Raw genomic sequence first — 144,179 nt, 5'->3', positions numbered from 1 at the left:
TTTCATTAAAAATTTCAAACCTTTTAATCCTATTTTTGAAAAAAAACAAGCACTTGGGTAGTTTTGTAGCTTCGTAAATTCTATATAAAATAGTGCAAGTTTTAAGGAATTATCCTTGGGTTTTGATAATTTTTTTTCCTTCAGGTGTTGCGGGTTTTCTTCCACATAAAGTTGTATAAAAAATATGAAAAATCAACGAGCGTTTGAGCCACTTCAAATTTGCACTTACTAAAATTAAATACGACATAAAACTTCATACGTATAAATGCTTAAAAATTTCGAACAAAGTTTGTTGCTTGGATTTTTGTGGCTTTTATTTTATAAAAAAATTAATTAAAATTCATTTCCAATAGAGTTCTGATTTTTTCATTTCTTTGGCCAGAATATTCTGCCTATGTTTTTGAGGCATTTGTTGGTGAATACTTGCACTGCCACACATTAAGATTGATTTGACACATGCTTCGATCACGTACAGATTAGTTTTTCTGCTCTGGCCTTACTCAACTTATTTTGCGTCCTCCTCGCCTCGGCCATCTTTTGTTATTGTGCATTCGAGTTAGTAGAAACTATCATTCTCATAGCCTTAGCATTTGCTATGCTGACCTCTAATCAGACTTCGTGTGCTAGCGTACAGGTAGATTCGCCTTAGCCGTATGTTTGTGAATTTATGGGAGAGTAAGCATATGGCAAAGGTCAAGTCTTCAAGCTTCCATTTGCAGCATTGAAGCAAGCTTCAGAACATGCATCATTGAAAGTTGTTTATGCCAAACTTCTTCCCTTTTTGTGCATATCTTGACAATGTTTCGCAATTGAACGCCTCTACAATTGGTTGGTCATTCCGAGCAACAGATGATTGTTATGAGTACCATTTTCATAGCAGAAATGTGCTTGTAGGTTATCCTAAAATTGCCAAGGAACGACAGCTGTTAGACAAATAGTCATCCGCTTTTTAAATGAATAACCGACCTAATGGCCGCAGTGGTGATCGAGCTTCTGGACCTATTTCCGGCAGGTTATACAAATCACACTCACTCGCGGTAATTGCCATTTTCGGCTTTCCCAAGATTCGGTTTCCTTAGCAAAATCCAAGTACTTCAGAAGGTGCCAGAAGAGCTCGCCATTTCACAGGCATCTCTATTTGGCATTTTCTATATTATAGCAAAGTTCCTTTAAGGTTATATTTTTCGGATTGTTGTGAATATAAATCTCGACCTCAAACCGAACTTGGTGTATTTCCTGTATTTATTTTGTACTCTCACACCTTCTTCCTCACTTATTTAGTGAAATTGAAGATTAAATTAAATTCGCTTATGCATAGCCTCATCCTATTTGATACGAAAGCTAGTCAAAATGGACTTTAATTGAATTTCGGTTGCTATTAAATGTATTCTAAAATGAAAATCGGGTATTCGCCACCACAAAAACAACAACAAACAAACATAATTTAATATGCATATGTACATATACTCGTATATTTGTACTTATACATACATACATAAATAAATAAACGCACTCGAACTAACTAACTATTTTGAATGCTGTGTTGTGATGAATTACTTAGAATGCTTTGGACATTTCATCACATCGAAATTGCAAACTACCACACTAATATGCGCTGCAACACATACACACTCATGAGAGTCGTGTCATACATTTGGTTACGAAGAGGGCCACATTGGACGCATGAAATCTTAATTTATTCCATTTTAAACGGCAACCTCTTCCCTTCCACTACGCCATCGCCACAGCACTAACGAAAGTTTTCAACTCTTACAAACTATATTCAATAATATGCAAGAACAATAAGCATAGCAACAGCAACAACAATAATAAGCACGTGTGCACGGCAAAGGAAGGAGGAGGAGTTGTGGGTTTAATAAAATTTGAAGCGCGACCATAAGGATAATTAGAAAGCGTTCAGCAGCGGCAATAAACTCACATATATATATACACTTACACATACATACACACAGTGTTGCATTAGCAGCAATTTTCTTGGAAGCAGCGAAATTGCGTTGGCCATCCGTCGTGGTCGTTTCTAATTTCCATACCAAAATGTGAGTGACAGCATTTGCGAGTTGAAGTAAGAGTAGCTTTAGTTTGTACATACACGCAAGCACACAAACATACGCTAGCACTCACACTTGTTTGGGAATTTAGAATATGAGAAGATGGTTAACCGTGAGTGGGAGTGTGAAAGAGAAGTGGTAAGTCTGGTGTGGCGTGAGCCGATACTATTGCGACAAGCAAAAGACGCTGATGCTGCTGCTGCTGCTGCAAGATGAGAAAGATTTCAAAGCAGCTTCTCACTTATAAGAAATGGTGATGGTGTGGCTGCTGCATTACAACATGAACATGGACACGAGGACCAAATAATCTTGAACATTTAATTAGTGTTTCAATACACGCAAAGGCGTACGAAGCGCACATACTAGCGCAGTCGTGCACGCAAAGTATGAGTTTATACATTGAAAACCGCTAACATACAGGGTTATAATCATACACATGTATGCACGAGACATTTGCATACATGTACGTATGAGCACATGTATGTATGTATGCATAGCTGATTGTATTTGAAGAAAATTGCGGCTACTACAAGGATATGGCGTATAGCAACAGACACAAGTGAATAAATTTACATGCACAAAGCATGTGCAGGTGACAGGGAGGGGGAGAGGGAGGAATAAGTGAAACTCACGAATGGAGGCAATGACTGGCTGGCTCAGAAACGTGGACGGCAGAGAAGTAGCAACTAACAACGAGCGTGCAGAGACGCAGCAGACAGGCGGCTACATTGAATGGCGATAGTTATGCAGATTCCATGCCAACACCTTTCACCAACACACACATGCTTATTTTGGGCAGTGGCATGTTTAGCACATGCAGGCACACGCTCACACATATATGGAGGAGGGATATACTTACACAATTGCCTTTTATAATTAATTTTGCAGTTAAGTTTATTTCAAGAAAGTTTAAATTCTCCAACCTCCCCGCTGGCCTGTTCGCTTCACTGACCTCTGCATAGTAACAACAGCAATGACTACATTTGGGGGCATGAATATATAGGTATGTACGTATGCACATACGATTGTTGCCTTGCGAAGAGTTTCGAAATTTGAATTCGACCAAAATCTTGTTCACATTTCACAAAATTATTTGGCGAACATTAATGTATATGTGTGTGTGTGTCTGGAAAGCGGAGAAGGTGGAACAAAGCCAGGAGCAGGAACAGGAGCCGGCAAATCGAGCACTCGCAAGTAGCTTCAAACTATAAGGCAAATTTATTACGATGCCTTTTCAATAAGTAGCTGCGGTAACTTAATACCAAGCAATGGCAAGTGATAGTAAGGGAGGAGGACTAAGTAGTTGAAGTTCATGTAACTAAAGCAAATGACATGGAAGGGTTAGCCGCAACTGTAGGTAGCATAATGGGGGGAGAGGAGAGTTAATACTCGGATTTTGAGGCAGAATTTTGTTAAATATACTTGAAGTGAATCGAATAAAATACGCAGAGTTCACTTACTCCGCTGGCTAATTTATAGTTGCAAATAGGGTTGTAGTATTGAATTAAAGTTTCCAATACATGGTAGTTGCGTAAATTTATGAGAAGTGGAAACTATAGCAAAGCTTTAATTGAATATAAATTCTGTGCTTAGCGGAAAGTACTTATTTCAGCAGCCAGCAGATCTTTTGTATCTCAGACGTGGTCGGATTAAGTCCAATGGAGGAAGTCTCTCTAAAGAAGGCCTTTGAATATTTTATAAACTGTCCGATTCATCGTAGTTTAGATTGAACGATTCAGTGAGCTTCTCGATTTTTCAATTGACATTTGTTAAGATTGTGAAAATAAGTTGGCCGTTGCAGGAAGAGCTCAAAGCCATGCTAAAAAGTACATGTCGGAGAATTGAAAACGCGCTGGTGTGTTACATCTGAGCAAGGTTCCTTTAACGAGGTCTGAGAGATTATCCCTTTATTTTTGAATTTGATAAACGGCAAATGGAAGAAGAGTTGTATGAATATATTTCACTTAATCATTAACTCAACACAAAAGCATCTCCAAGCAAGTGGAAATATAGTTAGGCTTAATGAGAACCCTCCTTTTAATACTCGGGAGAAACAGGCATCTGTGTATATGAATGTGGTAAAAAAAATCGAGAGTGTCCCTTTAACCTCCATATGAAAATATTTCGCAATTTGGAAACTCAAGTCTTAATTTTACAGATAAATATCAGTATATTTTGTTAAAAAAACCTATCGTGAAAAAGTCAATAAAAACACAATTTTTATTATTGGTTTAAATTTTTTGGAACACCTTGAAAGTAGATTTCCGAGATTTTTCAACGAATAGTGGATTTATCGAAATACTTTTCGATCGATTACTCGAGTGAAGTTAATATATACATAAAGATCTCGCCGCGAACTTTTGTTTTTTATTTGTTATCCATTCACTAGAAACTAGTGACCGGTAATTTGAGTTTTGGGAATATTGAAATTTTGTTGTTCAAACATTGCACCTTCGGATTATTATCTGTCCCGATCAATGCAGCCAGCTCTTTTTGGAGAGCGGTTCACTTCTCACGAGAGCAACGCAAACTGGCTCAATGAAAGGATCAAGTCAAAAGAACTCGAGTTTTTCGTCAGAGGAATCCGTAAGCTGCCTGAAAGATGGAGTAAATTTGTAGCTTCCAATGGCACATACTTTACATAATATCAAGTGTTATTTAATATAATTGTTTGAATAAATCCTAACTTTAGCTAAGAAAGGACGGAAACTTATACCCATAATTCCTTCCCTTTCCCATATTTTTTTTTTGGATTTTGGCAAGCTCTTTAAGCGAATTCTTCAAATGGCCAATTCCAGGAATTTTTTTGCCAAAATAAAGGTGGTCATATTTTTGATGAAATCTCAATTAACTTACTTAAATTTTTGCTTAAAAAAATATGTGTCAGAATTTTATCATTTTGTTAAAGTTATGTGAACCTTCATTCGCATTCCTGGCAAAAATATATGCGTGTATGTACGTATAGAAATCCTCACACATTTACGCACAAGTCGCTGCCAGAATCTGACAAATCCTAAGCAAATAACCAATCTAATTATGCTGAATATAGTATTATCGGCAACTGCAGAAGTCGAACGCACAGATGGAATGTGTTGCGATTGCAATCACCTAAGCCACAAATACGCATGAATACATCCTCGTATGGCCATCAGCAAATACAAACTAATGCGCAAAGACTTGAGATAAATGAAATTGTAGACTACTTATTTGCCTGCCAGTTGGGCTGACTACTTACAACTCACACACCCACATATATGCACTCATACAATGCCATATAAGCGGTTGCTGCAACGGAACTGTATGACTATCAGCAACTTGAACATGATCGGTGCCATGTACCGGCTCATATGAGGATTTGCATTGCAAGGACATTCCTAACACACCTACAAATGGACACAAGCACTAGCTTAAGCCGTTTGGAAATATGTTATGTATATGCATGTGTGCGTATTGGCTGCACGTTGGCAAGTAGCATCGCAGTCGCAGTCGCAGTCGCTGCAGACGTCAACAGCGCTCGTACATATGCAACATGCCGCCGCAAACTTGTCCAGAAGCAAGACCACACTTATTACAATAACAATAACAACAAAGCTGAGAATAAGTCGTACAATAACAACAATTGTGCGCATATTAATGCAGCACTACCAAGGCTGTGCCTGTTTGAAGTTAGTTTCCATGCTTGTGTGGGTGTATTTGTGTATGAGTGCCTGCTTGGATGCGGCCAGATTTTAAATATGCGCACAAATACCAACACAGGCAAACAAAAGTGAACTGGCAGGCGAGTTGTAAGTTTGGGACATTAAAATGCCACTCATACGTACACAGGCACACACAAACACATCCACGCAGCCACTCAATAATGCAGCCAGGCAAAATTCTACATTTTCTTCATTAAAATGTTCCCCATTTATCCCAATCAAACGTTTGCCGTACACCTCCTTCGCAGGCTGTAGCAACAATAACAACAACAATGGCGTTTCTCTGCTCTGCTCGGCTGTGCTCGGCTCTGTGCGGCTCTTCATTCCTAATTTAAATGCAAATGAGATTCATTTGAGTATGACGACGACAAGTCGACACAACCGAAAGCAGCAACAATAATAACACGCACAATAACACACTGACAAGGAAAACATGCAGGTTTAAAAACGGCTGTTGCAGAAAGGCTTCGTCGTCGGCAGCAAGAATGACGGACGTCCAGCACTGCATTTCAATCTTTGCAGCTGCTGCTGTCTCTGCCGCTATGCCTGCTGGCAATGACGGCTTAGCGCACCACCTTGTCCGTGTATTGCTAAAATACGCTTTTCTCTGTCCATGTAGCATACAAACAGGAGCACAGAACAAAGCAGACACGGCGGCAGTAACTTAAAATATCTAAAGTGCGCATATCGCACAGTGGATAGCGCTGTTGCAGAGAAAGAGAAAATAGAAGGACTAAGCAATTTTAAGGCAACGATTTTATAAAAGGCAATTAGAGCAATATTTTATAAGATTAGAGAATTATTGAATAAATTGACGGTTTTTTTATTACTTCTGCCAGGCAAGAGTTGATTAAGACTCCCATTTTTCCCAAATACAGAGAGCTCAAGGGAGTGATTTTCTTATAACACAATAGCTGATACTCTACATATTCATTCGCATTTGTGAATTCTTTCAAAATAAATTCCCCTTCGCTGCTCATTATTCCATCGATACGCTGAAATGCCCCACTGTAGTGTATATATGTACCCAGTCTTATATTTATGCAAAATTTACTTAAACCGTACAAAATAGGGCCAGAAATAGCAAAAACAACAACTCCAATGATAGCACAGCAATCAGCTGCAACATCAGAATCAGCCACAACAACCAAAAAGGCAAACAACTACATGCCACAACAACGAACAGCTGACGCTACACACTCAAGTGTCCGCGTGGCCAACAGCAGCAACACGCCTTTCCCAGATTTGCTTGCATTTATTAAAAGTCAACGAAAATATTACCATAGCAGAGAACAGAGAAAGAGAAACGTAAACAGTCGACGAAAGCAGCGTGGCAGCAGAATGCGCCTTCTTCTACCAACCACTACAGTGAGCCACTCCACTAAGTAGCTGCTGCAACTTCTTAGAGTCAATGCTGCCCCACGCAATCCAGTCGTCTTCACGCCACAGCCCCTCGTACCACAAATTTCAGTTGCAGCGACTAAAGAGTGCAGTACTGCAGCACTGCAGCCGCAAAAGTGCCAACATAATGCATGTCCGAGAATGTATTGCCTGCATTTAGGCGTTTGCATTTAATACGTAGCTTTGGCTGAGGCAAACTTTTAGGCACATAACGTCTATTGCTCTGCTTTGCACGAATATATGTGTGCATGTGTTTGTGCAATTATAAAATTTGGGCTTAGCAACTCGAAACTACACAACACGAATAGCTGAGTTGTTGTAGCATTGGTTGTTGCTACGAGCTGCAAGTTGCATGTTGCTCTGCCAACTAATCAGTGTGGCGTTGAGATTTTTGCATACGCAAAATATACATGAAAAGCACAATTGTATTGCCAGGTGAGGGAAGCATATGAGCGTAAAAGAGATGGTGACAAATACAAATATAAATTAGTTTATGCAATTGCATGTATAAGTATGTGCTTGCATGTTTATCTGTGTGTGCCAAAAATTAGCATCGAAATGCCAACGCATTAGACATTTTGCCACCCGAGAAAAGGAGCCAACACAAATGAAGACTGCAAACAATAAAGAGACGAACACACCCCGAGCCAACAGACAGGCAAGCAGGCACGCTAGGAGAGGCAGTGAGTGAAACAGTCTCAAAGTCTCTAGTCGCTGGACTTCATGCAGTTTTGACAAACTGGCTGAAAGCCTAAAGCACTGAGCTGAGCAAGTGAACAAGTGATGGACTTTGAATGTAGCAGGCCTGATAGTGGTATGTATGTTTAACTGATGATTTGCTGCCTTCGGCTACCTCTTATTCCACGCTTCCCCACTTCTACTTCGATGGATTGGATCAAGTGGAAAACTGGTGCAATCCGTAGGTTGAGAGTGTGAAGCTAACTATCGAAAGACGTAAATATGTATGTACGCAGAACAAATATAAATTAGTTTATGCAAGTAAGTAAGTGTTGCAGGAGCCTGAAATTATGAATAAGTGTTGAAGATTCTAGCGAAGCTTTGTCAAATATGTCCGTTAGGTATTACATTGAAAATTACGATTCAGTAGATGATGCCTTAATTAGCCTTAGTTATTTGCAGCAATAATGAAAAAAATAATAATGCTCTCAATATCGGATTCATATGATATGTGAAGGTGTTAGTAGGGTTGAGTGGAGTGGTCTGCAACAACGGCTATATTCCATAACGTTTGCAAGGTGACGGAACTACTTCGCTTCTGATAACAAGGATTCAGTTGACGAAACTATATTATGTCTAATATGTACATATGTCGTCTCTTGTTCGATATACTCATTAATATCATAGGGTGAGCATAAATATTTAAAATATTTGTTTGAAAGTTTAGTCGGGTACATCGAGTAGCATACCAAATTATTATTAAAAAAATATCCAAGAAATTAAGGGCCACGATTATTTTACTTATTAAGTTTAAAATACCATATCAAAATAATCTCACAGCAAGTCTAAGTTCAGATCAACAAATTTTTTAAATCGTATTTGCTTATACTTAGGTTTAGGTGCCTTACTTCTTCTTCTTTTTAATTGGCACGATAACCGCTTACGCGATTTTGGCCGAGTTCAACAAAGAGCGCCAATCGTTTCTGTTTCGTGCTAACTGACGCCAATTGGACGCACCAACTGGAGCCAAGTCCTTCTCCACCTGATCTTTCCAACGCAAGGCAGGCCTTCCTCTTCCTCTGCTACCACCAGCTGGTATCGCATCGAATACTTTCAGAGCCGGAGCGTTTGTATCCATTCGGACGACATGACGCAGCCAGCGTAGCCGCTGGATCTTTATTCGCTACGCTATGTCTATGTCGTCGTAAAGCGCATACAGCTCATCGTTCAATCGCCTGCGATATTCGCCGTTGCCAACGTTCAAAGGTCTAAAAATCTTCCGCAGAATCTTCGGATGTTGTCATCGTCCACGCTTCTGCGCTATACGTTAGGACGGGCATGATGAGAGACTTGTAGAGTGTTAGTTTTGTTCGTCGAGAGAGGACTTTACTGATCAGTTGTCTACTTAGTCCAAAGTAAGACATGTTGGCAAGAGAGATCCTACGTTAGATTTCCAGGCTGACACTGTTATCGGTGTTAATGCTGGTTCTTATACGAATATATACGAAGTCTTTTACAATCTCGAAATTATAACTGTCAACAGTGACGTGGGGGCCGATACGCGAGTGCGCCGACTGTTTGTTTGAAGACAGGAGGTACTTCGTTTTGCCCTCATTCACCACCTGACCCATTCGCTTTGCCTCTTTATCCAGTTTGGAGAAGGCAGAACTAACAGCGCGGTTGTTAAGGTGCCTTACTTAGGTCATGAAAAAGAGTTTTCCTCTTTGCTAAAAACTCCGTTACAACTCTTTTCACGCAGTTTTTCATAGCAGAAATGCACTCGGCGGTTGCCATTATCTGTCAAGTGGCGGCCGTTATCAGAGGATACTTTTTCTATCGTTTGGTGGCACACCTTCGTGGTTACTAAGACGTGGCTCATGTACAACTATCCTAAGCTACTCCAAATATCCGCTCAATTGACTGATCTCAGTATAATCGACCATGCTCGGGATGCATTGTCCAGCAAACTAAAAAATAAATAAATACGTTTTTCAGAGCACAAACAAAATAAGTTTAAAGAAAGCTCTAAAAAATGAGCGGTACGAAACAAATGTAGAAACTTGGCAGAATTTGTGTCAAGATACACTAATACTGGCCAAAGTATTAGTCGCTAAATACTAATCGGGGAGTTAATTTGCAGTTCCGAAAATTTGATTTACATTTGAACGCTGAATATGTGCGATAAAGCGCTCTCCTCCTAAATTTATTTGAATAAAACAAGCCGCTGTAAAAGCTTCATTCGGAGAAAAAGTTGCTTGGTCTCTCAAACTGCCAATGTGTCATACTTGTAATATTTTTTACTCAGGTCAAAAAGTGAAAAATCTATAATTTGGATTAATTGCAATTTTCTTTGAATAAGATTTTATTCCTTAAATTTGTCCTAAAAAAATTAATATAATAGTAATTAAAAAAACTGAACAGTAACTTCAAAAATAATTATGCTAATCGAGATTGTATTTAAAGCTATTTTATTTGAATCAGGCGGAAATATCTCACTTTTGGTGTTTATACTTTACAATAAAAGGGTTCTGATTTTTTACATCAAAATTTAGTTTTCCGTTTCCACTCTTATTAAAATGTATTCCAAAGCAATCAATATAAGTGATCAATAGTTTAAATATTACATTAAGCCCCATAAAAAAATACTCCGTAGGTAGAAAATACTGAGACGGCTTAAATTATTTTCTCGAAACTCAACAGATGTTTATGAACTGATAACTTCAATATCGATTTAATAAATAAAAATTTTCTATTTCAAAATGTGAGATAATCATCACTCAGTCAACCCCCACAAATGCCAACAAAACTTTTCTGAAACCAAACAAATTTCTTCTACATAAGTAAATATGCACACTGGCGAAAATGTTAGGCCACAAAAAAGAACACATATACATTCATCAGGCACATACACACAAGTGAACACATTCGAAAAATGTTTAACTTCATTTGTGTGGCAGAGAAAATAGTTTAAAAAATTTAAGTGTGTCAAGTGTGTTGGGCAGAGTCAAAGTTCTGCAGGTGTGCATTTGCAAATATCTACAATTGAAACACATTTTTGCTTAAATTTCTGCCATGCTTTCGTATTTTCATACACATATCCGTATCTGTATGCCTGCAAGTTGCCTTCGATTTTACACAAATTTATTGTTGATTACACAAATTATTTGTGAGTAACTAAAAGAGAGTAGGCAAAGCAAAATTGGATACGTCGAATTTCCAATGCAATTCTCATGGCATACTATTAGCCAATATTTATATACTTGTTTTAAAAATGCATTTATCGAATCCAAAATGGGGGAAAATTCTTAACTATTTAGTTAAGTTGTCCTTTTCCTGCAGCTGGAATATCATTTGCATTATACAAAAGTTTTTTTTTGCTATTTTATAACATTTTGATTCTTGAGGTGGTTACTAAGTTTTGTGTGTTGTAGTTGTTCTGTGAATCCGTTAACAAAAACATACATTGATACGAGTTCTGTTTATTGCATTTATGTTTGAAAAATGTTGGAAAATTGTTGCCTCTTTTAGGCGTTGAAGTGTGCAAATGGCTTTTGGAAGACTGCTCCACTCACTCAACCCAATTTAAATGAATTTGCTGATTTGTATATATGTAGCAAGTAATGATGTGCACATATTTGCTATTGCATTCATGCATTCACTACTTCTATCTTTTTCTAAATCGTTTATAATATTTAGTGTTTTGTGTGTAGTTGTAGTTGCACGGTATATTTGCATTAATTCATATAATTACTGCAACAATTCTGTCGCCTGGTGAATATTTCAACATTTCTGCTTCACTCTTCGAAAATATAAACTAAATAAAATGTATATTGTGTTCTCACAAATACACTAGCATACATAAATGCTAACACATAAAAAAATTTCATTCCAAGTCGTCTTGTCTACTCTCCTGCATTCCACATTTATTGATGAGCAAATGGTGAAATGTGAGTTGACTGAGAACAAATGAGTGGTTGGTTGTCTCTATTGGAATTGTATTTTCTAAGCTGTGTGTAGTTTTTCTTTCTGTTTGTTTTAGAATAAAGATTCCTGTCGTGGGTAGGCTTAGAAATCGGGTGTCGGTTTAGTGCAATGTAAATTAAACCAATGCTTAGATTTTCATAATACTCTGATATATATACAGGGTTGGCCATATTAAACTGACCCATTGAGTAACCCTATAACTTTTTACTGTAATTTCAGATCAGCTAATGACATACCGCGTTGGAAGCGTCAGTCGAAGGAGATTTATACCATGAAACAGTACACCCCAATAGAACGCGCTGAAATTGTTCAGCTGTACATTCAAAATTCCTTCTCGATTGTAAAAACGCAACGTGCGTGGAGAAAAAAAAATAAAGTGAAAAGTGCGCCGTCAAAGAACGCAATCAAGCAAATGAATGAACTGAAAACCCTCAAATTATTGAAGAGGTACCTCTCCACGACCAAAAAGTTACAGTGTGTTGTGGCATTTGCGCTGATATGGTCATTGGGCCGTTCTTCTTTGAAAATGGTCAACACCAACCATTGACCGTCAATCAAGAGCGTTATCGGGCCATGATAACCGATTTTGTGATGCCGATTGTTCGTGAAAATGGTATGGAGCACTTCTGGTTTCAGCAAGATGGCGCACCACCACTCACAGCACGAGCCACCGTCAACTTATTGAAGACTTTGTTCCCTGGCCGTTTGATATCAAAAAGCGGTGATTTTGACTGGCCGCCACGATCACCGGATTTGACGCCACCGGACTTTTTTCTTTGGGGCTATTTGAAATCTAAGGTTTACGTCAACAAGCCAAAGACACTAGGCGCACTTAAGGCCAATATCCGACGGGAAATAGCCGCCATATCGGCCGAGACGCTGGCCAAAACTATGGAAAACGCCGAAAAACGGGCACATTACGCTATACGAGCTAAGGGCGACCACTTGCGCGATATCATATTCAAAAAGTGATGTAAACGAATCTCCTTGAACTAAATTAAATGTTTTTCACAATGAAACACAAAAAAATGTTTCTTTTTCCATATTTTTTTAATAATCACATGGGTCAGTTTAATATGGCCAACCCTGTATATATATAATTGGCGCGCACACCCTTTTTGGGTGTTTGGCCGAGCACCTCCTCCTATTTGTGGTGTGCGTCTTGATGATGTTGCACAAATGGTGGGACCTACAGTTTCAAGCCGACTCCGTACGGCAAATGGCTTTTAGGTGGAGCTTTTTCATGGCTGAAAACCCCTCGGAGGTTTACCATTGCCTGCCGAGGGGCGACCGCTATTAGAAAAGTGTTTTTCTTAATTTTGGTGTTTCACCGAGATTCGAACATACGATCTCTCTGTGAGCAATCTACCGAAGCTGTTCTACATAACGAAATAGAGGGTGCGAAAAATTGTCAAAAGCCTATGTGATTTTCGAGATAATTCAAATTTGCACTGAAATTTAATGGACCATACAACTGCACGCTCAAAATTTTACTAGAAGTTATGTTTTTTGTTTAACTCCTGTTTTCGATCCTCTTGAGAGCATAGGGCCTCCAAAAGGCATTTCCATCTATTCTGGTTCCCAGCAGTTATTTTTGCAGTGCCCCACGTTACATTGGCTGTCGCAAGCTCGCTTTCATTCGCTCCATCTTTTCCATGTGTTGTTTGGCCAGCGCCTGCTTCGCTGTGGGCTCCCTTCTAACGCCACTCTTGTTATGCTCTCAGGCGGGTTTCTTAATGTGTGGCCTATCCATCTCCGTTTTTTCGCTTGATTTGCGTATTATGGGCTCCTCGCTGTTGGATTTGTTTGAATTTTTCAATGTTTTATACAAAGTTTGAAATTTTAAGTTATTTGGTTTTTGTTGTAGCATAACTAAATAAAAATATTTTTATGCAAAAATAAAACGATTTAAACAAAAAATAAATAAGTGGTCAACATTTTTGAGTATGCCACGCTGCTATTATTGTACCCACACTTGTAAGTCCCAAAACCGTTAGTGAGTTAAAAAGTCATAACAGTTTACTATCTTTTAAGCAGACACCTACGAGAATGAAGAATTTGTCAGCTTATGGTAGTTGTCCGTTGTTCCGCTGGTGTAATTTTATACATTTCTGAGGAGTTGTCTTAAACGCCTAAAACGCCTGAAAAATCATTGATTTGCATTGGTTTTATACAGTGCAGGCATGTGAATTTGCCGATTCCGCTTAAATAAACGCACTTACCATAAATGCATGACAATATTTGTATTCTCAAATTAAAATTCTAAACCGAATTCCATCCCTTGTTCGTATTCCCATTCGGTCTCCTTAACTCTCTGTTCAATCAATCAAACCTTTTTCTATAGTCCCTAGATTTAATACAAAAGTTTACATATTCGTATATAAATGTTTCTCCTTTCCCCCATTGTGCTGCATCGTTGTCTATAGAGCCGCCATAATTTGCTAAGGATAATTAGATTGTCAGGACAATGGCAGCTCGTGCAAGTGCACAATTCACACAACCAGCAAGAAAAATTAAAAGTAGAATAAGGCGAAGCAAAAACAGAGCGGTAGAAGAGGTAATACATGAAAAGGCTCAGTAAGCAGTGGGCGTCAGCTAAGTAGGATTGCCGTCTACAGGCATTGCTGGCACCTCTACCACTACACACACAATTAAGTCTTCATACAGCTATTTGTTTTTTATTTTGTCATTACTGCCTACCTGGTTGTCACTGCTATTGTTGGCTCCAGTTGACGAACTGAGTTGAGTTGAGTCGCCAATTCCGCTATCGAGCATGAATGCATGTGCGCACAGACATACAAACATACACACCTATAACCATAACCTATACTCATACATGCATTCATTAAATGCTATATACTTAGTTGACTGTTGGCTTAATATGTCCTTGTTACCGTTGTTTTTGTTGCAGTTTTCGTTTTTGTCGATAGTTGCGATTGTTTTAGTTGTAGGCTCATAACTTTTTAATGAGGCTAATTGAATGTGTTGCAAGCAAGCAAGCAGTAGTTGGGCGTGGAAAGGTGGTGGAGTGGCATGACTTGTAATGAAGGCGAAAGACGATTGCTAGCTCGGTAATAGCCACAAAGCCAGTCAAAGTCGGGGCTGGTAAAAATTGATGAGATACAGCTGGATGTGCTATACCCAAGCGCACAGTCACACCAATTCACTTGTTCGCTCACACAAATACACACATGCACATTGCGCCAAACGTACTTATTGCGTTTTTTGTTCGGTGTGGAAAAGTAGCATTCATGCAACGAGAATGTCAATTTTGTTCGAAGCTAAGCTAATTGATTAGCTGCTTGTGTGTATGTGTGTGTGTATGTTGGAGTGTACTTTCGTGTGAATAGAGGAAATGGTGACAAGTAGGCGCTGATGAACTGCATTATTTTAAGTTTATTAGCCCATAACAAAAGCAAGTGCGGCACATTAAAGGAAAACAGCACATAATTAAAGGCTGGAATGAATCTATTGCAGTGGTTGACGAAGGCGGTTTATATTTTTAGAAAACAATAAACTCTCATACATACTTGGAGTAGGAACAAATAAAATTTATGGTAGGCTGCAAGTAACCAATATCTTATGGCCTCCGCTAGTTTTTACCTTTGCTGCGATTTCACTATCCCCCTTCACTACTAAGCAAAAACACCAGCCTGGGTATGAGCAGCTCAAGGCTGCATTAATCAATAAAATATTTCCCTTAACTTAATTAAAAATGTCTATATTACTCGCCTCCTGCATACACACATACATACATATGTACATTTCGCACGCTACAACTGCCGCGTTGCATGTGAGCACAAAACTGCTCGTAAAATGGCGAATAAATTTCCAAGTTATCAATTACACTTGCGGCTAATGCAAAATGTCAAGTCAAAGTAGGCTCCTTCAGGCTAAGTGACAGCTGGAAAGACAGACGGCATGAGATAGTGTGGAATTGCTAAGAAGGTGGAAGGCAAACCAACCAAGTCGTGGCAAGTAAGCAGCCGCGCGTGCACTCGTTCGAGTAGCAAGGTAATGAAGGAGCTCAAAAGCAGTTAGCTAATTTCTAATGCAGTTATTGTAAGGGTGTATGCGTGTATATTGCATAAGTCGATTGTGTTTATGTGCATGGCGTCGTGTAATTAAATTCGCTCCTACAATTATTGCTCAGGCTTGTGCGTCTGTTAGCCGCGGCGCGCCACGTCATGCCATGCAAGCATTTCACCACGAGCACAACAACAACAGAAGGCAACAGAAACACATTTAACAAAGTGAATTATTATAAAAGCAGATGGAAATGCAATTTTCTTGCGCCAGCCGCTTACAGCCAACATTTACACCAATACATCTACTACCACATATAACTGTTCTGTTGTTTTACCCGCTCGTTGTTCTTGTTATTTACGCATATATTTTTTCGATATTATTTCCATACCCGCCAACCCTATCTTTGTGGTTGTGCACGCCCCCTTTCTTTTGCTGGGTAATAGCCCTTAATGAGTAATTACCTTCGTAGTAGAAGTTAGTCGAATGCATTATTTTCCATATTCTTGCTGATAAGCTTCTTTCTTGCGGGCGTAATTCAGTTTGCTGTTGAAGTAAGGCTTTGCCTTTGCTGCCAAATGCAGTGGATATAACTATTCATTTCTGTCATTGAAGCTGACAGTAACATTTGGGTGTAGCCATTAGAATCCGCTACTTGGTTTTGCATAACCCGCAAAGATGTCCTTCGGCATAACTAATAATCGCATACAAATCTATTATTAATTATTTTTCTGAATAAATGGACTATTAAGGCTAGCTTTGATGCATTTAATAAAATTTGCATATTACTGGAAATGGTATAAAAATTGGAAATGAAACTACATATGTCTTAGTGATATTAGAGTAAAAGTAAAAAAAAATGTTTAAAAGTAAAATTTATCCTAAAATTAAAAAGAAGTACAAAAAAATTTTAAAAAGAAGCGAAAATATTTCAGCCTAAAAAACTCAGCTTTGAATCAATTTCAACATTATTAAATTTTACATTTTACATGAACCACCTTACAAGAAATCGCCTCAATTATGAAGCCTCGGCAATACACGAGTAATTTTCTTGAGAACTACACTTTGAACAAAACACTCTGAACCCAAATTGAAAGGGGCATATCAACCAGCCTTTAAATATAGCCGCGCTTTAGCTTAGTAAGTGCTTGAGAGATCGATAATCCTTTTGGAATATAAAGTTCGACTTTGGTTGAGAAAACAGTCTTAAAAAAGTAAGTTTAAGGAGTTTGGAAAAGTTATTCAAATATGTGCTTTGGATATTTGACGCAGCATCTTTTCTTATCTTCTACTCAAATATGAACGAGACGGTATCAATAAAACGGTCCGCGAATGACATATGGCAAAAATAAATTTTTTTTTTTGGTAGGACTGTTATAAGCTTACATGGCAAATTTCAGCGTGATATGTCACATAGTTTCTTTTCTGTGCTAATGTAAACAAGTCAAGCTCGAGTGTGTTCTTAAAATCAAATGCATTTTTGGATAGAGAATTTATCACATAATAATTGCTGTGAATAGTTTTTTTTTATTTCGCTTTTCGTTTATGTTATTAACAATTGAATTTTTTTGCATGATATTCTTGTAAAATCAATATCTCAGAAACTACAATTACTAATTTGATGAAACTTATTTCGGTTACCGAAAAATGTTTACTCTATCGATGTAACGTTCATACAATGTGTATTTGTTGAAACAATAGTTTTTAAAAAATAATTTTTTATAAACAATCGCAATTATTTTTGCAATTATTAAGCGCACAATGCTCTCCTTTAATAATCTGTAAAAAAACTTTGTTCACCCAATCCGTTCTGAAGATATCGAATTTTTTGTCAAACTGTGTAAAGTTTTGATGCGCAGTATAGTCTCGTGCAACGCGCCGCGCTTCCCAGTTGGCCTTGCATTGTCCCATGGGATCATACGCTAAAACGTATAGCACTTAGAAAAGACACAAAAAAAGATTAAAGATTCAAAAATGAGGTGTTTCATTAGTAAAATTTTTATTACAATACATACATCCATATCTACATGAAAGCATAAAAAATGTAATTAGTAATAATACTCTCGAACCAAGATGTGCTCTCGGAGAAGATTTTACTTCGAACCTTTTTGTTACTTGCAAGTTCGAAGTGATGAAATTGCCAAATGTAAAATTGAAGGCTGTTCGGAGAGTGAAGCTAATTTTGAAAACCAGGAAATTCAGAATGACCTGAAATTAGAAAAGGTTAACAATATTTTACAGGAACTTGGTAAACCGCGAATAAAAAAACGATGTTTTTCAAAACGAAGTGAAATGAAAGTCAAAGAGATAATAGCAGAAATCATCAACGAAAAAAAAAAGAATATACAGCGAGAGTAAATGTTCAACAAGGAAAACGATTTTGGATTCAGCATTTGTGGAGAGTATAAAATCTGCTTTACATGATTACATAAAGCGTTCTGTGTGCAAAAATTCAACGTCAGTTTGTTATTTTGGGGAATGTAAATTATGTCCTGGAGTGGCCCCGATCATTGATGAACTGCAAAAAATATTGACTGAAAATAACGTTGAAGAAGTCACGATTACTCATTGGATTAACACTGATCGGTAACTAAAAAATTTTAAATGAATTAGCAGTGCAATTTCTTGTACACTTTTTTTGCAGCTGTGATATACAAATGAATGAAATAAGATAGCTGAGTTTTTGATAAAGTTAAGCGAAGATTTAGCATCCGTGTTAAAGCACGACTTTTTATCAAAAGCCCAAGCAACTTACTTCGTTGGAAAAAAAATACTGCAAGTGATGGGGAATTCGTTGTCACGTTAGATTTTGCAGAAAACTACACAATTCAAGTGCAAGATGCGATCCAAGCTCATCACTGGTCAAATACCCAAGTGACCATTCACCCGTATGTAATTTACTATTGTATCGATGGTAAACAGCATCATTTAAGCTTTATTATCATTTCTGAAAAAATAGCCCACGATACAAGTTCGGTTCACTTATTCAACACAAGACTTGTCAAGTATCTAGAAAGCAAATTTGGATTCAGAAATATAAAAAGTTTTCTTATTTTTCTGATGGAGCTGCATCGCAGTACAAGAATAAATCTAACTTTTTGAACCTATATTACCACAAAAAAGATTACGGAATCGAAGCCGAAATGAATTTCTTCGCGACTTCCCATGGCAAGGGAGCGTGCGATGGGGTCGGCGGAGCAGTAAAAGCAAGTATGCAGCGTGTTGCTGGAAATCATATTCGCGATGCTAAAGTTCTTTTCGAGTGGGCGTTTAAATCGATAGATTTTGTGCAAATCAGATGTGCAAAAAGATCATGATGCACAGGAAAAAAAATTCCAAACGCTTCAATGAGGCAATAGCTATCAAAAAAACGCGACAATTTCATCACTTCGAACCTGCAAGTAACAAAAAGGTTCGAAGTAAAATCTTCTCCGAGGGCACATCTTGTTTCGAGAGTATTATTACTAATTACATTTTTTATGCTTTCATGTAGATATGGATGTATGTATTGTAATAAAAAGTTTACTAATGAAACACCTCATTTTTGAATCTTTAATCTTTTTTTGTGTCTTTTCTAAGTGCTATACGTTTTAGCGTATGATCCCATGGGACAATGCAAGGCCAACTGGGAAGCGCGGCGCGTTGCACGAGACTATACTGCGCATCAAAACTTTACACAGTTTGACAAAAAATTCGATATCTTCAGAACGGATTGGGTGAACAAAGTTTTTTTACAGATTATTAAAGGAGAGCATTGTGCGCTTAATAATTGCAAAAATAATTGCGATTGTTTATAAAAAATTATTTTTTAAAAACTATTGTTTCAACAAATACACATTGTATGAACGTTACATCGATAGAGTAAACATTTTTCGGTAACCGAAATAAGTTTCATCAAATTAGTAATTGTAGTTTCTGAGATATTGATTTTACAAGAATATCATGCAAAAAAATTCAATTGTTAATAACATAAACGAAAAGCGAAATAAAAAAAAACTATTCACAGCAATTATTATGTGATAAATTCTCTATCCAAAAATGCATTTGATTTTAAGAACACACTCGAGCTTGACTTGTTTACATTAGCACAGAAAAGAAACTATGTGACATATCACGCTGAAATTTGCCATGTAAGCTTATAACAGTCCTACCAAAAAAAAAAAAATTTATTTTTGCCATATGTCATTCGCGGACCGTTTTATTGATACCGTCTCGTTCATATTTGAGTAGAAGATAAGAAAAGATGCTGCGTCAAATATCCAAAGCACATATTTGAATAACTTTTCCAAACTCCTTAAACTTACTTTTTTAAGACTGTTTTCTCAACCAAAGTCGAACTTTATATTCCAAAAGGATTACCGATCTCTCAAGCACTTACTAAGCTAAAGCGCGGCTATATTTAAAGGCTGGTTGATATGCCCCTTTCAATTTGGGTTCAGAGTGTTTTGTTCAAAGTGTAGTTCTCAAGAAAATTACTCGTGTATTGCCGAGGCTTCATAATTGAGGCGATTTCTTGTAAGGTGGTCCATGTAAAATGTAAAATTTAATAATTTCGAAATTGATTCAAAGCTGAGTTTTTTAGGCTGAAATATTTTCGCTTCTTTTTAAAATTTTTTTGTACTTCTTTTTAATTTTAGGATAAATTTTACTTTTAAACATTTTTTTTTTTACTTTTACTCTAATATCACTAAGACATATGTAGTTTCATTTCCAATTTTTATACCATTTTTGAGCATCAATATAAAGTCAAAATTATGTGGATTCCTGGCCACGTTGATATTAAAGGGAACGAGCTTGCCGACCAAAAAGCTAAGGCTGCAGCAATGGAACCGTTGCACACATTTGACTGTATGCTTAAGAAGGACATCTGCGGACTAATTAATAAATATTTGGAAGCAAAAAGAACTGAGGTATGGAGAACAGTGCAACACCATTATGCTAGCTTAAATACAACTGGCGCTAAACCCAACTATCAAGCCATATGCCGTACCAAGGACATCACTGCATTCATCCGACTCCGTATTGGACACACAATCGGTACACACTCCCACATTTTAATTGGTGAGAGGCCACCTTCCTGCCCCTACTGCACCCTGTCAACATTAACAGTTAAACACCTGTTGGACGACTGCACGCATTTTATGAATCTCAGAAACACAAGTTTCAACAACCATCTTCCATCGGAAATACTAAAGACTCCTTCTCAGGAAAACATTGAGAAAATGACAGATTAATTAATTAGAGCGGATCTGAGAAAATTGATTTAAACCATAAGTCTCTTTACTTAAACATCTATGTAAATATTATTCCGTATATCCTATGAATTTACCTTTCACATAACTTAATTTCTTAATTTAATAGCTTAACTTTTGTAGTAAAAAAATATTCTTATTAGAATAGTGAGCCGTAAGCCCTGGCAGCTAGTGCTCCTTTTTTTATTGTAAAATAATAATTTATTGTTATTTTCCATATATTAAATAAATAAATAAATTTTTTATGCTTTCATGTAGATATGGATGTATGTAATAAAAATTTTACTAATGAAACACCTCATTTTTGAATCTTTAATCTTTTTTTGTGTCTCTTCTAAGTGCTATACGTTTTAGCGTATGATCCCATGGGACAATGCAACCGAAGCATTTTAGCAGAGTTTAGAGAATTTTCGAATCTTGAAGCCAAAACTTATAAGTTCTAATCTTAGGTATTTGTCATGCCTATCAAGAAATCTCTGCTCACTAAAGCCAAATATAAAGTCCCATTCAAAAAGTCCACGGCATGATTCTTGCTGATCGGGGTGTGTCGACCGGAACTGCAATTAATATTTTGCATAATAAGTTGGCGGTGAAAAAATTGTCGGTCCGATTGGTGCCGCGATTGCTCACAAGCAACAACAAGCGGAGGCGGCTGTCAACTTCGAAGCAGTGTTCCGAAGGAATTTTTCCATCGAGCTGTTAGCGTTAACGAAACCTGGATTCATCATTACACACCAGAAACTAAGTAACATTCAAAACTACGGTGAATCTGCTTTTAAGATGGCGAAGACCGTTCCCTCGGCCGGAAAGGTCATGGCGACGATTTTTTGGAATACGAACGGCGTCATCCTCAAGAGTTTTTAGAAAAAGGAAGAACCATCACTGGACAATACTAGAGGAACGAAAAAGAAGGTGCTACTTCACCACGATAACGCACCAACACATTCATCTGGAGCTGTCGCCGCTAAACTACATGAATTGCGTTATGAATTACTGCCGCACCCTCCGTATTCACCCGATCTAGGTCCCTGTGACTTTTTCTTATTCCCTAACATAGAGAAATAGTTGCGAGGTTGTCGAGAAATATCGAAGTTACAATTTATTAGATATCATCTTAGAAAAGGGCAACGAATTTTCGAGACTACAGCTAATAAATTACAATTAATTTTTTCAGCCGAAACTAAATACTTGGTTTTTTGGTCTTACAACTTGTCTGTCCACTTTTCTCATACACTTCACCTTCGCCCTGGAAGAGCAGATTTTGTTGTTGGCTTTTATCACTGTGCATATTGTCAAAAAAGAAAAAGTGGCACTTGCTTCCACAATTCAAAAATAAAAATCTAAAAAATCCAAGTCTCAAAGCAGACGCAATATTTCTGTGGAGGCTTAATAAATATTTAAAAAAATTGTATGCGAAACAGAAAAAATCGAAAAGCACAAAAATGAAACGAACACTTAAGCGGAAGCTCTGCCTTATGCACACACACTCACATATAACGAGAGGCACATTGAAAACAACGGAGCTCCACCAATCAGCAGCCACATTCCCGGGCACAGCCTGCCCAGCCAACTTCACACTGACAAGCGTTGGTCAGAATGGAATTGGAAAATATATTGCAATGGAAACTTCTGGAATGGTTGACTGGCAAAGCCTTTGCCGCGCAAACTTTTTCATTTTCTTAGGCACACACACAACAACACGGGGAACTTGCTCGCCGGCAGGTGGCATGTAGCATGCGCGATATGTCCTTTCACCTCCACATATCTTTACACACGTTTGATGAAAATTAATTGAAAAAATAGAATAAGAAATCAGCGAAAATTTGTACTGCGCCTAAAAAGCAACTACGAAAAGCAAAACAAAACAGACACGAAAGAAAAAAATAAACACGCGCCTATAGAGGGTGCAAGCATGTGTGTGGTAGTAGAGAGGAAAGGAATAAGAATCAAAACAAAAGCAAAAAAAAAACAAAAACAAACATGTATAGTATGCATACACGTTATCAGCAATTGGGTGGCGCTACAAAAGAATAAAAGAAAATTAAAACTTGAACATTGCACACGCACATGCCACTTGCAACATGCCGCATGCCACATATGTAGAGGAGAATGCAATAAGCACAACAAGTAAGTGGTCAATGGCTGCAACTAACGGAGCGGCGCAGAATGGGCGAGATGGGGGCACTTGAAAATACGGCTTAAAAACCGGTGAGTGTGTGAGTGCGTGTGGCACAGCTCTGATCTAAAAAATGAAGAAGACTCTTAGGCATTGCAATTGGATGTTGGATAACGAAAAAGCAAAACAAAATCTGACAAAACAGTTGCATCACAAACACAAATACAAATTCATATAACGGAATGCGAGGGGAAGGTTGAAGTGGCGACGAGCGCTATGCGAAATCGTAATCGCATATGAGTTGTATTTGTTTTGAGTTTGCTTGTTTTAAACACAGGCATTTTAGTTGTGCAAGCGAGGTTTCCCCACTTTTGTTGCCTACTTCAAGGCGCAACGTTAAAATTTGCGCGACCAATTTTTTGTTTCGCCGTAAGTTTTTTGTGCCTGTTTTTTGTTTTGTGTTTTTTGGAAATATTTTTATATTAACGATTACGGTAATTCTTAGCCTTTTTAATGCTTTCTTTTGGCTGCGGCAGCTTGATATGAGCTTTGTTTTATTTTTATTTATAGGGGTCTATTGAATAGATTCCATTTTTTTGTAAAATTTATATGATTTTTTACATGACATAATTCATTCAATTCATTTTAAGCAATAAAAAACAAAAAAAAAACTAGTTTGCTCTGAAAACCCACATTTTGTATGTTTTTAATACATAGAAGAAATAAAGAACGGACTCATAACCGTCGAGCCAATAGGCAATAACCTCCGTCTGCCTATGAATAGTTTATAAAATATTGAGAGATTTTCACTTCTCATTTTCCTTACCTTCAAATCCATTTTCATTCTTATGCGCCACCAACAAATCATTCCACTTGCACACTTCAACCAAATAGATTTACACTCAGCTAGAGCAGTGTCCAGTCGAATTTCGATGGTCATAGAAGCACAGAACCCATCGCAGGCAAATCCGCTGACCACTCGCTGGCACAAAAAAATATGCGCAGCTGCGGTGGGGTGACAATAAATTTCGGTATCAGCGTCAAAGCAGGGTGTACAGTCAGAGGCAGTAAAACACCAACTGCCGAGCGAAATATTTTGATTCGTAAAACAGCGCAGAATAAAGAATATACAAATTAAAAAAGAAAAACAACAAAAATGATAACTCACAACGGAACAAAACCAATGAAGCAAAGTTGCCCAGCAGTAGTGGACGCAGCAACCAACCAAACAAAGGTGCACGGACAAGAAGTCAAACTGCAAAACCTGAAAAATGTCTGTTGAATAGCAGCGGAAGAATGGGAAAGAAGCGAAAGAATGCTGGCCGAATCGGAATTGGAAGCGCAAAAAAAATGCGCGCTCCAAATAGAGAAAAAACTGGGGCGCTTTTACTTTTATTTTCGAAATAAAAAACTCGATGAAACAGCAGCTGAAAAAATGTGCAAACACAATGGGGCGCACCATTGCCATTTCCACAGCCGACAATCATCGAGCGGCCACGGAAAAAAAGCAAAAGTGAAAAGCAAGCTTACCAACAAACACAAGCGAACTCGAGCAAACTGGCGAGCTGACGAACTAAATAAAAGAAAAGAGCGTTAAAAAAATTCAAAAGAAGAGCAGACAAAAAAAATGTATTTGCATTTCAATGACAACAAATTGGGTGGCATGGCGCATATAGCGGAGTAAGGAATGAGCATAGTGACCAACTCCATGCAACCATACCAACAATTTGTAAAAGCACACCCCCACGATGGAGCCTACTGCCTTGAATTTGTGAACGGAGAAACAAAAAATTGCGTCCACGCATTTGCGAGTGACCAGCTACCTACAACCATTCCCTCAACTAGGGTAGACGAAAAATAGAAGTAAGAAAATATAGTCCGATTGCGCGCGACCACCCGTTCGGTGTCATCCACTCAATACTTGACGCGATTCGACTATAGGAATAACCTTTTTGAGTGGCTGTGTCTGGTCGTCCACCTAAGTCAGTGCCCACTTGCATTGCCGCTGGACAAGCACCTCGATTCTCACACTTTAAAACGTCCCACCATCCAGCTGTTATTGTCCAGCCTATCGCAACAAATGTCCAGCTCGGACAGTCGTTCAATGAACGAGAAAGAATAACTGTGGCCGGCCACTGACCAGGCAGTCAGAAAGTTGAAGCTGGCAGCCGTACGCGGAAAAAAGAAAATCCTAGAAAAACGCCAGCAAGCAAGCGCGGCGTGAAAAAAATGCTTGTGAAAATGGGAAAAACTGTCGGGAAAAACGCACAAAAGCAGAGCAAACAAAAAATTTGAAAAAATAAAGTAAAAAGGAAGAAAATTTTTTAAATGCCTTCCCAACCCAGAAGGCAAGAAAATATAAAAAATGAGATGCGTCGTAGACATCGTCATCGGCGGCCGCTTGGCAGTGACCAGCTATGCTGGTAAATGGAAAACTTTTTAAGGGATGAAGCTGAGGTAGAAATGGATGATATTGATGATGATGATGGAAAGTCGTGTCCGCGCGGCGCTTGAGTGGTTAAGTGAGAGTAAGTGGAAGGGGAAGGATGTGACGAGGGGGCATTGCGAAGGAGTGAATGCACGACTAGAGTTTGTAATTCAATCGGCCGGCAAGTGGTATAGACTACTGTGTTTGGCGGGAGGCGGCAGTGGTCAGTTAGTAGCTTGTTTTTTGTAGTCTACAACTGGCGTTTAGCGCTGCCTTACTCTACTCACCAAACCCCATTTGGGTTCACACTTCCACCCTTCTAGCTTCCAATTGCTCATGCCCACAATTCCTCAAGTATGTAGCACCCAGCCAGTTGTGCAAACCAAGCAAACAATCGTTTATTCCCCAGCGATTTGTTGGCTGCGCGTTCGTGCACTTCATCGCGTGGGTGGCTGGCCGACTGGGTGTAGCTACGCTATTGTTTGGCGGCTGCGGCGCGTCGCTTTTCTCCCACCTTACAGTGCCAGCGAGGGACTGAGTTGACATTGCAAGCGCGCGCACTGTCTGCCGCGCTGCCTGCCTGGCCTGTCGCGTCCTTTCTCCAACATTTCGTTTTGCACTCAATTCCAAGTTCTCTTTTTGCTTCTTTTACACTTTTAATCTTTTTTCCTTGTGTTCATTAATGTGCTACCAACCAAACAGCCAGCCAGCCCTCATCATGGCCTTCTTGCAGCATTAACGCGAATCCTCGGGGTGCCGGTTGCTACCAAAGTCTCTCGTCGCGGACATTCGCGGCCGTTCGCTTGTCAATGCTTCCTGTTAATTCATTTTTTTATTACCTACTTTAAAATGCTCGTTTTCGTAGTGGAGTTGTTGCTATAGTTGTTGTATTTTTACGTTTTTATTTTATTCCTTGTATTTGTCGCGTGTTCACATTTCGTGTTTGTTGTGTTTTGTTTTTTCTTTTTGTATTTGCGCTTTTTATCCGTTGCAGTTTTACAACTTTTTATCTTCATTCGCGCGCGTTTCCTTTGCTGCTGCCATGCTTTTATCCATTCAGACTTTTTTCTCATTTAATTTTGTTATATGTTGCATACGTATGTTGTTGTTTATACAAACGATATTTTCTTTTTGTTTTGATTTTATTTTTCGCCTGGACGCCGGTCGCATCGCGTGTTTTAGCCTTCCTTTTTCCGTTCATTTTCCACATAGCCAGTGGCGGAAGTAGAGTAGTGGTGAGGAGTATGTGGCGACTCCACCAAAGCATTTGACACCCAACTTTAGGCTTCAACATGCATACTTACAAATATGATTCTACAATAGAAAATAGAAATAATTCCGATACGAATACTTGGAGTTGTTCGTGTATGTGTGAGTGTGTATGCGTGTGCCCAGCTCACTTAGTGTGGGTGTTAATTGGAAATTTTAGATAAGTGACAATTTTGTAATTTAACTCTAACCAAAAAAAAAAGTATAATCATGACTGCACCAAAGCTTATCGCTCGATATTCGTTGGAGATTTGATAGGTGGCAAAAATGGGTGTAATGACCCGAAATACTCTTAGGCTTGGAAGTTTACCGTGTGTATGAAAATGTTTGGGAAAAAATATTATCAAATGCACTTGCTCAATCAAAAAATTCCAGGCTGCACGGCGAGATAGATGAACATGGGAAAGTTAGTTGCCATACTGCGATTTAATTCTCATACACCTTTGCACACAGATGGATTATGCACGAAACACAGGACGTGAAGTTACTGTATCTGAAGTGGGAATGTGTTTGGGTCGCTAGTAAAATCAAACTAGCAAATCGTTTTGTTTTAAGCTTTATAAAACTATTACTTAAAACTACTTACCTAATAGTTAGAACTAAATATGAAAATGATAAGACAGAAATATAGTTGTAATTACCACCATATCCGGCATATGTCCACCGCTACATGACCCATTCGTTCAATCTAATTTTTAATTACTTTTTCCAATAAATCTGGCAATGCTGCGTCAATGATGGCTTGAATATTGCAATAAATTGATTGCTAAACACGCTTCATGGCAAGTTGCGCCGTTTTTTTTGGAATCAGATGTCAATGTATCGCTGATTAATTTTTGGGAACAAAAATTTATTCAGCACGATTTATTTTATTTTTCAAAGTAAGTTTCCACAATTTGGAAGCGTTGCTCTGACATTAAACGCTTCATGATGGCTGAACAGAACAGAAATGCCAACACAGCTATCAACCCATCATTAGCGATATCAATAGCTCTCATCTAGCTAAAAAAGAAACCCGACTCATTCATCTCTGTAAGTTCAAAACGGTGCCTTAGGGATCTTGAACTAGCAAAACTTTTAGAAAATCAGTTAAAAGTGTATCTAGGCTCTACCGAGTGCACCTATAATGACAAAATATAGCCTCTGACTAGAATTGTATGAAGAGCCCTAAAAGAAATTTTAATTGATTGATTTAATTGATTTTGAATGCATTTAGGTTATTTAGGCTCAATTTTTATTGAAAACTAAATATAAATAAATGTTAAAATTAAAAATATATATTTTAAATGGTGTGCAATGTTATTAGTTTTTTATCCAAAGACTCTTGGACGACAATTGCAAAATGTGTGAAATGTATTATATATATATATAAAAGGCGCGTACACCCTTTTCGGGTGTTTGGCCGAGCTGCTCCTCCTATTTGCGGCGTGCGTGTCTTGATGCAGATGTTTTTAAAAGGAGCTTTTTCATGGCAGAAATACACTCGGACGTTTGACATTGCTTTCCGAGGGGCGACCGCTATTAGAAAAATGTTTTTCTTAATTTTGGTGTTTCACCGATATTCGAACTAACGTTCTCTCTGTGAATTCCGAATAGTAGTCACGCACCAACCCATTCGGATACGGCGGCCTCATGTATTGAGACAGCTAAATATTGTCATTCTTATCTGAGCTAAAAAATACCTTCCCAAACCTTCCATTTATGAATGTCGTAAAAATAAATAAAAATTGTTCACGCAAACCCCCAAATACTTATTATTCTCTTTTGTAGATACTCAGAACATCAATTTGACTTTGACTTATTCTATTTTGCTGATTCGCTTCCTTCCCCAAAACGTTGCATAAACAGCTTCCTCTCTCTTCAACAGGGCGCCTTCGCTTCATTTCTCTATCTCTTTCAATTGAAGTACGATTTTCTTGCTCACGTTTTATCGCAGACCGCTGAAATGATGTGCCACGCCAAATGCTTACCTTCCATATACATACATACATATGTAAATCTCCAAAAAGTATGCAAAGCTAAAAAATGCATTTCATTTTATATTCGCGTACGAAAATCTCTTTTGGGCACAGCGAGTGCTCCATTGCGCTACTTTTTCATATTTTTTTTGGCGCGCGAAAAATCGAGAGAAGCGCAAGGAAAAAGCAAGAAAAATCTGACACAAAACAAAACAAAGAATATACTACATACACACATACATACTCATATATGTTATAGCAGTAAAATGTTCACCAGTCCAGTAGAAAAACGTGCACACTTGCTTTGTTTGTTCTAGAGGGATGGGTGTTGCGCTAAGGGCTGCTGGCAATGGTCAACTCAGTGCGAGCGCCGTGGCCAAGTTGAGAGGTGCGGTGAGTGTATTTAATCGTGCCCAGTGTATTGGCTGGTGTGGGGCGTTGGTCACTAGGCTCTCCATTTGAACAGCAATAATTTTCGTTGTCTACTTTTATTTCATTTTTAGCACAATTTCGTCTCATTTTCTTTTACTATTTAATTGCTTTTATTTTTATTTTACGAATTTTTAATGTTTTGACTACGCTGACTGAAAAGTGGCAAAAACAAAATTGGAGAGAGGCGAAAATGTAAAAACGAAAAATAGAAAATGAATTGAATTATTGCGAAAATCAACAGAGAGCAGGATGCAGCACCCAAAAATGGCATCAACAGCAGCGACTGACGATAAAGCCGCTTTTGAAAGCACAAAGAGGCTGGGCGTGGTACTTAAATGAATGTACTTACGTGCCAGACAGATGCTGAAATACCTAGGCAAGTGGCATGGGGCAAATCCTGTGCTGGCGTCTTTTCAATGTGTCCTTTTTGGCGCGCGCATTACATACTTTTAGGCTGTGCACCGCGAAATTATCATGCAAACAACACATGTGACCAGAGCCCAGCGACAAAACGAACAAATTTAAAACAACAACAACTACACACACCTACATACTACATATTCAGAGATGCATAAAGATGGAATTGCTAATATGAATGGCTGTGTGTGGAGTAGTGGCCACCCCTTCCATCGAAAACGAAGGATATGATCGCCAATGGTGGTCGAAAATAAAGGAATTTTTGGAAAAATTGAACGCGTTACGGTCAAATGCAGTTGGCATACGCAGCACCGAATATTTGGTTTCACAATTCAAGCCCAGCGAATGGCTGCTGAAATAAATGTACGCATCAGTCAGCAAGGGCTGTGAGAAGGGGTTGTGCATAAAATTGCCAAAATAAAAGCAAAAACTTAGATAAATTGCAATTTTGCTTCGCTGATTCATTTTTTAATGAGTTGCTGAGTTTCACAGCACACACCCGCTTGCCACTCCTGCCAGACAGTGCGCCACTTTGGTGGCATTAATTGCAAAAATTTCAGCCTTCATCGCGCCACACTTGGCAGCTGGCCCACAAAACAGGGATGGTTTAACATTGTTGCTTGGTCAGGCGTCGCCTAGCTTTTTTACGATTTTCCTTTAATTTCCTGGTGGACCTTCTTCATATGCTTCGTTTTGGTTTTGAAAAGGCGATTTTTTCTACACTTACGGTCAACTGATGCATTTTGTGTGCATTTTATATGCAACTCGCTGTTGTAGGCAGGCACATTTTGGCTGACAAAGGGCAAGCGCATCGAAATTGCAACGCTACTGGAATTGCCGATAGACTTGTTATTTGTTTTTAGGCTCTTTGGGGCAGCACAAAGCCCACTCCACCCCGATGCTCTGTTTATATTTCAAGATTTTTTGTTTCATCTACACTTTTTTCACTAAACTTCGCGAGCTCTCTTTGCTGTGGCACTGAAGCGTTGGGCAAATATTTTTGCAACCCTCAGTGCGCAGCGTCAATACAGTTTTTATTATCGCCGTTCATTGCACATTTTATGCATATTATACGCTTTGCTTAATGCAAATACACATAATTTCATTAATGCGCACACATGAGTGAGTGTGGTGGTGGCTGGTTAAGTGACTGGCTGTCTGGCGAACACCTATGCAAAAGTGTGTTTGGTATGGCTGATAAGCCTTAGAGAAAGGGTTCCTTTTTAGTGTCCTTTGTCGGTCACGTTTCCTGTAACGAGTATTTGCATATATATTTTCACAACTCGAATTTGAATGAGAGAAATCAATTTCTTTTATTCAAATAATGGACTAATTGTATGTACGTGCCACTATTGATGATAAAATTAAGGCTGAGCCTGTGCAAATTTAAGAATGATGGTGATGATAGCTCTTTCCGATTTTTTGTTTTATTGATTCCATCTTTATCGAAATCACAAATACATGAAAGTACGAGAATTCAGGCATGGGAAAATATAGAAAAGCAATATTAGAATGTCTACATCTGTAATCAAAGATTGCCAGTTCGAAGTAATTTGATTAAAGTTCCGCAATTTGGAGACTTAATAAATAGAAAAATCTAGGATGAGCTTTTTTACTCCTAATACCTGTTAAGTCAAGACTCACCAGTACCCAAAAATATTCAATAACCAGTACCCAAATTGTATTCAATAGACTCAGCGTAATCATTGTTTTAACGCTATGGTGTGTGCGTTATGAATTTTAGCCTTCGTGATCCTTTAATATTTCCAATGTAGTCCCGAAATTTCGCAACTCGTCTCAAAAAAACAATCCTGCATTGAATAAAAATTTAATTCTATTGTCCGCGAAATTTCGGGATCCCGATATCTCGGGACTCATCCCGAAAAAAACTGTATTAAATTTAGTAAAAATGCAATAGCTTTTATTTTTATAAAAAAACAGCGCCAGTTTAACAAACAATTTTGTGTACTAAATAAACTTTTACAAAAATCTTGTAAACTGCCCAGCAGGGGCTGGGAAAAAGCAAAACGTTAAAAAAGTTGGCATTTTTCAAATTACTATAAAAGAGCACAAGGGACATAAGCCGGTTCATATGTACGTGTTGCATGCATCATCAAAATGGCTCGGTCGGTTTTTCTCATATGGTATCGGTTATCCTCGAAGTTGGAAGAACTAGGTTTGTAGAGTATAAAAAATTTACCACTGAAGTCCATTTATTGCTAAAACCATACGAACACTTTTTTAATCAGAACCTGCATGTTAAACTAAGGTGGTAATCCAGTCTAGAATTTTCAAAGAAATTAAGTTTTTTTCTGTAAAGTATTCGCTAATATCACTGAAATTACATAGTAGAAATCAGGCACGGGAAAAATCTCTAAGTGCATGTATTTAGAACGTTGCGTGGTCGCTTTCATTGCTCGCAACTCACACGAAAATTTACTGATTTACTTGAAAACTCGATATATACTTGTAAATAAAGGCGAACGATTTCTTTAAATTAGTTACAGACAATTTATTATCTATTTTTTAGGCGAATATTCAACCTCCATCAGCCTTTCCTATATTTCCACTTGAGCTTTTTATTATTGAATATTGTTCCATTTACATCACAGGGCTTATTAAACTTGCTCAATGAATAAGTTAAAAATTATTGATTCCAATCATTCCGGAAAAAAAACCACCCAATAGAGGTCCTTATAGCAAATTGAATTTCCAATGATTCGGAAAATGGCGATTAACTGCAAACAGGCACTCGAAGTTTTCACAAAAACGAACTACAACAAACCATTTATAATAGTTAATAATAAAGTTTGCGCATATTGTAATTATCACATGAAATCAATTAATATAAGTGCGCCTTAGCATATGCAATGAGCGGCCAATGGACGAAGTTAAATAAACTGGACAGCGAACATATTTTGTATACATTTCATAGTCCTGATTATTTGCATATAAACATGGGTAGGTATGTTTGAACGAAAGTATATTCAAACTGTTCTCCGCCTTCGGCGCGCACAAGTGTACATTTGTACGTGATAGTGTACATTTTTTTGCTGCTTCTTTGGTAGCCTTGGGCTGGTCATTGCCTAGTGTCGCTGGTGGCGTACCATTAAAAGTTCAATGTTTTGCGCGCAAATCGAAACTATCCTGAGATTTATGACTGTTGCTGTATGTCGATATTTTTGTTGTTGTTGAAACTGCAATGCTTTCCGACGCTATCACAACGCCAACAGTTGCGAATACTTACATTCACTATTTTAAGTAGTTACATGTTTGTATGTCTGTGTGAATGTCCTGCTTGCGAGCACCAACGACTGCCACCACCGATCATTATTGGCACTCACTGATTACAACACACACAATCTCACATACATCCATTTATGTATATGTATGATATGGTGCATATGTGTGCTGGCATGTCTTTAAATTTATCGGCACGTCGGCCATTCCGCCACCATTTCTGCCTCCCAAAAGGATTGTGAGCAAAACAAAAAACGTCGGAGAACGAGGGAAATTAAAATGAAGTTGGTCATATGCATTGATGTGAAATGAATTAACTTTTCAACAGATTTGCGAATGCTCAATTGAATACGGCGACAAGCAGACTGATTGTATGGAAGTGAATGGCTTTCTGTTGCTGCAACTATGCTGATTGAGGCTGATAAACTGTCAATGTTGATGTAGTGAATTAAGACTATTTTTAGAAGGTTACAAAAAAACCCGATAAAATTAGCTATTTACTTAAATTATAATTATAGCATATCTTCTTTTCTAAAATTATTTTCTTTATTTATCATTTGTATTTATATGAAATTACATCGAGGCACGTACAAAATTTGTTAAAAAGATGTCAATTTTGAATTCTCGGATTTCGCTTTTTGCCGACCTATGCAAATATTGCACTTTTATTTTGTTTTTGATAAATATAAAGGCTAGCCGTGTTTTGGTATAACTCTCCAAGTTTTCCTACCAAAGAAGTGGGCTGAAGAATCGATATTTTTATATGAAAACAACTACAACTACGGCATCTCAACCAGCCTTTCCATCGAACTTCGACTTCTGCTATGTTTTCTTGGACTTTTTCCTATAAAATAAAAAGTCATCTCTTTTGTAAAAACTTATTTTTGTCTCTGTCTGCGAAAATAACCTCCCTAAATACTTTTAATATTTGTGAGGCTTTAACCAATTGCAGTTTGTGGCTTTCTTACTTAGGTTTGGCTCCCAAGGGTTTTACTTCTAGCAAAAGCTTCAATGAGATATTGCTATTGATTTGATCTATTTCTTCTTCTTCTTCTTAATTGGCGCGATAACCGCTTACGCGATTTTGGCCGAGTTTAACAAAGCGCGCCAGTCGTTTCTTTCTCGTGCTAACCGGCGCCAATTGGACACACAAAGTGAAGCCAAGTCCTTCTCCACCTGATCTTTCCAACGCAGAGGAGGCCTTCCTCTTCCTCTACTACCACCAGCTGGTACCGCATCGAATACTTTCAAAGCCGGAGCGTTTGTATCCATTCGGACGACATGACCCAGCCAACGTAGCCGTTGGATCTTTATTCGCTGCGCTATGTCTATGTCGTCGTAAAGCTCATACAGCTCATCGTTCCATCGTCTGCGATATTCGCCGTTGCCAACGTGCAAAGGTCCAAAAATCTTACGCAGAATCTTTCTCTCGAACACTCCAAGCGTCGCTTCATCGGATGTTGTCATCGTCCAAGCTTCTGCGCCATACGTCAGGACGGGCATGATGAGAGTCTTGTAGAGTGTTAGTTTTGTTCGTCGAGAGAGGACTTTACTGCTCAGTTGCCTACTTAGTCCAAAGTAGCACTTGTTGGCAAGAGAGATTCTACGTTGGATTTCAAGGCTGACATTGTTATCGGTGTTAATGCTGGTTCCTAAATAGACGAAGTCTTTTACAACCTCGAAATTATAACTGTCTACAGTGACGTGGGTGCCGATACGCGAGTGCGCCGACTGTTTGTTTGAAGACAGGAGGTACTTCGTTTTGTCCTCGTTCACCACCAAACCCATTCGCTTTGCCTCTTTATCCAGTTTGGAGAAGGCAGAACTAACAGCGCGGTTGTTAAGGCCGATGATATCGATATCATCGGCATACGCCAACAATTGTACGCTCCTATAAAATATTGTGCCTCAGCGATTAAGTTCTGCGGCTCGTATGATGCTCTCCAACATCAGGTTAAAGAAGTCACACGACAGCGAGTCACCCTGTCTGAAACCTCGTTTGGTATCAAACGGCTCGGAGAGCTCCTTCCCAATTCTGACGGCGCTACTGGTGTTGAGCAACGTCATCTTACATAGCCGTATTAGTTTTGCGGGGATACCAAATTCAGACATCGCGGCATACAGGCAACTACTTTCCGTACTGTCGAATGCAGCTTTGAAGTCGACGAAAAGGTGGTGTGTGTCGATTCTCCTTTCATGGGTCTTTTCCAAGATTTGACGTATTGAGAATATTTGGTCGATGGTAGACTTTCCAGGTCTGAAGCCACACTGATAAGGTCCAATCAGTTGGTTGACGGTGGGCTTCAGCCTTTCACACAATACGCTCGCTAGAACCTTATAGGCGATATTTAGAAGACTAATCCCGCGGTAATTGGCACAAATTGCAGGGTCGCCCTTCTTATGGATTGGGCAGAGCACACTTAAATTCCAATCGGCAGGCATGCTTTCATCCGACCATATTTTGCATAGAAGCTGATGCATGCACCTTACCAGCTCCTCGCCGCCATGTTTGAATAGCTCAGCCGGCAGTCCGTCGGCGCCCGCGGCTTTGTTGTTCTTTAGCCGTGATATTGCTATTCTCACCTCGTCATGGTCGGGTAACGGAACTACAATTCCGTCGTCATCGATTGGGGTATCGGGATCTTCACATTCTCTATGATATGCGCAGCTGTCACTGTTTAACAGGTTCGAGAAGTGTTCCCTCCATAATTTAAGATTGCTCTATACGTCAGTCACCAGATCGCCGTCTTTGTTCTTACAGGAAAACGCCCCGGTCTTAAAACCTTCTGTAAGCCGCCGAACTTTCTGGTAAAATTTTCGGGCGTTGTTCCTATTGGCCAACATCTCAAGCTCCTCGCACTCACGTATTTCGGCCTCTCGTTTCTTCTGTCGGATAATACGTCTCTCTTCCTTTTTCAGCTCTCTGTAGCGATCCCACATGGCTCGCGTTGCACCCGATCGCAGCGTAGCTCTATAGGCGGCATCCTTTCTTTCTGCGGCAGCATGACATTCCTCGTCGTACCAATTGCTTTTTCGGGCTCGCCGGAATCCGATTTCTTCTTCGGCGGCGGTACGTAAGGAACGAGAAATGTTGCTCCATTGCTCGTGCATGCCGGTTTGTTGGGAAGTGCTCTCTGAGAGCAGGAGTGAGAGTCGAGTGGCGAATCTTCTGGCTGTCTGTTGTGATTGCAGCTTTTCGATGTCGAACATTCTTTGCGTAGGTAGATGTACGTTTTTTGCTGCACAGAGGCGTGTTTGGCTGCAACAAGGTAATGATCCGAGTCAATGTTGGGTCCTCGGATCGTACGTACATCTAATACACTAGAAGCGTGTCTTCCATCTATCACAACATGATCGATCTGGTTTCGCGTTTTTCGATCAGGGGACAGCCAGGTAGCTTGGTGGATTTTTTTTATGCTGGAATCTGGTGCTGCAGACTACCATGTTTCGGGCCCCGGCGAAGTCGATCAGCCTCTGCCCGTACCGGATGTTTCGTTGTGCAGGCTGAATTTTCCGACTGTGGGACCAAAAATTCCTTCCTTGCCCACCCTGGCGTTGAAGTCGCCAAGCACGATTTCTATTTACTTCTGAATAAATAGAATTATTATATATCCTTTTCAACTTGTCAGAATAGGGGTCAACATATTCCAGACTTCGCAGAATTATTGGCCTTTGCAGTTTTTTAAATTTTTACGCTAAAGAATATGTCTACATTGATGAAACAATTCTAAGGAATTTTTGAGTACTATAAAATTCTATTCAAATATAGTTTATTTCTATTATTTAAAAAAGCTCAAAGATTGAATGTACATCAACTATTCCAAACAATAAGAGTGAAAAAAAATTCCATTTCCTCGAATCTCTATTGACTCAAACCTATAAAAGGCCGACGAGCTACATAAAAATAAGTTAAGTTAGTGTCCAGTTCTTTGGTGCTTTAATGAAGGTCTGAGGAAGGACATATTATTTGAATTTAGTTTAGAAACCCAATGGGGAAAAACCATATTTTAATAAAATTTCAACTCTTTCCTACCATAAAACCTTCGCGGTCCGCAGCCAAACAAAATTGTATTTTATCTATTTCATTTACAAGCACATTAATTGCATTAATTATTACAACCTTCCAGGTCAGTCAGGTAGAATTAAAAATATGCGCGGGTGAGTTTATCAATAATTCCCGAGGTTTTTACTCAATTAATGCCGCCCACAATTGGTCCACTTAGAAACCACTGCCACTTGAAATAAACAACCACACTTTAGTGTCCTTTAATTGCATGTGTGTGTATGTGTAAACGAGTGTGATTGCCAGACGTTCTTAAAATGCTAACTAAGCTATAGAAGACGACAAAGTGTATTCTATTTTTTCACAACACTGACCCTGAGCGTCCACAACGACCCTTCGTCGTGAGATATACTCCACCAATTGCCACTGCTTTACCGTCAAAGTCGCAGCAATTTCGCCCACGCCACGAATACTCTACTTAATGCTAATGCAGCAAATTAAATATAAAAACAAGCTGAGTGAGGCAAGTCCAAAAAAGTGGGAAGTGTACGAAATAAAATCATTAAAGGTGTTCAAGCAATTGCGAAAATAAACAGTATCGCGGCGAACGAAGGTAAGCGAAAGGTAACGTAGGAAAAAAGGTTGCATTACACCAGATGTATTTGAAAAATGTTTGTAAAAAATCTATAAAAAATAAAGAAAAAGTAGAGAAAACACGTTTGGCAAAACCAATAGTAATTATTGGCAATTAATACTGGTCACTATTACCCAAAGCCTCGCCCTCATCCGCGAACAGTATGTAGATAGGGCGTCCTGACAGCTGTCCCTGGCTGGCAGAGGTTCACAGTAAGAAAAAGATTAAAAAAACAAAAAAAAACACTAAAAAGGTAGCCCAGCTCAGCGCGTGCCTAATGATATTTGGTTTAAGTGTGCGTGTGTGTGCATGTGTCTGCCGTGCTATCTATTGGTGGCCCACGCTTCTTATAAGGAGCTGCTGCTGGCTTCGGTGAGTGAGAAATATTGCCAGCGCTTGCAATTAAATGCGCGACAGGCTATTTGCATAGGAAATTAACATAATTGCATTAAACACCATCATCGCATAGCCAACGACGATTACATTGGCACAGGAAATGCCTTAGTAAGGGAAAATTGGAAAAAAACTAAAAACAAACTAAAAAATAAAGAAGATTTTTTTTCATATTTTAAACCTGGGAACAAAAAATTTAAATAAAAACCCTGCTCGGACTTAAATGTATATCCGTCCTTTATTGGTTTATTGGGGTTGTGCAACGGGCAATAAAGTCTAAGCGCCTGCCCAATTCCATGTTTTATTGCAATGCAAAGTGATATTGGAATTATTCTAGAAAGTACGATTTTTAACATTTCCGAAGATTTTGTAAATCCAAGCACACAGCCCGAATTTATGCTGTATTTAAGTCGCGCAATTATGAAATACTTACGGAAATTTTGGAACAGAACGACACATATTTGATCTAATAATTAAAGGGGCAATCGTAAGGTCAAAAAAAATAATATATTTTCTTTATCTGAAAAGATGCACCAAAACTACGTGCTCAAAGGGTTATGGTGGGGAAAATATTAAGAGACTTCTCTATTAAAATTTCCATATAAATTACATGAAAGTATATTCTATATTTTTTCCTTTTAAATAAAGTTTTTTTATTTTTGCGGAAATTAAAATTTTTTTTTAAAACATGTGAAAGAAGTCTATGAATATATATGTGGCTGTTCGACGTAATCCCCCAATCTTGTTTTTAAATACATTTTTTACTAATTCAAAAAAATTATTTTATGTAATGGAAATATTTATTTTGACCTTTAAAAGCTCCATTGCTTGTCCGTTTGTATACTGCAGACTGACTTTTCCTCCTTCTCATTCGTATGCAGTAAATTCAAATGAGGTTTTAAATGTTAAGAAGTGTTAAGAGAAAACGATCCAATATTCAAAAGGGGCAACTTTAAAAACATAAAATTTTATAAGGATCAATAAATTTCCAACGGCAATGAAATCTTTTCAGCGAAAGCTCTAATACAAGAGGGCCTTTTTTGCCTTTTTATTTTTTTTTAATTATACATTTTTTGGTTTTTTGACTTACAGTTTTGTGACGTCACGCACTATCTGATGGGTGCAATCTTGTCTCTATCATTCTTGGTAATGAATTGTATAAAAAAATATATGTTTCAGTTTATGTTAATTATTGAATTCTGAACGCATAAAACGTCACTGTTGACAGTTATAATTTTGAGATTGTAAAAGACTTCGTGTATTTAGGAACCAGCATTAACACCGATAACAATGTCAGCCTTGAAATCCAACGTAGAATCTCTCTTGCCAACAAGTGCTACTTTGGACTAAGTAGGCAACTGAGCAGTAAAATCATCTCTCGACGAACAAAACTAACACTCTACAAGGCTCTCATCATGCCCGTCCTAAGATTCTGCGTAAGATTTTTGGGCCTTTGCACGTTGGCAGCGGCGAATATCGGCGATGGAACCATGAGCTGTATGAGCTTTACGACGACATAGACATAGCGCAGCGAATAAAGATCCAGCGGCTACGCTGGCTGGGTCATGTTGTCCGAATGGATACAAACGCTCCGGCTCTGAAAGTATTCGATGCGGTACCAGCTGGTGGTAGCACAGAAAGAGGAAGGCCTCCTCTGCGTTGGAAAGATCAGGTGGAGAAGGACTTGGCTCCAGTTGGTGTGTCCAATTGGCGCCGGCTAGCACGAGAAGAAAACGACTGGCGCGCTTTGTTGAACTCGGCCAAAATCGCGTAAGCGGTTATAGCGCCAATTAAGAAGAAGAAGAAGAAACGCATAAAAAGGACTCCAAAACAAAGAGGCGTATGAGTTAACAAACGTAACAAAAAGAAGTTTTCGAATATTGTGATCATTCAATTCCTTATTATTACGTGAACAAAAGCTGGATGCGAATAAGCTTTAGAAAATATGGTATGTAGCTTCAGGGTACGAAAGATGGTATGACGTCAAAAAATAACCGTGATCTTTCGAAAAGGTGATTTAGAGCGTTTAAGTTTAATGAATAACTGGTTGTTGCTGCACCAACTTTAAAGGTTACCGAGATCTTCCTGTAAGCTAAGCATATAATTGGAACTACATAGTTTTAGATAGACCTTTAAATCATCAACAATAATGGTCCAAGAGTCATTCCTAGTAGAATACCTGACGATCCGACAAATGTATAAGATATAGCACTATCCACAACTACTAACGAATAAGATTTAATGGATGAAATTTAATTGTCGAGTGCTTTGCAATTAAAATGCTATACGTTACTTTGTCAAAAGTCTTGAAAAAGTCTGTGTATGCAGTATCCACTTGGCAACTAAGCTCAAATGATTTTATATAATACTGGCATTGATATCTTATTCAAAAACTTAGATGTTGTAGTCCGTTTAGAAACTGGTCTATAATTTAAAATGTTGTTTTTGTTCCTGTTCTTGCGTATAGAGATAATCAACGAAATTTTGAATATACCCCATACCCTTACCCTAACACTATTCCATTATTATGCCTCTATTTTCTTTCCATTTCTATAAACATCCCAATATTTGGAAGTCCAGCGCATGTCATATGCGAGTATCTACCCACGTACGTGGTATTAAAGTAATTGGCACATATTAAGCATATTTTGCACCTGATTATATTACATCCTATTCTACTAGTATTTAAATGAGCTGCATTAAAGCTACAATCAAACGAGACACGTTCTGCATGAATTAGTGTCTATCGCCCAGCAAGTAAAACAAAAGCAGTAAACGAAAGTAAAATAGTTGATGGTGTGAAAGGTTTCAAACTGTAATGAAATCGCCCAAAACAACATTTAATTCACTAACATTCGTAATACAAAAGCAATGGCGCATGAACTGACAAACTCTGAATTACTTTAAATGGTTATTATTGTAGCTGATATTCTCGAGCTTGCCATATACTCGTAACATGTCGAACATGCAGTCACTTATTGTACGTTTCATGCTTATTAAGGGAATTATGAAAATTCGTAATTAGAGTGGCAGCAGCAACAGCACTTCCGTTATCTCAATGCACTGGCACTCTGCATGGCGAAAATTCATATTTGCATATATTTGCGCGTCACATCATCAGCATCAGCGGCGTGCCAGCAAACATATTGTGTAATTACATAATACAAATATAATTTAATAAAGTCACTTAATACGGCATGTTGCTTGCTAATAAACATGTTGGCTGTTGAAAACTGACTATTAAATGTGACTGCCGCACAGATATATGCATGCATCTGTACAGCGTTTGACGTTATTTGGGCTTAGCCGCTGTTGGCGGACTAAGCGTTAGTGAATGGACTATTGATACATATTTTCTTTTTTTAGTTTCGATGACAATGGCCAGCGATTCAATTTAAATTTTTCTATTTTTCAATTTTCAAACAATGAAATTTATTGCAGGGAATAATGCGCTATGAGTAATACCGCCAGCCGACTATGAGTTCGGCAGCTGTGGGTATGGGCTTGAGACAGAATATCCGGATGCTTTCATACAACAGATCTTTATGCCAATATATATATTTATAATTCATTTTACTAATTATGTGTGATAATATAATAAATTATCAAAAACATTCAAACATTTTTAACAAACCTTCTCTTCTCTCTGCAGGACTACGACAAGGAGATCATCAGCCATAAAATTAACTCACCGATTAGTAATAGTAGCCTACATGACTTGCACAATCAGAACTCTTATGACAAGGATCACGTCAAAGAGTTGGAATTCTATCAAAGTTTAGCTAAGGCTGCATCACTGGCCAATCACAATGATACACATTCGCATCAGTCGCATGAATCACACGAAATGTCGCCACCCACCTCGCCACAGCCGATGCAAATCGATACCGATGTGGGTGAGGATTGCGATGCACGAGATCATCTCAATCATTTGTCCGATGCTGAGGATCATGAACAACAGGCGAAAGCCTCAGCATCGGCTTTGGCGGTAGCAGCAGCGGCAGCGCAAGCGCATTTGAACGGAACTAGTGAGTACATATCGAAATCCAAATTTAAACTAATTAAAAAAAAATTACACTTACCCACAAACTCACAGTTTACAACAATAACAATACAATACGGGATAGCACTTGGCGTAAAATTAACAGTTGATGGGAGACATAAAAAGTAGATTTGTTAAAAAAATAACTGTAGTTTAATAAAAGAAGAATAGAAGGCTGCTAATATAATTTATCGGTGTTGAAAAAGATCTTGGTGCTGATATTTTTATACGCCAAAGTCTCAGAGTCATACAATTTTTTAGTTAGTGACATGTAAAAAGTGGGGAATCGATGCGATACGATTTCTTGATCTTATATGCTGTGGTTTTTAATGTACATAAAATAATGTTCAAGAAAAAAAGCCAGATAACTGTTATTTATGAAAAAAGCTTAAGACATTAATTTTTTGCTCTGATGTTCAAAAATGGCCCTTTAAACATATTCGCTCAATGCAATGAATTCACAAATAAGATTTTATTTTAAATATATCTGCAATATCAGAAAACAACTGCTCAAGTAGAAAAGTATACCTTTGAGTAAAAGCTGTAGCTGCATTGTAACTGTACATGTGTTATACAGCAGCCAGCGTGTTAAGCTAATAAAACGTTTTTCAATAGGTGCGCTTCAACTTTTTTCCGATAGGGAGGGCGAACGACGCAATATTTTTTATTTTTCGCTTGTCGTTTGTAAACTTCATTAGTATACATTTCATCATGGAATGCTACACACTTGAGCAACGATTGCAAATTGTGCAAATTTTTTATGAAAATAATCGTTCTGTTGCTGCTACTTTAAGAGCATTACGGCCATTTTACGGTCCATTTAACAAGCCGTCCCGTTTTGGGGTTATGTGAAGTCATTGGTCTACAGTAACAAGCCGGCGACGATTTGTGAGCTCAGAGCCAATATTGAACGCGAAATTGCTGGAATTTCGGCCGAAAATTGGGTTCAACGATTGGACTTCGTAAAACGTGCGCGTGGTGGTCATGCAAAAGAAATCGAATTTCATACTTAAATGTATATGTTCAAACTCGATAATAAAAAAAAAAGTAGTTAAAGAAGTCAAACCGTTTGTGTTTTATTCAAAAAAAAGTTGAAGCGCTCTTACTGAAAAACGCTTTATATTTTTTGAGAAATATAATTAGGCGCTCTGAAGTTTCGCTTATATATAAAGTAATGAAATAAGCATAACTAATTACATTTTTCTTAAGTCAACCACAGATTGTTATTTTAATTGCTATTGGCCTAAAGTGCTCTGTGACCTCTAATATGGTATATTTTTCTTGACCTCGGGCCTATAATTGGAGGTTGCTTAGGGTTTTTTTTATTTTTTTAAGGCCAATGAATTTAAGGTCACATCACTTTTGTATGTGAGTCTTTGCTCTCCGAGAGCTACACTTTCGCAGAAAAGATGTTTCAGCGTTTCATGGTCGGCTTCTATGTAACCACAGATGCATAAACAGTATAACAGAAAGAAAAAATAAATAAGCTAATCAGGAATAAATCCAGAATCAAACCTGAAAAATATCCACCAATTACTTCACCACAATGAACACATATCCGGGATGAGAGCTAAAAAATCGATTCGATGCGACTCCGAAAACTAGTTTCTCAAGGAGTTTTGAGCGTTTGTCTTTTATAACGGTGTTATTATTATATATATATATATTATTAAAACAGTGTAATAATAATTAATACGAAAAATAACCCACCTTAAATCCAAAATTTTCATTTCGACTTTGCTATTGTATTTAAAATGGATAATTCAAGTTTTCTAGATTAAGAAGATTATTTGGAACTAAGATTCTAAAAATTCAAATTCACGCCAGGAGTAGTTATTGCGTGCGTCCAGACCCAGATTTGTCACAGACTATACACGCATAGTTAACAATTTGTAATATTTGGTCTCAGTAAATTTTGAATACGAAAAACTTGGATGAAAATTGAGAACTTGAGAACTTTACATTTTGTAAATATTAGTATTTCAGCTAAATCTTAAAGTTTCTCTTTGGGCGTAAGACTGTACCAGCTTTCATCTGAGATATAATTGCTTGGTCAACAATTTTCGTTCACTGTTATTGATTTCTATTCTCGTCGGGAAAAAATAGATTTTTACTCATATCTGCGCGTTTCCCCTAAGCAAACATTTTTTTTCCAAAAGAGTTTTCGAAATCATCATCTACTTCTCCTGTCTGAAATGCGAACATTATCGTGTTCCATTTAATTTGAACCCCTTAGTAGTTTCAATTAACTCGATTCTCCTATAAGCGTTTAGGGAATCCCCATAACTGTTCAACTAATCGACAAAACAGAGAGTCATCATGCACTAACACATTCAAAACACATCAACATATTTACTGGCAAAGCGAATAGACAACTTACAAGCAGGATATCCATGCAATAGCACACAGAAAGGACATTGTGCACAGGACACTGGACACAGGACACAGCATTTAACTCATCAAAGCGAGACCCACAAAATTTTACTAATAACTTGCAACTTGTCTCATTTTTACTCCCTTACTCCACAAACACCGCTCTGCTTTACCACTGCACATTGGCCACCACATTCACCTTTATTGTCAAAAACAAAAATATAAAAACAAAATAAAAAAATACTCATGAAACCCAACAACAACAACAATGCACTCACCGTAACCGTACACTCTGCAGTGCAAGACATGATAAATTTACAAAAATTACAAAATTTAGCCACGCTCCAGCAGCAGCAGCAACAACAACAACAACAGCAGCAGCAACACCATCACCTGCAACACTCAACCGGTGGCAATGGCATTCACCATCATCACCACCACCTTCACTCGCAGCATCCTCATCTACATACGCCACCCGATGGCACTGCAACACCGGTCAGTGTGGGGCAGAATGTCACACCGGCGACGGCTGCAGCATTAGCAAGTCTTCAGGGATTAGCTGCAGGTATCAGCGCTTCAGCGGCAGCAGCAGCAGCACTTAATTCACCACTCAATTTGACTGTTGGGTCCAGTACGAATGGCTGTAGTGGCCTTAGTGGCTGCTTACCACCAGTTGGAGCCACCGCCACTGGCCCACATAGCGCACCTTGTTCCCCCAGTGCTCTTTCCGCTTCGAATGTTTTAGCTGCAGCCGCGGCTGCCGCAGCGGCATCTAATAATAATAACAAAGTCATGTCGCATGCTGGCAATTGTGGCAACGGTCAAGATAACCCCGGCACTACATCACCCAACTCGAATTCGGTGCAGGCGCAGACAATGGCTCAGAACACGTTGGCAAATGTGTTGAATTCGGCTGCGGCAGCTGCGGCGGCCGCAGCAGCAGCTGGTGCAGCAGCCACCGCATCACCTCCGCCGGCTTTGTCGACGCCAGCAAACAGCGCTCAAATGCCGCAATTGATACTCGCATCGGGTCAGCTGGTACAAGGCGTGCAGGGGGCGCAACTGCTCATACCAACGGCGCAAGGTAAGTTAAGGCCTTCTAAGCCCTTTAGTTAGTAGTCGAAGGGGGGAAACTGAATACGTTTGGGGCATGTTTGTGCAATGTGTAGCATATGTGAATAAAGTGGATTAAATTGACTTACATTAAAGCAACAAACGCAATGCCGGGATGATCAATGTACCGCGGCTATCTAATAATACGTAGCACATTCCCATTTAAAGTAGATATTCTTACCTTTAATGTAATGTATTTTTTGCCAAGTATATGAAATAGTTTATAAATGCTCATAAATTGTTTCCCTTCCTCAGGCATTGCCGTACAGACCATTCTCACAATTCCAGTCAGTCCGCAGATCAACACAAATGAGCAGTTTTTGCAAAACTTCGGTGCCTTCGCATCATTCCAGCAACACCAGCAGCAGCAACAAGCGCTTTTGCCACCTCCGCTACCACCAGCGCTTGCCGCTTTACAACATGCCTCAACACTACCCCAACTTGCGCAAACCCCAACGAATTTACTCAAGCCAAACTTGTTCTCGAGTAGCGTTCAGCAGTTATTGGCCGCGCTGCATCCGGAATTGTTTGCTGCCGCCGCAGCTAACCATCACTTGCATGCATCGCCACAAGCATCACATCATGCAATGCATCAGGCGCAGCAGCAACGCGCTGATCAACAATCGGCAGCGCCACCGCCACATCTCGCCCACCTACCACCACCGCCGCACCACCACCTTGCCGCCCATTCGCACTCCTTGTCGAATGATTTGCATTTAGCTGCTGCAGCCGCTGCAGTAGCAGCGCGTAACACTGAACGTGGCCATTCACCACCCAGCTCGCCACCGCCGCATAGCATTAGCGGTGGAGGAGAACGCACAGGCACTTCTAGTTCGTCGTCTAGTACAAAAGCCGCCGCTGCAGCCGCGGCTGCGGCCGCAGCTGCCGCCTTCCATCTGCAACAACAGTTGCATATCAAACAAGAAACGTCGCCGCGTCATCATCATCATCACACGCTGCACCCGCATTCCCATCGTGGTGGCGCACATCATCACTCGCTGCGGCATCCGGTAGATGAGCTCCCCTCACCAAACCGGGAAATTGGCAAGTCAGCAGGCTCATCCTCTTCGATAAATTCAATGAATATGCCACAGGATGTTAGCGCATCACCTCCGCCTGGACTTAGTGCGCATCACCACCATTTCCACCATCGCAGTAGTGGGTTAGGACCGGGTCACCAGCCTAGCACAACACCGTCGCCGCGCCCAAACTCGTCCACCTCGATGTGTACAATGACGTTACGCGACCGTGATAGAGACAGAGATAGAGATAGAGAGAGGGAGAGGGAGAGGGAGAGGGAAAGAGACCGAGAAAGGGAGCGCGACCGCGATCGGGACAGAGAAAGGGAACGTGAGCGTGAGCGCTGCGAACGCACCGAAACCCTTGCCAAACGCAGTCCAAATCGTAGCGGTGGCTCGCTCAACAATGGACCCGGTGCTGGTGTGTGTGGTAGCATCAATCTCAGTCAACATTCTATAAAACGTGAAAGGGAACGTGAACGCGAGCATTTGAGACGTTCTTCTTCACCGACACTCGGCTCCGGCTCCAGCTCAATACAATTGACAGCCACTGGTCGTAATTCCTCCTCCGTAGCTAATGCTCTCAGTTCTTCCTCCTCCAACCCATCCTCAGTTAATGCATCGGCGTCAATAGCATCCGCCTCAGTATCCGCAAGTGGCAATCAGCATCACCAACACGGGCATCACTCACACCTGCATCATCCAAGTCATCATCAGCCCCATCACAATCTACACCATCATCCGCATTCGCTCTCGTCAGGCGTCGCAACAAGTTCGGCTTCCGCGTCATCGGCCACCGGCGTATTGTCATCTTCAACGTCAACGACATCCAACGAAAGAGGCTATTCATCTCCTTTGCGAGGCACTGCTGGTCAATTGTTCCGCACCCACTCACCATCACCTTCCTCAACAGCGGCGGTGGCGGCCATAACACACTTGCATCATCATCAACATCAGCAGCAACAACAACAACAGCAGCACGGTCAACATGCACACAATATGAGTTCACCGCACGAACGAGATTTCCTAGGAAATGGCGGCGGATTGAGAACATCTCCGTTGGGTATTGGTGTTAGTGGCAACGGAGGAGTTGTCGGCACAACGATAGGAATGGGCGTTGGACCATCCTCGTCTGCGACATCTGCAGCGGCTAACATGCTCAATAGCATTAATAGGTAAGCACAGAGAATATTTTGTTGCATGATATGATACTTTACAATAACAACAATATGAAGAAGCGCAGAACAATGGCTGAGAGACGTGAAGTAAGGCTACGACTCGCTAATTAGACTTCGGAAAAGAGGAAAACTGGTACATATACACCTAAGGGTGCTACTCGCAAACTTTTAATGGCCGAGTACCATGCAAAAAGCACTTTATTGAAACTTACGACATCCATAACTGAAACAGAAACATGTATACGTATTAAAAAAAAAACAATTAAGCAACTATAAATTCATTTAAACAACCAAAACGTGCGATGTTTGTTTTTTCTTAATCTCCTTCTATGCTCTTTGCAGACTCTCCGCCTCCGCGAATGGTGAATTGACCATAACAAAATCATTAGGTCCCCCATCAGCGACCGCCATACGTGCTTCCTCTGCCTCGCCTACATCGCCAGGTCCCAGCTCGTCGGCGTTGGGCATAAACACCTCATCCGCCTCGCATTTGGTGCATCATCCCCATCATGGCATGCACCCCATGAAGCACAGTCCGACAACCAGCTCAGTACTACAACGTGAACGCGAACGAGATCGCGAGCGGGATCGAGAAAGAGAAAGAGAGCGCGAGAGAGAAAGAGAGCGTGAACGCGAACGCGATCGTGCCAGCGGCAGCGGTCATGGAGAACCACCTTTACAGCTATCACCCAATGGCACAGAGGGTTCCAGCGGTGCACACGATCTTCTAATGGATTCACCGAGTGAGTAAAGATCGATTCTTTTTCTTACTTTAAATAATTAATCGAAATAATGGACATATTGGGAAATCATAAATTTGGGGGGGGGAGGGGGGGGGGGGGGCAAAAGTTAGTTTGGATGAAGGAAAGCGAAATGGCTGCCAAATAAATTTCCCGATATGTCTTATGTTATATAGTAAGTAGGGAAAGTTTATAAGTGGAAATAAGTTGAATTGTTATTATTACAATTTTTTTTTCATTTAAAATTTAAAATTGTACGTTATTTTTTAACTGCGAGTTCATGCACAAGGCAATACGGATATAAAGGGTCGTTCAAAAGACGTGCCTAGATGCTGTTTTAAAATAAAACATGTAGAAATTTTAATTTTTTCAGATTTCACTATTCACTTTTATTCAAACGCTTAACAATTATATGTGAAAAACTACAACATTTAAATGAATGCCCATCAAGAGCAAGACTTTTACTTGTAAATCCACCATACAATCGATTCAGGAATTACTAATAATTTAGAATGTCAAGATGCCGATGTTGAAGGTTGTTCAGCAACACTTTGCGCTACAGCAGTAATATTCTCAACAGAACGTCCAGTACTTGGCCTGCCTTTTCTTTTTCTATCCTCGGCAGAACAAGTTAAAAAAATTGTTTACCAACCTTTGAATTGTCGACCCATTTGGACGATTATTTCCTCCAAAAGAAGTAAGAAATTTGCGAAATGTTCTTCTTAAAGATCGCCCATTTTCAAAAAAGTTTCAACAATTTTAACGCGTTGTTCTATCATCTGGGCACTTAAGAATTATCAAAGATGGTAAAAAAAGGCTTTATTTCGATTTGGAATACCGAACGCATCAAAATGGATTAGTTCCTTTACCTTCAATGAATTTTGTAACAAACAAAGCCGGTCTTGATATAAATTTTCATGTAGTAGCGTACCATTTCAGTACAGAGGGTGGAAGAGTAAAATGTCCCCTCGTTCTTTTAGTAGTCTCTACTTGTTGAATACCAAACTTTATTTTCTGCTGAAAATTGCCTTCTTCTCCCACCTTTATGAACTCTTAATTACAAGTAATCGTGATAATTGCATGACATTATTAAAGGCAGGTGTGTCAGCAGCAGCCAAATGATACCAACTGTCGCAGCGACACAGTAAGGAAAGTAAATTTGGAAGAAAACTTTTTGTGAAGTGAAAGGAGGCTGCAAGCAGAGTATGAATTGCAACGATGCGTAATTTATGCGTTAATTGTACCAAAGGAATATTAAGTGTTGTGACTAATGCGTTAAGCGGAGAGAGAGCGTTCCTAAGATAACCCAATAGGGCAGACGAAGAATTTCATACAACTGTTTACATTAAATTGTAAATATTATCCAATATTAAGGAATGTCATTAGAGAATGTCTCATTCTACTTCTGCTTTTACTTCCTCTTCGGTTTATTTTTCTTCTTTTTCCGCTCACTAACCGCCAAAGCATTTTATGATAAATTCAACAAAGCACACTAGTCCTTTATTTCAATGGATCTTCTTCTGCCACCTCCTGTAGAAACCGCATCCAATACTTCCACAGCTGGAGTGCTTGCATTCATTCCTTCGAGATGAGGGAGCCTCTGCTTATTTATTCAGTTCGCTTTGTTTTAAATTTTTTTACGTACGATGTTTTCACGTAGAGGAAGGGCTTTACTCCTCAATCACCAATTTAGTTCAAAATAGCATTTGCTGGCAAGTTCAGAAATTATAGCATATTTTCTTCCCTTTGCATTTTCTCGATTTCGCATTTCTGAAAATTTTTACATATTCAAAAGGAGGAACGATGGTACAATTTAAAACAAAATAATTGGTTTCAATCCATTCATTTTGAGATTGTTATAGTAGATCACGAGTATACCATTTTTGTAGAAGAAAGCTAGAGGTCAGCATGTCCCAGTTTTTCGATTTCACAGTGGGTAGGTAGGTGAGATCTGTACGAAGTTGTGAAAAATGCGGTGCTAACTGCCTAAAAATGCTACCCTTGAGAGAGGGTAGAGCTCTGCTCTTCAGAAGAGCCTCGTATTTTGCTAAGAAATATCCTTCAAAAGGCAAGCGAAATAGCTGAAATTTTCAAGAAAGTTGTTGAACCTCTTTCTGATTTTAAACAGATGAGAGGTCTGTTATTCATAAGAGCCATAATCCTCCCCCCCCCCCCACACAGCCACAATACCACTCGTAACATTTTTATTGTAATCCCCACTTTCCTTCAACAGCAAGGATATACTTATGTAAGTCTCTTGCAAGTCGATGAGTGCAGTTTGATTTATTTATTAATAGAAAAGTAGGAGCATTATGCAAAGCATCATATTGTCTTCTCAACCTCGATATTCCCAGCCCTAAAAACTAACGCTGCTGCGCTTGTATATTGTTTCTCTGGTTGCTGTTGCTGCCGCGCTGCGCAGTAATTAAGCAACAACTGGCTGCCTGCTTGTGTTTATTTGCCGCGTTGCATGCAACAGCGACACTTGTCGGAGACTGACATGCCATTCGCTTCGTATTATGGCAACATTAGTAGCATCAATGGCAACAACAAAAACAATAAAACGAGTATACAAGTGGCAATAGTGGGAAATTGGAGCTTGTGCAGCGGCAACAATAATACAAGTACAAAGTAGGTAGTTGTTATTCTAAGTTTCTGCTGCTATTGTTGTTGTCATTATTACTACGCTTAGTTTGCAAGTGAAATGTGTCATTAAATGCAAAAACAAACTCATTCCACTTGAATGCAAAACAAATGCAGAAAGTAAAGGAGCGCAACTTAAAGTGTAGTCCTTCGGCTCCCCGCCGCATAGCGAATGCGAGAGTGCTGATGCTAGTGCGCGTGTTCGTGTTGGTGTTGGTGGTGTGACTTTCCATGACGCGCTCAAGTTTTGTAAGCGTCAATTAGGAGTAATTAAGGCAAACATTGTGCGCCGCAAGTAGCAGCTATTGTTGTTGTTCTAGTAGTTATTGCGGCATGGCGCGTGTTGCATGAATTATGCGTTACATTTAAAAACGTCTTCGAGGCTTTGCTGGGCGAAGAAGTAGAGAGCGGTGGTCGCTCAACGTTCGCCGCCGCCGGAATATTTGATGCACTTTGGCGATAAATTATTTTCAGAAAGTTTGGCGAAACGCAGCTTTTGCTCTGCAATACAGGAAAATTTAATTTAAGACAAAACATTCTGCGATACTTAAGTTGCTTGCTGCGTTTTGCATGCATAGTTAAATTCTTCAGAACACCTGCGCGTTTTTTATGTGGTTTCTTTTTTTTAATTTAAATCAACACGCGTAGTTATTGAAATTGGCAAGTCTATGAAAGAATACACATTTTTTATCATTATTTTCAGTGATAGAAAATATTTTACCCAATTATTTAAAGAAGTCGCCATAGCCGAATGGGTTTATGCATGACTATCATTCGGTTGCCTCGGGCTCTACCATATATCTATCACAGTAGACATCAAATGTTAGGAGAAGCTTTTCTAAACGCAGTCAATAGCAGGTTTGTCGCTAAGTGTATTTCTGCCTTGAAAAAGCTGCTCATTAAAACCATTTGCCATTCAAAGGCAGTATAAAACTGTAGGTACCTCATTGCAAAAGTTGGTTTTACTTTGTCCCGAACAATTCTTTGAACAATTTTTGTTTACGTTTTTCTATGAAATGAAGTGGAATCTGCAAATAGTTATTCCACCGATGAAAGCAACTGGTATTCAGATGAATCCAAGTCTGCTGAGCAAACCAGAAGCGCCTCTATCATTTGCTTGACATATTTTGCTCGTTTTGATGATTATCCTCATCTATAATCCCTTACTGCTTCCTCTTTTGATAGTCTGTGTATTTTTGAAGTAAACTCGATTCAGTTCGATTCGATTAGATAAACCCTGTGAAGTTAATTTTGTCAACGTTTGCACTAATGGGACGGGTGAACCAGGACAAACATACGACCTGCTTAATTTTGGGATTCTTAAAATATAACTTCTTTTCACCACCAGTAATTCGCTGAAGCGTGCAGAAAGGATTTATATTTTATGTTGTATAAGCATCTCACACAAGAGCTAAAATTCATAAAATGTATCACCATAAGTTTTCGAGATTCGAATATTTTCTCATATATAATAATATATATGTAGATTTCTTAGCTGTTTCCTTTTTGTTTTTGATAAGTAGGGTTATTATTTTTTCAATTTTTCTGGCAAGCAAATATTGTCATTGTCAGTCACAATGTTCCGCATAGTTAATACTGGAAAAGTCTTATATTGTATTGAATTGAATTTTATTAGCAGATATCAAAAATATAAAAGTTTCCAAAACTTATGCACCTGTAGATATCGCCATCTCCCTGCATATTTCTGTTTCATAAGTATACACTTGGTGTTTTTATCTGATACAACATACAACGATTTATTCTCCTCTCCTCATGATTTCTTTTATAATTTCCTCATTTCATATCTAACAAAGATATAGCATAATTTCTTATGTGTTGCTATACCAAATTAAAGACCTTTTTCCTTTCATGTCACTTCAATTCACCAATCAACTCATTTTACTCTTAACTAATAAAAAAAAAAAGTATGAGTAAGCAGTAATGTACTGAAATATTCACCATTAATTGGCAAAAAAAATCTGCAAAAAGTATCCAATTATTCATCCAATTAAAAGCAAATTTTGTGCATAGCTACATTCATACATTGCGCACTCTCACATGCATTCTTTGCATGCATAGATGAGTAGATATTTGCACTTTTGCAGCGAATTTTCCTGCACATACACGGAGAGCATATACTTGATATGCAATCATACATAAATGCATATTTGGCACTCATAAATTACAACCACACCTTAGCACTGCCCCTGCACTATTCCCCTCCTTCTATGTGCCTCACTACTCCCAATCGGTGTTCCACTAGCGCTGATTGCTTAATTTTCTAACTATGTATGTTGTGTAAGAATAAAGAGTTCTGTTGTTATTGTTTTTTTTGCAAATTTACCACTTCGCTTACAATAAAAAACAGAAATTAAAAACGTGCAAATATCGCAGCACCAAAAATCTGCATCATAGAATAGCACATTCCACATACAGTTACTTACACATTTTTATAAGCGCAATTTTTTGATGCATACCCAATTTTTTATATTCACCCAATTTCTGATTTATTAGCAAATTCACCCGACAAAAATCCATCCCTGTAGTAAAAACTGCAACTATAACTATGCTACCCATTTCGAGACTGTTGCCAAAGGAATGCAAAATGCGACTGCGACAGCTGAACCTTTACAATTATGTTAAAATACTATTTAATATACAAGTACATATAACGATTATATACTATGTGACGATTTCCACAATAAAATGAATGCAGCGCATTTTCTACAATTAAAAATGCACTATTGCCAGCCCACGGCGGACTAGTGTTAGTATAGTCCTATAGTGGTAAGGATAAAAGGTCCTTACTGTCAGCGTCAAAAAAGGTCTACGCCACATATTCACAAGTTCTATTTGCTCACTTATTTCTTTTTTATAAAAATATGGTTCACACTATAAAAAAAACCATATAACACAGTTTTAAACTTGGCACCAAATTTATAAAAATTCAGCAAGTTTCAAACTTTGTAGTTAGAAATGTTAGTGCAAGTTTCAAGTAACCCAAAACTCGGTTTAATTTTTGGCCATTTTTATTTTCACTGAGCTGTGCGCATCATCTTCCATATATTGTACAAAATCATTCCCTTTTTAACACAGTCAGATTTCACTACAGGGTTTTGCCAAAGCCATCACTTTTTCCACCTTCTCATTCACATTTTTGCTGGCTTGCACTCTGCTCATTTTCAACACTTGTGACCAATAAAAAAGGTTAAAATTCAAATACTCTCGATAATTGGGGGAGGTGCTACTGAATTTTGGCTGACCAAACTCTCCAACTACTAAGCAGATTTTTCTTTTTGTTTCCACTTTTCATTCTTTATTTAGTGGCAACATAACACTAGCATTTCTGTAATGATTCCCCAGTTTTTTACGTTTCTTTTTGTTTCTTCATCGTTTTCGTTGTTTTTTGTCTGGTATGACCACATTCTCGTATTTGAGGCATAAGCCATGGTATGACTTTTCATTAGATATGTGCATATGTGTGTTTGCTTTTCCCGTCGTTGCTAATTTATGTTTTGAATGTCCTTTTATTAGAACTTGTTAGTAGTAGAAATTGAAGCGTTCGATGATATACTAAAATTTTGAATTACCTAACCACAGTCAAACTACAAACCATGCAATTGGAGTATTCTTCTTCTTGGTTCATTCCATAACCAGAGCTTTCGATTGCATTTAACAAAGTTGGGGTTATTTGTTTCTTGTTTGCCTGTCGTTCCTAGGAGCCCACATGAAAATGTGTAATGAGCTGCTTTAGTTCTTTACCTGCGTAGTCGTGAGAAAGCCCCTACTACAGCAAATTAAACAGACTGACGAAATTTTATTATGACAAAAATGCACTTTTCCGTAAATTTTGTACAAAGTGACACAGATCGTACAGATCGATATTATTTAAATTCCTCCTTTAATTTCTATTCACAGATGTCCAAAAATTATACCAAAACAAAAAAAGAGATAAATATTTTGGTTTTTTAATAAATTTTTTTTTTTTAATTTGAAGGGGTCAGGGTTTATTAACTAAATTGCTTAAAATTATTTATTACTATTTTTTAGTATAGCTCTTCGCTTTTATTCTCATTTTTGAACATTTGTGGGGGAAATTAAAAGCATGAAGAAAAAAATGTTTTTTTTTTCTTTTTGTTTTTGGCCACCCCAATATACGAGCACATATAAGCATATAAAAAAATATAGTAACATTGGAAATTGCCCCTTCACTCGATATATTTTTTTGAACTTCTCCAGAACCTACTTTGGTCTGAGATATTACGATGGTATGTCAATCTGCAACACTGGAATAACTTCTACTCAAAAATATTCAATCAATTCGGTTCCATGTTGCTATAATAAGCACAATTCTAAAAAATAACTTTTCGATTGCCGGTGAACCCTATTAGACTTAATATAGTCAGGGCCTTCAACGTCTAAGGTGCAAGGTGCACGGTTTGAACGCTTTAAGATATTAGCCTTAGTCGAATGTTATTGTTGTTGCAATGGCATTCCTGCTCAACTGATAGTGCTTGGCCGGACATAATTCACAAGGACGATCCTTAGTCACACCGCTTTTGACGTTTAAGTCATATAGATATATGAAAGACTTGTTATTTCTCAATTCTAGATTAAAAAGTGACATGCTTGTCGCTTTTTTGGTATTCGTTAGGATTTGCGGGAATAATAAGTCTTCAATTACAAATCTTTCAGCGGATTTACGTTCGCTTCTACTTAAATAGAAAACTTTGTCAGAACTAACAATTTTGTCAAACTTATTTTTTCCTTGGTTCTTTGTGAGGAGCTTTTTCATGTCCAAAATGCGCTCGGAGGTTTGCCATTGCCTGCCGAGGGCCGACCGCTACTAGAAAAAAATTGCTCTATCATTGGGTATTTTATGCCCGAGCGCTTCCGATTGGTAGTCACGACCCAACCCATTTGGCTAAGCCGGCCGCCTATTGTTATATAAAAATGTAATATGGCGCAACGCTAGCATTGGGGTTTTTCATAGAGTTTCCAGAACGCAGCAAACGGCCAAGATAAGGAATCCAAGTTGGTTACCTCAGTATCATCCGAAGTTATTATTAAAGGCCTTGCTTATTTCACTAACTAATTTTATAACATAAATAATAATATAAAAAAAAATGTAGCTCAATGCTTAAAACTTTTTCAAATTGGAGTTGCTATTAAATTTCATCAAACTAATTGGAAAACATTGAAGTACATAAATTTACTAAAACTGTCCCTTAAGTCTTTGTTTATTAAAACCTAAAATCAAATACTGCATTCCCCTGGCAACATATACAAATTACAGTTATTTTAACAAACTTTGTAACACTAATTAGCAAATTTCGGCAAATTTTCGCCGCCTTGAAAACTTTAGAATTGAAAAGCTGCGCACAAAATCCGCTACTCACAAAGTTTAAACGAAAATCCAATTTCAGAGTGAGAAAAACATTGATTGACTAAAAACTTGAATATTCTATAAGGCATGCATGCACCAGCATTAGTGAGAGCGAGTGGGTGCATTGAAAAACTTAGTTACACACGCATGTGTGGATAACAACACCAACAAATATTTATAAGCAACAAAAGCAATAAAGTAACAACAAGCGAACAGTAAGTGAAGACTGAAGCCCAAAAAGAATTCATATTTTATGAGTTTGCGAACAGCTAACCAGCAATTGCAAACATATCCATTTAGCGTTACACACTTACACATATGTTTAGCGAAGATTTTTGTTTGCACACTCACTCATGTCGCATTACCATTGCAACACTTCGAGCAGCATCCGCAAGCCTTTCTCGTCAAAGATTATTAGCTGCTACTTCGCAACTTCAATTTGACATCTGCCGAAAAGGTGGAAAGCGCAGTGCGCCTATTAAAAGTCGTAAAACTTTGGCTATGGTACTAAGAAAAGCACCTCACTCACACGCACACACTCATACACAGGCTTACATCGTGGCATATTGAGTTTTGCAAAATATTGGCTTACTGCGCCTGCTATAATGCTTGGGGTTATAAGTCTCATTCGCTTGCGGCAAATTGCACTCAAGGCTAACTGTCGAGCGTCAGGTAGATTTTCGTTGCAGCTTCTCCTGCTGCTCTAAGCTTCAATTTGTCCCGGCTGATTATTGCAAATTAACGTAGATGTCGAATGTCGTATTCATATTGCCACACCTTGCCTAAAAGTCGCCACAATTTTAACTTAGTTTGGAGTCAAGCACAATTATTGTGATGCTATCGATGTAAACAATATATCTGTGGACTAACGACAAAACAGCTTAAATCTGTTAGCAATTTCTACCTACATATCAATCAATAATTTTTTTTGTTTAAGTGGCGTATTTCAACTATTAATTAATTATTCATATAAGATATCAAAAAATCATCACAGTAAAAGTGCTACTAAAATAGGAAATTTGCGTAACTCCTAAAATCCGGATTAATGGGTCCAAAAGCGGAAACTGAAGTGCATCTGACTAAAGTCAGATAAGTGCTTTTGTCCAAAAGTCCACAGATATATAAGCGCATAAGTAAATATCTGCAACTTATTTAATATTTTGACTACTTGCCAGCCCTAGTTATAACAAATTTCGTATTGTATTTTGTACTTTTGTAAAATTTAAAATAAAAGCTGATTAGTTACTCGATCTATTCTAAGCTTAGCATAGATTTTAAAATATTTTATTTAACATTCCACTTCAGTCTCTGTAACGTAAATTTTCCCTCTATTCACCTTTTAGATGAGCCCACCATTAATCAGGCGACCACAAATGTCGTTGAAGGCATCGATTTGGATGAGATTAAAGAATTTGCCAAAGCATTTAAGCTGCGTCGCCTATCATTGGGTCTCACACAGACACAAGTGGGCCAGGCATTGTCGGTTACCGAAGGACCAGCCTACAGCCAGAGCGCCATATGCAGGTGAGATGCGAAAATATTTGATCAAAAAACCGAAGCAAAGATAAACCTATAAATTTAAATTGATAAGAGTTTTTAGAACACACAAACGTATCTTCCTGTAGCCGACTACTGGTACGGAAATTAAAGCCAATATTTTTTTACTTGAAGAGAACTTCGGTCAGTTATATTGCATTTTCTGGAATAAGATTATTTTATTGTATTTATTTAAAAATTTTTTGTAATGCAAGTCATAATTTCAACTACTGGTAGAAAATATTCAAACTCTGATTAAACAGTGGTAAGAGACCACATTTACCACCTGGTTGTGCATATGCCAGTTGTATACCTATGAAACCGGAATTCATACATAGGTCGTAAATATATGATGCTCGCTTCAAAAGCATGGAAATCTCCAGATCTTCCAGTGCTTCCTACTATTGATACTTCCTTCTCCGAAAAAATTGCTTTCTGTGCTAATTAGGTCGAGAAATCGTGGTCGTATACGCAATACCAGGTTTTATTATTTTTCAACTCAATACGACAACACCAAGCCGAAACTACAGACAGCAATTGTCTGATCGTATAAAACCGTACGAAATCTCCAAAAGGGTGATACAAAGTGATCTTCCTTTAAATCCATTTTGTTTGCGAACCCCTTTATTTTCTTTGCCCGCCCCAAGGTGGTGCGTCTAGTGATATTTTCATCAGATCATCAATGCGCTATGTAATTTAAGGCGTTTTATAATATCTATGCCGTTATTTCCTTACAAAAATAAAAGGAAATAGCCTGGATGGTTTGCTGTTTGCCTTAAAAGATGACCACTGTTTTAGGCGAAGTATTCCAAAATTGCTCTGAAAAAGAGGAAAATTAGGTAAAGGTAAATAGTAAGACTTGGGCTTTGGAAAAAAAATTCACGGTTTTTGAATAATTAAAGTGTTTTATTTTTATTAAAAAAGAAACTAGTTTCAGAAGTAAACACTTGGAATTTATCTAAATGTAAACTGTTAAATATAAAAATTTTTCAGATTTTTTTTTTCGTTTGCTAATGGAAATTATATTTAAAGTTTAAATACCTCTCCTCCAAATTTAGATTCTTTAAATTGAATTTTTTATCCCTTGTGGCATCGTTCAATGACAAAAAATTAGTATAGCAAGATATGAGAAAAATAAAATCAAATTAATTGAAGTAAAAAACAGCTTTCTCCACTCGCTTACAAAAAAGATTCCTTACAACTAATACCCGAGTTTTTTACTGAGTTACTTAATTTGATGAAAATATACATGTAATATTTTAACAACATGTCGGGTTGCTTATATGTGTAATACCTACTACTCATTTCTTTATTAGAGCAAGAAATGTTTATTTGTATTAGAATAAAGGCAAATAAGTCGGAGATAGGTTCACATGCGCCCTCATGCGATATTGCCTCGAAATAGTTTGGTTTACTTATTTTTCTAAAATATCAAATGACGTAAGTGAATTGTGGGCGGATAATATCAATGAATCCTCGAAAGTTGAAGTAATATCCTATAGGAAAAGTAAAGTAATCTCGCAGAGAAATTCCCGGTATTTGACTCTCACAAATTGCAAATAAATTTCAACTGATATTACCACAATTTTTAATCTTTTAGCTCATTTCTCATCTAGTCAATAAAATGAGCTTTAGCAACCGAGCTGTTAAACTATACCAAACTTTAAAGTGTCCTTTAGCGCTTTTCTTTTCTCTTCTGACTGGGTTTAATTTGCTTTTCCGAAATTACAGCGAGGCTAATGTAGAAATCCATTATTTTCAATTACTTTCAAGCTTGTAATGCAAAATTAGCTCTTTTTTATACATACCGTTTTTGTGGATTTGCCCTCACTATAAACGTAACTCAAGATTTCAAAGGAAAAAATCAACTACAGGGTGGCTGATGAATTTTGCTACATTAAGAAACTCAAATAACTTTTTTTTTTAGTGTATGGAATTCATTTATTTTTTTTCAAGTTGAAGGTCATTAAATTTTATTAAATGTAGCTTAGTTAGTTTTAAAAATAATTGAATTTAAATGCCCCCCCATGCTCGTTGACACAAGTGCGGCATCTTATTAAAAAGTTGTTCATTGCAGGAATAGCCGCAATTGTTGCCCGAATGGATTGTTTTAGTTCATCCAAATTTGTTGGCTTTGTTTTATAAACTTCTTGTTTACATAAACCCCACAAGAAAAAGTCAGGTGCAGTAAGGTCAGGCGACCTGGGGGGCCAACGAAATTCGGAGTTTCTTGAAATCAGTTTATTGGGAAATTTTCGTCGCAACTCTGTCGTAACAGTTTGGGCTATGTGAGACGTTGCCCCATCTTGTTGAAACCACACAGAGTTGAAAGGAATTCTGTTTCGGCGTAGTTCTGGATAGAAAAATTCTTTCAGCATTTTCAAATAACGGTCTCCAGTAACCGTAACGGTGTGACCATTTTCTTCAAAAAAATAAGGCCCGACAATACAGCGTGAAGAAACCGCACACCACACTGTCACGCGAAGAGGATGCAATTCCGTCTCGTGGAGTATCTGTGGGTTAGAAGTACTCCATATTCGACAATTTTGTTTGTTCACATTGCCGTTTAAATCGAAATGGGCCTCATCAGACATGAAAAGGCAGTTTAACATATTTTGGTGTTCTTCCACCATTTGCAGGATCTTCTGGCAAAGTTCCAAGCGAATCGGCAAGTCTGCTGCATTCAGTTTGTTAACCATTTGAATTTTGTAGGGAAATAAGTCCAAATCTTTGTGCATTATTGTTTGCAAAGACTGTCGGCTGACACCAAGTTGAGCAGATAAGCTTCTTGTTGAAACCCTTGGATTGCTTTGTATAGCTGCAGCTACAGCAGCGATCGTTTCCTCCGTCCGAACTGGTGGGTTTCGATGATAAGGCCTTCTTGCGACTGTTCCTTGCTCAGCAAAATTATTCACCAGTCTCATTATGGTCCATCTGCTCGGGGGATCGCCGCCAAACATCCGCCTGTACTCTCTCTGTACCAAAACTACGGACTCCAGTGCGTGATAGCGGCGGACTATCCAAATTCTTGTTTGCGTGTCCCAGTTATCCATTTTAATAAATTTTAAAGATCAATCTGCAAATTAAAACAAAAATGGAACAGATAACTTAAAAAGAAAAAAAGTTATTCAATTTTTTTTTAGTAGCGGCTTTCATCAGCCACCCTGTATTTAAAAATTATCAACTTTTTCATAAAGACCGGCACAATGTAAAAACCGCATGTAAAACCGCATTTTTTTCAAAAAATTATTATTATTATTAATAGATAGATAGTGTGATCATTCTTCAATATAAGTACTGTTTGGCACTTGAAAAAAATGTATATCAAATTAGAAAACGAAAAAAATTTTGACATATAAAATACTTGTCAAATTTTATAGATTTTGTAGCAACTGTAAATATCAATCGGTTTCAAAATACAAAATACGTATATTTTTTCCAAATATGTAACAATTATTTGGGTTCTCGTAACAAATATTCAGTGCTTCGGCAAATACGAAAGTCAATGATTTCCGCTTTCTTCTGTCGTTGGCTATTTGTTTAACTTGCGTTGTGGTGAGATTTTTACTAGAAAATTCCTAGTGAAGGCTGCCTCGCCAATATCCTTCGGGTCGTCCTCTGCGCCTGTAACCTTGAGAGATCCACTCTAAGACCATCGCTGGTATTTCTTGCGTTAGTTTTCTAAAAGTATGTTCGCTCAAGGCCGACTTCCTCTTATGAATTTCTATACTGATTGCGATCTGTGGAGCGTTCCTCTATCCACCACCTGGGGAGGCGTCCGAAAGGAGATATAGCAAACTCCCTCAGATCGGCTTTGCTTAGAAACTTCCTAACGCTCAGTTCGATTTACATTATCGATCAACCTGATCACTTCAGCTTAGAATCATGAGTTCAGCTCATTCATCAAATATTCCAAAAAACTTAAAAAAAAAAAAAATTATTCCAAGCCGCACTGTTTTTCGCAAAAACTAAAATTATTCAGCAATAAATAAATAAAATGTTTGTATTCGTTTAAGCGCCGATAAAAAAGGTTATATACGGGAAGAAAGACACGACATAACCTATAAAAAAAGAATATTTTTTTATCCTAAATTTTCTAATAAAATATGTACCAGCGTTAAGTTTCTTACATAACCAAGAAGAAAACATAAATTTGTGTTCTGAAAACTCTTTGGAATTTTTACTGTGCCAGGACATTTAAGCATAATTTGATTTTAAGATTACACTAGAAAAATTTTGTCCAGTTACTGGAACGCTATAAACTGAAACATGTAAAGTAAAATAAATTTATTTATTCTATTCTTTTCTGCTACAAAAAATGTTAAAACTCGAATAAAATTCAAAAAACAAAAACAACAGTGCACTCGCCGCTCAGATGTACGCCGCCCAACTGTCGTCGCAGCAGCAGAACATGTACGTGAATCAGAAGTACTTAACACACACTAAGAAAATACAAAAACAAAACAGAAAACCTTTATGTAATTGTCAACTAACTAACAAAATATTGAATTATGCCTTAAGAACTTTTGTAATATAAATATCAAACTAACACCACTAGAATGTAGCTAGCAACAACTAAAGCTTTCACTAACAAAAATTTCATACGTTTTTAATAGGTTTTTAGACATTACTAATACCAGCATCACCATTTTACATAAAAATCTAAGTATGCGCTGTAGTTTGCGTAAGCAGTGTGCTTGCTCCTCATCTACTCATTTCATTTTCATTTTTTTACATACTCTCACATCATTGCATATTGGCCAGGGCATTGCCAAAGTGTTTACTACTAAATAAAAAATAAATAAAAAAATATTTTAAATAAAATATATTTTCGCAGCGTTGAAAACACATTTTATCAAAGTACTTATTTGCTCGCCTTTTTAGCACTTTTGACAATGTCCTGGCACTTAAATTTTCCACAGTTAGTTTTCAGTCTACTTGCGCATACTTACATACACACACATATAATGCTTGCACTAAGTATATAGTAGTATATTTATGTATGTATAAAAGTCTTTCTTTGATCAAAACACTCCGAATTGCAATGAATTTTCTAATCAATCACTTCCTCCATCCTTTAAAAAACAAAATAATAACAACAACAAAAATCGCCCCATAGGTTCGAGAAATTGGATATAACGCCAAAGAGCGCGCAGAAAATAAAACCAGTTTTAGAGCGTTGGATGAAGGAGGCCGAAGAGAGGTGAGAGTATGGAAGAAGTTCCACACGACGACGATCTCAAGCTTGAACTTGATCTTTACTAACAACTCATTTATTTGCTCTTTCTTTCCCATTTGTCACGCTTTTTCACTGGAAGCAGTCACTGGAATCGCTATAAATCTGGGCAGAATCACCTAACCGATTATATTGGCGTGGAGCCTTCAAAGAAGCGCAAGCGACGCACTTCGTTCACGCCACAAGCTTTGGAGCTGTTAAATGCGCATTTCGAGCGCAATACACATCCATCGGGTGAGTGGTAATTTCGAAAATGGCATTTTCCATTATTACTGCGCGAAGCAAGGAGTTTCTAATGTGAACAATTCTCGCTCTCTCACAACTTAGGTACCGAAATCACGGGTTTGGCGCACCAATTAGGCTATGAACGCGAGGTAATACGCATTTGGTTTTGTAACAAACGGCAAGCGCTGAAAAATACAGTGCGCATGATGTCCAAAGGTATGGTGTAAGGAGAAGAGCTGGGAAGAAGGATACAGCACTTCCTTCGAGAAATGTGAAGCAGAAACCTTTGGTGGAGAAGGTGTAGCTAATTTTAGTTCAGCCAGCAAGCATTTGGATGGCAGGAAGGCGCTTGTAGAGAGAGAATTCTGTGTGTGAACGAGAGGTTTAAACTAAAATTTTATATACAAATGAGTTTCCTCTAAGGCTCTTTGCAAGCATTTCAGGAAAGTATTGTTTGTTTAAAAATATTTCGCGGTGTATTTGAAAGTCGTCGCACAATGAGAAAGAAAATTCCTCTAACTTTCGCCAATTCATCTAACTGCCTGCAGAAGAATGCTACGAATCCTTATTTATTTATAAGTTTGTACAAAATTAACTTGGGCGCGCCAGTAATCAATAGTCTATGGCCAGCTGTTGATTTATTTAGCGCCCGCAACTTGCATTAATAAGGAGAGGATGTCTCATGAGTTCAAAGAAGCATAGGTAAACACTTATAAAATTATACATACACACATATAATATATAGGAGATTTTTTATATAAAAACTACTTTTGCCCTAACAAAGAATAGTGTCTCATGATTTCCTCTTACATTGTCACTAATAGAATGAAATGCGTCAAATATAAATTTTTAATATAGCCACGAAGAAAACGTTAAGAGGTGTACTTGTAAAAATTGTGTGCGTATAGGAAATGTGATAGCCACAATGGAAATATTTAAGTCACAATAAAATAAATAATAATAATAATAATAAATCACACTATCCTAGTTCTAATACACACACACACACATGCATATATGTAAATATGTGTCTGCAAATAGGCGGAAACTAAAATAAAATAGTTTAAGTATATGAATGTGGCATTGCTTGTTTGCTAATAGAAAAGGGGGGGTGCGCGCAAGAAAAGCGTTAAAAATATAAAATTATTCAAAATTTCTTGGCGAAATTTGAGGAATTGCCCTACCCAGGGCAGTAGCAAACTAGCATTGTGTCCGTACTGGTAGTAAAACAAGAGAAAGCTGAAAAATGCGTGTTTGAAACGGTACTCAAATAGGCCATGGACATTGTAAATGGTGTGTCATACGTATGTTTAAAACAAACTATGCAATACAATTTATGTTTATTTACAAAAATTATAAAAATAAAATATATTATATAAATAAATATTATACTATAATAGCAGCCAATTCATTTAGCCCAACTAAGCATTGTATACGAATATCTAGCGTACTAACATACATACATAAGTGCTAATTAAGATACTTTTGGTAAGCTGCATAGTTGCTTAGGTAAGTGTGTATATACCATGAAACGCGATAGTTAAGAAAGGATATAAAATGTTTCACACCGACTACATTAAAAGAGAAATAGGTACTTCTTTTAAACAAGGAAGTCGCTTTGTTGTTTGATTTGAATTTAAGTTTGAAGCAATTCAATATGCAATTTTTGAGAAGAATTTTTAAAATTAATTTTTGAATAAAAGTTTAGCAAATATTTTTTGAAAATGATAATAATTTAAAAAATGTATTTTCTTTCTTTTTAGGTTTCGTATTTTTATTTTGTGAGCTCAATAACGGTTTAGTAATGAAATAATAAATTCAATTACTGCTATTTTTTGTTTGTTATAATTTGGTTATAATTAAAAGTCATCTTCAGAAACTCTAGGCTGTGCCTGGTAAATTCAAATAACTTTTGAATAAAAGTTTAGCAAATATTTTTGAAAATTGTTTTTGAAAATAATTTAAAAGATAGATTTCTTGATATAAATTTTATTAATGGCCTCCAAATATTTAGTTTTCTTATTTTTATTTTGTGAACTCAAAAACGGTTTAGCAGCAATAAAACAACAAAATCAGTTATTGCTATTATTTATTTTCCGATATTTGGGCCGCAATTAAAAGTCACCTGCAGAAGTTCTGGATTTTGTCTGTAATTTTCAAATGATTTTTGAGGAAGGTATTTGAAAAAAAGCTTTTGAAAATAATTTGAGAAAAAATGTTCCAAAAACTACAATAATTTTAAAAAATTTTTAGAAGTATTTTTTGAAAATATTTTGGGCAAATAGGTTTTGAAAATTATCTTTTGAAAATAATTTATAAAAATAACCATCAAATTAATTTTTAGATAGTTTTTTTGAAAATAATGTTATAAAAATTTAAAAGTACTTTTTGGAAATAACTTTTTGCATTAATTGTCGAGAGCATTTGGAGAGCAATTTTTAAAAATAGTTGTATAATAATTTTTGAAAATAGGTTCTGAAATTAATTTTCGTATAGCCGCGGAACTAGCTCCCACTTCTGTGTATTCTCAGTTCATTTCATTACAAAAAAAGGGATAATGATATGCCAAAACATCATTAAAATAAAATATTTTTCAAAATAATTTAAAAAAAATAAGTTTTAGGAAAGCTTCTAAAATAGTTTTGAAAATAATTCGGGGAAATAGGTTTTGAAATTAATTTCTAGAATCATCTTCTGAAAATAGTTTTTCAAAAAAATTACAAAAATAACGTTTGGAATAATTTATGAAAATAATTGAAAAAAATAATGTGAAAATAATTTTTGGAAATAATTCTCGAAATTTATTTTTGACAACAATTTTTAAATAACTAGAAATACAAATTTTGGAAAATAGTTTCTGTAATTAATTTTCGTATACTAGTGAGACTAACCTCCCACTTCTATGTATTCTCAGTTAGTTTCATAATAATGTAATAAATAATAATTGAAATGTTTTCTTAAAATATAAAAAGGGACTTTTTTCGAAAATTATTTGGAAATAATTTCAAAAAATAAGTTTCAAAATAATTAAAAAAAAGTTTTGATAATAATTGGCGAAAATAGATTTTGAAGAGAATTTCTAAAATTACACTGTGTGACAAAAAAAAAAATTAAATATACTTTTATGGAGACCTAGCACAACTTGTGGCTATAGAAAAACTAAAAAAAATGGTATAGAAGAAATTTCCAATACACCCACAAATTTTCATTTTATGGCCATAAAACCGTTTTTCAGTAGGTTCATGTGAAGAATAACTCCTAACTTCGCCAATTTCCATCCGATTTCGAATTTGCTTTTTTAGTTCGAAAGAACAAAAACAAGCCTTTTTGACAGTGGGTTGACATTTTTTCTGAAATGACAACTGACGAGACTGTAGACGGAAGTATTTGCAATTTTTTTATTTTTTCTCTATTTTTTCAACTTTGACATAACTTTTACGATATTATCCGATATTGAGGATTTTTTTTAGTACACTACTGTTATAATAAATTGAATTTCGCGTCGAATCAGCTATATTTGACTGTAACTGAATTAAAATTAATAGAGTTGTGTGGGTTTTAAGATTTTTTCTTTTTTTTTACTACGAGATTTGGTATGCGTTTCGAAGCATGAAAATGATAACAAGTGTCATTATAAACACATAATATTTATTGGAGTATTGTGCAGTGCAGCACTGTACGGTGCGGTACGGTGCAGTACACAACGGAACTGGTTCCAAACTTAAAAATGCATTGGAAACGGCCCTTTGGAGTTTAGTATGGTACGGTACATTTGTCATTCTCTTCATCAGTTTTGAATACTTCTCTGTAAGAAATTTGATCATCATCATTCATCTGAAGTCGTCATCAACTAAATTCCATTGTTTAAATCGAGAAGCGAGCGTTTCAGATTGTCTTCCCGATAGAAGTAAATCACGAGAAAGATCCTGAAAATCTGAATTTGATACAATGTGTCGTTCTGAAGACTTAGAACCAGACGGAAAGTACTCTTCATCATCAGGTTTATTGTTATCAGTTTGATCATCACCAGCAATTAGTTGAACTTCCTTCAGTTCATGAACTGCAGTTGAGTCAATCATATCGTCCAAGACTACGGGGTTCTTAACAGTTGCAACATCAGCATACTTTATGTGCTTTCGAGTTTTATAATGATGACCGTTTACGTCCGTTTTACAAAAATAACAATCATCTGGTTTATGATAAGGCTGATGATGCCACATCATCGGAGAATATTGAGGAATTCGACTTTTCTGAGAAGAATTAAAAAAAACTATCCACAGCTATTTTTGAGCGCAATGTTTGAAAATAGTCATGAGACAAAAAAAAATTATTTTCGAAAATAGTTTTTTTAAATTTATTTTCGTACACCAGCGGAACTAAACTCCGAACTCTACATAGTGGGCTTTTAGTTTCATTCTCACTTATTTTAATAGGGAAGCGAAAAATAAAGATTTGTTAAACTCGATTCTATTTTAAAGCCAAGATTATTCGTACTATGCTCTGCTACGTATTTAGAGAATGAGCTTATTTCCATGAAGGAAACAAAAGCTTTCCAAAAACTTGTCCTGTCAAATAAGTAGTTTTCCTTAGCATATTTCAAACATTCAAAAACACAAAAAATCCAAAATATTATAAATAAAATCTGGCAAGGCGAAGAATAAAAAAGAATTTTTACGTGCAATTCGGTGGTCAACTTGAGATATCTTAGTTTACTTCAGTAAACAACCTCATTCACTAATGACCATCTCGCATTTCAGCTTCAAGTGAAACGCATTACAACTTCAACAAGCGGGAAGCTAAGCTCATAAATTAATTAGCAAAACATTAAAAATCCTTAGTTTATGGAAATTTATTGTGAAGAATTATTTAAATTTCTTTTAAGTTACACATACAATGAATATTTTCATCATAACGTGGCGAAAAAAGTTAGCAAAAAATTATTAGCAGCACTAACGCAATTAAAGCAGCGCAGCATAAAATAGGTAAGAGGTTGAAATGGTTTACAAAAATGCGAATACGCTGTACTACTCATAATAAAAAAATAAAAATAAATAAAAAACAGGCAAACAGACAGACAAACATAATGTGCTATCAACGTAATTTACTGTATTAATATAAGAAAAAATTATGTATTAATAGTAAAAATAAAATAAAAAATCAAACCTTAAAGTAAAACGCACTATTTGTTAGTAAGAGAAGCGAAGGGAAGAGATAATAACGGTAGCGATTAGATAAATACTTGTAATTTAGACAAACGAAAAAGACAAATAGAAATAAAAATAGGATTATTGTAATTAAGTTATGTAAGTACAACTAAGTAAGTATGTAGTTGTGGTACGGTGTGTACGTAGCTACAGTAACTGAAGTGAAGACCGCAATTATACTAACATTATGATAACTAATAATGTAATGCGTGTGTATGCGTGAAATTATTTAAATGGATTGTAATAAAAAACAAAAATCAAGAATATAAATAAAAATTGAGTTTCATTAAAGCAGAGAAAGGCCAAGGAATGTCATACTACAGGGTCCGGCACTCGAAGTGTAATCACTTAAGAAGGCCATACATTTAGTTTGGAAAATTACTTTTATTCAATTCAAAGTAAAAAATGTGCGAAAATAATACAAAATTAAGAATAAATTTACTTTTGCTCGATATGACCACCTTTTGCCTTAACTCTGGCCTTGAGACGGTCCAGAAATGAATCGCAAACTGCCCGAATGTGGCTTGCAGGTATTTTGGGCTACTCGCGGACAAGCGCCTAGAGACTGGTGAATCTTTCAATTCGGCCCTTGCTCTCCAAAAAGGCCCAAAGAGAACAAGCCATCGGATTCGCGTATGGTGAATTTGAGAGCCGGTCAAATAACCCCTATCTTTTTGGGAGTTTACGAATTGCTGAATTTGAACAATTTTCTCGTCAGAAAACGCAATGTTATGAAATTGACCGCTTTCGGCCAAGCGACGTAACTCCTTCCCTCTCTCAAGTCTGACTTGTTGCTGCTTCGGTGTGAGATCTTACACCTTTAGGATTTCGTAAGGCTTGACTATGAGATCATTTTTCAGTATATGGCGGATACTAAGGTCAGATATTTTCAATTCTTTCGCCACTGAATTGACACTTCGTCGGGGATTACGCTCAAGTCGCTACTTTACTTTTTCCATTTCCCATAACGTTGCAGTCTTTTGATGGCCACCTCAATGACGTTTCACGATGCTACCAGAATCATTGTAACGAGAAATGATACGATAAATAAAAACTTTATTTACTTTAAGGTGCTCGAGCTCACGAACAATCGCTGGTTGTGGTTTTCCAGCCATATACAAGGTGGCGCAAAAGTAACCTTACGATGGTTTTTTGGGTGTAATTTAAAAAAAAAATAAAAAACTTTGATTCTTCTTGTGGATTATTTTTATTTGGTCTTTTAATTTTTTTACATCAAGTGGAGAATATGATGTCATATAAATGGCCGCCGCCACAGTTGATTGCCATTTGAGCCCTTTTTATGGCATTTTCCATCACTTTGGCCAAAACTTCCGGCGATAGGTCCTCACATTCTTGACGGATATCGTCTTTAAGAGCTGGAAGAGTCTGAGGCTTGTTGACTTAAACCCGCGACTTCAAAAAGCCCCACAAAAAGAAGTCTGGAGCGGGCAAATCAGGCGATCTTGCTGGCCAGCGCAAATCGCCAAAACGGGAGATTAGGCGCCCGGGAAATGAATCATTCAGCATATCGGTTGTGGCACGTGCAGTGTGTGCCGTTGCACCGTTCTGTTGGAGCCACATGTTTTCCAATCCTAATTCATCAAGTTGCGGCAAAAATAACTCGTTGATCATTGCTCTGTAGCGCTCACCATTCACAGTAACCGTTTGGCCCGTGACGTCTTCGAAGAAAAAAGGTCCGATGGCTCCTCTAGCGAAAACAGCACACCATACAGTGACATTGAGCGGGTGTAATGGCTCTTCGTGGGTTACACGCGGATTTTCAGTGCCCCAGAAGCGTAAATTGTGCTTATTTACGTACCCGCTAAGATGGAAATGGGCCTCATCACTCATGATTATTTTTGATGAAAAATCATCTTCCTCTTGGTGGTGATTAAGGATGGTTTGAGCGTATGTTAGACGCGATTGGCGGTCAGCAGCTAACAGCTGATGCACCGTCTGGACTTTGTACGGAAACATCTTCAAATCTTGTCTTCGAGGCGAGCGGCTAAACGTCGCAGTGTTTCACCAGTAGGCGTTGGACGGCGAGGAAATCTGCGACGAAATTCTCGCTGTGCCAAAGTCACCGACCGATTATTGGTCAAATAAATAGTCAGCAATATTCTGCGTTCTGGACAAAACAGAACTGACATTAGGGGCCAATCGCAAAATTTATAGCATTTTCTGATAGGAGGATTACTTTAGCGCCACCTGTTACCTACATATAATGCAATCTCACAATTAGGTTTGAAATCCATTACTGATTTTCTTTTTCGCGTTTACTCTCGGCAAAATGCTTCCGCGCGTTTGCAAACAATACTCTGGACTGCCATTTAGCCAACTAACAGACAGCTAATGTCCTTACATCAGCTGCGCGAGCGGCTGAAGTTGGTTACACTTCGAGTGTCGGACCCCGTAGTAGCATTAGCCAAACATTTAATTTTATGTCGCTGCAACAAAAATACAGTAATCTAGAGAGTAAAGAGCAGTTTTAATCCCAGAACTTCTTAGAAAGTGCTTTTAAATACAATCTCTTTTTATTACTAATCTTTAATCTCTTTTACTTATTACTAAAATACAAATACATAATACATTAAAGGATACGTAAAGCTGCTCCATCAATCACTCAACATAAGTTCCAGCGCTTTTTGTTTCTTTCGCAGACGGTACTCGGTAACGCCGTAACTGAAAGGGGGAAAAATATAAAAAATATGCAATAACAAAAAAGAAATTAAAAATTTATAAAAATCACAAAAAAATACAAAACCAAAATATCATTCTATTTAGGCTCTTTAGATGGAAGACAAAACTGGCAAAAACCGAAACCTTCCTTAGGGCGTACTGCTCATATTGCTCAGTTAATAAATGACATTTATAAAAATTTAGGTAAAGACCACTCAAAGCCTCTCAATTCAAATGAAACAATATTTTCAAACTTATTGTGCAATAAAGTGGTAAATAAAACTGATCTTGAAAAAAAAAATAGTTTAAGACATTCAGCGCACGTACCCATTAAAGGTATTTCAAAAGGTAATGATCAATATGATAGTGATGCTCGTTTTCTCAGACTGGCTGAAATGAGGTAGATTTTTGCCTTTAAAGTTGCCTTGAAGTTATTGTGGATCGCTCATATGATCTAACAACACCGCACGACAAAAACAAGCTTTTTTGTTATACAAAAAACAAAAAAAATTAATATCCACGTTAAACTGTGCACTTTATATTTTTTTTATTTCCATTATAAAGTACAATCTGTTAATATTAACAATAAGTAATTGGTGGGGTTTGGAGTTAAAATGTCCATTCCCTTTGGAACAGGACATTATTGTCTTTGGTAGCATTTAGTTACAATTTTAATAGTACACTTTATATAGTAATGCTACATTATTATTATTATTATTAGGCTACTGTGCACTGTGATCAAAAAAAAAAAAAACTATTATGCAAAACCTGTTGGAGTCCCCTATATTTTAAGGCTCTTCAAAAAAGTTTAGCACTTTCTGGGGGTTTATTGTTCCATTATTTATATGAATGCACGGCAATACCACCAAGGTAGCGAGGCATTTTTCTGCCTAGTGCAGGGCATTTACAAAGGAAGTGTTCTGAATTTTCAGTTCCCATTTCACAGAATCGGCAGATAATAGTTTCAGAGAGACCAATTTTTTTTGAGTGGCATTTCAGCTGCGCATGTCATAGAGAATGTGAAGATCCCGATACCCCAATCGTTGACGACGGAATTGTCGTTCCGTTACCCGACCATGACGAGGTGAGAATAGCAATATCACGGCTAAAGAACAACAAAGTCGCGGGCGCCGACGGACTGCCGGCTGAGCTATTCAAACATGGCGGCGAGGAGCTGGTAGGGTGCATGCATCAGCTCCTATGCAGAATATGGTCGGATGAAAGCATGCCTGCCGATTGGAATTTAAGTGTGCTCTGCCCAATCCATAAGAAGGGCGATCCTGCAATTTGTGCCAATTACCGCGGGATTAGTCTTCTAAATATCGCCTATAAGGTTCTAGCGAGCGTATTGTGTGAAAGGCTGAAGCCCACCGTCAACCAACTGATTGGACCTTACCAGTGTGGCTTCAGACCTGGAAAGTCTACCATCGACCAAATATTCACAATACGCCAAATCTTGGAAAAGACCCATGAAAGGAGAATCGACACACACCATCTTTTCGTCGACTTCAAAGCTGCATTCGACAGTACGGAAAGGAGTTGCTTGTATGTCGCGCTGTCTGAATTTGGTATCCCCACAAAACTAATACGGCTATGTAAGATGACGTTGCTCAACACCAGCAGCGCCGTCAGAATTGGGAAGGAGCTCTCCGAGCCGTTTGATACCAAACGAGGTTTCAGACAGGGTGACTCGCTGTCGTGTGACTTCTTTAACCTGATGTTGGAGAGCATCATACGAGCCGCAGAACTTAATCGCTCAGGCACAATTTTTTTATAAGAGCGTACAATTGCTGGCGTATGCCGATGATATTGACATCATCGGCCTTAACAACCGCGCTGTTAGTTCTGCCTTCTCCAAACTGGATAAAGAGGCAAAGCGAATGGGTTTGGTGGTGAACGAGGACAAAACGAAGTACCTCCTGTCTTCAAACAAACAGTCGGCGCACTCGCGTATCGGCACCCACGTCACTGTAGACAGTTATAATTTTGAGGTTGTAAAAGACTTCGTGTATTTAGGAACCAGCATTAACACCGATAATAATGTCAGCCTTGAAATCCAACGTAGAATCTCTCTTGCCAACAAGTGCTACTTTGGACTAAGTAGGCAATTGAGCAGTAAAGTCCTCTCTCGACGAACAAAACTAACACTCTACAAGACTCTCATCATGCCCGTCCTAACGTATGGCGCAGAAGCTTGGACGATGACAACATCCGATGAAGCGACGCTTGGAGTGTTCGAGAGAAAGATTCTGCGTAAGATTTTTGGACCTTTGCACGTTGGCAACGGCGAATATCGCAGACGATGGAACGATGAGCTGTATGAGCTTTACGACGACATAGACATAGCGCAGCGAATAAAGATCCAACGGCTACGTTGGCTGGGTCATGTCGTCCGAATGGATACAAACGCTCCGGCTTTGAAAGTATTCGATGCGGTACCAGCTGGTGGTATCAGAGGAAGAGGAAGGCCTCCTCTGCGTTGGAAAGATCAGGTGGAGAAGGACTTGGCTTCACTTGGTGTGTCCAATTGGCGCCGGTTAGCACGAGAAAGAAACGACTGGCGCGCTTTGTTAATCTCGGCCAAAATCGCGTAAGCGGTTATCGCGCCAATTAAGAAGAAGAAGATTTCAGGCTACAGTGGCCTGTAAAGTAACCAGTTAAAAGTCTTAAGTCTACTCTGCTGAGCGAAAGTAGCTTATCAGAAATTCCTTTGTCCGGCGCTAAGACCTGTTTCTGCATACTCAGCTTTTCATTTTCTCATCATTTATATTTTGTAAATGACATCAAATTTTGAAAGGACTACATTTTTCAATAAAATTGTTTCAAATAGTTATACTCGCGCTATGCTATTGATATTGATATCATGCGAGGGAGGATATATCCAGCTATTAAACCAAAATTTGCTTAGCGAACGAAGAACCAAACGAGTCTAAGTTTAAAAAATGTTTCCATAGAAAAACTTTGCAAGCAATTCAAAATATGGAGCTAAGTGCAAAATTATTTATTTTCATGCTCGCTGCACCCAAAATTGAGCTACTTACTAATAGGCCTATTGCTAGTAATAGCCGAGCCAGTTCTGTACTTGTTAGGGCCGGTTTTACGGTGCATGCTTAACTCTGATTTTCAGTTAAACTACAGTGAATATAACCACGTGGAAGATGTTGGATAAATTCTTGATTATATCTATAGTCTCCCTATTGTCATAGAATATAAAAACCTCGATACAACGAAAAATATTAAATTCAAACAAAAATCGAAAAACGTATAGATTGGTTCTATAGATTCTGTATATTTTCGTTATTTGATTTTTTTTTTGTGTTCTTATACTTAGATTAAAATAAAAATAAAAACTTATACCATTTGGAATTTTTATTATCAATTATAGGAGATTTATCGCGTTAGCAAATCGCCTTGCACCTAACCAGGTAACTCGTTATATAGAGGTTTTAGACTTTACTGGGACCTTAACCGTCAATATATTCCGAAAGATTTCATCCTCGAAATTTCTGGCTTACGGAAAATTCCACAACAAAGATGTTTTTCAAGTGACTCAGAAAGAACTTTGTTATACCGAGTTTTTCGCTATTTCGAGACTTCACTGTGTCTTTAAATGCCCAATTTTTCAGGCTTAAACATAGTTAAACAATTCACCATAATTAAACTGGCACTTAAAAATCGGCCCTTAAAGCCAATAGCGCGTCAAACATACATTGACAAGAAATATTTAATGCAGGAAGTCTACAGTGGGCAAAATCTAGATTTTGGTAAAATTAATTTTTACATATCTCACTTTTAGTTCTTGCATCCAACTTCCTCCTTTTTTCTCTAGTCACAATTCATACCCTAACTTTTAAACTTTAGAATGCGCTTAATTCCTAGTAAATAATTTCTATTAATTCATGCTTTCAACTTCAACAAAAGTGGAGTTATGAATTTTTTAAAATTCTCAAAATTTTGATTTCTATTTTTCAAAAACAAAAAAAAAAGAATAATCGGGGAAATCGAACGCATAATAAAACATCTGTCCAGTTCAACAAATAATGCCCAATATATGGAAAATGCGTCACCTTCACTTGTTGCAAAGCAATCAAAATGGTCTTATATTCTATGAAGTTTCTTGTATACTTTTCCCAATTTTAAACTACTCACCCTGCACTTCCAATACCCAAGACACACAGCAGTATTATTAGTTTGGTCGATGTGCACAACTGTGAACTTATTATGTAGCCAATAACAGAACCAGTTGATTCCCACAAACGGAAGTTACTGTAGCCGGCGATGAGATGGTTCGGAAAAAGAATACCATAAAAAGCTTCAGAAAATACAATAACTTTGAGTACAGACATTTAGCAAAGACATAACAGCCCAACTCACCATTCACCACGACCAACCACACACCATCGCAAATACCCCAAATGGCTGCGAATGCGCAATATTTCACATAATCTCCTTCGCGTGCCTCATATAAAAACATGTAAACGAAGAGGGAAATATTCAAAAGCGCGCAAGCGACGAACAAAGTGATGCGCCCCAATCTTTCGACCAGAGCGCCAGCAATACCAGCCGCAATGGCATTGGCCACGCCAAAGCAAATCATTGCAAAGCCAATTTTCGAAATACCCCAGCCACAAGCAACAAACGACTGTGAATAATAATAAAAATATAGTTTATATTACAAAATTTCCATTGAGTTGCCACTCACGCGTGTATAATCCACAGCTAGGAATGATTCCTCCAACCCAATGAACATTGTAATGGGTAATATGAGCAATTGGCGACGTTTGCGTAATAAATTGAGGGTCACAGTAATCAGGCGCAAACCGGACATGCCATCGCCAGAGTCCGTACGACGCACGCCATAACTAGACATAGTTCAAGGAAAAGAGAAAGCTTAGTATTTCTTTTGTTATTTTATGATCGTTTACCGTTTCAAAGAGTTGACGCCGAAAAGCATTAGTATCACAGCTAAAGCCATACAAACGAGGAAAATCGAGTTAAGTAGTTGGATTTTCGCCGGTTCGGGTGGCGTTAAATTCGGGTTAGCCTCAGCGCCAATGCCGGGGCAGAAACGTGCACCGCACAATTCACCCACGCGACTTTGTGCGGGTGCGGGTGTCACGAACGTCGCATTCATCTCTGCGATATCCGATGAGGTGAAGGATAATACTGGAAAGAGAAAATAGGCAGATCAAAATACATTTTTTTTTAATTTTATGAAATATTTATTGAAATCCTATTTAAGGGTGTACACCTTTCTTGGTAGTGAAAAGTTTAAAATTTCGCAATCACCTGAAGACGATATCAAATTTCCCCAGACTTGCGCCATTTGGTAGAAAATAAAGAATAGGCCAAAGAATTTCACTGTATTCACATCTTTACGCGATCGATTACCTCGCACTTGAGTCAATGCCTCCGCAACTGTGGAGAGGTAAGTGCATTTTGCGCACCATAGAGGGCCTCCACCAAAACCAACCATCAGACCTGAAAAAGTGTAAAAATTTAATAAATTTCCAATAGCTGACACGTTAGAAAGGCCAACCAGCTGGTATCAGAGTCTCGAAACGCGGATAGAACTGCGCAGCAATAAAAGGCATGTAAGCAAAGAATGCTAAGGCCATAGTTAGATGACAGCCAAACCACCTGAAAAAGAGTTAATTATGCAAAAAAATTACAAATAAATAATGAAAAAATATAAATTCTAATGAATTTGAGTTCATAGTTGAAAATGGAATAATATTCATAAATACTAAAGGGTGGTTAAGTTTCAAGGGCCGGTGTTGATTTTGAATAAAGTACAATTTTTTTAGGAAATTATTGTCATTTCTCATTATTATGATAATATGGGTATGGCTTAATTACGTATGGAACAAAATATCGGCCAAATGGCCGCCGCGGCCTAGGCGGCACGCCTCCAAATGCAAATAGTTCCTTATCTATTTAGAAAAAGCTAGCTACAAGGGAATTTCATCTGTCCGTGAACTTTTGAATCTCAAATTGTTTGTATTTGAAGTGTAGTTCAAAAGTGTCAAAAATTTTTGGAAAGTTTAAATTTTGTGCAATTTATTGCTAATCCAACTTTTGGGGCATCTCTTTTTCCGAAAATCTTATTATTATATTATTATAGGGAATTAATTAAAATTTAATAATATAATTCTTAAAAATGTCTAAACTTTTTTTTTTAAATACTTTGAGGTTTTTTTCATCTATTAACTTCAGAATATCTACGGAGAAGTTTCCTTATTTACAGTTTAAATTCAATTGCTAACAGTCAAATGACAATTTGAAGTCATACGGCCCACATTATTTCGAGTTATTAGTCAGGACTAGAAATGGGAACAGGTAAATACTAGAGCCTTCGATTTTGTTAGCACATTTTCAAACAGCACCTGCGTTTGAGTAATGAGTACCCGAACATCTGCTCGAGTAATACGTTTGACTATTTTAACTTTTATCTCAGCAATTATTTTTCTCTATTTTTCATAGTCCTTAGAAAACACTGTATGAATAAATAAATAAATAAATAAATTGTTGAGAATTTCGAACAAACCTTTGAGCAGATGAGCAATGAAAGAGTTGCGAGTGAATAGCGAGCCACTTGCATTGATCAATATCCGAGTATCTCTAGCTCTAATAAATACGCAAATGGTAAAAATATGTTTTTTATAAATGTGTCCCACCTTTTAGGATGCCATTTTTAGGACAGAAAAGTGTAACTTGAAGTGAACGGACGTGTTTACAAATCGCTCTGCGAAATAGCTACCAAATCCCGGTAAAATATCCGCATATTTGATAAATTAACGAGATAGTGACTCTAAATATCAAAAGTGCCAAACTAATTCGCTAAGTTGCGCTTTGTGACATTCAACTACCAAAAAACAAAACAAAACAAAAAAATAAATAAATAAATAAATAAATAACTAAACTAGTGCATATTTGCAAATGAGTGTCCAACGCTCTCTTCCGTGCGAGCGTAGGCGCTCTCACAGTGTAAACAATTTGTTAAATAATCAACCGCTTGCGGTCCGACCAAATGCCGTATTCTCGCACGCAAATAAGCTTAACAAAGAAAGTGATCAAATCCACACTCCTCCTATAACTGAAAATGTTCTAGCTGCTCTACTAACATCTTCAACAAAGACCACCACTACAGCAACATCCTCCGCAACAACAGCTACTCTTGCTCTCGCAACACTCACAACAAACACCAGCACGACAACGATAGCCTCAGCAATAACAACCACGGTATCATCATCAGCGACTAACGCAAAGTCCATTATGTGCACGACACTAAAAACATCTATTGCTGAGCAACCCAACAACTCAAAGAAAAGCCAAACACCCAAGCGTTTACGCAGTTCTCCAGAAAAAGCAGAAATAAATGCAAACAAGAAAACAAGGAAATTGTCCTCAAAACAACAACAGCTCACATATTGGCTGAGTAAACCACCGTCAGAGAATAGATTTGATATACTGGATCAAGAGAACGAATTAGAAGAGAACGAATTAGAAGAGAATGAAAAAGAAGAGACGCAAACTCTTAGTTCAATAACAACAAAGCCCAAATATGTACCAAAGCCACCACCAATCTATGTACAAAAAGTCCAAGTATTAGGCACTCTTATCAAAGCTCTTAATGAATGTATACAAAATAACTATGAACTAAAAGTACTTAAGAACAATGAAATAAAGATACAAACGAAGGAATCAACGCATTATTCAGCAACAATAAAACTACTTAAAGAACGAAATACTCAATACTATACATTCCGACCAAAGGAAGAAAAAGGGTTTAAAGTAATTCTGCGCAATATGCATCATTCTACAGACATAAATGACATTAAATCTGAACTCGCTGATTACGGTCATGATGTAACAAATATTTTCAACATCCTCAAAAGCGACTCAAAACAACCTCTACCTTTATTCTCACTGGAAATCAAAACAAATAGTAACAACAAAGATATATACAATATTACAAATCTATTGCATTGTAAGGTAAAATTCGAGCCCCCACGTCAAATAAGGTCTCTTCCACAATGTCTCAACTGCCAAAAATATGGGCATACTAGAAACTATTGCACAAAAAATCCAATCTGTGTTAAGTGTGCAGGCCCGCATAAAACTGCGAACTGTTCAATCGATAAAAGTAGCAATAATATTAAATGCGCACTCTGTGGCGAAAAACACACAGCCAATTATAAAGGATGTATGGTATACAAATCACTGAGGGTGCAACGTTTTCCAGCTTTACGCAAAAAGGAACTCCAGACTCCGATACTGAAGCCGCCGCAACAAGAAAACACAGTCGAACCCGCTAGAACCTATGCACAAGTAGCAGCACAAGCTACAAATAATAAGACAGGTATGCCTAACCCTCAAAATGATGATATTCAAGAACTTAAAAAAATGATGAGCCAGCTCATCAATCAAATGACTAACATGATGAATATAATCACACTACTGGTCACCAAATTCAATGGACAAGCAAAGTAAAATGACAATAGCCTTATGGAATGCAAATGGACTAAATCAACATATTCTTGAAACTAAAACTTTTATTGACCAATACAACATTGACATACTATTGGTGTCAGAAACTCATTTTAATGACAAAAGCTACGTTAGTATTCCCGGCTACAAAATAATATGCACCAACCACCCTGACAACAGAGCACACGGCGGAACAGCTATTATACTGAGACAAAATATTATGTTTAACAAAATGGAAGAATATCAAATGGACCATCTGCAAGCAACGACGATACAAATAAATGACACTCTAGGCCAGCTTACCATATCAGTTGCTTACTGCCCTCCGAAACACAACAACAAAACAACACAATACGCTAACTACCTTGAAACACTTGGAAGTAGATTTATTGCCGGAGGAGATTATAACGCAAAAAATATGTTGTGGGGTTCAAGATTAACAAACACGAAAGGAAAAGCATTACTTAACGCCATCAGAGCGCGTAATTGTAATTATATAAGTACCGGAGAACCCACTTATTGGTCCTCTGACATTAAGAAAGTACCTGACTTACTTGACTTTTTTATCATAAAATCAATTAATTCAAACGTACTGACAATTGAATCTTGTCTTGAGCTCTCTTCTGATCACTCGCCAATTATACTAAGAACCCAACAACCACCGCAACAAAACTTAAATCCGCCACTTTACAATTATCGTACAGACTAGAATGCGTTTACTGAGCTTTTGGAATCATATATAGACAAAAAAGTATCTTTGAAAACAGGCGATGAAATTGAGACAGCTATAGCTTTTTTTAACGACAAAACTATTAAGGCAGTTAGTAAATCTACACCCTCTCCACCAACTAAAGTAAAAAATGACTACATACCTGATACGATAAAAAAGAAACTAAAACAAAAGAGAAAGCTAAGGAAGAAATGGCAGACAACAAGATTTCCAGACGACAAGAAAAAGCTAAACAAATTGGGAAAAGATATAAGAGACCTACTTCAAAAGGAAAAAGACAAACAACTTAGCAATTATCTCAAAAATATTGACGCAACAAAATCCTCAAACTACACACTTTGGAAGGCGACGAAAAAAGTGGTGGGCGCCACAATACATTTACCACCAATAAAAACAACTAAAGAGAAATGGGCCCGAACCTCTTCAGAAAAAGCAACGGTATAGCTCAACATTTTAAAGATACTTTTGAAAATAATAATAACGACATAAATCTTACTTATGCAGCAAACGAGAATAAGAAGCAAATTAAAAAAATCACACTTACGGAGATAAAACAATTAATAAAAACTCTAAAGAACAATAAATCGCCTGGATACGATCAAATTTCGGGAACAATTATGAAGCATATGCCTGACAAGGCAATAATTTATCTAAGAAATATTTTCAACGCTGCTATAAGTCTCAAATATTTCCCTAGTACCTGGAAAGTAGCTGAAATTATAGCGATCCCGAAACCTAACAAAAACGCTACAATAGCGACATCTTATCGACCAATCAGCCTACTACCGACAATATCAAAAATTTTCGAGAAAATATTATTTGACCAGATAAATCCTATTATAACAAGCATGAATCTGATACCCCAACACCAATTTGGATTTAGGAAAAACCATTCAACAATCCAACAGATTCATAGAGTAGTTCACAAAATTAATGACGACCTGAATAAAAAAAGAGTGTGCATGTCCATATACCTCGACGTAGCTAAAGCTTTTGACAAAGTGTGGCGCCCTGGGTTACTCCATAAATTAAAAACACAACTACCTAATGACTTTTACCTTATGCTTAAGAGTTACATCCAAGGCAGGAAATTCTATGTTAAATATAACGACGCATGTTCAGACATTCAACCTATGAACGCAGGCATTCCTCAAGGCAGTGTCTTAGGACCAACATTGTATTTATTGTACACGGCTGACCTACCGGAACCGAAGTCAGAAAACAGCATGATTGCAACATTTGCAGATGACACAGTTCTCATGGTATCTCATAAAGATACAAAAGTCGCAAAACAAAATTTACAAAACGAATTAAATGTGACATTAAACTGGTTCAAAAAATGGAACATCGAAATTAACGCTGACAAAACAATACAAGTAAACTACACAAACCGAAGGACAACCATTGAACCAGTTAGCGTTGGTAATTCTGACGTGAATATTGATACCAAAGCGAAATACCTGGGTATTACGATCGACTCGAAATTAAACTGGCAGGAGCATATAAAGAAAAAGCGAAATGAAGTTAAAAATCGTTTTAAGAAATTTTACTGGCTACTTGGACCTCAGTCCAATCTATCATTGCAAAATAAAGTACTTATTTATCGAACGATAATTGCTCCAATCTGGAAATATGGAATTGAGATTTGGGGCACTGCTGCAAAAAGTAATCTAAGTATACTTCAACGAGTCCAGTCTAAAATACTTAGGACCGTAACTAATGCACCTTGGTACATACCTAACGCAGATATTCATCGCGACCTTGACATCGATACTATTGATGAAACAATACAAAGCGCTAGCAGAAGACACATAAATAGATTATTAACGCACACAAATCCTATGATGAGAAGACTACCAAATAAAGAAAAATCTACCCAAAGTCGGCTTAACCGTCAAACACCAACAGATATTGCAAAATCCATGTAATCAATTGACAACTAATCGTATATGTCATTGTTAACCACTTGTTTTTAAATAATATGTATATATTTCTTCTAAATGAGCTTGGGGGCATTGGCCCTTCAATATCACTCTCATTCCATCTTTTTGTAAATCAAATTACTTATTGTCTAACGACAGGTGTAATATTTTATGGAAGAAATAAAAAAAAAAAAAAAAAAAAAATGTTTAGGTATTAGAGGTTCCTTTAAACAAAATAAGAAGATGAAACCTTATGAAAGTTCTGCGGTGGCATAATCGCTTAAATTGTACTCCTCATATTTCAGTTTTTTTATTTAGTTTTGCATAGATTTCTGATTTGCGTTTCGCACTTTCGTAAGCATTTAAGCATGACGTGACCTCAAACAAATTTCATGCCCACTTAATAATCCCCACGCTCCATACAAGCGCTTAACCAGGCCAGGCAAACATATTAAGTTAATTTTATTTTGTTTGTTTTTTTGTATTATAATTCCTTTTTTTCTAATAGCATGCATGCAACATAAGCTGACGATACAGCTGATCCCTCCGTGCCATATTGCTGCATACTAACAGGCGCGCTTACATTGGTATTGATTCACCACTTTGCAGGTTCAGTGTAAACAATTGAGCGGAAGCATTCGCCGAATACAATATCTCTGCACACAAATCCACATAGAAATGCAAAATAAGTGCACACACTCACATAAACAAACATAAAAAATATGTAAGCAAAGTGAAAGGGAAAGAGAAGCGTGCAGATTGTGGAGCTGGAAGCCGGCGAACGGAAAGCAAAGTAATAACAGCAGTTTGGATGTGTTTGCATTTGGTATTATCTGACCCTATGCATTGTACGAGGGCGCGCGCATATGTATGCATTAAGTATGCTCACACACTTAGCATGTGTATATGTATATGTATTTATAGCGATGCAACACAATGGAGATTTCATCGGTGTTTATTTTTTTGTTTGTAGCTACAGCAGCTGCAGCAACAAATGAAAGGCAGGGCTTTACTCTGTACTTACTTAAAAGCAACTAAAGCAGCCAACTGAAGTGAAGGTCAACATAGTCGTTGTGAAACGTATGTTTGGTGGCGCGCGCCAGTAGGGAACGGCAAGATTGCATGGCTGCGGGTGTACCCACATACAGCACGAAATTGATTTCTACTGCTGATGGCTCGTAATAATATTTTTTTTTTTGCACTTCCTTATTTTGGAAATTTTTAAACCTTTCACTAAATCAGCATTAACGTGGCGTTAAGCGCGCTTAATTGGCAATAGTTGCAAGTAAAAATCATAAATTGTAACTTACGAACGCGGACCCCTTAAAACAAAGTATTAACAGTAGTTAAAGATAGTGGATAAATAAAACAATTTAAGAAAATTATAATTTGAAAATATTTTCTTCCATATTTTGAAAATAGTCTTCCGAGAATCGAATAAAGAATCTTTCAAAACACGTCAAAGCAGTCGATTTAAGGATGCCTAATAGTTGAAAACGCCGAGATATCGATGTTGAAATTTGTTCAGCAAGCCTTTGCGCTACAGCAGTAATATTCTGAACCAGAACCAATTTCTTGAAATTTTTTCACAACCTTCGGATGATTATCCGATCAATAAAATTAGGAATTTTCCGATATATCCATTTTTTGTTTTCCGATATCGACCATTTCCATAATAAGTTTGAATAATCATAACGCAGTGTATCATTTAAGGATCCATGGTTAAAATTGTATATCTGTCTACATAAAAAAAGTCAAAAATTACTTAAAAAGGTGCCATCTAGGAATTATTCACTACTGATATCTAGGTGTCACTTTTGCAATAGCTTTTAGAAATAATTGCTAAAAAAATATTGACGGTATTTTAGGTTTTATAGAAACGCTTGGTTCGCCCTCAAACTCGTGTTGTTAAAGCACTTAGACCGCTGTAGAAATTTCAGATAATATTATTTTGGTTGAAATGTGCTCTAGTACATCAAAAGTTGCATGCTGAAAGGGATATAAGTTAACTGTACACCCTTTTTTAAACCACCATTTAAAAAAGTCGATATATTGTATTAATAACTTCTGCTGTCTTCTTATAACAGTGGGCACAAGTATGATCGAAAAAAAATGTTGCTCAGCATAAATTCCAAATCACAGGTACAGTTCGACAGCACAACCTTCAAAAACAAAAAACAAGAGGTTTTGCCAAAGAAAAGCTGTGCATCAATTATTTTGTTTTAAATTACCTTTAGTTGCTTTATATACTTCATGAAATGCAGTACAGAAAAATTTTTCAGATTTTCCATTCATTCCAGGAGGAAAAAATTCCAAAATTTGCATATTTCTTTCTTAAAATTCGTATGCCGAAACTACCTTTTTTCAGTACACTAGTAGCTATATCTGGGATCACCAATGATTTTTTTATTTTGTTTACTTTAAAATGTGTGATTTTTTATTTCTCGTATTTTTATTCTTTTTACGAAAACAAACTAATGAAGAATAGTTTGCGCTATTTCGCCAACAATACTGATTTGGACAGCATTCTCTGCTCTGTACTCTTCCATACTGCTCATATAGATCAGATCATTTTGAACTATTCCCTTGCAGCTTTTCAGCGTTTGAAAAATCTGATTTTCCTAACACTTTTATTGGCAAAATAACTCATTTTATAAGCGCCTTGTGAGTGACTAGACTTTCATTTTCTGCAATAAGTTTAGCTTCGACTCTTCCACGTGATTCTTAAGATTTATCGCTGCCATAATTCAATGAAATACTTGAGCTAAGAAATTATTACCCACAAGACTGCTAGAAAATCGATAAATGGAATCATACTCGTAAACTAAGTGAATCAAAGTAGCGTTGATGCAGGTGGCTTGCACATACAATATGCGTATAATGTATTGCAATTGAAGAACGTTTGCTTTGAATAACACTATAACCGGTCATTTTGCAACTAGTGTCATTCAAAGAACCTTCGAACTAAGTAGTGTAACTGCATGAACTAGAATGAGTAGTTGTTGAGCAGTTTGGCTTTTAACTGTCGGATTGGGTGAATAGAATAATAAAATAATAAATATTTGCACCTACCTCCGTAGTAATGTACATACATATATACCTGTGCGCATATGCGTGTATACTTCATACTGAGACTCACCTTATAACTGTCATCGGCAGAAATACATTCGATAAAATCAGCGATCCATAAATTACGGCGAGTGTTGTTGTGCCCAGCGCTTTGTCTGAATTCACTGAGCTCTGCAAATTCGAAGTGCCATGGAATGCTGTGAAGTGTATCATAAATGCTAGGCCTATAACGATGACATTCTTTGTGATGATGCGTTTTTCGCGTGGCTCATATGAGCGTTGCACTTTTGCTACACCGCTGGCGGGTGCTGCAACACCATTCGCATTCGGATTGTCAGTGTCGTTGTTCAGGCCATTATTGAGTGTGATTGTTATGCTGCCGTTGCCGTTGACATTGCCATTGGTGTTGTTGGGGTTATTGCTATAACTATTGGGGGCTTCATCGTCGCTCACTTGATCGGTGACATTATAGCTGCGCCTGTGATTGTGATTTTGGTTTTCTCCTGCAAGCGAACTAATATCCAATGAGCCGGCATTCGCAGAATTCAAATTGCCCATAATCGATAATTTGTACTGCGGATGCTGAAAAGAGCAGCAAATAAAGAAATGGTTCCAGTTTTATTAGGGAGTTTAAATACAAAGTGAGCCAAGGTAGAAAAAAAAGATTTTGAAAAGAACTATTCTTAATATCCACTAAATCAATCATACAAGTGTACAAATACAAAAAATAAAATTGCTGCACTTGAAAGACAATTTTCAATAAATTTTCAAGGAGAAAATGTCACAGTTTCTTTATCACCTGCCAAAAATTAATTTTATTAAAATCGAATAACAGGAAAAATTAATATATTTTATCTCAATTGAAAAAAATACCGTACTCAAATAGACATATTGAGTGCAAGCATGCACAAATAGCCACGGTCAAACAAATTTGGAGGGTGTGGCCCATATCGGACCATTAACTAGCTCTAAATGAATTTGAAAGAATTGACATAAGGGGATCATGACAGTGATTTGTTTACAAAAAAATGAGATTATATTGGTTATATACCCTTGTTCTTCGCTGCCGCCTGAACGTCTGACGAGTGTGAAATGAGCGGCCAGTATTCTGCCGTAGTTACTCGCTCAAATTTTTTTCACCATATCGAAAGGCCAAACCTGGTAATCTGTCTCCTTAAAAACAACAACATTTTAACACGCAAATGGGCACCTAAACGAGAACTGTCTTGCTAACGAAGGCAGCTAATTAGAAATACTCGCACCTGAAAAGCTGCTGTAGCACCAAGATGGCAGTATCGCAGATTATATGAATAACAAACTATAAATGTGGAAAAAATACGACTCTCTGCTAGTGGCACCTGCAAACCGCCATTTCCCGTTTTGCCTATTTCTACACACTTTCAAATCCTCTCACCTTCTCTAAAAATGTGCAACCGTCGATTTAGTGTAAAATTTACAATTAAAATTTCTGTGCTATTATAGTTTTGCGTTTAAAAAAACATCTCGATAACACCGAAAGCAAACCAGCAGCTATTATTACTCTCATAGATATTCACATATTCATACATATGAACTCGGGTTGGTAATTTCACCCATTCAGTTGAAGTTGTGGCATAGACTTCCACACGAACTCACCCTTATATGACGAATACCATACACTTGAATTTTCCGTCGAAACTGACTTGCTGGTTGCTTTAATATTGTAAGGTATTGCAAAACAGCAACCAAAAGATGTGAAGGGAGATGCACGCCCCGACAACATCTGCATGTTTAAAGATGTAATCAAACGTTCTATGTAAATAGCACGAAATATTGAGTAAATTTGTTTGTAAATGCAAACCGTGCGGTTCGTACATTCACTCACTTGTGTTCATACGCTTGATTTGAGGTTCGAGAGACTCTAGAGCAGTATATCGATGTATAGTGACATATGGTGTGTGTGTGTGTGGACTTGTGTATTCACGTTTGCGGCAGTTAATGTTGTTAGTGGTGTCAACAATCAGTCAATAATCGGGGTAACTTGTGGGTTGTTTAATTTACTTTGTTATAGCTTGCTTTTAGGCGCTGATAAGGTACCTGCATCAATAAACGTAAGTTCTCACATATGTATATATTGTATATATAGAGATTCAATGGCGTTTCAGTTCATTTCATTGTTTGAGTTTTATATTCTTATTTGCATGATTTAAAAAAGATATGAAGGCTGTACAGCAGTGACCTTAGGTAATTTTCTAATTGCTCATTAGTAACAACTCAGCCTGCTTTTTGATCGCCTTCAATTCCACGAACAATCTGCGCAGCTCACTTGATTAATTAAGTTTGTTTTGTATTTTGGTGATAAATCACTTTTGCTTACAAACTCTTTTGGAGAATTACCTGATTTTTCCACTTAGATTGGTTTGGTAAATGATGCATACACATTAGTTTTTGGTAAGTTTTAGTAAGCAAGTAAGACTTCATATGTATAATGGCAGTTGAAAACATTAGGTAATATAGACTTTTAACTATCGACTTCTGACCACACTGACCATTGACCATGAAGTAATAATTGTTGACTGTTAGCTTTTGACCCATTGATCGATGACTACTTGTTATTTGCAGTTGTTTACTGACTTTTTACTGCTGACTATACTATTCGCTATTGATTTTTAACTAATAATCATTGACCATTGACTATAGGCTATTGATTATTGATTACTGTCTATTTACTGCTGATTGTTGACCGTTGATTAATGACTATTGATTTTGGACTATTATCTATAAATTATTGACTACTGACTATTGATTATTGATTATTAATTTCTGACTACTAACTACTAATTATTCACTATTGTTTAATAACTACTGGCTGATTGCTATTGACCATTTGTAAGTGATAACTGAAGATGGACAATTGACTATAGATTATTGTCTATTGACCACTGACTACTAATTATTGGTTCTTGACTGTTTACTATTGACTGTAGACCGTGGTTCAGTGACTATCGATTATGGGCTTTTGACTATTGATTATTGCTGTTATATAGGAGTATAGTTGTTTACTGACTATTACTTTTGACTACATTATATTGACCGTTGGCCATGGACCTTTGATCACTAAATACTATTGACTATTAACTGGCCTTTTGACCATTACTGTTCTATGCTAATCATTGACTACTGACTATTGACTACCGAATATTGACTATTTACTATTCTATTGGACTATTTACACCAATTATTCTATTAACTGAATTATATCACTTCATTTCCTATGGACACACGACAAATTACTTATTGTATAAGTCTAAAAATTAAGTTAAAAATTAAATGAAGTTAAATTATGGAAAATTTACTCGCACTGTCGCACAATCACATACAGCTCGTATATACAAAAGAGAAATTGGTTTTGTTTCGAGTTCTGGCAAAAACAAACACTCAAATGCATTTTATGTGTTATTTAATGGAATATTTATGTGACGGTGATTGACGACCAGATTGGCTATCAATGAATACTTGTGGTAAGAAATCTTAACAAGTGTCCTGCATGATTGACAAACAATAGTAGAAATAAATTGTGAAATACATATATAAGTATATATATATATATATATATATTTGTGTATAGGCAGCAGCAAATGATTAATCGAAAAGTGCAATAGATAGATTGGCAAGCAAGAAGGGTCAGGGAGTTAGGTAATCATCCAACTCAATAGGCATTAAATACAAAACAAATTAAAAATTTCGATAAATTCCCTGAAACATATATTCAATAATGTGCTTACTTTGCTTATATATGTACATATGTATGCCCTTGCTACTTTTGTTTATAGCTACAGTGTGAGCGAAAATTGTATGGTAATAACCGAGAGCTGAATAATTTACAACTCAACATGGAATGGATTGGGCATAGCACAAAGTGCTACTACAAAGAATATAATGTAATTAATTTGATTTATTGAACTACCGGAAGTAAATAAATTTACTGCAAACAATCGAGAGGCAATTTATGTTTCTTTGGTTGTTAACAAAAAGGTTCAGATATTTCTGACAGAATTACAAAATTTATATGCCTGTAAGAATCATATATCAGTGCGCCATTGGCGTGTTAGTTATCAAAGAGAGTTTGGCACTTTCCATTGACCACTTCCTAATGTTATACCTGAGAATTTATTAAGCTTGAAAGATAGCGACAAAAGCAGAATAAAATTGTTTATGAAATTTACACTTTATGGGGCTAATAGCGTTTTTAATAGAAAAACTTCATCAAACTGGGAAAAGCGCTTTCGATGGCTAATATAGCAAAATCGACTTATTTATTACGAATCTAGAATGTATGCATATATATTCAGGCAGCCATCTCCTAAACATATATGCGCAATCGCTTATGTTAACTCTAATGCTTGAAGGCTATCAATCAAATGTATTTACATACATGAAAATGGAAACAGCTGTAACACAAACAAACAACTTAAGAAATCAAGCGCAAGCAAAATACGGAATGGGACCAATAAGTTTATCTGCGCATAATGGAAAAAATTTAACAAAACCATTAGCAAACACACACACACATATAAGTATGCATACCCACAAATAACAAATAACTGTGTACCCATTATAATAAATTTAGCAAGTTCTGGCAGATATGTCATAAGTAAACGTACACATATTTTCACAAACATACACATTGCAAGCAGTGTGGAAATGTTCATTTCATACGGGGGCACTCATACGCACTGTATACCCATAACTATTGAACGTTCGAAGTAAGAAGTGAGCAAATTGAAATTAACTTCAGATCAGTCAGTTTGCGGTGAGTTGTTGTGAACATAAATGCCACGGCTTTGGAAAGAACTAGAGGGAGGTAGTGAGGAAAATATAATATAAACGCAAAAATAATAGTAGGAGCAGCAATTAACTTTCGCAAATCATGATGCTAACGACCACCAAGTCATCCAGTGAGTTGCAGACAAAAGAAACGAAAATAAAAGAAAAGCAATTTTTATGAAGCGAAAATTTGTTTTGACCTAAACAAATGACATTCACGACAACTAACAACTTATATATTTTATTTGGTATTAGTGCTGTCGAGTTCACGCAATAAAGGCGGCAGAAGTTTTTGATAGCTCTGACGTATCTTTTCACACAGAAATACTTGACAAATGCCTCAAAATGGTTGCTGCATCAATTATTCGTAAACTTTGATGTACAATTTCTGTTCAACAGCTGTTGCACTTGTGCTATGTTGGTTTTGCTTGTTATTTTAGTCAAAGCATAGAACCACATTTCACTGGAAGCTGTGTCAATGGCTAAGCAAATTGCTTGGAGAAAAGTTGTGAATTATTTTATTTTCAATGGAGTGAAAGAGTTTAAAGTAAAATATTAAAGGTTACATAAAAGTGTATTCACTAAAACTTATTACTTCAACCAGCTCGAAGCAAACGAGAAGAAAGAGAGTAGTCACGACTTTTTTCGCATACCAGGTACGGGCTGATTTTCTTTTATTGGTAAGAAAAAGTATAGCACCGTTAACAAAAAAATGCCTATCAACACTATTTTGCAGACACTTGAAACTTACAACGTGTGCTAAAATTCTGCTAAAAATTTGGAGGTTTTCCTGAAGTTTAGAAGAATCTTTACAAAGTTTGAAACTCTGCACTATACGGCTCCTGGTTTGTAGTTTAACTATATTTGTATAAGACAAATTATGGTGTGTTTATCATGCAACAACGGGATGTACTTATATATGAGAAGAAATTAGGTGTACTTGCACTAGTACATGTGAAGCTGTATCTATGAAACTATGTGTCTATAGAATTCCGTTGGAAAAAACCATAAAAACATTATTTAAAAAAAATAACCAAGTAATACATGACTAAGTAAATATTTAATGCAACGCTTTTTTGGAACTCATTATTCGAAAATACTTTAAAAAAAAACTATGCAATATATCAACCGATCCATCCAGAATGTATTCTTGAATACCCAGTTAAAATTTCTATATTTACTAGCATATTTTCCGTGCGTGATTGCCCGCGATAACTGCACAAATATGATCCCAAAACAAGTATCTATGCAGTAGTGCTTCCTTTTTCCCCCCATTGTATTGGCTAATTTACTCTGACAACTCGGTTTAACCAGCGCTGATACATCGCGTTATGTTTTGCTGAACCTATTGACCATACATATACATATTTTTTTCACTCAATTAGTGCTTGATACTCTTGTCCAGACGTGACTGAAGTATCTGCTGTTGAATGTCAATTGCTGCGTTGGCCAAGAGTAAATTACATTTTTGCGATTTGAATTGCTGACAAATTCTGTTTAATGTTTTTATTGCCTTGCACTGGATTGAATTTTAGGCACATTTTAATATATGTATGTATTCGGGCTTGTTGGTGCGACTTTGTGTTTCGCCAACCGGTGCGTCCGAGTATAAGTGACGGCAGACTCGCACTTTGGTGTGTTGGTCACATTGCAGGCGTTGGCCTTAAATTATTACACGCTTCAATACCTTAGCTCGAATAACAGTGACCTTCCAATTTTATTGCTACAGATACATTGAATGGATGGCGTTTACATAGTCATAATTCTTTAGCGCTGTATTTTTCGTTTTATATCAGCATTTTGCCCAAAGGCATTTACTGCTTTAAAGTAATCGTAATAACTAAGACAATAAATTTGTCTAATCGTATTTGTGATGTAATTTAGAAAATTTTGTTTGCAACATAAATTCCAGAACATTCTGTTTAATGTAATATAACACCTTCACCGCGCTCTTAGAGCAAATTTCGGTTAATCAGCTGCTCAAAGCTACCAGAGAAGAGCTGTTTACATATCAATGTTGTTTATTACTGTAGAATGTTGTTCTAGTTTATTAAGTGAATATATACATTTACGAACTCAAATCTTGTCATATACTAAGTTCGATACAAAGATTCAATCAACTAAATTGATCAAATTTCACCACCATTTAAGCTACTCCTCCATAATCTGCATATTTGGTGTTCTTAGAATGAGACAAAGGCCCGCATATAATTAACAATCTGTGTATGGGGTGTAGTGATAAATCACCTATTTAATCACTTGATTGCGTTCCAAAGAATACCTGCGTGCGTGTGTACGTGCTTATATTCGAGTGATATACACATCAGTTTGATATACTGGTATGAAGTTTATGATCGCTTTTATTCAAATTCACCCAAGAGTTTCATTTAACAGGAAAGCCAGCAAATAATCAATATGTTGTGTATACATATGTACCTTAGCACACACGTAACTAACATTGTGAAATTTATGCGTGCTAACATCGAGTCAATTGCACAATTCGGTTAATTTAAAGCCAATTTCCAGCAGCCAATCGCCCACAGTTCCCATCTACCTAATTTAAATGCCGGTCAAATGGTAATTCTCATGCTCTCTAAGTGATGACATGTGGGTCATTTTGTGGTTGTGGTTGCATTTGTATCCAGTGAGCTTAATTTCAATCGGTGAGCTTAATTTATATGGGCGCATTTACTGATATGCTTTAGAAATATGATTGTGCCTGTGGTTGGAGGATAATTTGCATGTGAATAATTTTATCAGGAATTTCGATAGTGTAAATAATGTTCAGTCCAGCTATTTGTGGGCTGTTCAGTCATTTAGGAAATGAACTAGTTTGCATATAAATCAGAAGCTTTTGTAGGAATAAACTTAATTCATATATGACATTCAAACAAATATTTGCATTTGACTACAAAAATTTTAATAGGAATTAATTTTAGAGCTGAGATTACCATCATACAATCCACAAGTAAAATAAATAAATAATTGGCGCGTACACTTCTGTTAGGTGTTTGGCCGAGCTCCTCCTCCTATTTGTGGTGTGCGTTTTGTTCTTGTTCCACAAATGGAGGGACCTACAGTTTCAAACCGACTCCGAACGGCAGATATTTTTATGAGGAGCTTTTTCATGGCAGAAATACACTCGGAGGTGTCCATAAGTACATCAATAATATTTCTAAAATTAAGCGAGAACCAAATAAAATTAAATAAAACAAATTAAACTACAAAAGTGAAGTAAAATACATAAAGTAAAATAAAAACATATCAGTTAAAAACAAAAAAAAATGTAGTAAAATGAACTAAAATTAAATAAAAAATATCAAATAAAGTAAATAAAATAAGATAAAATAAGCTAAAATTAATAATCAGAAATTATTGTACTAAATAAAAGAAAAAAATAAAAGTTATATAAAGAAATAAAACAAATAAAAATGAAAATAAAAAGAAATAGAGCAAACTAAAATAAAAACAGGCAAAATTAGCAAAATGAATCAAAATTAATTTTAAATAAAATAAAATGAATTAGAATGGAATAAAAGAAAATTAAATTCGAAAATTGTCTCAAAAGAAACGAATAATAAAATAAACATAATGAAATTAAAGGCGGCCCACAGTGCGGCCGATTCCCAAAAAGCTGGCCAAAAGTCGAAAAAAAAAGTTTCTAGATAGAGTTTTTTTGTCTTTGGGTTGGCTACAGTAATGCCTTGAGTAGTGAAAACCGTTCATAGCAACGTCCTGTACCTTAAGTATCCTCTGTATTTTCAGTCGCAACGTGGCCTTCGTTTGAGCATCGTATTACTGTCGATGAATAGTGAAAGTTGTACACATTTGAAAGATTTTGTAATGGAGTAAATTGAACAAAACCAAATGGAATCATCTTCGGAAGGTTAGTAAAATACGAGAAATCTTTAGTACATATCAATACCTCGACACATACGTAGATACATTTTTTGCAATTTTTTTTATAAAATTTGAGTTTTCAATCTGTATAGTAATACAACGCCGTCATATGCTCCTTTGAAACCTATTAAAGGTTACTCAAAAAGTAATGGTTACTGAGTAAAACAAGATTCTGCTGCTACCACTTGCTACCTTGCGACCCCGAAAACTTACATGCATCTTGATTATGTTCTTGAATATACGCTATTTCACGTGAGGGGGTGGCCAATAGGGGTGGAAGGGGGTGGATTTTCAAAATTTTAAGATCAAATTCGTAATCAACGACCCCGACAACCCCCGAGTAAGAAATTTTGAATCAATTACTTAATTTTTTGAGTTTTGGCCAGCTTTTCGGGAATCGGCCGCACTGTGCGGCCGCCGTAGCTGGATGCGTTAGTGCGGGACTACCATTCGTAGTACGTAGGTTTGAATCTCTGTGAAACATCAAAATAAAGAAAAGGTTTTTCTAATAGCGGTCGTCCCTCGGCAGGCAATAGCCAATTTCCGAGTGCATTTTTGCCATGAAAAATTAAAGTAAATTTACAGTAAATTTAAATAAAATGAACCAAAAATAAAACAAAAATAAATTAAAAATAATTAAATTTAAATAAAACAAAAACAAATGAAATTAAATAATATACAATAAACCCAAAATAAAAGAAAAAAATAAGAGTAATTAAATTTAAAAATTGTATGTAACAAACTCCATTTTCAATAGTTTCAGTTCTATAAATTTGGGCTTATTGATCTGCAATGTATCAATTGAGTAATTGTTCACATTTATAATTTTATAAATATCAAGGAAATAAAACAAAAATACTAAAAGAAAACCATATAATGTGACTTGTTTTGGGCAGCTTTTTCTCTTCCAAATGAGTTATAGCCTAACCTTGTTAAGCAACACCAGCATCTAAAAATTAAAAAACAAAAAACGGAATACAACTGAATTAAATAAAAAATAATATTAACAAAATTAAACAAAATTAACTTATTTAAATTAAATTTAAATAAACTGAAACGAGAAAATTAAATTAACTAAAATAAAGTAAAAAAGGAAAATAAAATAAAATGTAAAATTAAAGTACAGGGTGAACGATATGAAGTGTTACCAACTTCACACTGCTTGTATCTGTAAAACAGCTCATGACATCAACGTCAAAATTGTTCCAATGACAGTTCAATCTATTTTTTATAAGCCATCAAAAGCATTTGCGTCTCAGTTTTGTTGAACTTTTTTTTCTGTGATGGAATTCAATCGTGATAGTGTGATTGCGCTATATTTGGCTGGAAAATCACAACCAGCCATTGTTCGTGAGCTCAGTGACCTCAAAGTGAATTAAATGTTTGTGTATCGCACGTAAACGTTACAATGATACTGGTAACATTGAACACGCTATGGAGGTGGACCAAAAAAATCCGCAACAACGCCAGAAATGGTTCGGAAAGTGAAGACTCAACTTGAACGAAATCCACGTCGAGGTGGAAGAAAAATGGCCAAAAAACTGAACATTCGATTCGGTGCGAAAGAGCAAAGGAGTTGTTGCGCTTGCACGAACCTGGCGAATGTCCTAACATTGTGTTTTCTGATATAAAAAATTTCTCAATTGAGCAGTTCATAAACACTCAAAACGATCGTGTTTACTTGACCGAACGCTCATATGAGAATTTGAGCCTACGTATGGCCACTCCCATCGCAAGTAATGGTTTGGGCCGCAGTGACCGCTGATGGACACTCTCCAATCGGTTTTATCGAGCCTGGTGTCAAAGTATATGCAACTTATTATAGGGAAAATGTTTTAGAAGCTGCTTTAGAACCGTGGACACGCAAACATTTCGGTCGTAGACCATGGACCTTCCAACAGGACTCGGCACAGTCTCATAAAGCTCGTGTGAACTAAGAATGGTTAAAAAATTATGTTCCACACTTCATTTCGTCCACACAATGGCTTTCGAATTCGCCAGATGCAAATCCGATGGACTATTCCATCTGATCCATTTTCGAGAGCAAGGTGAGGACTAAAAAATGTGCCAGTATGGATGCGCTGATTATACGAGAATAGGCCAAAATACCTCAAGATCACATTCGTGCAGCATGCAACTGATTTTTTGACCGTTTGAAGGCTATAGTCAAGGCAAAAAGTGGTCATATCGAGCTAAAGTGAGTATAAGTTAAAATTGTAATCAGTTTTGAACAATTTTGTCTTTGAAATCAATAAAAACTAAACTTCATATCGTTCACCCTGTATATTTAAATGGAATAAAAAGTTTAATAAAATGAAATTAAAAAAAAAGTTCTAAAAAAATGTGTATAAAAAAATTAAATAAAAAGCGCACCTCCTTCGTTGAGACCACTGAATGCACGCAACACCAAAAACTAGAAAACAATTGTCAATTGTCAAATCGGTCCTCCTACGATAGGCAAGAGCAAATGTCCGAATGCATTTGTACCTTTAAAAAGTTAAAGTCAATATCGGCCCACGCACATCACGAACTGTAGCAAGAACTTGGTCACGCACCTACGAAGTGAAGTAAAGAGTTCTGCCCATATTGCGCCATATATCTCTAGTGAACCATAACTCACTGTGTGTACCTTGTATCGGATTCTACTATGAGGTGACTTATGTCGACTCTACGCTTCAAAAAAAGATTTTTGGCTTTTACGTATTTTAAGATGGCAGTCGCGCATTACAGCAGTACCACTGCTCCCAAGGTGGAAAGTCGGAGTAGGCGGGCAAAAATATTTGTGCTGCTTATGCACTCAATGCTTCTGGTATTATGGACGTAAAAAATGTGGATAAATTCATGGAAATTGTAGACTCGGGGCGGCATGTGAGCATCTAATCCATTGCGCAGGCTGTGAAAATAAGCTTAACCATTTCAGAAATTTTTACTTTACTTTATATAAATATAAGTAGATATTGTGCATTACATATATTGTCTACAAGTATTTATATATAAACATTTATGACTTCATCTTAATAATTTATAAATTTTCACAACTTATTGAATAAATTTATACTCTCATCGAAAAAGTCGAACTATTTTCAGACGCTAACTAGTTACTATCAAAAAATTTCCTTGCTGAAAGTCTCGTTGTCTCAAAAAACTGTGTACGTTATTGATAGTCTTAATATTTTTTTAATTTTCGTAGCAAAACTATTTTTTTAGGCAGTCTTCACATTTTAGCTGCTGAAAGCCTTTTCCTGCATTTGGAAATTTAGAGATATCAGAATTTAGAAACTAAATGCGTATCTTTAAATTGTAGACAAGCGTCAATTGTTAACTTGTATGTACTAAATATATATTTTTCCATAAATGCTTCTTATGACCAAAAGACACCGCATTTTTTATGCTTATAAATATGTGCAAATATTACTTGGTGGCCTTCGCATTTAATAGCACATAAAATATTTTTTATTACCACACACGCCAGGATTATATTTTCGTCTGTATACACCCGGCAGTAAATCGGACTGGTTTGTAAGTACTGCAGAACTAGCCACATAAGGGATGAAGGTGCTGGTACTTTCAGATGTGACCCTTTACTTTTCGGATTTAACAGGAGCAGTCTTTGATAAATACACGAAGGTCGTTTGAAAAGTCCGTGCAAAAATAAAACTACTTAATTATTTTGGGTAAACCTTTATTTTACGATATAGTCGCTTTTTAGGCTTTTACCCTTCATCCACGCTGTTCTAGTTTGTTTATCCCTTCCGAGGAATAGGATTTGTACAATTCTGTGGTACCATTGTAAGAAGACTCGGAAGAAAGGAAGAAGGATAAGAAGATAAGGAGAGTGGTGGATGTATTTTTGTTGACGACGATCGATCGTTGACTGAGTTACTGAAGTTTATCAGGCTTTAAATATCAAAGTCTGCTATATCAGCAGGCGGAGCAAAGAGCTGAAAGCCAAGATATTTAAATCTTAGCTCCGTAAAAGCAAAGCTAGGGAAGGCAGGGTCTGGTAAACCGAAGTTGAAATGAATGGAAAGGTTGGCAAGGGAGTATTTTGCAAGGAGCTTCCCATCAGAGTCAAGTTCAGATTACCGGATCATTGCAGTGTATTCCAAGCAGAGCTAGGGGCAATTAAATAAGCAGCTGATTGCATGCTCACTTGTGTATTAACTGTCACGGAGGTTAATATTTACTGTGACAGCTAAGCGGCAATCAGGACCCTGGGTTCGATGATCGCGTATTCGAAGCTCGTCGGGGAATGCCTGACTTCACTTTCGATCGCATCCGAATACCTCGTTCAGGCTCATCTGAGTACCTGGTTCTAGTGACATTGTAGAAAGCTGCGAGGCAGATGAATTGGCCAGACACGGAGCCTGTGAGTTAGTTTCCCCACGAAATAAGAGGTTTGGCTATCTAGAGAAGCCAGTTAAAGTACAAGAAATTTTATTACAAAAATTGTTTAGGACATTGAAGTCATTTCAAATTACTTTAGTTGATACTTGTATGCACCGTAAGATATGACTCCCTGAAGTTTGGAAAAAAATGCGCGGAACTCCTTACGTCACCAATATTTTTTAAAAGATAGATGTAAAGAAGAAATTTCTTTAATATTTCATATTAGCTGACCCGGCGAACTTTGTTCCGCCCTAGAGGCAATAAAAAAGCAGATTTTTTATTTTATTAAGTTAATATTTTTATTAATCAAGTATTTCAATGAAGCTTTAATAGACTGCACTCTTCAGGTAAGCACCTTGTGATACACGACATTTTTTGTTTTATTATCAGGTGCAAGAACAAACAACGCAGACGTTTTTCCGACCCGTGAACATGTCACATATAATTGACCATGTGAGAAACATTGATTTTCTAGATTCAGACCACAAACTTTCAAGGATTGGCCTTGTGATTTGTTAATGGTCATGGCGAATGCAAGACGAATCGGAAATTGAAGTCTTTTAAAGATCGGTTGGGATCAGCGGGATCCTGGGGATCCTCGGAATGAGAACTTCTTCACCTTAGAATTTTCCTTTGAGTATCGTCGCGTAAATCACATCGTTCATCAATTTATTTACCACCAAACGCGTACCGTTGCAAAGTTTTGGTCGGTTAATGTTTCGAAGCATGATTACTACGGAGCCAACTTTTTGGCGCAAATTGTGCGGTGGTAAGCCAGGCACATCCAAGGAGTTACAAATTCAATTGGGTAGTTGGTGGCTTCATCTTCATTTGTTACACAGTCAATAGATTTGAATGAAAGCATTGTTCCAATGATATCATTTTGAATTATGTAGTTTAGGTAATGTACATCTTAATTCTTAGCCGCTAAAATTGCTCGCTTACTCAACCATTCATTATTTTTGTAGTTATTAATGATGTTTGGGAATACTTTATTGATAAGTTCGTCTTTCGATGAGACAAAGTTACAGAAATTCTGAGGAAATGAAATCAATCCGCTCGATTCATCGACAGGTACTCGACCATTACCGATAGTCAGTAATTTCTCAGAGAATTCTTCAGTAGATGTATCATTAAGTAATGCAACTCTCATGTTTGTTGTCAGCTGAAGTTTCTTCACAGAGCGCCATAGATTCGATGATTTCAGGCAAGCGTTTATTTAGTCAGGAGCCGTTGATTTGGGAATCACTGGCAGTGTTTGGCAAAAGTCGCCAGACAGTAAAATCATTGCGCCTCCAAAAAAGTCAACAATGGCAATTTCACTCTTCCACTAAGGCAGCACCATCCGGACGTTTCTCCGGAAAACTTCAATGCGCCACAATACTCGCAAACAACGTTCATTGGCCCAATGCAAACGCTACGATGCAAGCAGTAATCAGTGTTGCAATCATATCGAAACGCTGCTCGATTCAAATCAGCACTTGATAATTCTCTTCTTGTGCGTCGAAAATGATCTAGTTGTTGATCTCTGTTATTCGCTCGACTATTTCGCATTGCCAACCGAGCCGTTTCACGGGCTGCCTCGCTTGGCTCTTATGGTTGAGAAGCACGACGTCGAGCCATACTAACGCGGCGCTCTTCACGGGCAATTCCTTGTGATCGTCTTGGTCGCGGCATTGATAATGATGATTCAAAGATAATACAAATTACTAGGATTATATATTTCTGACAAAATTTATATTATAAAATTTTCTACTTAACCATAGACAAAATTACGCTTAGCTGTCATTTGCGTTTTGTTATTCCATATCAGATGCGTTTTTGTTATACCACATTTTATAGTGACTTCACGGAAACGCGTTCGAATGTGATAGAAAGTATCATATGTCCGCCTCCTGGTTCTAAGCTCTACCTCTCCACCATTTTTCAGCCAAATCGGTTCAGCCGTTCTCGAGTTATAAATAGTGTAACTAACATGACTTTCTTTTATATATATGGATGTTATGCTATGTACATATTACTCAGCACCAATAGTTTCTTATATTTTGCACAATGCTGTATGTGCAACTGAAACTCAATTTATATTTGTTATCACAAAATTTGCAAATTTACACGCCTGTAATAAAAACAAGCCATCGTAACAACCCTTTGTAAATATCATACATACATACCTATGTCTGTACAGATGTAGGAGGGAAACACTTTCATGTGTGAGTGTAGTAAATCGTATGCATATATTGTATGACTGCCTTGGCTTTTAAAATGTTTCTTTGTTTTACAACAAAATACTGCCAATGCGGCGCGATGTTAAAGCCCAAACAGTACATACCAAAGCTGTACTGATTCAAAGAGTACACATACACACACAAATGCACACATTTTGACGATCAACTTTATAATTTCTGTGCGCTACGCTAATAGAGTCAATTGCTTAGAATACATGAAGCAAACAATACGTTGCAAATGTGTAAAAATATTAGGAAAAACAAAATTGAAAAAATAACTCAGAATTAATAGAAAATATAATATGTGGGAAAGAGTAAACGGTAGTACTTGTTTAAAAATAAAATGAGCGTTTAGTTTGCGCCAAGAGCAATATTAGTAGCACAAATGGGTCGAAATGAAGGGCACTTAAAATGGTAAAGACCGCTTTTGTACTAATGAAACTCCTTAACTGCGGTCGTGTGCTGATTTTGCCATGCATCCGCTTATATTTGGTATGTATGTATGTATATGTTGGCATGTGCGTACACAAATATGCACCCATGAATTTAAACCTACATGGATGAGCAAACACGTACGACGTATAATCATAAAAATACTTTTTATTTTGTACATACTCACACTCACACACGCATATGTGCGGCTGTAAAGATTTTAAATAACTGCATTTTATGAACTTAAAAGCATTAACAGTAATTTGCCTTAATGTTTGTCAGAAGCTTCGTTAAATTATTTAACTACAGTTTGTACGCAAATTTTATAACAGGAACAGTTGGTTGCCGATAAGAGGCAGAACAAAGAATATTGCGGATGCCAAATGAAAGGAAGATATGATTATTACATTGTGAAATAAATTTGTACAAAATGCTTAATTATTTGGCTGTTTTAACCATTACAAATACATCAGTAAGTTTAGTTTTATGGAGCTTTGCAGTACAGTCATACAAAATCTAAGTTAGTGTTTATATGTATAATTGGCGCTTACGCCCTTTTTGCGCCTCTTATTTATAGCGGGCGTTTTAATGTTAGCCCACAAATGGACCTACAGTTTCGAGCCGACTCCGAACGGCAGATATTATTTATGAACAGCTTTTTCGTAGTAGAAATACACTCGGAGGTTTGCCATTGCCTGCCGAGGGGCGACCGCTATTAGAAAAAACTTTTTCTTTATTGGTGCTTCGATCCTACGTTCTCCGGCTGCGGCGCCCGAGCGATACGTCATTCGCACCATAAGACAGCGTGTTACAAAATCAGATGCGGCTAATATAATTATTAGCAATCTTCGACGCCCGTCCAACGGTGCTGTATACCCAACACACCAGGTATTTCAAAAGCTCTGGTGCTGGAATAAAGCGAATCAGATCCGTTAGTTTGAGTGTCATGGTTAAGAAATCCTTAATGATAACTATGACATGGCACTTATGCCTATTTTGCTTATAGCCAGTAGTTTCACACATTAACATGTATGATGAGATTCAGTATCTTCGTCCTTCAGGCATATGTCACACATGTACAAAAACTCTAACCATAATTCGTTTGTGTTCTATATAGAAGAACAAGTCTCGCGCTTAAGTCAACAAAGATTCTTAAATTTTTTTTGCCTAAACTAAGTAGTAAATTATGCATTTCCGTGGCTTAAAGAGATAAGTTTGGTGATAAATGAAGGCCAAAATGAAGGGGAAGTCTTGTGCAAATGCGAAATTCTTGTAATTGTTAAGGTGACCTAGCAGAGTATAAAAACCATGCCAAATTCTTGGTACTTATAAATTCTAGGGTTTTCTTTCTATTTCGGGAAGCTCACTTTTCGTCATAAATACATGAAAAAATCAAAACAATAATGAAGAATTTCTCAAAATTAATACACTGCAATAGTTATTTTTACTGCTGGTTAACACAGATAATATTTCTTTGGAAATTAGGTATTTTTCATGCCATTTTTCTGGGCACTAAAATGCAAATTAAAGCTGCTCCCAGAAGTTCAAAGGAAAAAAATTAAAATATAAAAAAATAAAATATAAAAAGAAAACGAGAAACAATTCAAACAAGCCGTAAAATGCAAAACGCGATATCCGCAAGAAATATCAACGAATCCAGGGCAACTTGGCAAACAAAAAGGGAAAGAAGAGTAAAAAAAGAATAGATTAAAAATTGAAAGCCAGCAAGAAAGTAGAAACTTTTAAAAGGATATTAAAGTTTTAAATTTAATATTTTGTTTTCGCTGTTTGAACACTTGTTGCAGAATGAAAAATGTGGAAGTGGCTTAACTTAAGTCAAAATGGCGCGTAGAATATGCGGTTGAAATATTTGGGGTAAATTTTTATGTTTTCGTTTTACATACCAGACACATTTTTATGTATGTAAAAACAAGAATGTGGCAAGCAACGTTATGAAAAATGCAACATTTCTTTTAGCCAAGTAGGGATATTTGTAGACGACAGATGAGGGCTGCAGTTGCCAAATACGGATGGATATATACAATTTTTCAAACAAGAGAGAGTAAAAGATGCGCAGAAAGTCATGCTTTGGCAAATAAAGTTAGCTATTTGTGGCGTAGCGCCATCAAGACAAACACCGCAAAATGTAGGAGAAGCTCGGCCAAAAGTCGAGCAAAGAGCGTATGCGTCAATATATGTATGTGTATAAAACTTCCAACTTTTCTTATATTCAATGTAAAAAGGGTGTTAATAAAGGGTGCTTGTTTTAGAATACAACATGTAAACATTTATATTCTTTCAGTCAATTCATGAACAATTTGCCCTAAAGCAGCAATATTCTCAACAGAACGTTCAGTTTTTTGGTTTCCCAGCCGTTTTTCTATCCTCGATAGAACCAGTTTGACATATAGGTTATTTTTACTACTTACGCAAATGACTCCAAGCAGTTTTCTGACTAGCCTTCAATTCCTTGATAATGGAATAAAAGCTCATTTGACATCACATTAATTTCGGCTCATAACATACACCTATGTTTGTAAAAATAACAAAAAAAGCAAATTTTTTACTTCTTTTCGTCGATTCAGACAAACTTAGGCTTAAAATGTAGGTGACAAAATAGTCTTTCAGAAAACTTACCTTATGTGGATATAAAAAATTTTTTTGTTCCAGAAAAAGTTAATAAACTTTGATAATTTAGTAAAAAACGTCAAAAATGCCTTTTTTTACCTTTCAACAGCTGTTTTGCGAAAACTACGACTTCCATTGACACGAAATATATATTTCCATGTAGGTTATATGTGTTCATTTCGAAATTTATGCACTTCAAAGAAATGGCGCGCACTGTTTTCGAGATTGCAGGTAATAACTGCACTATTGCCCAAAAAACAGGTTTTTTGGGAATATCTCGGAAACCGTTCTTTGAAAAAAAAAAATTAAATTCATTTTTAGTTTCAGCGACCTCAAATTAAATTAAAAAACGCCTTTTGGTCGAGTACCGTTTTTGGTGTAAACTAGTGTTATCAGCGATTAAGCTGCCAGGGCGTACAACCAGAATACTGGATGTCTTATTATAGCCCCAAACAGCAAACTTTCGTTGAATGCCTGCTCCAGCTTCTCAGTTGGTCGTAAAGGTAATAATGCATGCAACGCATTTTCGTATTTTGCATTTTCCTTCCTCCATTTCGGAACGCTGTAATACACAGTTGGCTGCAACAAACACAAAACTGCCAAAGAAATGCCCCACTAACTCCATATAATAACAACGTAAAAAATGTACACTCATTTGCCTGAAACTTAACTAACTTGCGCATACATTTTTAATTCAAAAGTTTCATAACTAAAATAAAGTAAGTAAGTAAGTAAAAATTACAGAAACTTTAGAAGGACAAAATTAAATCAAACGTGATCCAGTACTTAAATATAATTTTGCCCAGCTGTGCCCATCGGGCGAAAGGAAAAGCTCTCTACAGGTGTATTCTTTGCACAAAAGTAAAATTCATTCCTACCACCATTCATTAAAACTTATGAAGAATTTTTCTGTTTGTAAAATTTTTGAGCCGCTGAAGCGGATGTAAATACAGTTGGCTTAGTTTTTACCCGCAGCAAAAAGTCAGTTGTATGGCGGAAGAGAAGTAAACAAAAACATGTAGGTGGCATACGAATATATATGAAATGCTAGTATCTGTTACTATCTCGTGAAATTCCTGTACCCTTTAGTATGCAGCTGTCAAGAGATAAAGTAAAGCTAACAACAATGCACATGGCACACGTTGCGCAAAACCTATGTGCGTGCATGTATATGCGCGGTGATTGTGTGTGTAAAAATTTAACGGAAATTTTTTAAAATTGAATTTGTTTGAGGTGAAAGCAAATTGCGAGTAAATCGCGGACAAAGCACGAGCAAATCATATCATGGCATGTTACTCATACGCCCCAGCCCATTTTTACGAAGGGGAAAACGATGTTTGACTTTGTACGCCATATCCAAAAGCATTGTGAGAAAGTAAAGCGATTGTATGACGAAAGCGGCAGTGACTTGTTATTCTTATTCATCCTATGGCGAAAGTATTGCTGAATGTTCACGCTAACATTATGACGCTTGGGCTGACTTCGGATATTTTGGTCATAAAAACTGAGTGTCATATCCTGCATACGACACATTTAACAAAAAACAATATTCATATTAATGCTTGTTGCGCTGATTTTTTGTAAACTTAACTCACAAACATATATAAACATATTCTCTTATATATGCTATGCTTAATTTTTTTTAACCCAAAATCAAAAGTTTGAAATTCTTATGAAAATACCTAATTTTTTTTTTCACATAGTTTAAAATATGGATTTACATATGCAGATTTTGCTGTAGAATGAACTATGTTTAGTAAAAACTTATTAAAATTAAAAAAAGGATATAAGAAATAAACAGATTGCCAAAACTTGTCAAAAAGTCCCTGGTACAATTATGAAACACACTGTATGGTATAAATGTGTAGATATGCAGAAGCGTCAACTTCACTTCTTCTCCAAATTCTGGCGCCGTATTTATCCATCTCATTATCAGCATTAACATAACTTAGCTTCACTTTACGCTCATTTGCTCAGCGCTGATTGACTATATCAGCGTGTGGCGTCATTTACAACATTTCTACGTATTCCACAGATTGGTTTTCAATAAAAGCCGGTTTTTTAAGTGAAGCCACTTGTATATGTATGTGTATGAAAACCCTCGCTGGAGTTTATGCGCATACTATTCCGTATATGGTTACCCTGCAGAAAAATTCCAGAATCTACGATTTCCCTGATTAAGGATGACTACGTTACTCATTTTAAGGCACACATCGCATGTATCTTGAATGTATTAGTCTCCAAGCCCAAAAGTAATGATAGAAAAGTCCTTTTATGACTTCTTACTACAGAGGCGTTGGTGATGATTTTTACTTCTCAGGCAGTAAGCTGCGATATGAGTGAGACTAATAAATTATGTCATATTAGCTGCCTTCACCAATACCTAGCGAGTAGTGAAAACAATTTTCTGAACCCAATGTTGCATTGAGAATTGGCAGCACTGCATTATTTCCAGCCTGTAAGTTTACAAAATGGGCTTATAATGTAATAAAAATATGTCCCTACTTATACTTGGAAGCTCTGGCCTTAGCATACGCTTGAAGTTAAGCCGTTATAAATCAAGTCGCCTAAACATCACTAAATTGTTGTTGCCTCGACATAACAAATTGTTTGCTTGGCGAGCAGCGAAATGCTCTAGCGAGAAGTAGTGAATCGAAAGCCGCAATTTTCACTCTTTTTTGAATAATTTTTCAAATTACTAAAACAATAAAGTTAGGTTAACTTAGATTACGGTGGCCCATTGTGACATCACAAGCTTGGACTCAAGTTCCGCCCGTAATTCTTAATTTGGTGAAAAGATTTCGTCTCTAGAATAAACCATAAAATACTGTGGAAGGCTACGGATTCCAAGTGTGCTAGACATCTAAAGAAGTAAGAAGTCATACAGCGATATGACGCGGGACAGGGACAGGGGCAGGGGAAGTGTCCAACTCTGTTCACCTCCTCCTCGCTTCCATCGCTGAGACGGAAATCATTCGAGGGAAACCCCTTACCTTACTAAAGTGTTCCCATTAGGTGCCAGGCGATGTAATTTTCATACTAATGGAAGGCCGATCTAGATTAATGAGGTCTAGTTCCGTGCTCATTCCTTGTAGATTAAACGCACAAATGGACTCCGTAACCCATCTACGTTTAGTTTGCACGATGTAGATCGACCTGATCCGAAGCTTGTAGGAAATAAAAGAATACCCTCATGTGTATTGGACCGAACTGACTGATTTAAGATTAGTTCCTCTCTGAGTCAGCTCAATCGCGATACAATTTGCAGGAATTTCTCTATGTCCAGGAACTCAGATAACGTGGTGTACTGCCTAGCCAACTCTTTAAGAATAATTCTACAATACATTCAACTACTACTTTGGATGTTACTATAATGTGGCAAATACAAGTCAGGCCGATAGCTATTGCTGCTAATTCATGCAATTGGATTGGATCTATCGATTTTAGACCTCGTTCCGAGCTATATAAAATGTATAAACGGTAACATTTGAGAGCTCCTAGGCCAGACCTGCGTAAAATTTATCAGTTGCTTATACGGAAGAGAGCAGAGATTGGAATTGCGAATAATGAACTTTGTGCTAGTGGGTATTCCTACACGGCATGTTTGCTTGCATATACATATTATATATGCATGTGTGCCAGCTTACCATATTTAATTCACCTTCATTTAATCAGAGTTCTTCAAACCTCGAAAAGATAAAATGGATGAATGAATAGTGGGTATGAACATGTGCTGCAAGGGACTATGTCAAATGATTATAAAAATTGGTATTCAAGCAACTTTGCAAATTTTTAAATAAATTGAAGCTTTATGTGTGGGAAAGGTAATTAAAGCATTGTATTTTAATTATGCGACAAACACATGATAATTATTAGTGAGTTAAAGCTAGATAAGATTTTTGATTTCAGAAAAAGAATAAAAGAAAATGTCTTAATAAAAGACCGAATAAATTTGAAGTGATTTCATCATATGGCGCTGCTTAGAAATTATAACTTTCTCGTAGGTAAATTTCAGCTACATATCAATTTACATATCAGCAACTTTAACAATGTATTTTATGGTATAATGCATCAGTATATTTTGCACTTTCAGTACATAAAAAAATTGTTTCAAACACAAAATCGGTATTTTAACAAAATACAATTTTAAACGGTCTTAGGGTTAGGCTGCAGTAAAAATTTCAAAACATCATTTTCTTAAAATGCTTGTCAAAAACCTTTGGAAAAATTGATTACATTTCTTCACTCAAAAATGTGTGCCGGTTTGTAAAATCATTATCCAGTGATCACTTAAAATTGGCTGACACATCCCAAATGGATTCAAGTTGTTACTACTATATAGAATAAAGCTGTTATCTTATATCACAAATACGTAACCATAAAATAAGTTCGCAATGAGCTCCAATAGTTCCAAGCAAGCCAATCACTTTACTTTTGTGTTATAGCAATATAATTTCGATTTAGCGCCAATATCCATCACTGACCTACAGCAATACAAATTGAATGTGCGACTTGCAAACACACGTACATACAAATATTACTGTTGCAAAGTCAGCACAACTGAGACCAGCAATTACTTTTTAAAGCTTAGGAGCAAAGAAACTTTAATACGTCCAGTGACAAATTACGTACATATATCTGGAGAATAGACTCAAAACCTGCGTACATACTTAGGTAATCGGGTGTGTTTTTATGTACGCTGGGCTGGGGCTACAAGTCCTGGGGCTATGGTCCATTCGTTTTGACTACTTCGTCCAATAAGACCGTATGACGTCAGTGGTGGCTTAAATATTGTAATAAATGTAAAAAAATGTAAATGTAAATTGTAATAACTCCTTCCTAATTTCGAAAGAAATAAGAACCAGTTATCTATAAACTTTGCGAACAGATTTATTATATAATGGTTGTCAAAAAGGTTTGCGGTATTTTTATTGAATTTTCAATTGTTCATAAAATTGGTTATAATAATGCGATTTAAGTCAAATATGCGCCGTTTTGTTCGATGTCCCTATTCCCTATTGTCAAAAAACTCGGAGAGCCAATTTTCACAGGACTCTCTTGAGGACAACTTCCGACTACCAAGCTCGTTCGCCATGGACAGAAATAGGTGGTAATTACTTGGTGCGAGATCCGGACTATACGGTGGATGCAAAAGAACCTCCCATCCGAGCTCCCGGAGCTTCTGGCGCGTCACCAAAGATGTGTGTGGCCTGGCGTTGTCCTGATAGAAGACAATTCGGCCTCTGTTGATCAAAGATGGCATCTTCTGCATAAGTGCTGCATTCAAGCGGTCCAGTTGTTGGCAGTACAGGTCTGAATTGAGCGTTTGGCCATAGGGGATCAGCTCATAGTGGATGATTCCCTGCCAATCCCACCAAACACACAGAAGAACCTTCCTGGCCGTCAATCCAGGCTTGGCCACCGTCTGGGCAGCGTCACCGTTTTTCGACCACGACCGTTGTCGTAAGTGACCCACTTTTCATCGCCAGTCACCATCCGCTTAAAAAACGGATCGATTTTGTTGCGATTCAGAAGCGATTCGCATGCATCCATACGGGCAAAAATGTTTTTTTGCGTCAAGTCGTGTGGCACCCATACATCGAGCTTCTTTTTGAATCCAAGCTTCTTCAAATGGTTTATAACGGTTTGATGACTCATGCTCAGCTCTTGGCCGATGCTAGGGCTGTTACTATGCCGGTCTCTTTCGATTAATTCAGCGATTTTATCGCAATTTTCGACGACAGGCCTTCGGGACCGTGGCGCATCTTCGATCACCTCTGCACCAGAACGAAAACGTTGAAACCATCGTTGTGCGGTGGAAATGGAAACTGTATCGGGTCCATAAACTGCACAAATTTTATTGGCAGCATGAGATGCATTTTTGCCTTTATCGTAGTAGTACTGTAAAATATGCCGTATTTTCTCTTTATTTTGCTCCATGTTTGCGGCGCTATAACTCACGAACGACTAAAAGCAAACAATAATTAATCACGTGAAAAGAGCTTTCTAAAAAGCTCTAGCGTGAACCGATGCGACGAATACAACTAGAACTACGCGCTTGCAAAGACAAGCTTGCGGAAATACCGCAAAACTTTTTTGCCAACCTTTATTATAATACGTTCACATATGCATTAATCACCTATAAATCCACCAAATTAATTTGCCCGTTCACATATGGCAGATTACCTGAAAAATTGACAATCAGCTGTCAATCTGCTTTGAGGGGTTTTTCTTCATAGAAATTATTTTGGTGGAATATTTCAGTGCTTTTGGTTTTCTTTAATTATTACTAACGATATGAAGAAAAGGAGAAGGAGTAGCTAATTTAATTGAGCAATTGGCTGTTAGTAATGAACAGTTGGAGGAAAACCGTATGCGACGTTTACTGAGGTTTAAAAAGTATATATCTATGTATATATATGTATACATATATATTTTTTTTTTTTCAAAGTAAATTTCCACAATTCGGAAGCCTTATTGAATAGGAACTATAATTATATATCAAAATCGACAGTTCTTATGCAGCTAGAACAACACCCGATATACTCGTATTTACCATACTCATTCATACATATTTAGCTACAATCCCGTCTCATAACAAGTGAACAGATCAAAATTCTTCAGTATTTTAACGATGCCACAAAGCAATCAGTCGCTATGCTTCTTGTCATTCCCAGGCTTACATAATCATAAAAAGAAGAAAGCCATTGAATGTGATGGCAACAAACAGAAGCACACCGTTGTGTGATATTTTTTGTGTAGCTCTTGGCATGCGTTTGTAGAGCAAAGCGCAAAATACGATGGGGAAATGAAAAAAAGTGGAGTAAAGGAAAATTGTCACAAAGCAGGGAAAAAACAATGTAAGAGTTTCGTATTAAAGGACAGCGGAAAATCGTGTTTTGTGAAATAAATTTGTATTGCAAAAGTATCAATTTAAAAAGTTAGTTTCAAAGTGTTAGTTTAAAAGTATTAGTTTGCCCTATATATTCAATAAATAGCCTTTGGCATGGAATGTGTCGGATGCCAACTATGGCAAGAAAATATAAGTAGAATGTATTATTCGGGAATACAAATTCATAACAAGCAAAGAAAGATATAAATTCAAGCGGAACGAACTAAACACGCCCGGCTTCAGTTTTTGATGAAATATCATTGCCATAGGGGGCATACCAATTTATAACCTTAGTATCATTTAACATAAGTATAGTACTTCAATTTTGTGCAACTGTTTTATTAGCCTTAGACTCATCACAATTTTCAGCTCTTTCAAAAGTTTGTTATATTTTTGGCAGCCGTAGTTACCTTTTTCAACCTTTTTTTAAATCTACTGATTTTATACATTTCAATTAGTTGCCTACTTTCGATGAGATGAACATATGATTCAAATTTTTTCAAGATATCCGCAATATTTATATCTACTTGGGTAAATGCTGCAATAAACGGTAATACGGTAATAAATGATTCCTGGCTAATTGAATGAGAAGTATCTCAAATTTCAACAACCATTCAGACATACATATTAGGGAGCACATAATTTATGTTATGAGTTGTCTTTAATTCAAACAAACATTCATGCTATTACAACTCTAAACGGTAAAATGGAAACTGTAAATCAATTGAGAATTAAAAGTAAAAGCATGTTAGCAGTGGCTCAATATTGAAGAGCGCATGACTCTCTGCTCGCACAGAGCTCTGTTAAAACTTCCCGACATTGCTTCTGCTCAATGCACTCAATAGAATAAATGTTGATAAAAGAAAATAAGTGCCTATATGCGAACAGTCAATACCAAATCTGACCTACATACAAATGTAGCTTTAACATTATCCAAAAAGGCGCATGGCTGAGAGGAAATACAAAGTATGCAGATAAAATTAACTAAAATATAAAATATACATATGAAATGTATGGTGACATATTAAAAAACGTATAATATTTAGTATAAACAAACAAAAAATTTCGTGGGTCATCTGAATTAAACATAGAAAAATCGAAATGACCTAATAAAGTATATGCGAAAAAGACAGACATATGCATATTTTATGTTATGTGGATATGTTACCGCTACACTTTCTCGTAGCTGTTACTAAAAATAGTAATAAATAGTAAAAACTTTTTTGTTCTTTTAATATAAAAAGGATAGTTCAAACAAGTAGTCCTTGTAATTCATGTAACATATAGCGAAATGGAGGCCTCCTCGGGCATTAGTGGGACCAGATTATATTCAATATTGCATGAACATTCGGTCGTCAAGAAGAGTTGTACTCTTTGGATATTTGCCCAATTGCCCAGGAAAGAGCTCATGTCGATTGGTTCAAAGCACGTCTACGATACCGTAACAGGTGACGAAACTCGGATCTCTGCAAATGAGTCGGAAACAAAACCGCAATCGTAAATGCTCTCATGGTTTTTTGAAAAAACTGGTCATGTCGCAACTGACCCACTAAAAGCCGGGAAACTGAAAACAGTCAATTCTGAGTGGTAGAACGATTTATTTTCCAGAAGTTTTCTGAGATTCCTTCACCAAGACAGTGCAAGCTCTCACGTAACGGCTCACACAAGAGAGTTTTTGGTTTTGTTTTTGATTTGGCACCTAATTACTTCTTTCAGTTCCTGAAAATCAAAAATCAAATACGAGGCAAAAGTTTTCATCGCCTGAAAAAGCTGTTGAGGCCTTTTAGCAGCACATTTAGGAGGTATCTACTTCTGAGTGGCAAAAGTGCCATTTGCATTATCACTTTACTCTGTTTTCATTATTGGGCGCAAAATACAAAGGCTCTCTATCCTCGTTTAGAGTACATAGTTAAATAGGAGAAGTGTGGAATTTTGTTTGTAGATCTCTCAATCTCTTGTTCTCCTCCTTATTTTCTTTTGATGGACTTTCTCGTGTACCACTAAGAATATGAAGTGAATAAATATCTGTCAAATATTGTTTAGGGCTCGATGTTATATATATATATATTATAGTATAAAAGTCATAAAAAATTGTCAAAATTATTCATCCATCGGAGGATCATTTAAATCAAACTTTTGTTAAAATGATTGAAAAATATCTACCGTCTTCTACTATCTCCAAAGGAATCCAGACAATTTCTACAAATAGCTAATAAAGAAAAATATAATAAAAATAATTTTTAAATTTCCTTCACTTGGGATTTTCGTCTGCTTGGGAACTACTGTGCGCTCTGCCATGGACATCAACAATGACCTACTTTTTATTTCCTGCTCGTATACAATTTTTAACCATCAGAGTGTACGAAATATAGTACCATATAATTCATAATATTTTAAGTCATTCACCATATGACAAATGCAAAAAGGATCAGTCGCTGACTAAGCCACATAAGCGAATATTTGTTTGCTGCATTCTATTCAATAGAACCCCACCAAAGTAAATCGAAAGGAATAAATGGGAAAGTAACAAATCAGAAAATCAGAAACTGGAGCAGACGTGAACTGCTCTTACACATATGCCCTCACACTATACACATGGCTGGATATTGACAAAGCTGATAAACGATTGCCACCACTAAACAAAGACTTGAGGACTTGAGGACATCATTTATATTCCACCTGCGCTCTCAAAAATGCAACAGTGGTAGTAGATGTACATACTCGATATGTATATGTTGTAATAGGTGTGTGCTAGAAAAAGGGTATATGACTTTGGCACGCACATTTGTATGCACATATATAGCTGGACATTTACCGCTATAACTAAATACAACGAACCGTGCAGTCATAAAAGTAACCAAATCACGTTTGTTCTTAGAGCTTTGACCGGCTTCCTACTCGCGTGGCTATGATATTTCCATTTCACATTAGTATTTTCAGCTGCAATACAATCATCATAGAAATATACATGACTTGCTAAAATTATCAAACTAAACTTCACATATAAGTACCAAGGCTATCAGACTTTCGTACTTTTCATTGCTACCAAAAAAAATTTAAAAAGTGGACAAAAGCAGTTACACAGTTTTGAATAGGAAAAGCTAGATGAAGCTACCAGCGCTAGTAATTGAAAACAAAATGGGTTTAGCTTATTTACTTGCCTATTTCCCAACGGTCGCCTGCCCAGGTGGCGGATAGGGGAACTCTCAACAGATATGCATACATACAGTTGAATTTAATTTGCTAACGAGGAGTTAAAGGAAGGCATTTATATATTTACTTATACCTATAAGTTAACACCAGTAAAATTCAAATTCAATTTATTACTTTCCCATAGAATTCGAGTGAACTCGATACTAACAAAATTGTGAGCAGACATTAGGTCAGCATAAAATAATAAAGCGTGCCGGAAATGCAAAGGTATTTGTATCGTATTTACTAATAATTTTAATCAGGCAAATAAGTTGTAATAAGGAAGTATTGAGAGTGTACATATAGTCAGTCTGAAGTTTGAAGTGAAACAAAGAAGAGTTTAGAGCTCTAACTATTTTTTAAAAACATCAATTTAATTATAATTTCCAAACTTATATATATACATATATTAACACTACCTAACGAATTTTTAGTAGGGATATAATGCTGAAAGTATGTTATGAGTATAAAACTTTGGCTGAACAAAGCCATAGTCCTCCAGTCTTCGAAATGAAATAGTTGAAGTACTCCCCAAGTAGAACTAAAGCGCGATTTTGATACCATTCTACAGCCAGAGCTATTGATGTAAGGGGAAGGTTGATGGGGTTTAGGTTGGAACACTGCTTCAGGTTGTCGAAGAACGGAGCCCCCAGTGACCTTAATCGACTGGCTGCCATGCTCGGACATTTTACGGAGAAAGTGCTCAACACTCTCCTACGCTGAAAGTTGTCTACGACTTCTGTAATGGGGGTTAAATGATAAACCTAGCATTTCTGTATAAGTGCCAATCGTCCAATTACCGGTACTTTCTGCGTCCTGCATCTCTTGTACTGGGAGCATAGGATTTTCGAAATTGTACATGAAGAAATGCAGCAGCATGTAATCAGTGCTTTCCTTAGAAATAAGTTGTGCAATTCGCCTTTAACAAGAGTCAATGGTACTCTGATAACCGAGTGCGAGACCTCTGAGACCAATTCAGTTGACCTCTTCTTGGTAAGCTAATCAGCAGTTTCATTTCCCTCTATGTTCCGGTGTCCTGGAACCCAGATCAGGGAAATATTACCTGCACACTCAAGAGATTTGATCTCAAAGTCTCATGCAAAATACAACATGAAATAAATATGTGCATATGTACAATCAACATGTACAAATTAATCATCTAAGCCTGTTTTTTGACTAAATAATAAACAATTATTTAGTTTACCCTTTACGCGCTCCATTTCTTGTCTCTTTGCATACTGCAGCTGTCTAGCTCACAAATATCAAATATGATTGACGTATGGCGCCATTTGCAATAATTATAAATCTTCCTATAGGGTAATTAATTTTGGGCCTGTTTATATCTATTCACTGTCATACAAATTTTGGGAAATATCCGAAGCACTTGATATACTTATACGAAATAAATAAAAATAGCGAATCTTAGGGCTCGTAAGTAATTAGTAGCTTATAATTTATGTATGTATCGGGTATTTTTTATGATAATTTTTTTATATAGTCTGGTGGAATCTGGCCCCAAATGCCTAGCAAAAGTGTACGCCAATATTTTTTTTTTTTTTTAATTTTTTTTTTTAATTTTTTTTTAATAATTTCGTGGTATTTATTCTTTTATCCGGCATATATACGCCGGAGTACGAGTTACATGAGGCCTCTTCTATGCACGCAGTCTCTATGAGAAAAATTTTAATGTGAAAGCAACAACAAAGTTATCGAGCATGATGCGCAGCTAACGAGTATGGTTATACATCATAAAACTGGTATGACCTACTATTTTACAAACAAATGTAATTTTACTCAGCTCTGTTCCAAAGCCGGCCGGATATGTTTATTGACACCAGTTGTTTCATCTATTCTCAACGACTCATGATGACTTGCAAAACCATATAGAACATAACAGTTTGCCATTATCAGTTGTCAAACCATAGTTATCGATATCGATAGTTCTCATGCAGCAAAAAAGTACTACATATATGTGTATATAGCATTGAGTTCATGAATGTACTTAGGTCTAATTTTAAACTATGTGTGTGGCATAAGTTTTCTCGGTAGGTGCGGAAAAGTAATTTTTTTCTAAAATTTTTAAATGGATGCTGTATCACCCTTTTTTAAATTTTTGTTTTTAATTGGCCTTCTTTTTACAAAAAAATTTGCTCTCCATTTTATTTTGTATCATGTGCTTGCATCAACATTTCCTCTTCATGAGTTTTTTGCAGCATGAAATAGTATTATAATTTGATAGAAAGTAAAATGAGTTTTTACAACCAATAAATCCCTTAATACTCATTCAAAATATTTCCTAACTATTTTGTATTATTTTAGCGCGGTCAATGATTTTGGTTATAAAAAAAATTATTTAAATTTTTATTGGGTTTATGAGCATAATATTATATGTAAGTGTTCCATTTCCCCGCAATTTCGTTCAGTTGAGTGGCTTCCATAAAAATATTATTTATTTAAATGTTTGTTTTTTCTAAAATATTATATTTCGCTTGGCTTCATGGAAAATCGCAAACAAAACCACTGCAAAGCGCATTGAAATATAAAAATATAAAAATACTGCACATGAAGTTAAAAAATTTGGCAGTAAATGGCGCTTGTTCTACAGGTGAAAATCTAATTTTTTTAAACATTCGCACAGCCAAATTAAACAAAGCATAAAAAGAGAAAAAATAACTACACTTAAGCTTTTATTGAACTTACATAAAAAATAATGTATTCTATCGAAATTACTAAGCCTTCATATGCAAGCCATGGAAAATATGGGCAAATTAAATTCATAGAACCGCGAAATAGACAATTAATATTTTTGAAATTGTACCGGATACAATATTTATTTTTGTACGTGGGGTTTGCAGCAAAATCACCAACCGGGCGAAAAAAGCTTAATAAAAATAAAAAAATGGCAATGCTCGCGCTCACTGACAAAACTTTCATTTTCACAGCTCACAACACGGACTGTGTCGAAAGCATAGCAAAAGTATATGTGTTCACATGTACCACATGCAAATGGAAATATGTGGTATTGCAAGGGATTAAAAATTCACGACCGCACTTACAGTCGGGTGTTGCAATCAATAGCCCATATTTCAGGCATGTGTCGTATATAACTACATATTCATAAGCACCACGCCAATGCCACTGCGAGGCAAGTGCATGTATTCAGGCATGTGTGCGCTTCAAGCGGTTAGCAAGAGGAAACATATGACACATAGGGACTTACTTATGTATGTATATGCTATAAATAATCCAATAAATGCCTGCCAGCGGAAAAGTGGTTGGAGTTGTTACACGGTTTTTGGCAGGTGATGTGTGTAGGTATGCGCGTAGTACATATCTCTTCGAATTCAGGTGATAGTCGAGTGCATCTCTTGCACTGTGGCTAAACTATGAAAATTGCTTGCAACAAGTCTATGGAGTGCTTCATAAATTTTACGGACCATCAGCTTGAGCAAACATTCACTGACAGGCAGATAGCATATGGGGAAAGCTTGTGGGTTTTACATATAACTTTGTGCTTGATTGCCAGGATTTCGCTTTTTATCGGCGATGTTTTAAACGGCTTTCAAAAAATACCAGTTTTTTGCTGAGTTGTGCGCTCAATTCGTTAAGAAGACCAGAAGATCAGAAGAAGAAGGCGCATAATGCAATTTTATTCCTTAATAACACCACCTCATAAACATTGATTTTTGGTATTTAAACAATAAAGTGATTGCAATAGCTTCCGACGTACAACAAAAACAAAGGCTTGGCATTTGTTAAAGGCTTCTGAAACTATCTGTGATAAATTTTAGAAAAGTTGTGCATGCATAGCGGAGCTTCCGTTCGCCAAGCTTTAAGTGCGCAATACTGCGCTATTATCTAGAAAAGAAGTAGTGGTAACAATTTCAGTGCAACGTCCTAAGACTCCGATAACTTAGGTTAGGTCAGGTCAGTCAAAAGGCGCGTGCCAAGCTCAGACATGTTGAGCGTAATAGGCCATTTTGATACCAAAAAAAAAGGAATGGAAATTCAATAAACAAGAAGATTTATGAAACATTAAAGCAAAGCAGAAACAATTTCAGTTTAATTATGTAGGGAATCAATGCAAAATGAAGAGACAATTTCACATGCAACAATTTTACAAACGAGCAAGGCGATTGGCAATGTATGAAGACTAATATAATTAAAGGCTGATTTCACTAAAGTTTACTTATTTTTCAATACCCTTCACTTGTAATTAAAAAACTAAATTTTGTATATTTTTGTATATATTCTGTATTTTTTACTGCAATACGAATATTCATAAATTAACCTTCGAATAATGTAAATGAATAAATAAATGTCTGAACTAAGTTAAAAAAAGCATCTCAGAACAATCAACTGGCACTTGCGAAGTCACGCTTTGTGCAAACACATTTTTAATGCAAGCTTTTAATCAGCAAGTTATTATTTTATTATCGCATATACATTTTTTCAACACAATAAGGGATTTGGCAAATGCACTAGCACGACAATGGTGCATCTGTGTATCAGTAAATTGAATTTGATCATACGAAATGGTTTGCTATATCGTGTTAAAGACTGGAAAATTGAAAAGCACTGAATCCAATTTGTTTTAATTTAAATTAATTAGTCATTAAATGCACAAAGTAAATAATTAAATCATTAAGCAGACCTCATTTCAGTGCACAACTAAATACATTTTATGCAACAAATATAGCATGAAAAAAAAATTGAATAAAAAAATTCATCACAATTTCCTCATACATAAATATGAAGTTATACAAACGCGTTAAATTATTAAGTGATTAGCTCACCTCTGTCAGTAAGGTGTAGCAGCTGAACAGTCAATTAAATTGCCGTTTTATTTGTCATTTTAATTTTTTCCCAAATAAAAATTCAGCAACGATAGTTCCATATATTTTTAAAGGCCTTGTGGGAAGAATTTGTTTCCCTGCACCCAATAATTAAGATATACATTTTTAAATTTATAACTGATGATATAATTTTCACTTCTGCATAAACAAAACAAAAATAGAAACAACTTATATTCTAAGCAACATACACCTGTTACCCATGCTAGATATTTTAAAATCTGGCGCGTGGGCGTGTGAGTTATACGAGTATGTTAATAACATTGCTCATACATACTTGTAAAAATCTCGTTAACATACACCTGCATACGTTAATCTGAGACACAGCTGGGCTTTGCAAATCAAACTACGACAGAATGTTACTTAGTGAAGTATAACAAAATAATTAACAGCGCAATACAATTTAACTGAAATCAAACTTAAAAAAATAAAAATAATTCAAATAAAAAGGAGACCAGAAAAACAACAGTGGAACAGCTGCTGCCAATTGGTATTCGTGCTGCATTTTATCGTGACAAGAAGTGCAGTACCGCTTGTCACGCTGCTAACAATTAGTAATAAATTGCAAAATGACAGCGAGAAAAGTTAAAGTTTAACTATGCTGTTACATATTTTATGAGTTCAAAAACGCTAAGCACTGCTTAGAATTCAGAACAGCTATTAGCAATTGAAGTGCTGGGTGTGATAATGGTAATTTTTTGTTTTATTTTTTATTTATTTTTTTTTTTTCTTGAAAGTTGCAGTGCACAGATTGGCTTATTAATGACTTTTTTTAGCTAAGGAAAAGAGAGAAAGGCTTGTAAAGCGGAAATGTAAGGAGTTCAATTCGATCAATTATTTACAATCTTACAGAGTAGATTACTTATTTAAATATAAAATTGAAAGATTAAATAATTTAGCCTAAGAGTGAAATTATTCAAAGCTCCTTGTCAAGTGATCCAAGTATTTAGGAAATTGTCGCAAGCTTTTGTGAAAATAAGATTTTATTTTGAAAAAATTAAATGATAATTTTAAGATTTATTAAAAGTTATAAATATCAGTATAGAGTTTTTTAAGGGGACAGACACCTGTAAACGGCCATATTTTCCCTGATGTATAAGTATTATATTATTTATTTTATTAGCCTGATGAGAACTGTAGACTATAGGGTAGGTGCATGCCTCCCACGCCAATAATAAAGCAGCTTCTTTTTTGATATCACGAGCACATTTAGATTCACAAACACTTAAACTATCGTGCGTATTACTTGTACTTCACGCAAAAGCCCCTCACTTGCTAAGTTTGCCAAGGTGAGCACAATAGCTCGATTTCTCTGGTAAAAGTCTGTTAAGATTTTACAAGCGTACCATACGGCAATTGCGAATTTCATAAGATTAAGAAAATTTTAGATGACAACAGCTAATTAATACAATGTAAAAAGTAAGTAAGCTCAGTGGCTTCTAGCTGCTCCTTATAAAGACCTGTGCCTGGAAAGGTACATTTTTGTCCTATGTATGAGCCCAAATTTGTGAAGCAACATCAAGAGGCACGCCACAAATAGGAGGATGAGCTCGGCCAAGCACCCAATAAAGGGTGTCTATATGAGCACTTGGACGTTGCTATTAAATATACTTTCTTAATATTCGCTTTTATAAAATAAAAAATACATAAAACAACTCGCTTAAATTCTTTGGTATGAAAATAGGCATAACTCAATTTCAATTTTGCATTGGAAAGATCAGGTGGAGAAGGACTTGACTTCACTTGGTGTGTCCAACTGGTGCCGGCTAGCACGAGAAAGAAACGACTGGCGCACTTTGTTAAACTCGGCAATACAATATGGGTCTTCATAAATTGCCAATGGCTCATATCCGTTCAATTGTAAACTGCCCTAGTACGATTTTTTCGTGAACATCGAACACAAATATTAATTTTTCAAAATGTCGCATATAAATATAAAGCATTTCACTCCACAACTGTGCATATATAAGTATATACATATACAACTTTCGCACTCTTCCATACCAATAATAAATATTTATTTGAATAGAAATCGTGAAAGCATTTCAGGCCACTATTTGCTTGATAACAGTCAAGAACATGAAAACTCTAATTAGACGACTTTTTTGATAGATAAAAACAAATAGATGGTTTCCGCATCACTCTTCTGCAATACTTTTCCGTTTTCTTCTCTTATTTCTATTTCTTTTTCACTCTTAATTCATTTATTACATTGTTGTTGCTGTTGTAGGTGTATCACTTATTTGTTATCTACACCACCACTTCTAGTCAGCTGTGTATTTTTGCAGACCCACCTGGCAAACACTGATGAATGCAATAGCAATTTTTCTCACCACAAACAGTTTCACCCTTCAAGTTCACTTTTTATTTCTCGGCACACACTGCAGCGTGATTTATTAAGTGGCTCGTTAAACTAATACAGTCATTTAAAAGAAAAGCCACAAAATAAGTTACATTTATTTATTTAAATTGTTGATAGTTATTTAATCTCGCATTTGGCAGTAAATCAACGAAGCAAAACCAACTGCACCGCACCAAACCGAACCGAACTGCTCCACTGACGATCACAACTGAATTTGAACTGTTCTCGGCACTGTCGTCAAAGCATAAACAAAAATCTTGTACAAATCTTTTATTATTACTTAAACATATCGCATTAAGTAACGAGATAAAAGCCGATCTTAGTAAGAGGAGAACCAGAATCGCGTGAATGTTGGGAAGGTTGTGAAGGCCGAATTGATGAAATATTAGGGACGGAACGATGATTTGCCATTCATAATTGCCCATTCCAATTTGAATGCTTGGTTTTTCATATTTACTACTACTGTAAAATAATATGAAACGGAAATCGTGGAAAAAATGATTAAAATTTAATAAGACCAAATTTTCTCAAAAATTTATTAACATTTTGCGCGAAATATCCTAATTTAAACCCTTTAAAGTAAGTGGACATTTTTAAAATAAAGCTCATAAAATATAATTAAGGTTGAACGTCTTCCACAATTAGTGATGGGCGTATTGACCGACAGCTGCCTTTCTTTGATATTATAATCTATACTAATATTATAAAGAGGAAAACTTTGTTTGTTTGTTTGTAACGAATAGGCTCAAAAACTACTGGACCGATTTTAAAAATTCTTTCACCATTCGAAAACTACATTATCCACGAGTAACATGGATTACATTTTATTTTGGAAAAAAATAGGGTTCCGTAAGATATTTGGATTTTTCGGACACAAACTGAAAAAAATCTTATATATAAAATAAAGTCAACTTTTTGTGTGTGTTCGCTAACCGGCCGTGTCTGCACCGAATTAAACCAAACTTACACACATTGTTAAGAAGGTATTGAAGATGGTTTCCGTATAGTTTGGATACCTATTGGCGGATAGGGCTCGAGATATAGGTTAAAACGTGGACCCGGGTAACCTTCGGATGTGTATGTACAATATGGGTATCAAATTGAAGCTGTTGGTGAATGCTTTAGCACAGAGTATTTTTCATGCCGCTCCGTACTAGGGTCTCGAGATAGAGACCAAAACGTAGAGCCTTGAATGTGTTTGTACAATATGGATATCAAATTGAAGCTGTTGGTGAATGCCTTAGTCCAGAGTATTTTTCATGCCGCTACGTGACTGGGGTCTCGAGATATAGGTCAAAACGTGGACCCGGGTAACCTTTGGTTGTGTATGTACAATATGGGTATCAAATGAAAGCTGTTGATAAGTGCTTTAATACGGGGTAATTTTCATACCTATTGATGACTAGGGTCTGGAAATATATGCCAAAACGTGGACCCGCCATGTCTTTGCACCGAATTAAACCAAACTTACACACATTGTTAAGGAGGTATTGAAGATGGGTTCCGTATAATTTGGATACCTATTGGTAGATAGGGTCTCGAGATATAAGTCAAAACGTGGACCCGGGTAACCTTCGGATGTGTATGTACAATATGGGTATCAAATGGAAGCTGTTGCTGAATGCTTTAGTTCAGAGTATTTCCATCCGCTCCGTGACTAGGGTCTCGAGATAAAGACCGAAACGTGGAGCCTAGAATGTGCTTGTATCTTATTATAGGTGTATACCTATGGAACCGGAAATCACACACAGAAGGGCGATAAATGTGTAAATCCAAATCACAACAGTTTTAGGTGCATTTTTTCCAGTGCTAGTTATGTCAAGCTTAATACCTTCAAATTAAATCACTAGTTTTTTTAATTTTTGGGACTCGCAAAAGCACCTAAACCCTGTGGAGCTTCAAGAAGTCAAGACAATTGAAACAGTTGGTTTAATTGAACGGTGATTTGATCCAAACATTACCAGAAATTAAAACAAGAGCAATACGAAGCTATTCACCGCGCAAGATACTCGTCTCTCCCACTCGCCTTATTCATCAGACTCACTTGACTCTGATTACCACTAACTTTCATCTTGAAGAGTAACTCTTCGTTTTCTAATAAAAAGGGAAATAAATAATTCAATGACTAGACTGATTTAAGGACGAAAAAATTTTTTAGCCATTTTCAAATCACAAATTACTTGAGAGTAAGGAAATTGAAAAAGAAATGTATGTCCGAATAATTAAATTATTAAAATAGACAAACTTTGTACCTTTTGCTATTCATTAAAATGTGCTTTTATCTTAAGAAATTCCAGTTTTACGGATATAAACTGGTAGATTGTTCTTTATTTGGGAAATTACTTTGACACGAACTGTCCACCCCCAAAAAATAAAGCAATACATCAAAACCGAACTGTAGATACTCAGCTGTCCACAATTTTCTCAGCTGTAGTTGAAAAGCGTGTTTTCGCAATATTGACTCTTTCGTTGACTTTTTAAATGTGTTTTCATTTATATTCTTATTACTAATATCTCGTTTTTGCCATATTTTAATTTCTTACTCATTTGCTTTGTTGTCGAATGTGCTGTTGTTGTAACTTTTTTCTGTAATTTACTTTATTTGGCAATTTTCTTAAAATAATAAAAAACAAAGGTATTTACGAGCAGAGATGCGCAGCATAAACAAGTGAGCTTGGGCGTATTGTAGCGGCTAGTAATTTGAATAATATTTTCACTATTAATATCGATTTGAATACGTTGCAGGTAAATGTTGCTTCAAAAATTAGCTAATGCATAACGTTTATTTATACAAATCTCAAACAAAGCTTTCTTTTTCGGTCTGGGGGTTTGACTGTGTATGACTAGGATAAGCCAAAAAAACGCTTTTTCTTGATGCTACCCCACATAAATGAGAAACTAGTTTTTTTTAATTTTTATGCGTGCTGCCAAAGTATTAAAAAGGGGGGAAAAATATGCACTTATCGGTAAATTTGATATAAAATGTTTACAGATCAATATTGTTTAATGTTATATTTGTATATTAATTTTTCTCAGAAATGTTCAAAAAACCATACAAAAAATAACAAATTAATAAATAAATATTTTTGTATTTTTAATATTTAAAATTTTTTTCAATGTCACCAACATTTTCAGGGTCCCTATAAAAATAGCTTATTTTTATTTTTGCTTTGAAATTACATTTATTATTTTTGTTAGTTTCTGTCACAGCGGCTTTGGGCGCAAAGTGCCGATCGGTTTCAGTACCAAATTTTAATCACAATTCGATAGGTTGTTAGCCTAGTGTCCGTGGGTAGTAATAATAATTTTATTTATTAAATCTATTATACATTTTATACCTAAACTATGGTATTACGATGTGGTTTGAGCTAAAACGAACCTAGCGGACCAATTTTTTGAACAATTATTTATTTTCACACGTCTGTTATATGTTTTGAAAATACATTTTTGGAACTTTTAGAAATATTTCGACGCCGCTGCTACCTAAGATGTAATATTCTCATCAAATATAACCTGCTGAGAAAATTTCTCTACCTATAAATTAAAATTTCGTCAAATTCGGTTCACCGGTGCCGGAGATTAGCGACGACAAACTGAAAAACAGAGGTGCGTACATTAAAAAAAATATCTTATTGTGTATGTTCTGTTATACTCCCATAGTAGCATTTTTTTTATATTTTCAGTGTACAATCGTGTCTGCCCCAGGGCTTCATTATAGTATAAATAGATAGACGTACATATGTAGCTTTGTTTTTGCAGAAAAACACCAGATAAAGCCATACATCAGCTTAAGTTACTTCCATTTTTCTTTACTTGTACTCATTTAGCGCATGTTTCGGAATAACTACCCAGACAGAGCACTTAAATAAATTCATGTACTTATAAGAAAATCACTTTCCCACTTCTTAGTTGGTAGCAACATTCATCTTAGACTTTCTGTTAAGAAATGGAATTTATCAAAATTATACCTTTAACCTTACTCCTATTCGTTTTACTGTTTCATATATTTAATAGCAAGCTTTGAATTCTTTCATGTCAGTATCTATTAACATCATTTTTATTATCCGTCTACTTCCAATACCACTGGCCAATCACGAATGTGTAACAGAAGCTAAATGAATAGAACATATCATAATGTAAAATGATCAAATATACATTTATTCAAAAAAAAAAATTAAATATGCAAAATGTGGGCTACACTTCGCATCAACACCCTCTGTATGAATGTGTAAATATACAATATAAAAATGATTATACGAGTATGTGTGCGGGCATGCAAAAATACTGGAAATATAATACACGACTCACATAAAAGGTAGTGCGAATAAACTTTACATTTTATGGCTAGAGTTAAATATCATAATTTGCTCAATTAAAAATCGGCTGTGAGCGATTTTAACAATTTTACACTTTCAGAATATTTCAGCTGGGATTTGCATAAATATTTAATAACCCGTTGCTTTGTAAGTTAATTTGAGCCAGTTGTATTAGGATTGCCTCACAACTCTTTAGAACTTTGCAAACAATTTGACTGCTTTACGATCAAGCGACCACAAGATTGAAAGCCAATACCGCCTAAAAATAATAGCTTCAAACAAGGCAATCAAGATTATTATATGGAAAAATAGAGAAACAAGAACTGTGCAGACTAGATACTAAGACGTGGTTTGACTAAAAAATAGTTGTATTAAAATTTATAGGATTGAAAAAGAATTTTTTCCTATAGTTCTTCAAAAAATAAACAAAATAATTACACTGTGCGACAGTGAAATTATACTTTTATGGAGACCTAGTTCAACTTGTAGGTATAGTAAAACTAAGAAAAATGGTATAGGAGAAATTTCCAATACACCGCCTAAATCTCATTTTATGGCCATAAAACCGTTTTTCAGTAGGTTGATGTGAAGAATAACTCCTAACTTCGCCAATTTCCATCCGATTTCGAATTTTCTTTTTTAGTTCGAAAGAACAAAGACAAGCCCTTTTGACAGTGTGTTGACAGTTTTTTTGAAATGACAACTGACGAGACTGTAGACGGAAGTATTTGGAATTTTTTTTATTTTTTCTCTATTTTTTCAACTTTGACTTAATTTTTACGATATTATCCGATATTGAGGATTTTTTTAGTACTCTACTGTTATATATTAGTAAATTTAATTTTGCGTCAAATGAGCTATATTTGACTGTAATTGAATTAAAATTAATAGAGTTGTGTGAGTTTTAAGATTTTAATATAGTTTTTTTTTTTTTACTAATTTGGTATGTAGGTATAACTTACGCTAAATGGAAATAAGGACGTGTTTTGATGCGTTATTATAGATACGTAATATTTATTGGAGTATATATGTATACATAAGAGTACACTGTACTGCATACAACAGAACTGGTTAGAACTTACGAAAATATCTGACATATTATATCACTTTTTTTTTGAATAGAAATATGAAAAAGCTCCCAAGTGTACCAAAGTTCACACTGTACATTGATTAACAAAAGAAGTTTGTTATTATAATTTAACCTTATTAAAACGTCAAAGTTTTATTGTTTGTTTCATTGAAATTCAAGAGATATAAATCAAAACGTTGCCAGAAAAGTCGAATATCTCAATATTCTCCGATGATGTGGCATCATCAGCCTTATCATAAACCAGATGATTGTTATTTTTATAAAACGGACGTAAACGGCCATCATTATAAAGCTCGAAAGCACATAAAGTATGCAACTGTTAAGAACCCCGTAGTCTTGGACGATATGATTGACTCAACTGCAGGAACTGAAGGAAGTTCAACTCATTGCTGATGATGATCAAACTGATAACAATAAACCTGATGATGGAGAGTACTTTCCGTCTGGTTCTAAGTCTTCAGAACGACACATTGTATCAAATTCAGATTTTCAGGATCTTTCTCGTGATTTACTTCTATCGGGAAGACAATCTGAAACGCTCGCTTCTCGATTTAAACAATGGAATTTAGTTGATGAGGACTTCAGATGAATGATGATGATCGAATTTCTTACAGAGAAGTATTCAAAACTGATGAAGAGAATGACAAATGTACCGTACCATACTAAACTCCAAAGGGCCGTTTCCAATGCATTTTTAAGTTTGGAACCAGTTCCGTTGTGTACTGCACCGTACCGCACCGTACCATACTGTACAATGATGCGCTACACAATACTCCAATAAATATTATGTGTTTATAATGACACTTGTTATCATTTTCATGCTTCGATGCCTACATACCAAATTAGTAAAAAAAAAAATAAAATCTTAACACACACACAACTCTATTAATTTTAATTCAATTACAGTCAAATATAGCTCATTTGACGCAAAATTAAATTTACTATAAGAGTAGGGTACTAAAAAAAATCTTCAATATCGGATCATATCGTAAAAATTATGTCAAAGTTGAAAAAATAGAGAAAAAATAAAAAAATTCCAAATACTTCCGTCTACAGTCTCGTCAGTTGTCATTTCAGAAAAATTGTCAACACACTGTCAAAAAGGCTTGTTTTTGTTCTTTCGAACTGAAAAAACAAATTCGAAATCGGATGGAAATTGGCGAAGTTAGGAGTGATTCTTCACATCAACCTACTGAAAAACGGTTTTATGGCCATAAAATGAGATTTTGGGGTGTATTGGAAATTTCTCCTATACCATTTTTTTTAGTTTTTCTATAGCCACAAGTTGTGCTAGGTCTCCATAAAAGTATATTTAATTTTTTTTTGTCACACAGTGTTATTACTCATATAATATAAATAAACTTTTTATAATACAATAAATATTTAAAAATTGCAATAGGCGATCTTTTGAGTATGAAAAATCAACAAATTTAGAGATTTTATTAAACTCAATTAAAGCCCTGTGAATAGATTTTGAGAGACCAACATAGAAAAACTCTGCGTTACGAAGAGCTCTGCCCAGAATATGAAAGAAAATGCTCTCAAGATGATGAAAACGGAAGGCAAAGATAAGTTCATTCTCTTTTTTAGATTTAAAGATATTATCCGAAAAGTGTAAGTTACGCAACGTGAAATGTAAGACTTTTTTCTGGATTCATTCAATTCTAGCAGCATGGCACGTAAAAGACGGCACCCATTGAAAGTTGCATAATCCAGTTCGGAACGTACAAACGGCGTATACAAAAGCTTCGGCGTATGCGGATAGTTGTGCCAAGGTATAATCGAATCATCAAAATCTTTTTCGGATGCATTTCCCAGAGTCCACTTCAGTTCTCGCTGTAAATTCTATTTTCGTCATCTATCAGCTAAAAAACGATTGTCTCAAAAACTAAAATTTCACCTTTGGCAAAAGCGGAAAGTCAGTCGGAGGTGAACACGTTGATTTTGCACTAATATTAGTCAAATTATTGGCAAGAAATGCATCCCCATTGATAGCCTTGTGACATGTTGAGTTACTGCCATATGAAATCCATGAGTTTATTTCAAATGCCCAGATTATATTCCCAATTTACCGTTTGACCTTTTTTGCGATCTTACTAATCTATGAACCAGCTGTTCAAATGATAAAATACCGGTACTTGCTTAACAGAACGTATTATTTGAGTTTTTAGCTGCACCCAAATTGTCCACTAATTAAAAAAAAGGCGAAAAAAATAAATCAACTGGTTTTCGGTCGCAGTCGGAATTTTTTATTTTTAAAATTTGCTTAAAGCAAATTTTATTGTTGTCTGTCGGTGATTGACATTTTTTCTGAAGTTTGGTAAGGTGATTGCCTTAATAACAAGTATCATATCATATATGAATTTATGCACATACATATATATTTCCATCTGAAACGCGCTCGAATTTACATTGCATTTGCTTGAAGTGTTCAATAGTCAACGTTTAGCCTTTTTCGGTCATAACACTGGGTGCTGCTATCTAGCCTTGAATAAGCGCATGCGCTTACGACTTACAGCTGTTTAGTCATATAAAGCACTTGATTACCTTTCACTAAGCTGTAGTGAAGCAGAAATTGCATAAAAGTGGAAATAAATAAATTATCAATCACTGCGACCAGCCGCCGAAATTAATAATTGTAGAAAATGATAAAAAAAGACATTACAAAAAAACGTAAACAATTATACTCAACAGCAAAAGCATGACAGGTGTGAAAAGTTTTGTATTTGCCTACATTCTAATTGCAATTTTCCACACGCATGTCAGAAGCAGATTTTCGCGTGTAAATGCAATTAATTATACAATAATAAAAGTGTAAAAAACTATGGGATAAAAACATAAGAAGTAAAAATGTATCTCCTTTTTGGTATTAGGCGTTTTTTTGCACAATGAATGTTTCACACTAATTTTAATTAACAATTTAATTTTTATGCGTTCACTTTAAATAATATAAAAATGCGTTGAGTAAATTGCAGAGATAATTAATGAGTGAATTCGAATAACCGATTTTGTGATTTTTTTCCTCAAGCATTATGTCTGGTTGAGTCAAATGAGTCATTGTGCTCTGAAAATTCCCCTAAGCAGTTGTTACGTTTTAAAATGTGCTGCCTAGATGAGGGTGATCAGGTATTTTTTGCTTAATATGTACGTCAAAAACAAGTGCACTATGTTTGTCAGTTCTTTCAGCGAATTCTTCAAGCACATTTTTCAGACTAGAATGTCTACAAGTTGTTTGCAAACTGGAAAGGAAGGGAATTCCCAATTTCAGGTGTTGTGGTTTTACAATGAACTGCAAACGCAAAGCAACTAAAACAAGTTCTTTGAGAGATTGATATATAAAACTTTGATCCAAAAGTTCCCGGAGTATATTAAAAATTCAAAATAAAAGTTTATTCCTCAAACTACTCCCCATCAACTGCAGTGCTCTTATGCTAGCGTTTGATTTAACTCTTTAAGCATATCTGGAACTCAATTTTCAGTATGCGTCCAGAGCCATCTTCGATTTTTCCATGACTTCCTTTCCGCAGTTAAAACGCGTTCCTCGTAGTGGTTTTTAAAATCGATCAGACAGAAAAAAATCTCAGAGCCATATCAGATGAATTCGATGGCTGTTGGATGGTTTTCGTTTCGTTATTGGTAACAACTTCAATGATAATGATGGCACTGTGCGACGGTGCGTTATCATGGTACAAAATCCACGAGTTGTTTTCCCAAAAATCCTTCTTGGTTCATTCGGAGCTCTCCACTCACTCGCCAGATGTCTGCGTTACGTGTCGTATGTATAAACCTACGTCTCGTCTCTAGTAAAGATGCGTGTGATGAATGTTGCGTTGGATCCAGCCATGAAAGTCATGTTTTGGCGATATCGACGCGGTTCCAGTTATACATGAATTTCAGGTCCCACTTTGCAGCAACACGGCACAAACTTCAATTATTTACTATGTACAATGTCCTGAACAGATACATAAACAATGTTCAAGACCTCTGCTAGCTCTCTAGTGATTAATTTGCGACTACGGATCAACCATTAACCATTGAGAATCATTGATTTCCTCAAATTATCCTGATCACTTCATGTTGATGTCAGAGGAACAGTTTTTCGTATTTTTAGCCTTTTTAACATTTTTTCTGCCTTTTTTGAAAATTTGGTACCACTTATAAATATTTTTTTTATTAAGAAGGGTGGTTACACTTCAAGGGCCGATGTTGAATGTAAATCACACCTAAACGTCAAGTTTTTTCTGCATTTCATTTAACACTTTTCAATTTCGGATTAATTGAATTTGAATCATAGAAAGATACACAATCGAGCAAAGCGTTAAAGTTATTCAGGCTTATTATGAAAACAGGCGTTCAAATTCAAATGCATATCACGCACTTCGTGATTTTTTCGGTCAATTTAATCGTCCAAATGTGCGTACAATCGGAAATATTGTGCAAAAGTTTGAGCAAACCGAATCTGTAAGAGACCCGCGATAGTGTGGTTGAAGAGCCGTCCACCTCAACTCGTCGTCGTGCCCAACAATTGCACCTCTCACGCCCGTCGTTGATGAACATTATGCATAAAAACTTGCATTTACACACTTACAAGGTGCAATTGACTCAAGAACTAAAGCCTCTTGACCATTTCAAGCGTCGTCAATGGTCAGAATGGTGGCAGGAAATGGCAATAGTGAATGACCAATTTTCGAAGAAAATCATCTTCAGTGATAGGGCACATTTTCACCTCAGTGGATTCGTCAATAAGCAGAATTGTCGCATTTGGGCGAATGATAATCCAAGAGTGATTGCTGAAAAACCAATGAACCCACAAAGAGTGACTGTTTGGGTTATTTGGCACATTAACGGCATAGAACCTCAATTATGCCTCAGCATCATCGAAAATTTGGACCATCGGATGGAGGTGTGCCGCCGAGGCCGCGGCGGCCATTTGGCCGATATTTTGTTCCATGCGTAATTGAACCATACCAATATTATCATAATAAAAATATATGACAATAATTTCCTAAAAAAATTGTATTTTATTCAAAATCAGCACCGGCCCTTGAAACTTATAGCCTGGCCATCTCAAACCTTCTGCAGCATTCTCATTGTTACTGTGACAGTTGCAACTTCTTCGCTTACCATACCTGTCAACGTTACAATTGCTAAATTCATATTTTATATTTCACAAAGCAGGCGTGAAGCTCTGAACAACATGGAATTTTACACGGATATCAAAGGCAGAACTACCAGTTGAAAACAACTTTTCCAGAATCGATGAGGTCTTCTCATTTTAAATAAGCTTTCAGTTTCCTCTTACCTCTTGATCATAGTAGCCGTAATCTGACTTTAAATAATATACGTACATACAGCGCTACTTTTCCAATTTCCGCTAAATTATCCACTGTTACTTCCAATATCAAATCACTTGGTTGGTTGGTTGGTTGGTTAAAGTGGTGATTCCTCCAGAATCCAACTAACGCTTCCGCACCATTTTGTTGCCACATCCTCGTTACCAACTTGTTTAACGGTTATTTACAGCATAACTATATCTAGTCTGTGCGGTTAAAGAAACTTATTAGGTTGTTGACGTCTAAGCCAGACAGTTGTTCGAGATTCTCGAACAGCGGTTGGCCCAGGGTTAACATTCTGTCCTTCCATAGCGCAGGGCATTCACAGAGGAAATGGAAGAGTGTCTCCTTTTTCTCCGGTTGTTTGCAACTGTGACAGTATGTATTGTGAGGGATACCCATTTTGGCTGCTTGTTCTCCGTTAGACCAAAAGCTAGTTATGACTGCCGTTAGTCTCCAGGCGTCCCGTCGTTTCATTCTTATTAATGCCGACGATTGCTTGAGGTTGTAGGTGGGACATAACGTTCTGCTAATTTTGTATTTCGTCTGGACTTTCCACCTACAGTCCGCGATTCGGAGGTATTTATGGGAAATTGTACTCTTGACTGCACCTAATGGTGTGAATACCGATTCTGCAAGAGCGTTATTCATGGCAGATCCCCCTCTTGCCAGTTCATCTGCGTTTTCGTTACCTCCAAAGTGTTCAAATCACTTACTTGCATAAAATATTTCCTGGATTTTTGTTAGGCGAAACGCAAAAATATTAAATCTATGTTACAAAAATAGATTTCAGAACAGTACTTAAAATATTTTGCCAACGATAATTGCCTCCTGTCATTTGAAACCATTGCTTTTCCTATGTCAAGATTTATTCTAACTGTGTGATTGTGAGCTTTTAAACATGCCTGGCTGCTCAATAACTCTATTATGTCTGTCTATTTAAACTTCACACAAGTCGAGTATTTCATTGCGTTTATTTTTAATTTATCTACCTGCAGATGCAGATGCCGTTCATTTATTTAGTTTTATTTTTCGTCGCACTTTTTGTTTAGTTTATTTGTTTTGCTTGCACATTTCATCGCCTTTGGTTTTTATGTTTACCTTTCGCTTTTAATTGTTTTATTTTATGTGTCTTTATCTTTTCTCTGTTGCGGTTGCTTTTGCCAGTGCCGATCAAAGACTGTCAGAGCAACGTTAACGTCACACAACAATGTATCAGTTACCGGATTTGAACTTGAATAATACAGACAAACATACAAGCAGCAGAAAAGTGACTGATACTAGTTCGCAAATCATTCATTGGCACATACATACAAACATTTTATCTTAGGCAGAAACATTCAACTCTGCTTTGCAAAAAGCGCTGAGTATTTCTCAAGTTAATGATTTTTTATTGCTGCTGCGCTTTTCTGTCAGCTTCTTAAGCTATGCATAGGTTTTGTTGTTTTTGTTTCTTTTTTTGCTTTGTTTTCTGTAGGTTTGATGGCGCTACGTTGTTAATCGTGATTTAATGCTCATTCTATTTTTGAATTTATGTTTCATAATTTTATTCATTGCACAATTAGGATCATAGAAACTATGTTAATTTTATTATTTAAATTTTTATTGTACTTTTATTCTTACAAGCGCCGTAGCCGAGTAGTTTGCGTGTGACCACGGCTTTGCTAGTTCGGGGCTCGACGCTCACTGATCAGGAAACAAGAAATGATAGAAATAGTTTTTTTTTTGTGTTTTCGTTGCTTTTTGTAACAGGTGCCGCTGTACCTTCGATAAGTAATATTAAGTCTTGAAGTGTTTTTCTACAATGGAAAAGCTTCTCATTAAAAAACATCTGCGGTGTGAATAAAACGCTATCGGATGCCCCATTTGCAAGCCAACGTTCACAAATTGAAGAAGAATCTCGGCCAAACATCATTCAAAGGACGTACGGGTCTACTATATATACTTCTATACATACATATGTACATCAGTACATACACACATTCATAATTATAACTACGTGCGCTGACTTGACCACATATTAACTTCAAAGCCGTCGAGTGGCTATGCATTTACAAATTTTTAACTGAGGTTAATTGAAATTTAAAAACGTGGAATACTATTTTTTTCTCTCAATGTGCGCTCTGCTGGAGGCCAATACATTTCGAAACAAAATATATTTTAAGGTTTTTAAATAATAATTGTTAATCTTAATACATTAACAATAATTTGTTAATCTTAATCTCAAATTTCAAAAATATTGGACCTTGTGAAAAAGTGAGTTTAGCTCACTCACATCTTTTTGTGTAAGTTGGACTGTTGGACTTTAAAGGTACTTACACATACAAATTATTTAGCTTGGTCGGAAACATTTGTTCATGCTGATATGTATTTGGAAATTATTTCCATAATAGCTTCTGATTTTTGCAGATGGAGAGGTTTAAAATGTCTAATGCTTGCAAGCTGCCATGCAATAAAAGGTCGCACATTTGTTTCTGAATGTGGCTAAAAAAATGTGCCGGCAAATCAAGCAGATCAAAAGAAAATAACAAAAAAACTGAAAAAGAGGCATGAAGCAAATATTAAAGAGGATGTAAGATGTCACTTGGCAAAGCTACTTTTTATTTCAGAGCGAATTCTACAGAAAAAGTACTGAAAAGCAAAGAAATAAAAAATTTTGCTAAAATAGTATAGACTTTTTAGAGTTTTAGACGTTTTTAGTGCTCTCAGGTGCAATTTAACTTTTCAAACAAAAAAAGTTTTATTCGCTTAAAAGTTTTAGTAATAGTCTAAGTAAATTATAATTTTACTAGCCCAATATTTTTACGATTTCTTGAAGTAATTTATTTTTAATAATTTAAGATTAATATTTTAAGTGAATTTATAAAACGGAATAAAAAGTGTATAATTCTTTACTCATACTTAAGGTATGCCACTTCATTGAAGCCAGGCGAAAAAGGTCTTGTGTATCATGTATCGGCAACGGATTTCGAAATCGGGTCAGACCGGAAGAGAGCGAAATTGTCTAGTGATGCTCTTCCGTTGCCAATTGAAATTTTACATTGCTGGAATGAGCTCGAGACGGTCCATCCGTTAGTTAACGCTTCTGCAAAAACAAAGTAAATCCTTTTTTATTTAAAAAGTGTAGTTTTATTTAAACGAATTTTGATTTAGATCATATACTGGTTGTCGTGTGTTTCATCTGGTGAATGAAATTGGCCCGTCTAAAGGAGAGACTTGTTAAATTGGATAAATTTAAATCACATGTCAGTCAAACACATTTTAAGGGGCAGAGTAAACAGTTGGAAAACAAAGTTGGAACAAAACAAACCATTAGGCTTGAGACGATTCGGCACAAGCAATATTCAAAATTCGTACATAGATTAGCGTAGATCTTCTGAGAGTGGCAAAACTATTTTTTTGAGAAAGTTATAGTTTTTAAGATACGGTAGGTTAAAGTTTTTGTGAAGCGTAGCGAAAGTTGCAAATCCAACAATTAAGTGGAAAATACTAAGATAACTTGAGTTTATATCTTTATGGTTTTGTTTATCACAATTGTTTGTCCAACTACTAGTTTTTGGACTTACTGTTTCATCTCTCCAAAACCTGAAAAAAGTCATAGCAACTTTGGGAAACATTACTAAATTTAAGCTTTACAAATACCATGGAATTTAGTATTTAAATAACTCGGTAACTAGGCACATATAGATGCCAGTTACGTGAATGGTCAAAATGTATGGGACAAATCCACGGGATTAAGTTAAAAATATAAATAATTAAGTACCATTCATATGAAATGATATGAAATTATTCTATGGCTTACAGCGATATTTTTTACATTTTTTACTACCTTTTCAGATAGCATAAGTTTGCTCCTTTTTCCCTTACTTCCAAATTGCATCGATGGATTAAATAGCACCCACAATCAGTTGTCAAACTTTACACAATCTTTTATTTTGTTCAAAGTAAAGTATGCAGGTTAGGTTAGGTTAGCCTGGATGGCAATAAGCCACGCATAGACCTTTTGGTCTCTAGCGATACCAGATGGAGACCGAGTAAAGTATGTAAGTTTAAGTTCTTTTGAAACGGGTTAAACATTGTTTATTCTTTTCACGCGCAAGATTGAAAATAAAATATTTTATCTCAATATTATTTTGAAGAAAAACTAAATAAAGCGCCATAAAATTCTAGTTTCCATTGCATTTTATTGCAATTTACTTTCATAAAATGAAACTCCAGAAACAATAGTATGCAAAGCGGTTAAATTCCTTTGCATATTAAAACTTTAGCATTTCATTGATTGATTGCTAAAATGTACGTACTCACACAACGGTGAATACCGCAAATACTAGTTTCTTACTTGGCACTACCATTTTGCTCTTCCGTTTGCTTGCCTCTGTCCGAGTTATGAAAGTTGATACAGCTCATATTCAGCAGTACGGAATGCAACGAAATTGGGTTTAAATTACTCTTCAAATGAAAAACACATATTTGGCTTGCAGATAATCTTCGATTAGAAATAGCTATCATATTCAATAAGTTGCCTGGTTAATAAATAACTTCGGTGAATGGAAGAAGGATAAGGGAAGCTAAATTGTTGCATTAATACAGAATATGAATTTCAAAAATTATAAGTATGCATTTTAATTGCGTAATTCATACAGTACACGCCTCACGAAATTAATACAAAGTCACCTTTACTTATTTATTTTTTAATTAAATTTATTTTTTACAAAAATATAGGTCATTCAATAAAAAATACCACCATAGTTCAATTTTCTAACTTTGAACAAAATGTATAAAAATTCAACAAATTCCCATTAAAATTCCAAAACTTTTAATAAGAATTTAAAATAAAAATTTGGGTATGCAGTTTTAAATTTTGCCCATTAAGTTTTAGTTGGAAAACTATGTAATGTTAAGTAATGGAGTAATTGGCGGCTGCCGTAGCCCAATGGGTTGGTGCGTGACTACCATTTGCAATTCGCAGGTTTGAATCTCAGTGGAACACCAAAATTAAGAAAAAGTTTGTTCTAATAGCGGTCGCCCCTCGGCAGGCACTGGCAAACCTCAGAGTGTATTTCTGCCATGAAAAAGCTCCTCATAAAAAATATCTGCCGTTCGGAGTCGGCTTGAAACTGTAGGTCCCTCTATTTGTGGAACAACATCAAGACACACGCCACAAATAGGAGGAGGAGCTCGGCCAAACACCCAAAAAGGGTGTACGCGCCAATTATATATATATATATATATTTAAGTACTTAAAACCGCACTTAATATAAATATAAGTAATAAAAACCTTAGCACCTTCAGCGTCTCGAATTTTGTAACCTGACTTCAGTTTGGTTTGAAAAAATTCGAACAATTTTTTCCTTTTATTTATTATTATTTACGTTCCATTTAATTTACGTTTCCTCAAGTAAATTGTGCCTACTTTCAAATGTAATTATAAAATATTATATTATAATATAATAGATTGTAAAATTAATGGAGGTTTGTTTTATTGAATTTTTTCATTGATTTTTAATATAAAAATCATTAAAAAATGAATATAGATGCTTTCGGAAAAAAGTATGTTTTCACTGTGCCGAGCATCTATTCATTAATCGAGTATCTGATGGAAATGTATTGAAAAATACTGTTTAAAAACTCAACAGATGGGCACCTTTGTAATCTATCAGACTGTTACCATTTACAGCATTCTGTAAGCGAAGCTGCAAAGAGCTGCTAGTTAGCAGGTCATATGTATTTATGTTGTATGTAAAAACAGCAGCGAATGTTAATGGCATTCTCTGATAACACTGGAGTGAAGTAGCATTAAGAAATCTTGTATTTTATCATTTACATCGTATATTTAACGAGTTACGAAAGGTGAGAATTCTTAGTAAAATTGGCTGTTATTGCAGCGGCCTTTTGGCATTTGAAATGAAATTCGACGTACCTGTATGACCTTTATTGCATAAAGATTTCACCTTAAATGGTAAAGTAAAATTATTTCCTTGAACACTTGTATTAAAAAACAACTATTTAATGATTTTATTTTTTAAAGTTCACCTTTGACGAAACACCGAAACTTATGAAACTAATTGAGTTCGTAATATATCAGAAAGAAAATGGGCTGTGTTAAAGAGTTAAGGAGTGCTGACAAAATATAATATTAAACCACGAAAATTATACATTAAAGAAACGAATCTCAATGATATAAACAACGAATAAAAATAATTTGTCTTAATATGTACGCGGTAATTTCATTTTTACTGCTATTTGAGGTCCGCAATTTGTTGTAAATATACTGAACTACTCTGTTCTCTCTGCCATAATTCGCTGCAAAATATATTTTTTTACTGACAGAATTATTGCAAAATTACAATCCACTTTAGACTTAAATATAATAAAATACAAATATAATCTGGAAAAGCTTTTTTTTATAGAGAATAGAACAACATTTTGGGACAATGTTAACGAAAAAAGCTCCAAAAACACATAGATGCCCACCGAAAAGTTAAAAGCTTTTTTTGAAGTAAAATTAGTGCTGTTATAAAGTTTTAAAAAAATGAATAATGTGTCACATTTTCAACGGTTTTTGAAAAGCGTAGTTATTAGAAAATTTTTTATCAAGGATATAAGTAACTAACTTCCTCTCCATTGTCAAAATGTTTGACAAAATGTTTCCACTTCAAACTCATAGACTGCAGTTACTCCGAGGCTTCTTCTATCCTATCTGCCTCAATATAAAACTAAATAATTAATTAATTGCTGCATATCACTAAAGAAGATTTATTCCAAACTGAAGCCTTTTAATATCCGCTTAAATATAAGGGAAATGCTTTACACAATAAAGTGTTGATACCAAAGCAAAAACAAACGTACGAAACCCATAAAAAACATGAAAATTCCATTGGTAAGATTGTAGCGATAATGATAAATACTGATGGGATTCATGTGCTTATGGTAAGCCTAATTAAATTTTGATTTAATGTTTGAAGATTTGCAAATATGAATATGTATGTATGTATTTGCGTGTGTACGTGCTTACATGCGAGCGTATGCACATGTGCGCAAATCAACAATTATCTAAGTATGTATGCAGATGGCTAAAACTGAAATAAACGCTTCAGTTGTAAAGCAAATGGGTAAACTACAAAATTTGTTAACAAAAGCAAAATGAAAATAAGGATGTGAGATTGAGCCTTCATAAGCACAGGAAGAAAAAGTTAGTCAAAAGCGAAAATAGAGGGGATAGAGGGGATAGAGGAAAAATCTAATGCGGCGCAAATGAGTTATTGAAATGACTCTGTGATTGAGATCGCATAAAGCAGATGCATGCATACAAACGTAATGCATATGGGGGATTCATTTGGAAACCGAATTGGTTGAAACAAGAATACACGGACACAATTTCTGATTAACACTCATTATTTTCGACTATTTTTTTTATATTTTAGAGACGATTTCCATTTCGCAAGAATTGAATTCTGTTACAAAACACTAACAATTCTGTAGCATAAACATCGTGTTCCATGCCCTCTATACTAATTTTTTAGCTTTATATGCAGTATGAGCTCGCTAATCGCAACTCTCATTATATGCAGTTTCTCAATTTTTGATTTTTGATATATAACCCCAGATTATAGTTGTAAACGAGCTTCAAAAGTCAGCCGTTATTAAAAAGTATTTTTAAGTAAACGGCAGTGAAGAATGACAGTTACCTTAAGGGGTTACGCCAACCAAGAGGCCATAAAAATAATAGTTTTTGTAGTGCTTCAGAAATCGAGATTTATTTATTTGTTTGCGTATTTACTATATGAATCAATAATTCTCCAATAAAGAATATTAAAAAAGTTGTTTTAGGCAAAGAAAAATTAGATCGACAGATGTTGAGTTTTGATTGAATTCCCAAACAGCCTTTCCAATAGGTGCACTAGTCGCATAATTCCTTCTAGAATTAAAGGCAACGAAGCGCGAAAATACCGTTGCAAAATCATCATCGTCATCGTTAGCGCGACAGTCCTGTGCAGATCATTGCCTCCACTGTGGATTCGCGACAATGAATACTGGTATAAGGTTGCAAGCCTTTGAATCAGTCCTCTCTAGAAGAGCCAGATCGCCCATTTCTTTTGTTCCCTTTCTTCCCGCAGGGGTTTCCCACTTTGTGAGGTACGCAGTCTCTGGTTGGGGTTAACAGTTTCACCGCTAGAGGAATTCAAGTTGGGAGCTTGACAGTAAGCGGTGATATACATCATGTCTCAAGATGAGCATTCAAGTTGCACATTGCTGCCCTTAATGAAACCTCCGCGGAATATTAAAATTTATTCACTCCAAGACAGACTGACAGTCATAAACTCCCAGGATAATAGAAAAAACAAAAGTTAAAAATAATATTACCCTGCTTTTGGCGAGCGACTTCAAATTGAGTAGGGCTAAAAAGGCTATATACGAAGTTATAGGATCCAAGAAACCAATTGAATGTAAAGCAACTTTCAGATACACCTTCTGCCGCGCTCTAGCCTATCTACATATATGGAGCTGGTGGAAAGGGCGCCGTATTATTGCAGCATACACCAGATGCGTGCGAACAAAACAGGTTAAAATCACTTTTATGGTATACTGATCGGAAAATGTAGTGCTATTACGCCGCACAAAGCCCAGCACAGCATACCAGACCATGTACCTTAGAAATGCCAAAATTAATATAACTGATTGATGAAAACTTGATATCAAAAAGTACGCTAAGATCTTTAAATTCCTGAAGGAATTATAAGTTGCCTCTGTACAGAGTTTTACATAAATAACGTGGTTTTGAAAAAAAAATATGGGTATATGTTTTTTAATATTTAAAGAAAGGTATGATCTTGAGCACGAAAAATATAATTCATCTTGTTTCATCATAACTGCGGTATTTTTAATGACTGAATAAATCTTCAGATCGTCGGTGTATAATAGAAAATTGACGAATGAATTGAAACAAATACTTTTGGTACTGACATATTTTTCATCTATTTAAAATTTTTAATTAGGTTCTGTATGGAGAAAAAGAGATACGTTTTTAAAGAATTACATTTTTTTAGAATTGTGCGCTTTTTGGCGTAGGGTCCCATTCAAAAACTCGAAACTTGGTTGAATAATATTTTTTGGAATATGATTATTGGCGGCGAGTATAAAAATAAGATTTTGTGAAAAATCTCAGAAATTCTGTTGGTAAACAAATTTATGTTTTGTATTCCATAAAAAGCTTTACTTTGCACATAATATAATTCCTCAATTTCATATTATTTCAATAATGTTGGTAACCGAGTACAAACTTCGATTTTTTGTTTGATGGTTTTGCAGCGATGATTAGGTAAAATTTCAAGTTCGTGACCAAAATACATAATTGCTTTCATCTACACTAACATTTTTCGTTGCGATTTTCCAAACTTCATCACCAACTTTTATATTTTATATTCAAATTGTGTGTATGTATGTTGTGCATATATGTATAAACTTTCCAATTACAAATAATCGGCTTATGGCTTTTGTTGCAAATGAAATTATTAAAACTATGTGCGCCTCGCTAATGCAATTGGCTACACAGCGAATAAACAACATATACACACATATATAATATATACGTATATATAGAGAATTGCAAAACAATCAGTTTGCTTAAAAATTTGGATTATTGTGATTTAGAGCAATTAGCTAAGTTGTTTATAAATATTTATCTTTGAAGGAAATTGCAAAATAGTAAATTGAGCTACTTCCGCCACATGAAGATCGTTTTGCGAATATTCAATATTTGCTTACAATTTGCGATTTTACATCATTATGACTTTTTCGAAAATTTAATTAAATTTGTGTTTTCTTTTTTCGGTCTATGATTTCTGACAGTACTTTGTAAAAACAAAGATTTGCTATACAATACAGGTTTGCTAGTGCGTAGTATATGACTGCACTTTTCGACTCCCATGAGACGACTGGAAGATGGTGCATTTTCGTCTGAAAGCATTGAAACATGAAAAGCTTTTTGCAAATTTAAGGACCAAATTACTTATATAATTATATTCTATTTCTCTTACTCTTTATTTTTTTTTAAATCAAGTGAAAAGTCGCATTAAAGCAAATATATTCAATATAACGAAATAAGATAAGCATAAAATATAAGAATCATGTTAAGATTTTTGAGGGAATATTAAATCTTTAGGTCAGTGACACGATGTTCGCCTAACACAGCGTATGTGTTGATTTCGTCTATTTTCTTAATTATGTCTCGGAATATTAAATCGGATCTCTATCAATTCTACGAACTTTATTTAAATCGAAACAAATTTCTACCATCTTAAAACCGCCAAAATTAGTAATTTGTCTTGAGGGTTTCACTTTTTTCAATAAAAAACTTACATTTAGGGACTCTACACTCTTAAGTTAGCGAATTTTTCTTTTTTTTGTCTGGTTTTTTAAAACTTTTTTCTTTGCCCCTATCTAATTCACGTGCAGTATTGTCAGCAAATTAAATATCATTTGAGTGCATTTTTTCTTGAAATTTATTTTTAATTACATCGAAGTTCTAGATTAATATTTTAATATATCTTAATATAAAGGGTGGCTAAATTTCTAGGGCCTATGTTGAATGTGAACCGCACCTAAACGTCAACGACACCGTTAGACTTCTTTCTTTGGGGTTATTTGAAAGAAAAGGTGTACATCGATAAGCCTGCAACAATTCAAGAGATAAAGGATGAGATAATTCGGCACAATAATGGCATAGAACCTCAATTATGCCTCAGCGTCATCGAAAATTTGGACCATCGGACGGAGGTGTGCCGCTAGGCAGCGGCGGCCATTTGGCCAATATTTTTTTCCATACGTAATTGAGCCATACCAATATTATCATAATAAAGAGAAATGACAATAATTTCCTAAAAAAAATTGTTTTTTATTTAAAATCAACACCGGCCCTTGAAACTTAACCACCCTTTATAAAAATAAATACTTAAGGAGTATAAAGCTGCGTAAACAAAGTTAGAATAAGAGAAATATTTGGATAAAAATGTCCAATGAACAAAACTAAAGCATATCTTTTTATGAGGGGAGGGGAAAAAAAGATTACTTACTGAAGCAAAGAGAGTATAGAATTATGAATGATATCTTGAAAAATGCTATATTTACTCCATAAAGAGTATTTACGACTTCTAGAATTCTCAATTTTCCCTGTGAATTTTCATCATTTTGAAGTTTTTTGGAAATGTATAGAATACCAACCAACAAAAGCCCTGTTTTTGCTAAATAATACTGTAAAAGCGACTTTTCTAAACATCTCGACTCCAGAAAAAATATTTTTCTACATCTTAATCACAAATACTATTTATACAAATATTTTGACTCCAGATCTATTCAGCCTAGCCCATTTTGGACAAAAATATGCCTTCTTCTGTAATTAATATATATTTTGGATATGACCCAAATTGTGATGTAAATATGGCTTCTATATATATTTCGGTTGCAGCGCCACCTAGCCGATCAATTGTATCCTTCAAAGTTGTTTATTCTTCTGTAACTAACATATGTATGATTATTTTCAATATAGAACGAGTTGGATGATAAATGCAGTTTTTTTTTTCAAAATACTTGAACTTAGGCACCACAAACTAATCCAAATGGCCTCTTAAGTACCAACTAAAATTATCAAAACACGTTAAGCCATTTATTGGAAATACGGGTACGAGCACAAGAATACTGGAATTGTTTATATATGTGTGTATGCACATCAATTACTTATGACCAAACATTGTAGTAAAAAAAATTCAACTAAGGTTAGTGGTTAAGTACACCACTTATCGATTAACTTTGACTAGTTATTTACTTATTTTGTAATTTCAATTAGTTTTTTATAGAAATATAGTTCGAACTACAAAAAAACCCATGTAAAGCGAAGTTTTTAAAAATTCGGAAAATTTTCATCAACAATGTTTAGAAAAAATTTTGGTATGCAGCCTTATAAGTATTGAATTTCGGTTTAATGGAGTACAAGTTTCAAGTAGTTCTAAACTTGCGTTAATTTTTGAAAAGTTGTTCTACTGATGGTGCCAGTAAAAAAATGTGGAGGAGGCGCTAAATGTATTACATGAGGTTCTATTTAGCTTAGATGTTCTCTGCCTCAGGCTGGGAATCGGTTGACAGTCAAATTCTTTTGGTAAATTTTCCGCCTTGCGGACGAATA

At 36.3% G+C, this 144,179-nt stretch overlaps 2 protein-coding genes across 2 annotated transcripts; one reads left to right on the top strand and one right to left on the bottom strand.

Annotated features, from left to right (window-relative positions):
• Window positions 1-29,200: 29,200 nt before the first annotated feature.
• Window positions 29,201-64,807, top strand: LOC129244406 (histone-lysine N-methyltransferase, H3 lysine-79 specific). Its single transcript, XM_054882026.1, has 10 exons — window positions 29,201-29,272; window positions 41,651-42,026; window positions 44,712-45,497; window positions 45,782-47,720; window positions 48,066-48,466; window positions 57,836-58,016; window positions 62,388-62,441; window positions 63,148-63,231; window positions 63,350-63,498; window positions 63,592-64,807. Exons 1-10 carry the CDS (start codon window positions 29,201-29,203, stop codon window positions 63,714-63,716), a joined length of 4,167 nt encoding a protein of 1,388 aa, XP_054738001.1. The 3' UTR covers window positions 63,717-64,807.
• Window positions 64,808-71,205: 6,398 nt separating this feature from the next.
• Window positions 71,206-121,459, bottom strand: LOC129245553 (UNC93-like protein). Its single transcript, XM_054883770.1, has 9 exons — window positions 121,195-121,459; window positions 85,654-86,165; window positions 76,912-77,012; window positions 76,662-76,853; window positions 76,298-76,538; window positions 76,075-76,234; window positions 75,747-76,014; window positions 75,522-75,684; window positions 71,206-71,375 (listed from the first exon to the last, which is right to left on the bottom strand). Exons 2-9 carry the CDS (start codon window positions 86,139-86,141, stop codon window positions 71,309-71,311), a joined length of 1,680 nt encoding a protein of 559 aa, XP_054739745.1. The 5' UTR covers window positions 86,142-86,165; window positions 121,195-121,459; the 3' UTR covers window positions 71,206-71,308.
• Between the last annotated feature and the right edge of the window lie 22,720 nt (window positions 121,460-144,179).

The sequence above is a fragment of the Anastrepha obliqua genome, chromosome 4, assembly GCF_027943255.1.
Source record: "Anastrepha obliqua isolate idAnaObli1 chromosome 4, idAnaObli1_1.0, whole genome shotgun sequence".
NCBI lineage: Eukaryota > Metazoa > Arthropoda > Insecta > Diptera > Tephritidae > Anastrepha > Anastrepha obliqua.
The sequence above is the reverse complement of the archived record's forward strand: the minus strand, read 5'-3'. Positions and strand labels throughout refer to the sequence as shown.

What these genes read in the sequence shown, in the direction of transcription:
- LOC129244406 (XM_054882026.1), top strand. Translation starts at nt 29,201, where the DNA reads ATGGGTGTTGCGCTAAGGGCTGCTGGCAATGGTCAACTCAGTGCGAGC. An exon ending in TCTTCTAATGGATTCACCGA is followed by an intron (nt 48,467 to 57,835) that starts GTGAGTAAAGAT and finishes TTCACCTTTTAG; the next exon opens with ATGAGCCCACCATTAATCAG. An exon ending in TCGTCGCAGCAGCAGAACAT is followed by an intron (nt 62,442 to 63,147) that starts GTACGTGAATCA and finishes ATCGCCCCATAG; the next exon opens with GTTCGAGAAATTGGATATAA.
- LOC129245553 (XM_054883770.1), bottom strand. Translation starts at nt 86,141, where the DNA reads ATGGGCAATTTGAATTCTGCGAATGCCGGCTCATTGGATATTAGTTCG. An exon ending in GGCGTCAACTCTTTGAAACG is followed by an intron (nt 76,235 to 76,297) that starts GTAAACGATCAT and finishes AACTATGTCTAG; the next exon opens with TTATGGCGTGCGTCGTACGG. An exon ending in TTGGGTATTGGAAGTGCAGG is followed by an intron (nt 71,376 to 75,521) that starts GTGAGTAGTTTA and finishes TCCCCCTTTCAG; the next exon opens with TTACGGCGTTACCGAGTACC.